At 40.7% G+C, this 144,179-nt stretch overlaps 3 protein-coding genes across 15 annotated transcripts; 1 reads left to right on the top strand and 2 right to left on the bottom strand.

Moving 5' to 3' along the window:
- Positions 1-2,241: 2,241 nt before the first annotated feature.
- On the bottom strand, positions 2,242-26,013 carry Pabir2 (PABIR family member 2). 10 transcript variants are annotated; one of them, XM_013124853.3, is made up of 9 exons: positions 25,042-26,013; positions 22,474-22,552; positions 17,264-17,307; positions 17,132-17,186; positions 16,783-16,884; positions 16,393-16,454; positions 15,314-15,375; positions 12,451-12,547; positions 2,242-4,173 (listed from the first exon to the last, which is right to left on the bottom strand). In XM_013124853.3, exons 1-9 carry the CDS (start codon positions 25,137-25,139, stop codon positions 4,104-4,106), a joined length of 669 nt encoding a protein of 222 aa, XP_012980307.1. In that variant the 5' UTR covers positions 25,140-26,013; the 3' UTR covers positions 2,242-4,103. The 10 variants fall into 10 exon arrangements, with proteins under 10 accessions (XP_012980307.1, XP_005085599.1, XP_012980306.1 ...); XM_005085542.4 differs by having other exon boundaries at positions 2,242-5,092; XM_013124852.3 differs by having other exon boundaries at positions 15,314-15,378.
- A 6,423-nt stretch (positions 26,014-32,436) lies between these two features.
- LOC121139870 (P2R1A-PPP2R2A-interacting phosphatase regulator 1-like) lies at positions 32,437-95,567 on the top strand. Of its 2 annotated transcripts, XM_040743893.1 has the most exons (11): positions 32,437-32,569; positions 36,820-37,027; positions 43,301-43,379; positions 51,978-52,031; positions 54,819-54,862; positions 54,970-55,024; positions 57,025-57,117; positions 58,997-59,055; positions 63,190-63,282; positions 82,893-82,952; positions 95,457-95,567. In XM_040743893.1, the coding sequence occupies exons 1-8, from the start codon at positions 32,539-32,541 to the stop codon at positions 59,021-59,023; spliced, it is 591 nt and encodes a 196-aa protein (XP_040599827.1). In that variant the 5' UTR covers positions 32,437-32,538; the 3' UTR covers positions 59,024-59,055; positions 63,190-63,282; positions 82,893-82,952; positions 95,457-95,567. The 2 variants fall into 2 exon arrangements, with proteins under 2 accessions (XP_040599827.1, XP_040599828.1); XM_040743894.1 differs by lacking the exon at positions 82,893-82,952.
- A 15,016-nt stretch (positions 95,568-110,583) lies between these two features.
- Positions 110,584-135,267, bottom strand: Mospd1 (motile sperm domain containing 1). Of its 3 annotated transcripts, XM_040744631.1 has the most exons (7): positions 135,114-135,251; positions 122,583-122,669; positions 120,732-120,985; positions 120,552-120,627; positions 119,325-119,542; positions 113,790-113,951; positions 110,584-112,042 (listed from the first exon to the last, which is right to left on the bottom strand). In XM_040744631.1, exons 3-7 carry the CDS (start codon positions 120,883-120,885, stop codon positions 112,011-112,013), a joined length of 642 nt encoding a protein of 213 aa, XP_040600565.1. In that variant the 5' UTR covers positions 120,886-120,985; positions 122,583-122,669; positions 135,114-135,251; the 3' UTR covers positions 110,584-112,010. The 3 variants fall into 3 exon arrangements, with proteins under 3 accessions (XP_040600565.1, XP_040600566.1, XP_040600564.1); XM_040744632.1 differs by lacking the exon at positions 122,583-122,669 and having other exon boundaries at positions 113,899-113,951; positions 135,114-135,267; XM_040744630.1 differs by lacking the exon at positions 122,583-122,669 and having other exon boundaries at positions 135,114-135,267.
- Positions 135,268-144,179: the final 8,912 nt, after the last annotated feature.

Genomic DNA, 144,179 nt, shown 5'->3' on the forward strand with positions numbered 1-144,179 from the left:
TGGGGAATAAAAGAATCAGGTGTGTGACTGCCAGAAAATGGAGTTACAAGTGCTTAGTGAGGACCCTGGAACAACTCTTGTGATGGTGAATTGGAATCAGAGGTACTAGAATGAACTCATGATTTTTTTTTCTTTTATTGAGACAGGGTCTAAATAGCCTAGGCTGGCCTGGAATTCAAAATCCTCCCGTTTTAGTCTCTCAGTGCTGGTTTTCCAAGTATGCACCACAACAGAACTCATGATTTTGAATAGAAATATACGTGTCTGTACATGTCTGTTTATGTGGCATACATGTGCATGTGTACCATGTGTTCTGAGGCCCTTGAAAAATTGTGCCCTGGTGGCAACAATGATACCTAGTGCCCTTACCTAGTTTTTAACATCATTCTAAAAATGAATCAGGGCTGATCACAGGGGCCAGGGAAAGGCAAGTATGAATCTGGGATATCTTGTAACCAACAGTTAAAAACAACAACAACAACAACACTCAAAACCAGTGGATGGCAAAAGGGCTGGAGAGATGGCTGACTGCTTAAGAGAACTTGCTGTTCTTCTGAGGGACCCACGTTTTGTTGCCAGTACCTATATTGGGCAGCTCACAATCATCTGTAACTCTAACTCCGGGGGATCCAATGTTTTCCTTTGTACTCTGCAGGCACCCACACATTTGGTGTATATGTACACACATAAATGTAAATAAATATTTTTTAATTTAAGGAAAACAGAAACATGCTTAGAGTGTTTGCACTGTCCAAATCAACAACCAAAGTAATAGTGATGGACGAAAACACACCAAGTAAAATAGAGCCAGTGAGTTTACACTGATGCAAATAAATTGTGGATGGGGAATTATTCTTGATACCAGAATACCAGCTACCAAATGTTGGAGGAATGACATTATGCCATCAGGCCAGAAAGAGCGTGGATATCAAATAGGCAAAATTGGATCAGGCCCTCAGATTTAATGGCCATATTGATAGCTGTAACATGGGAGTGAATGGGTGGACTTTTAAATATTTATTTGTTTGTTTGTTTGCTTATTTATTTATTATAGTGATCTGCCCATGTGCATGCATGCAGTCCAGAGGAGGGCACCAGGTCTCATTACAGATGGTTGTGAGCCACCATGTGGTCACTGGGACTTGAACTCAGGACCTTTGGCAGTGCTCTTAACCACTGAGTCATCTCTCCAGGCCTGGGTGGAGTATTTTTATCTCTAGGATAAAGTTACTCTGAAGCATTTAATGGTAATGGAGTGTCATGTCTGTAACTAATTCCTGCACAGCTCAAAAGTTACAGAGAGAGAGAGAGAGAGAGAGAGAGAGAGAGAGAGAGAGAGAGAGAGAGAGAGAGAGAGAGAGAGAGAATGAGGGAGTATCCATTGAGAAAGAGTGCTAAAACAAGTGTGGTTCAATGTTAAAAATTAGGAACTGAGTTGAAGAGCAGATGGAACATCTTTGAGTGTTTTTGTAATTTTTCTGGACTTATGAAATTATTTAAAATGTAAAGTCTTTTTAATAATGAGTCTTCTATTTCTTTAAAAAATACTGAAAATAAAATCAAGTGATAAAAATGTGAATCATGAACTGAAATCTTTATTTTTGCCTTCTTATAGAAGTCTATAAATAGGTTTTTAAAAAGATAAAATAGTTTTTTGTTTTTTATTTAAATTCAAAATAATCTTATTTTACATATTAATCCCAGTTCCCTCTCCCTCCCATCCTCCCCTTCCCCCACCAACACCCATCCCACCTCCCATCCACTCCTCAGTGAGGGTGAGGCCTCCCATGGGGTTCATCAAAGTCTGTCACATCATTTGGGGCAGGACCTAGGCCCTCCCCCATGTGTCTAGACTGAGAGAGCATCCCTCCATAGGGAATGGGGTCCCAAAGCCGCACTAGGGATAAACACTGGTTCCACTGACAGAGGTCTCATAGACTGCCCAGGCCCCTCAACTGACACCCATGAATTGCAAGCAAGAAATATGTGAGCATGGCGAAAGCTATCTAAACAGTTAAATGTGACAAAATACTCTAGAGAAATTGACAGATCATGTGAAGAGGTTTCTTCTGTGCTGGGCCAGCCAGCTTGAACTTGAATATAGCTGTCTTAGTTTTTCAGTGTGCAGAAAACCCTTATACTTAAAAGTTGACCTACTCCCAGAAACAGAGAATAAGATCTTGGGATGTGGTGACAGAAAATAATTATCAGCAGGAATAAGAGAGGCAGACTTGTAAAATATTGTCTTTTTATACATGTATATATGCTTTATTAAAGTCACATTCTTAAGCTATACACTAGGTCAACATTTCACAAAACTTTCTATTATTCCAAAAGCAGTTATCATAAAACAGTGATTTATAAGTCAGTCAAGCAAAACCAGTATCTATAGGATTTTATTATGATTTCATTTCTTCTACTAGTTTTCAAATAGAAGCTTAAAATATATGATATAATATGAGAATAGGAAGAAAGAATTTTACTTTATAACAGTAACCACACTGCAAATATTAGACTTTATATAAAAATAAAGGGATACTGTCAACAAAGCTCCTCTGTGAATTTAGCATATTACCATCTTTTATTTCAAAACAATCCCTGCACAGACTTAGCTTTCTAGACCATTTAAACAATATAGAGGGCAACAATAACAAAAGGCTGGTTTACAAAGGAAAAGACAAGAATGTGGCAAAGGAATCTGGGGGCTGCCGGGGTGGGAGTGACATGAGAGATTGGGGAGTAAGAATAATCAGAATAAATCATATACATATATGAAATTGACAGAGAACAGATTTAAAATACTTAATTAAATTCATAAATGAAAGACTTGGCTTAAGTAAGGTGACTCCCCCTGCCTCTTTAATCTCATCAGACCATTTCGACAATTTCAGTTTTCTGCTCCAGCTTTACCTTACCACTGACTTTTTAACATGGTTAAATACCATCACATTTCAAAGGGTATTTCTTAACAGTTCTAAATTTGTGCTCTAAATTTGAAGTCAGAAGTGTCCCTTTAAGGAAATAAGACAGAAGAGGGAAGGCAAACAAATATTCTGAAAGACAAAGCCATCTCTTACCATTATAAAGGCAAAAGCCTTTGAACACGGTTCATTAACAGAGTGGATACACCAAGTGCCATCAAAGAAATGTTTCTTTAAAATGGCACACAAGGGGGCAATTCTTAAAACAGCAATTTATGTTAAGTTTAAAGGATTATGAGCTTTTCACAGGCTAAAGCAACATGGGAACTAAAGCCATTAATAGCTGTTATGACAGTGATTACAATGTAAACTTAAGAACAGACTTGATTCTATAATGGAACTGCTGCAAGCTAACTGATGTTCTCTAATGATTAGGAAAGAGGTTTTGCTTCAAGCACACTAATTTCTAGTCTGTGAATATCTTTAGACCACCTTTAAGAATTTTAGATTTCAAAAGACTTAAGCTTAATCATTTTCTGTTTCTTTCTTACGTTCACTTAAAAACAGAATATCACAATTCTAGCAGGTAAATGTGAATATTAAACAAATACTCCACCCACCATGTTCAACAACACCAACATTCTACATAGTGTAATAAATAATAAATAATGTCACAATAGATCACACTTGGATTTCTGAAATATTTTAGTCAGGAGTTTCCTCTTGTAAAAATGACTGAGCATATGTTACGTCACACTGCATATACACTGCTTAGAGATCAAGAAATATCTGGAAGCAGGGGGCACAGTAGCACTCACCCTTTTAGTGCCTCAAAGCTTCCTTAAAGATACTAAACTGCCCTCTATAGGGCAACAAGAACGAGAACTGGGTTCTGACTCTAGCACAACACAATAACCAAAACCAAAACAAAATAAAACAAACAAACGAAAAACCACCAGTTACCACATGACAAGACAAACTCAATGACAAAAAGGAATCAGGAAAAAAAAATCAAACAAAATTGCACTCACATACAGAAAGCTTCCATTTCCACAAGACCTTATGATATGTGTCCCCTACAGCACAGCAATGTACCCCAAGGCACCTAAGGCCTTACAATACTACCCGAGACACTGACAGCTTCATGGACGCTTGCTTTTGTACAGTGCTTTGTGTAAATAACTATTCGTTCATTTGGAGATGCTCCACACATCTGGTCAAGGCAGGAATTTCTTCTCCTTGATAACACCACCTAGAAATATCAACAATATTTTATATATTCCTTAGGGCACCAGGTTTGGGGAGAGAAACAGAGACTGTGGTAGCAACATCCTAAGAACCTGAGGTGACTAATGCAGCATCCTGTATGTCCATTTACATTCTCCACTCGAAAATCAGTCTTCACTGCATACATCCCAAGAGCAAAGAAGCAATGAGGGAGTGATGGAAGCGACTATGGGTTTCTTCCCCTCCGTGAGACATGGAAAGTAAGCAACTCAGACAGGAAATGAAAACAAAATAATGTACTTTAAGCTGATGCAGAACAACAAAAATTTGATACAATCCAAAGAAATTTGAATATTACTGTGAAATAAAGAGATGGAAAAGTATGTAGTCAACAGAGAATTTTTATAAATCTCTCAAGCAAGAGAATTTCTGATCACCTGTTATGTCACCAGTAGGGAAAGGAACAATCATAGAAGATACACATTAGTGCCCCCCCCTTAAATGTTTGAAAGTAGGTGCTCTTTGAGGCACCAAGAAAAAAATCCTCCAAGCAATCAAAACTGTGTATTTGAGATTTAGTTATCAAACGCAAAATGAGATCAGCCAAAACAGATGTTAGTAAAGTGACTATGCTTGCAAAATTGAACTTAAGAGGACAGAGATGCCCAGAAATAGGAGCATCGGAATGGTTACAATGTACCAAACTTTAATCCCCATTGTGGATCAAAGTTCTCTGCATTCCCCACAGAATGGTTTTTTTGTGGGAAATAGTTAAAACACTGAATCAGAAATGGTTAAGTCACTTGGGTGAGAGATCATCCATCAAGATGAACGAAGAGCATGAATTGGAGCATGCTACTGGAGACTCTGCGGGAGCGCTGCCTGTAGCCAGTGAGTCTGAGGACAAGCCACTGCTGATACTACTGCCATCCAAAATATCTGAACTGAGGACAAAGCAAAAAGAATTATAAGCGAATGCATGTATCAGGGTCAACATAACATGCAATGACATGATTTCAAGGACGCACACATCAGTACAGCATTGGTAAATAATAAAAAGCATAAAGGCCACAGCAATGAAATGCATAATGTACTATGTTGAGGAACCTGTGAAACTGATAAAACCATGGAAACACAGAGTAATACTCGCAATCTGTATAATTTGATCATCCCCTTGGAGGCACCTGACTATGTAACACATGATAAGTGTTTCTCTTCACAGGCCATGGTTATTGTGAGGGGGTTCCTGATCTTCTGCCACATATTTATCCACATATTTATCTTCCTACTTTTCTAGAGCATGAGAGCAAGGATAACTGATGTTCACTAAGGTACCTACTCTCAAACTGGCTTAAATGTCTTCAGACACATTACTTCTACTCTTTCAACTGCCCTAAACTTGACTTCAATGCAAGTATTTTAAAAATATTTTCCTCTTCTAATTACATACCTTTCCTATTTCTCTCATGTTGTGAATTTCTCATACTGTTTCCTTTCAGACCCAAAGGTCTCCATGCTATCTGTAAAAGACTCCTTTTCCTACACCATTCCGTTACTCTCCAGTTAAACTTCTAAAATGTTCCTTCCTCATGGCGCCCATTATACCCCTTTAATCCAAACAACTGGTCTCTGTTCTGATCCTCCAACTAAAACTGATTTGGACACCAAACACCTCTATAAGCCAGTCCAGGAACACACTTCCTACATAGCCCAGATGCTCTGTGTTCCCACAAGTCAATCTAGCCTGCCTTAAAATCCTGGCTTCTTTGTACTTGACATGGAACCAAGAACCTGTGCTTGATTGACATCAGGCCACCCTTTCTTGGTTCAGTCCCCGGGGTTCATGGGTCTATGCTCTATATTTGCCTTGAATTTACTCATTCACTTATTCTAATATTTACTAAACTCCTGCCAAGTATAGAAAGTAGGTAGCTTCTTGAAGGGTAGTGGTGTAAAGGACAGACGAGGTCCCCAGCTTCACTGAATATACAGGACAGTGGAGGAGACAGAGATGGAAATAACGAGGCTCATAAAAAGAATTACACTTTGTGATGTGAGTGATAAAGGGGAGGAATGGGGACTATGAGAGTCTGACACATGGGTAACCTGATCTAACCTGGAGGATTTGTGAAAGGATTCCCAGAGGTGAGATTTGTGTTTTGATGGGAAACATGAGTAGGCATTAATTCGGGAAGCTGTAGGAAGAAGCAAGGAGACTTCTGGGAATTAAAAGCAGGCAAGTACAGAGACAGTACAGTCAGGAGAACACAGTGGGAGCCAAATTGGAGGAGTAGTCTGGCAGTTGAAGTTTACACAGACACTTTTTTATGTTTTGAAATGGAAGAAAAACAGAATTAGGGAAGGAATTATGACTTAAGGAAATATGGATTCTAGTCTGTCACTAGCTTCTTTGCAAAAACATCATTTTGTTCTAATATAGGAGATCGAAATACTATATAGTTAACATTAGTTTTATAAGTTTCTAAGCTGCTATATTTCCATTGTAAAGAAGTTTATAGTATGTATATTTGTAAGTCTTGAGTCTACACCATCCCCCAAAAGGTAACGTTTCATCTCCTTCTTTTCTACTCCTATGTTTTTTTTTTTAATATCATTTAGGGATGGGACCCAGGCCTTCACACATGGCTGAGCAAGCACGTTACCACAGTCCCCTTTGTCATCTCTTTCTATTGCCTGTAGGTTGTTTTTAGGTGGAGACAGATTACAAATAGGTTTTGGAAAAGTAAAAATAAAAACTGGAAACAGTATATTCTACATTGCTCCTACACTATGTCCATTGATGTCAAATGCATCATTAATAATACCACTTTTAAGGAAGAAGTCTGGAAAACTTAGTTGGCTCTGATATTTGTTCAACCACATGGCAAACTGGTCCAAAAATATGAATTATTCAGCAACTGAAAAAAAGTTACACAGATAATCCAAGACACTGGAAAATCAAAAAGACCTTTCTGTTTGCCTTTGGAACACATGTGAATTTTCCTTTGCAGCTTTTTGCCTAGACTAATATTAAAATGAATTTACTTTCCTAAAGCACATATTGGCTGGGTAGCACAAGGGCATGCTCTATGTCATTTGGCAGGAAGAAAGAGACTTAGATTAACACTTGGCCACCATGCAGATAATCTGAGTATAAATAAAGAATTCTTTATTGCAAGCACCATAATGACGACAGTGAGTCCAGGATTAGAAGATTTCATCTGTAATAAGACCTGCTTACTTAGTGACACTCGTATTCATTCAAGAACACAAAATAAGACTGGGCAGAGAAATACTTTTCTAAACATTGTTGATTAGTTAAGATAAAAACAATGACACACAGGAAAAAACCCACTGAACATTTAAAATTGTCGTCTTCACCATTACACACAAAAGTCTCTAATTTTTCTCACTATGGGAAAAACGGCATAGCTACATTTTGTCTCCACCGCAATTTAGCTACACAACATATTAAAGCTTAACATAGCTCACTGCCACTGAACTAAGGTCTGGTTTCTGTTCTAGTTAATCTGGTCACATGCTCATGAAAGCAGAAGCCACAGGTCATATCACCCCATCATTAGGTCCTTGTGTAACTGTGCAATCCACACAGATTACTGTGTCAAAGTAATTTTTATTGCTCACAATCACATCTTATACCAGAGTTTCTAAAAGCAAGAGTCCACTCCAATTTGAGTTTCTTATTTTCTCATGTAACACAATTTGAGTTTCTTATTTTCTCATGTAACGTCTGATGAGAGTGCTAATGTTAACAAGCCTTATTTCCACTAGTGACCAAAAGCCAGACAATCATAGGAAAGCAAAGGTAACTAGGGCTAGCCACAGGACTATCTGAAGTGAAAGTGAATGGATCCATACAAGTCACTATCATATACATATATATTAAAAATAAGCTAGGAGGACTGCTGGCTCAGTGGGTAAGGGCACTTGCTGCTAAGCTTAATGACCTGAGTTCAAAGAATAAAACCAACTCTTGAAAGATGTCCTCTGATCTCCATATGTGCATGCCTCCACACAAATAAATAAATAAACATTTGTAGAAAAATCATCTAGACATGGTAACACATGCCTGTGACCCTAGTATTTCAGAGGCAGAAGTAGGAGTATCAGGAGTTCAAGGTCATCCTTGCCTACATAGTGAGTTTAAGGCTAGTTTTGGATACAGAGTAAGAATCCTGTCTCAAAAAGCAAGACAAAAACATTAAAAATAATAATGATAGCTAGAGTGTGATAGCATATGCCTGTAGACCCAGAACTCAGGAGGCAGGGGTCTGATGTTCAAGAGTAGACTGGGCTACATACTGAATTTTAGGCCAGTCTGTACTATTTAATGAGAAGAGTCAAACTATAGAACTAACTCAAAACGTTAAAATTAAGCATCACACCAGATGGTAATGGTGCATGTCTTTAATTTCAATACTCAGGAGGCAGAGGCAGGTGGATCTCTGAGTTTGAGCCAGCCTGGACAGCCAGGGCTGCACAGAGGAACCCTGTCTCAAACAAACAAACAAACAAACAAACAAACAAAAATTAAGTATTACATCAAATACTGATGCACCGGGCAAGAAAAGTTGAGAATATTCCCTTTTACAGACAAAACAGGGTACCACTTCATCTGCACCCATGGTTAGGGACCCTGAAAAATGCCTTTGCTTTGCAGTGTGCTAGACACACAGGCTTACTTCTAGATGAATGAGAAACAAAAGGGGAATTCTTGATATGAAAAACAAAAACAAAAAATCGAAGTACCAAACAAGGCATACTTCTGACTTATGCGTAAACTCTTGATGTTCACAAACACTAAATGTAAAATGGCATAATCCTAGCTTTGTAGTGGCGACATTCCCCACATTCTTTTGACAGTGATTTCAGGATTTTTAGGGGGAAAAAGGAAATAAAAAGTATGTCCAAATGGACACAAACCCTAAATGGGTTCATATTCAATATTCTAATTTAATGTATACTTCAAAGATGTCAGATTTTTAAAGATTGTTAACTAGCACATAAACTTTAAAGACTATCTTTCCCTTCTCTTTGTGGGATGGGGCAGGGAATAAAGAAAAGTTTAAAAAGATGTGCTGGCTATCAGATATTTGAACCACTCTCTAAGAGAGCAAAAGAAAGTTTCCTTAACTTTCACTATCAAGTAGACTGCCATCTTTAGCAACAGGAATCAGGACACAGGTGGCTGCTATCTCTGGCCCATTTCTAAGAATATAGATGTATGATTTTGACCAATGGAACTGCATTAAGAGACAGAAGTTTCTGTAGAAGTAGAATCCAGATTCATTATTAAGACTAACTCATACAGAATTTCTTCCATGTATGTCAGCATCCTTAGTATATAAGGTGCTCTGCAGATCTTAACACAATTTTAAGCTTTAAGATCCTTTGAGGTACTACAAATTCATCTAAAAATGTTACTTGAAAATTAATTAACTACGTTTTGAAAGGCTTGTGTGTGCAGTGCACGCATGCGTGTGCATACGAATATTCATGTCTGTCATTGCTCATGTAGAGACCAGAGGAGGATGCTGGGTCTCTCTGGGCCTTATCCCTTGGGATAGGACCTCTCACTGAACATGGAGCTCCTAGTTTCTTAACTATGCCAGCCAATCAGCAAGCTGCAATGATGCACCTATTTCTTCCCTCAATCCCCAGCACTGAAATTATAGGTGTATGTGACCATACCTGGCTTTTATGTAGGTGCTGCAGATCTGAACTTGGGTCCTCATGTTTGCATAGCATGTGCTCTGACCCACTGAGCCATCATCTTAGTTATTGGTTTTGTTTTGTTTTGTTTGGGGGGAAGGGGGTCTCACTATGTAGCTCAGACTGACCCAAAACTCCTAGACTCTACGATCCTTTCATTTATCACTAATGTCTGTGTCTCTAGGACTCTCACGGCTACTACAGGTTTACTCATGGTTCCACAACAGCACTGCCATAGCCAGCTAAGGCTATACTGATAAAAGATGAGTGCCCAGGCCAGGACTGGGGACCACAAACAAAAAGTACTGTACCTTTTTCTTTTCTTTCGCGTTTTGTTTTGGATTTTGGTATTGCTATGGATAACCAAGGGCTGTGAGCATGCTAGAGAAGCGCTCTATCACTGGGCTATGCGCCCTTCTGGCCTTCTTTTGCTTCATATACACTATATAGTTCAGGCTATGTAACTTAGGAAGGTCTCCAACATGGCAATCTATCTCAGCCTTCATTGTGCTAGGATTACAGGAATGTGTTACCACAACCTGTCCCCTATCCTTGTGTTCTAATTTGAATGAGCTTCTTTTGCTATTTTGTGGCAATGTAAAAACCATGCACTTTTTGCCATGATGGAAGTGGAATACACACCCTTTTACAACTTAAATATGTACTCTACCACTGAGCTACACAACCAGCTCCTCAGTCTCTTTGTTTTCTACTTGGTAAAATGTTGTGAACTTTTTCCTCATTGGATCACTTGATAAATAAGTGGGTAAGCAAATCTATTTATAGTCATGTGCCTATACTCATACTTTACCATAAAAGCCACATGCACTGTGCACCAGGCATACAGTTTCATCCACTAGTCTCTTGACAAGCTTCAGGAATTGCTCTTTGCAATCTCTACATATCTGGGAGGACACACTGTACCAAAATTAGCAATTGAGCTACCCAGGACACACAGAGACAGTGGAAGATACAAATAGGAACAATCTAAAAGGCATTGCAACAGTACCAGTCAGCAAGCCTCATGAATGACAATAAGCTAGGACTTGTTCACCCAGCAAGTGCAAGCTATCTTAAACAAAATGATATACATGCAATTTGGGAACAGGAAATTGTCAACCCTTACAGCAGTGAGTGGCTTTTATATGTCTTCCATCTAGAGGGTTCCATTCTATTTTTAAAGTGAGTGCCCTTGTGAGTTTTTAAAAAAGGACTCTCAGCTATGAAACTCAGGGGCTGAAAGGTTCTAAAAGGTGTTACACAATATATAGAATATGTAGTACATATTCTGAAGCATCCTGAAAGATTTCAAAATATTACCTAGGAACTGCTACTATGCCTTCTTCCCAGATGTCCGTCAGCATCTAGCTCAACTTCAAGAATAGGAAAAAAAGTCAATTCTCTCATAAAACACTGAAAACCCTTATGTCACAGACCTAAACTAGAATGAGAAAGACTATGAGTCATGTGAGCCGGAAAATAAGAATTAGTAACTGTTACTATAAAACTGCACATTTAAGCTGGGGTTGATGGTACATGCCCATGGTCCCAGTACTCAGGAGGCTAAAGCAGGAAGGGTGTAGGTTCTGGGTCAGTCTGGATTTCACAACATTGTGATTGACTAGCAAAATTTTTGAAAAAAGATTTTATCACTCTGTCTGGGAAGTGGTGGCACACGCCTTTAATCCCAGCACTTGGAAGGCAGAGACAGGAGGATCTCAGTGAGTTCAAGGCCAACCTGGTCTACAAAGCGAGATCTAGGACAGCCTGGACTGTTATACAGAGAAACCCTGTCTCGAAAAATCACAATAGATCACATTAATTAGCAAATACCACAGGTATAATGTTTTGAATATGAAATGTCCCTGTCAGCTCATGTGTTGAATGCTTGGTTGCCTGGTAGTGGCACTATTTTGGATAGTGACAGAAACTTTAGGAGGAGGATCCCATCTGGAACAAGGAAGCTATTGGGAACATGAACATGAAAGTCATACCTCATCCCTAGTCCCTTCTTTTCTTTCTGCTTCCTGGGTTCCATGAGGCCAGTAGCCGCTGGCACATGTTCCCACTGCCATGATGATCTGTATCATCACTGACACAGGACCAAGACAGTCTGAGAACTACAGACTGGAACTTCTGAAACCATGAGCTGAAATAAATCCTTCTCCCTTGCTCATGCCAAGGATCTGGTCATGGTGAACAACAGTTTGACTGATACACAGTTAAGAGAATGCAGCCATCTCTTAGAAGTCAAAAGCATGGAATATGAAATGCAAGCAGAGCAGTGATTGTCAATATGCATTTCTCCACAGCCACCCAGAGGCTCTTTCTCACACCAGTCAGCTGATGACACTACACCACACTGAAGCTAAGAACAAAAACAGGTGCAAAAAGGATGCACATCCACTTCCAAAGAAGTACATGGGACTTTCAGATTACCTGCTCATTCAATATCCTCTACACCTATGTGAGCATGGGTTACACTTTACATTATCTCAATGTTCTTTCAATGTGGTCCTTTTTTAACATGAGTCATATCCTAATAGTTTTTTTTTCATTTCATTTTTACCATGAACTGAGATCAGACAATTGCGCAGCATCTGCAGACAGCATGTTCGTGGTGCCTTGGAAGATCCTCTTAGGCTGGCTTTCTGTCTCCATCTCCCCTACAACACAAGAAACGTAGCTACCATAAAACAATTTTATAAATGCAGGGCTGCTGCTAAAATGAGGGGGATATTTGTTCAGGCAAAGCTTAGAATACTTCAAGCTATTACATAAAAGTTCCCGCATGTGCCTGGAGTTCCAGAGATGAAGGCAGGAAGAACAGGAGTTCAAGCCTGGGCTAGATAGCTACTTCCAGCTCAGTTGTCTCAAAACCTCCCCCTTAAAACAGTGACCTTCTCATGCGCTTTAGCATAAGAGAGACATGTTCTTTTATACCTTGACAAAAAAAGTAATAGCTTACACACATGTGCGTACTTTACTAAAAGAGAATACTGATTTTACCAAACAAAAGTAGGTATTCCCAAACAGTTAAAGCCTACAGTGAATATTTTATAGTTAGCAAATAGTGCTTATTTTATATCTTTTAATATCTTAACACATGTTGAGACAGCAACAAGATGTATTTTCTGATAGTGTGGAAATAGGAGGTTGAGTTAGACGATATACTAAATATAAAGATATAGTTGAAAGTACACCTGAAATCAATAACAGTAATTCAGTTCACAAACTTGGAACTGTACTGGTTTACTCAACCCTATAGATTTTCACTGAACTTGTAATTATAAAACATGGCACCAATGTTTGCCTCTTCTCCCCTGCCCCAAGCTCTGTTTTTAATTTCAAATAAGCATATTCCTTGGATTTGATGGTCTTTATCTGAGCTTGAAGATAGAATGGGAAAGACAATTTAAGATAAATGTGGTTTGGTAATCATGTCTGTAATCCCAGCATTTGGGAGGTAGAGGCAGGAACATAACCACCAAATTTGAGAGTAACTAGGTTACCCAGAATGCCACACCAGCCTGTACTACAGAGTAAAACCCTGTCTCAAACAAGCAAGAAAGCTAGCAAAAACCAAACCTACTGAATTTAGGAGCCTAGCTCTACCTCAGTAGGACCATGGAACTGAACTTAAAATTGTATGAACTACTTAGGACGGAAAGAGAGAAAAACAAGAACACATGTAAACCTCGTTTTCCCCTATTATGAATTAAACAATATTAATTTTCTTCTGGGGCTATTATAAAAGTTATTGAAATCCACAAAAGTTATAATTTTTTAGCTGCTTTCTTCAGTGACACTTTTAAAGTGTATAGGTTTTCAAACTCTAGCAAAGAATCCCTCCACCTACTGGTAGATTTTGGAATAGCTACTACACAAACACCAATTCCATTAACTTTCTGGACAGATTTTACTTTAATGGTAACAATAATAATAATTTTAAAGCATATTTTTATCTAATACTCCTGAGAACATTTCTAAGGTTATAAATGATTCCTTGCAAGATTAAATAAAGGGACTTTTTAGAAATATGAATATTATCATTATATCAAGACCTACTTTCGAAAGTATATCATCTTTAAGATTTTTTATAATTTCATATATGTAAATAATTAAATATGATCATATTCATCACCAGTTCCCCTCTCCTACTCTCTCTGGGTCCTCTTCTCCCCCATGTCCCCATTCCAATGTCATATTTTCATGATTTGTTTTAAGTCCAATTAGTGTTGTCTATATGTGCATGGGTTTAGGGCCATCCACTGGAGTGTGGACAAACTACCAGAGGCTACAACTCTGTAGTTCTGAGTAGTCTAGAACTCACTGTGTAACCCAGCCTGGTTTCAAACTTATAGCTATCCTCCTGCCTCTGACTTCCAGTTTTAAACTCGCCAAGTAGCAGAGAAGAAAGGAATGAAGTAGGGCAGTAAGGAGGGATGATCCTAAACTATGCATAAAATGCCATAAAGAAACCCATATTTTCTATGCTGATGAAAAAGAAAGAAAACTAGACGGATGTGGCAGCGCTTACCTATAATCTCAACACTTGGGAAGCAGAAGCAAAATGACTAAGAATTAAGGCTAGTCTTGGCTATGTAGTGAGTTCATTGCCAGTCTGGGTGACATAAGGCAAAATAAAACAAAAAACTAATAATAAAAAAGAAAATCAAATGGCACCTGGCACTTCTAGTCATACAGTCAAATGACCAGGAATAATGACTAAACCGATATCAAATATCTCGGCCATGTAACAGACACTGTTAGGGCTTTACACAAACATCTACAACTACTGCTGACTAAGAAAACTTAAGTGCTTTGTGGCTCAAAATGGGCAACTGAGAGAGGACCCAAATGCATCACAAACTTTAGAGACCTGACTATTGGATAACTCGTACTTTGCTGAGGTAGGATTTGCTGATAGGAAAGTGAACCCCACCTCGGAGCACACTCATGTTTACAGATCTATTTGCTATGTCAGTATATATTTTTGCACACACGTCAAATTGTGCCTCTCTTATACTCAGATCACTGAATGGCGATTATTCAGAACGATAATGTGAATGTAAGAATATGATTCAGATATGAACTACAAAAATATAGACAACATAAAATAGTTACTTTTTATAACTTAGAACCCATAGAGCATGTGTTAAAAATGTTTAATATTTCTTTAGACAAAAAGTAATTTGGACAAGAATTCTAGTTTCTAATTCAGAAATGTGATGAATCCTTTCCCCCAATACTAATGAATGTATGCATACTTAGTAAGGTGTACAATATCACAATGTAGTATATATACAAATACATTTATTACCACAGCTACTTACCTTTTTTTCTGGTGTGTTATAATAACACTTAAAATCTACTCTCTTCATATGTTTAAAGCATGTACCACAACGCTGTCAACCATAGTTGTCACATACCTTTTCTCTTAAGAGGGCCGAGAACACTGGGCCTAATGCACTTGACTGGACTGTGACTCCTCCTGCTTTGGCAAATGAACAAACAGGATGATATGAAGTGCTTCCAAGATGAAAGACTAACAGCATTAGAACCCACCAAATAAGTAATACGAACAGCCATAAATTCAGAAATATGAAGTGCTTATATCATAGGGTAATTTGAGTCAGCATATGGTGATATGAAAAAACATGGCATTTTTAAGATTTTAAGCCATTTAAAAAGACTTTCTCTAAGGTAAAATACTCACAATTGCTTAAAGAAAGTATCTTACTAAAAATTTATTTGGATTTTGATATGTAACCCCTTTTATCTTTAAATATGGTGTTAGCGTGTGTGTGTGTGTGTGTGTGTGTGTGTGAATATAAGATAACACTAAGCACTGGAGATATAGCTTAGTGCTTCACCTAGCATTCAGGAGGCTCTTGGTTCAGGCCTCAGTATCACAATCAATCCATTAATCAGCGTTAAATCTCAAACACAGAATCTTGTAAAATGTTAATGCCTCAATATAAGTGGTGAGCATATGGTTGTTCTTATGAAGCTCTAACTATTTTGATATATGTATGAAAAATTCCATAATAAAAATTAATTTGAAGAAAAAAATTAATGAGTGATACTCCAGACACATTTCTTCCTCTCTCCCTCTCTCCCTCCTTCTCTCCTTCCCACCCTACCTCTGTCTCTCTCTGTCTGTCTCTGTGTGAGTGTGTGTGTGTGTGTTATGCCTGCATGTGCAAATGCATGTACAAGTTCATGTGTCTATATGGTAATGCTGTTAGAGTCCAGAGAAGAATGGTCTATCATACTCCAACTTATTCCTACGGGACAAGGTCTCTCACTAAATCTTGAGCTAGGCTAAGCAGCCAGCAGGCCTGAGTTACCCTGTCTCAACCTTCCAGGTAGGTTACAGGTGCTGAGTGGCCATCATGAGCTTTACAGTTGGGTTCTAGGATCTACTTTCAGATCCTCATGGTTGCAAGTGCTTTTACCCACTGAGCCATCTTTCCAGTCCCTACATTTAACATTCAAATTCACTTACCTTGAAAAATGTCTTGGATTCGAAACAGGACTTGGTGGCATGCCACTGCTACTCACAAACATCTGCAAGGATGGTGAAAAGCACTGCTAGAGAAAGCACATGTACTATTAAAACCGTCTCAGCACTTCAGTTTGCCAAGGTGCTTTTCTTTTGTTCTGTTTTTTTGTTTTTCAAAAGGTTCTTTTGAAATATGACAGAAACAGCATAGCTATGCTAGTGCCTCATACATATGACATTTTCCCAATTTACTTCCATAGCTTTTCATTACTTCTTCTAGTCTATGGGGATTTTGAAAGTGAGTTGAATTGTGTGTGTGTATATATATATATATATTAGAATAAACAGCTCACTGTGAAAAAGACAGTTAATATCTTGTTGACAATATCCTACCTTTCCAAATCCTCTGGTTGGGGAAGGTGCCGGAGAAACTGGAGTGAAGTCAATTCTCTTTGGAGAATATAATTTCTCTGGCTTGTCAAAATCACTATCACTCTGTAAATATAAAATATTACTGTCACTCAGCGTATCACAGATCTCATATACTACTATAATAACACACCAATATTCTGAAGAGTAGAAATGGATACATCCAAACATTTTCCTGGTAAAGCAGAGATCAAAACTAAGGATCACTCTGGAAGCAGGAAGCCTACCGCCTATGAAAGAATCCACCAAGCCAAGTGAATAACACAAAGATTTCTGGAAAATTATAAAACAAGCACACACGGGAACACTTTACCAGGCTCAAGCTTTCATCCCATGACTGGCTGATCTGCATTCCTGCTTGAGCTTCCCTAAAAAAGAAAAAAAGTCAGCAGAGTTCACAAAGAAGCCACATGAGGCTAGGCCCCTGGCCTTGCTAACCACTGACCTTTCATGTGAAGTTTCTCTGTTCATCATATCCAGGCCTTCTTCCTATAAGGAGAAGCACATTGCTAAGTCATAGTTTTCAGTCATGTGTGTAATAACCGTGAAATAATCCCAGGAGATCTGCGCGACCATTTGTAGATTGACAGCCATGTCTTACCACTACTTCAGAACAGACTCAGAAGAAGCATAATGCGTCCAGCTAACCCGAGTGGCAGCCTCACTAATTTTTAAGATTTTAGTCCTTAATTTCTGACCTGAGCTAGTAAGTTAACCATAAACATTCACTACTTTATGCATCACTGTCAGTATTAGTGGACAACCTCTTCCTACATAATTCTTCAAATTCTTAGAAACTTAGCTCTCCAAACCCCTAAACATTAATACACTAGAGGTGATGCACGCAGTCTTTAGAAAGCGCACCAGGTGTCCAACCTCAAAGCACCATCTGTCACCAGACAGGCCCCGACTTTAGCACTTTTCCCAAATGAATGGAAAGCTCTATAAATTTAAAGGAAAAAAGAGTGAGCCTTGGAACTATTCATTATTCCACTAATCTAAAATAAGAAGCTATATAAAATAGGAAGGAAAAATGCCAATGATATCAATTTTTATTACTGATGCACTAATGAGTAAAGATAGGCTAACAAACCCAACACAACATTTTGTATATGATTAATGTTCTCAAAAATACTTTCAAATGGCAAGAAGAACATTTTGCTTGTATGCTGTAAATCATCTCTAAGGTCTGATTTCTAATGCTATCTCCACAAACCATAATAGTTAAAGGAAGATCAGCTTCAAGGAAAGACTGTTCATCTTGCATGCACACTGCGCAAGCTAGGATCAATGAAAGAAGGCAAGGTTAACCTTCAAAATAATTGCTGTTTCTTTTATATCATCTTTTCTTCTTTTTCAGACAGGATTTCATATAGCCCAAGCTGACTTTGAACTCACTGTTTAGCTAGCTAATGATGACCTTGCATTTCTGATCCTCCTTTCTCCACCTCTTGAATATCTGGTGTGCGGAGTACTGGTGACGAACCCAGGGCTTCATGTATGCCAGGCAAGGAGTCTATCAACGGTCTCAAGCCCTCATTTTTTAATATCACAAAACTGAAATGATTTGGAGGCTAAATTATGCTCCTTTAAAAGTAATCACAATCTTGCCACAGAAGGTAAGATATAATTCAAACAAGTGGTTCCTACAAAATTGTAACAGTTATAATGTAAATAATTATTATTTTCTCCTAAGAAATACAAATGAACGTGTAAGAGTATCAAATCAAACAAGACAATTATTCTGCTCAAGAAGCCTTATGTTATTACAACTTAAAAAATTCTAATGTGAGCAGTATAACAATGGGCTTTTTAGGCAAAAGCTAATTCAGGTAAAATTATCCACTGAGACATGATTTTACCTTAAAAGATATACCTCCATTACCCACCCCTTTTGTATTTTTCTCTCCTAAGATTTGAAAAACTTTGCATAAAATCCTTTGTAAAGTCATCTTTGGCATTATGAAAACAACACATGTTTAGCACTGAACTTTTAATGAGTTTGTTGAAAAATTATAAACTATCAGGTAGGGTTACTCTATCAGGCTGATGTGGAAAAGCACACACATCATCTAGAGAATTAAAGAGCCTATGAAACGCAAAAAACAAAAACCCAGTGACAGATATTGGGGTTCAAGCCAAAGTGAGGATGGTTCCAAACTGTGGAGGAAGTCAGAAATTTAACACACCCTTGATTAGACATACAACTTCTCAATCTTAGACAAAACTATAAAGTGGCTCTGAGACAGAGAGAGATAAAAACAGAACTATGTCTAGAACCAGAAATAAGAATAATTTATCAGCTGACAAAAAACCTTCTAAGAGTTTGAGAGAAATGCCGGCTAAGCGGTGTTAAGGAAAGCAAAGAGCTCAAGTGGTAGAAGAAATGAGCCCCCTGACACACACAATTAAGTGGGCATTAGTGACATTTCCAAGGGCAGTCTTTAATGCAGTTGTGGTAGAAGCAGCAAGATTACCAACTAGCAGGAAACTAGGAGACAAGGAGCCAGATACAGTCAAGGTTAGACTATTCTTTGAAAAAGGCCAGGGAAGGGAAAGGAAAGGAAAGGAAGGACAGACCTACATGAAAGAAGACCATTGTCCTATACAATATGAGGAAAAGGTGGGAACCAAAGATTTAGAGAAGAGACTGAGGGTATAAGACAGGAGACAATAGTTACACCAAGTGACAGGGGCATCAGAAAACATATTAACCACAAGGGAGTCGCCCTATATGTGAAGGCAAAGTTATTTTAAGGAGAAGAAAATTGGTATTATAAAAGACAGGCGTCAGGGCTAGAGAGACGGCTCAGTGATTAAGAGCTGCTGTTCTTGCAGAGGACCCAGGTTCCATTTCCAGAAGTCACATGGCAGTCTGTGACTCCAATTCCAGGGGACCCAACACCCTCTTCTGGCCCCACAGACTCCTGAATGCACATGTTGCACATATATTCATACAGGCTCAAATATATATGAAAAAATACACAAATCATTTTAAAAATGAAAAGGTGGGGATCTGTTTTAGAAATGAGAAGTGTCTGTGGCTAGAAGTGAACAGTGGTAAGTCAGGAAGCTAGCAGAGACGAAACAACAAAGGTTTAGAATATGGCGCTGGAGAACAGCATTGAATCAGTGGTACGTTAGCCCCCTGAGAGAATTAATGTTGCCTTTCAAACGATCCATCTTTTCAACTTCTCTCCTTGTAATCAAGGCACCACCACTCCCCTGGTCACAATGAAACACAATTTTAGTCAGCTGGAGTCATCCTTCTCCCATAATTGTCATTTTAAAAAGTTGTAATGGCGTAAGGCTGCTTAAGCAGAATAATTGTCATGTTTGCTTTTACACTCACATGCATTTGGATTTCTTATGGAAAATAGTAATTATTTACATTATGACTGTTACAATCCTGTAAAATCCATCCGTTTGAATTGTATCTTACACTTTGTGACAGGACTATGATTATTTTGAAGGAATGTAATTTGGCCTCCAAATCAACTGCTAGCAACTATTAGCAGACCTTTGACCCAAACGCACCCCTTCTGATTTGCTGCCTCTAACACACCACTGAGTTGGAAGCTTATAATTGTGTATAGATTTTAGATGATTCCCATATATCTAATCAGTTGGCAAATGATGGAGGTCCTACCTCTCTGCTTGTCTTTTTACCATCTCCTCCTTTCCATTTCATTTGCCAACATTTTACTCCTTGCTTGTTACCATGGGACACAGATGAGCACATTAAGATTTATGCAGTGTGCTGTAATATTAGTATAGAGTGTCATTAATATCATAATGGTGTGGGAACATGTACAAAGGAGATATAAGGATTAAAGTAGGTTTTGAAGGAGCAAAAGCGAGAGAGAGGAGGACCGGGTTGATGGGCAGCACGAGGATCAGTGAATTGCCATGGCCCTTTAGAAACTGAGGCAGCCGGGGCAAAGGATGGGAGTAATGACAGATGAGCCTAGACCAGAGCGGATAAGAATCTTCGCCTCTTAGAAAAGAGCTAAGTGAAGTGTAGAGAGGCAAATTCGTTTTCCCCGTCTTGGCTATGCTTCTCTTATCAGCAGCACAGCTGTGTACCACGTAAGAACATTTTTCATATGCCCAACAAAAAGAAGTAGTTATATTTTCAAGTACCGTCAGGGAAGCGGGTGAAGCGAATCCAACCTCTAGATAGCTAACATCCCCTCTTTAAGTATTTTTAGCCAGTTCACTGGAAATCCTTCTAAAATGTGTTATAGTGGCCCCTTTCTCAAACATGTTAGACCAAACAGAATGGCACTGGAAGATCTCAAGTCTAGGAGCAGCTCTGAGCTCTGCCACTTACTACTGTGTGATCCTAAGCAAGCCACTTGTGTCATGAGTCAGTTGCTGCTGTTCATATTTGAGCAAAAACATACCTCATGCCTTGTCTCTTTTCTACTTTGTGGAGACTGTCACATGAACTAACTAAATGAGTGAAAGGACTTTGTAGCATGTAAAATACCACCAAAGTGTGGATGTTACTGAAAATGAAGAAAAGGTTAATGAGCAGGGATCTTTTTTTTTTTCCCGAGACAGGGCTTCTCTGTGGCTTTGGAGGCTGTCCTGGAACTAGCTCTTTGTAGACCAGGCTGGTCTTGAACTCACAGAGATCCGCCTACCTCTGCCTCCCGAGTGCTGGGATTAAAGGCATGCGCCACCAATACCCGGCTTCAGGGATCCTTTTCTTAAGAACATTACCATATGCTTCTATACTAGTGACACCCTTGGGACTATCAACAGGCTCTGAGCCCTTGTACCAAATCACAAACTACTGGGAGGGGGGAAAATCCTGCCTGCCTTTCTGCTTTTCCCTCTCCTCTCTTGCTAGCAAGTATTTAGCAGACCTTTGACCCAAACACACCTCTTCTGATTTGCTGCATCTAACACACCACTGAGTTGGAAGCTTATTATAATTGTGTATAAATTTTAGATGATTCAGGGGTCAGAGAGGGAGGCTGTCCTATAAATAAATGGATGAACCTTTGTGCACAGACTATGGAAATCTAGTTCAGCCATTTAGAGGTCCGTGTGCTTACACCTCAGCCGTCTAAAGCTGCAGAGAGAGTGAGCCCTGCATGTGAAGTGCTACTATATAAAAACCTCTTCATAATTTCCCCAGTGAAGCTATCTAATACGGTCATTCCCAACAGCTCTGGCTACAGAGAAAAGATACACTCATCCACTCTTCTGGGAATGTAAACATATTTTCCAGGGGTCTTTATTTTAGACAACCAGTATTATCTGACAGATGAGTGTCGGAGACACTCTGCCACTATTTAAGTGATTTTTTTTACATCCTATGACAAATAAAGACCATGGTTCTCAGCTATATTTGGAAGTTATTCCCGATTTACCTCACAACTGTGACGCAAGTAGAAATGAAAAACAAGGACTAATTTTTACAAATACAAAATCCGACAGCAAGCAATGTTTAAGCCCCCTGCTCCCTGAACCCAGTGTGTATGTAGCAAAAGCTGACCGCCAAGGCAGAACTGGTAAACAGGATGGGTAAAATAATTTTTTTCCAAAAAAAAATGTGCACAGCACATAATTTCCCAGAAAGAGCTACATTTGAAAGTATTTCCTGCAATCTAAATCACTGCACATACTTACTTTGATACTTACCAAGCTATGATGGCTCATAATTGTCGCACTGTTCCTCCGAGTTCTAAGTGGATATGGCTCAAAAACCTGTGAAAGGTCACTGAAAAGTAAAAAATAAAAGGATTAACGTCTTCTAAAGGAAGCTGTCTGTCAACTGAGCTCAACACCCTCCAAACTGTAATTAACAATGAAATCTTCAATGGCTCATCATTTCCTCCAGACGAGGACCTCCTTACCGTCCTCTTGGCAGGCCAGTCTCAAGTGCTGCAGCCTCTGCTTTTGCTAGATACTTATCTCCTCAGTGCTTAGGGGACAGCTCTGAGAGGTGTAGGGCGGAGCTGCAGACTGGTTCATTCCAGCTGCTTCAGGTCAGAGCTACACCCCCAAACCAGTTCCTGTCAGATGTGAGCCGCTTTACCCCAGAGAACCATGAGGATCACTCCCTGCTTTGCTTGTGCAACCCTGAGAAGAGCTAGGGAGTCCATTCTTAAGCCCATTCTCATCAACATGTGTGCCCCAAGCGCCAGTTCTACTGTTCTACCCCTGAATCCCAGTGTCCAAGGGAATGGACACAATTGAAAAGGCTTGCTTTTTCTCCTTTCTGTTCATGTTTCCCCTTTGACCTCACACGCCCTACCATCATCTGTCAAAATCCTCTCCTTCCACACACACACATCTCAAAAGCCTTGCTTCCTTCCATGAAGGTATAGCACAAACTTCTCATTCCACAAACATAATGCAGTCAACCCCACTTCAAACTCAAAGAAACTGGGAGGTGCAAGCTTCTTGAGACAGGGCCTTGCTTTTCAAAGACATGGTTTTGCTATGTTGTCCATGCTGGTCTTGAACTCCTGGGACCAAGCATATATCACCACAGTTGGGTAAACTTTCTTTTCATTTTTATTTGGAAGGGCTAGAGATGGAAGCAAGAACCTTGCACATCCCCATCAAAAGCTCTACCCTGAGCTACACTACCACACCAGTACATTTGTATGTCTCTATGTTCCTGTAGATGAAGTCATGGCCTCACACATGCTAACAGACAGACACTGCTAGGCAGCTACATACAGAGCTCACATTTTACCTTCTATTTAAAAAAATAAAAAGATTCCAATAAAAGTAGAAAAGGGAAAAAAGGAAAGAGATAAAGTAAGTGTAAATGGTCTCCCAGGAGAGGTGCTTCATTAATCTTCATATGATAGTCCCGACGTGCCTAACAGTCTGTTCTGCCCATGACAGGAATTCAAGGATTTTCAAAACTGAACAGTACTGAGCTCTAAGAGACCACTGACAATGCCTATTTCAGCTGTCCTCGTTTGAGAAAACAGACGCGAAAAGGTTAAATATCGCACTCAGCACAGCTAGCTGTTGACAATTGAGACTAGGCCTGGGTCTCTTCTCCCCTTGTCTGTCACATCATGCTATCTTTCAAGTAATTACTTAAATTGTGGTTCACAAAACAGTGGGATTTTCCCCTTAGTTGTCTAAATGCAGGTCAGTGGGACAGCCCAAGGCCCTAGCAATTGTTTGCTTACCAGACTTTCACAAGACAAGGATGAGACAAAAGAGACAGTTTCCTCTCAAATACCCCCAAATCACTTGGTAATGCCAAAGACAACATCCAAAATGCAATAGTCACTCTGTCATTCCCTTAATTTCAAAATCATACTTAAATCTAGGGGAAAATACTTGCCCCTCTGCAAAAGATAGATGTTATAATCAGTTCAATTGGTGGCAAAGCATTATCAAGCTTCAGCTGTGCTTGAAAAAAATGTTTGGGGCTAATATTACTTCTCTGTATTGTATTAATGCCCTCTCTGTGGGGGTCTCAAAATTTTCTTCAGATGAATTGTCTACTTACAAAAGTAAGATGTGATAGCTTCATTAGGTGTGCCAACCAGTCCTCATTATCACAAGGTTTCACTTTAAACTCCTTGGTGTCTTGTTCACATGAAGAGACAACATCCTGCCACTAAAATTAAAGGAGTTTTTTTCCCCACTATTTTCTCAAACCTCTGCTTTACTGAACTAGGCTATAAACCATCGCTCTTTTTTCTTTTTAGTCACAGAAACGCATTTCAGGCAGCTTTAAAAACTGAAAACACTGTAACAAATCCAAGTCACTTAATAAGACATGAGCGCGCACCATCTAATCCCAAGTTATTAGATAAACTGATTTCTTAAAGCAAACCCCTGTTAATGCCAGGGTTCCTAAACTCGGCATAGAAACAACACCTCTTAGATACAGGTGTCAAGTTACAAGCCTAATTCAGGGGGTTCAGCTGACTTGCCATGATGGAAATTAGCCAGGGCAAGCAACCTGTCAGCAAATCCAGAAGGTTTCTTCATTCTTTCTCAGAACTGGACAACACGCCCCCAGGTAGAGAGGACCCGTTTCTCGGACATGGCCAGAGTGCGAGGTCAAACTTTCCCTCCATCTAGGGAGCCAAGTCACTGTGAAGAAAATAAGACCTCAAGCCCTCAGTTTGGAGTCCAGATGAACTCGAACTGGCACTTTCGGGAAGGAAGACTTCTTGCAAAGGGACAAAGCTCTGAACCCCACACTCCATCCTCCCCAGTCCTGCTCACCTGAGCACATGGATCAGGGGAGCACTGTTGGACCGTCTCAGGGTGCCCCCATCAGATGTGTCAGCCTCAAAATCCAGCTCCATTTTCTCCTGAGCCATTCGGAGACTTGCTAGCCAGCACAGCCAGCAGTGCTGAGCTCCTGGTGCTTTGCTATGGACTCACTGCAGGACTGAGCTGCTGGGGACTGGCAGCTGGGGGCGGGGGCTAATGGGCGGAGGCTTGAGCGCGAGGGCGGAGAAAAGTAGGGGAGGAGGATGCAGATGAGGCAGGATGTGGGGGGTGGGTGGGGGGCGGAGGAGGATGGCGAGCTTCTGTTGGGAGGGGGACAGGATGAAGAAAAAAGGATGGAGGAAAGACAAAGGCGGGAGAAGGAGAGAGGCACAGAGGTTGATAAAAGATAGATGGAAATGCGCTGCACAGGATAATTGGAAGAGGACAGAGGTGGGAAAAGAGGACAAAGGTCAGAAGGAAGAGGAGCACAGGGATGGGAAAGGACGACGGGATGTGTGGAAGAGGAAAGCACAGAAGGAGAAGAAAGGGGAGGAAGCCAGGCAGTGGCAGAACTCATGCTGTCATTTTTCCCGCCTTAGACCGCAAGCGCGGTTCGGCTACAGTTGCTGTGGCTGCCTTTACAGCGCTAGCAATGAGGACTTGACAGCTGGCCAGGCGGCCTCGGCAGCTCCACCTCCACATGCTCAGGGTCTCGGTCCAGTCCGCCATGCTCCGGGACCCGGCCCCCTGGGCCCCTCAGCTCAGGGATGGCGCCTTTCGCTCCCTGGCCCCCGCCCGCCTGCAGGACTCGGAAAAGTGCTCCGATCTCTGTACCACCGCAGCGCTGCGTCTTTCTCTTATTGGTTCTAATGACCTGCGGGACCCGCCGGAGCTCAAACTGAATTCTATAATCTGCCGCCTCTTTTGCCTCCCACGCTTCAGAAATGGGAGCCTCCACGGGGCCAGTTCTTCCGCATCTTGTCGCTCTTTGGGCGTTGCGCATGCGCCTGGCAGCTGCTCCAATGGACCTGCGGGCAAGGCGCATGCGTAAGAGCCTAGCCCTCCAACCCGCCTTCAAAGGGGAGGGGCGTTTCCAGGGGGGCCCAAAATCTTCCTGCGTGGCATTGGTCCGGGAACCCTGGCGCCGTATTTCGAAAAGAGCCAATCGTTTAGAGACTGGAGTATCAGTTTTAGACTAATATTCAAGAGAAAGGGATTTTCACATTATTTCACTCCAAATTTGTACTCTGACCTCTGTGATCCTCAAGTCATTTTTTCCCTATGCATGTGCATGCGTGCTTGAGCTCCCGAGGTCAGAGAGGTCCCCTGGGTCCACTGGAGCTGCAACACAAGGTGGTTGTGAGCTTCCCAGCGTGAATGTTGAATTGGAATTCTGGTCCTCTGTAACAGCAGCAGGTGGTACCCTTAACTTCTGAGCCATCTCTTAAGCCCCTCTTACTCAATATCAGATTCCTCGGTTTTGCTGCTTTATTTTGTCTACCAAGGTCTGATTTCTTTTTCAGATCATCTGTTATCGTTGCACTAGGCAAAAATAAAAGACTCGTTTTCTTCCCGAGGCTTATGGAGATTCTAAGAATCATAATATGATGCATGCGAGAGCTCTCATTGTTTAAAAAGCACCGACGTGGCACTAACTACATGTTAGGCAACATTATAATAACCGTAAAAATATTAAATTATCTCATTTTCATCACTGAATATGCCTTCCAAGATGCTGCATCCTTTCAATCATCCAAAGCTACAAAGTAAGGGAAATATAATAATCATGAAATTAGTTTGAAGATATAGCAAAATAGAGCTAGAGAGATGGCTGAGTTGTTGAGAGCACTTGCTGCTCTTCCAGAAGAGCCAAGTTGGCTTCTCGGCATCCATTGCAAGCAGCTTCACAACCTCCTATAACCCCAGCTCCAGATCACTCCACACCCTCGCCTCACAAGGCATCCATAGTGGTGTGGCATAGACACACACACACACACACACACACACACACACACACACACACACAATTTAAAATGAAGTGTTTTTATTTTAGGGAAATCTAGAAGCTGAAGAACTGGCCCAGTGATTAAGAGCATTTGCTGTTCTTGCAAAGAACAGCTCAGTTTCCACCAACCAAATCTGGCGGCCCACTTACCTGTAACTTCAGCTCCAAGAGGTTCAATGTCTTCTTGTATATGCACACATTCATACAAAGCTCACTCACACACACAACTAAATAAAATAAATCTTTTTTTTGTTTAGCAAAAATAATTTGTCTCCTCAATTCAATTGCTCCAAATTAAAGTTGTCATTTTACATCTCAGCATGCATGCTTTCTGATTATAATATGAGAGTTTATGTATTTACCCATTTGCTTTGTGTATATGTGTGCCATGGCCCACATTTGAAGCTCAGAAGACAACCAGAGGATGTCAGCTCACTCTTTTAATCATGTGGGTCCCAAGTGTTAAACTCAAATTGCCAGGCTTAGCAGCAAGCTCTCTTACCTCCGTGATCCATCTTGTTGGCCTTATTATGAAGACTTACAAAGGACTTTTGGACAGTTTATTACTTTGTTGGTAAAATCATTTAATTAATTTACTCCTTAGTAAAGCTTGTTGGAATGTTAAAGACATTAGGCAAATTAAATTTAGCGGAGTTTATTTAACCAAAGAAATGACTCATGGTTTGTGCAAAACCCTGAACTGGTGAAGGTTCAGAGAGCACCCCTACCAACTATTTCATTTAATCTGCCAGCTTCATTAAAAACATGACCTCAGCAACGGAAGCCAGGGCAGGAGGATTGTGACATCAGACTTACTTGAGTTACATTTAGACACAATCTGAACCTTTCTTAAATAAAGCAACACAAATAAACATTACATGTTATTGTTATTGCCATTACTCCTTGTTACCCTCTAAAACTTGATGTAGGATTCTATTGCTGAATATGCCAGACCCTAGAGTCTAGAGTCATAGAAGATAGAGCAAATTTTGTATCTATTTATATCTCAAGGTCTCAACAATGCCTATTCCTCTTCCTAAATAAATAATAGTTTTCTTCCCAACACCTACATTTACCATCTCTAGTTGTGAGAAGTCAAACAATTTAGTTGACTCTTGGACTGTTAAAACTTTTTAAAACTTTTATTTATTTTATGTACATTGATGTTTTGCCTGCATTTACATCTGTGTGAGAGTGTTGGGTCCCTGGCACTGGAGTTACAGAGCTGCCATGTGGATGCTAGGAATTGAACCTAGGTCCTCTGGAAGATCAGTCAGTGCTCTTAACCACTGAGCCATCTCTCCAGCCCTGAATCTCTAACTTTTGAGAACATAAAAACTTAGGAAAAGCTTAAGTGTGTGAGAAAAAAAGGGCATTATGTTGGGCATTGTTTCCAGGTTTACTTGTTTTTTTAACAATTATTTATTTTGTGTCATGTTTCTGTGATCATGCATGTTCCATAGAACACATGTGGAAATCAATGAACAACTTTGAGTGTTGGTACTCTTCTTTCATCACATGGGTTCCAGATATCAAACCCAGGTTGTCAAGTTTTGGCAGTACTTCACACTGAGCCATCTTGCCAGCCCACTTCATTTTTTATTGATTGAGAATTTCACACTTGCATATAATGTGTTTTTATCAAGTTCCCCTCCATTCCCTCCTCTCCAGTTCCTCCCCATCCTCACCATAACATTTCCCTGCTAGTGTCATGTGTTCTCTCTGTGATTTTCAAATCCATGCAGTTCATTTTGCTGCCAGTGTGTGCATGGGTGTAGGGCCATCTTCTGGAGCATGGGTTAGCCTCACAGAGGCCACACCCCTGAAGAAAACTGATTCTCATTCTCCCAACAGGCATCAATTGCCTCAGCTAAGAGTAGGACTTCCTGACTGCTTCCCCCTAGGATTTTCTCTGCATTGTTCTTATGCAGGTCTTTTGTATGCAGTCATTACCAATGCCAAATCACATGGGCAACTGCCCTGTTGTGTCCAGCAAATGTTTTTGCTATAGTCATCTACAACCTTGGCTCTTATAATAATATTTCTACCTCCTCTTCAGAGATGATCCCTTGACTTTGCTGAACACTCTGCAATCTCCAATTTTCTATACATTGTCTATTTGTGGGTCTCTGGACGTCATCGTTTACTGCTAGAAGAAGCTTCTCTGATGACAATTCAGAGATGCACTTATGTCTATGAGCATAAAAATAAGTCTTGAGAAATTGGTTTAAAGGACTGGAAAGTTGGCCCAGTGGTTAAGAGCATGTGATGTTCTTACAAAGGACCTGGGTTCAGTTCTCACCAACCATGTGGAGTCTCACCATATCCTCAAGCACTAAACATGCATGAGTTATTCAGACATACATGCAGACAAAACACTCATGCATACAAAATAATAAAATAAATTTTAAAAAGAAGTTGGTTTAATACTATGCCACTTGGCAGAATAACATCAATAGGTTCTCCACTAGGGCCCATAGCCTAGTTTGCCATTCTGCTTTTCCAATAATAGTGTCTCAAATCCAATCAGAAAGTTGTTGGTTACTGTCTCAGTTTTCTATTACTGTGATAAAACACAATGATCAAGGCAACTTATAAAAGAATGTGCTCAATTGGGATTACAGTCCTAGAGAGCTAAAGTCTATGATGGTGGAGCAAAGGCATGATGGCAGGAACAGCTTAGAATTCACATCTCAAACCACAAGCAGGAGGTAAAGGGAACACTGGGAATGTCACATGTGATGTGAATGGCCACCATAGGCTTCTATGTTTGAGTATTTGGTTCCAGGTTGGTGGAACTGTTTGAGAAGGATTAAGAGGTGTGGTCTTATCAGAAAAGGTATGTTGCTGGGGATCTCAGGCTTTGACGTTTCAAAAGACTGGAGGTATTCTCAGTATGTTGTCTACCTCCTACTTGTAGGTCAAGATGTGAGTTCCCAGCTATTCTGCTGCCAGGCCTTTGCTCCTCCATCATGGACTCTATCCCTCTGAAACCATAAACCTAATTAAGCACTTGCTTTTATAAGTTACCTTGATCATAGTGTTTTGTGACAGTAATAAAAAAGTAACTAAGATGGAAGTTGGTACCAGGAATGAGACTATTGCTGTGACAGATCTGACCATGTGAATTTTTTTGAGGAATGTGGAAATCTTTGGAACTTTGAACTGGAAAATCAGTTAAACACTAATAGTAGACATTAATGGGCCATCCTACTAGGATCTTGGAAGATGGTAGTAGTGAGTGTAATGTGGAATGTGGAGGTCCAACTCAAGATTTTCAGAGAGGAACAATATTAGCACCTGGGCTGAGACCATTCTTGTGGTATGTTGGAAAAGAATGTGGCTGCCTTCTTCCCTTCTCCTAGAAATTTGCCTGAGGATAAATTGTAAAGTAATGAACTAATCTCCTTGATGGAGGAGGTTTCAAGAAAGTCCATTATTGACTCTGTCATGTGGTTATACCTAATCATTCTTATGCATGTCTACAATGAAAAAGAGAGAAAGTTGCAGGGGGCATACAAAATATACATCTTGAGAGAGAAAGAGAAATTTGGTGTTGGAGCCAAGGCTTGTGCTGAAAGAGATAAGGAGATCAAGGTGAGGTCTGACCCATATCTGCATAAAGTGAGGAGTGACCTCAGATCAAGTCCCACCCAGATAATCCTGAAACTTATGAAAAGACCTAAGACAATTTCTGGCCCTAAAAACCAACAACAAATCAAAGTGGTTACAAATATGATTCGAGGTAATCAGGGTTAATCCCAAATTGTTAGCCAAACTTGGCAGTGTTAGCCACATCTTCTGACCTTAGAGTCATGAAGGATACACAAGTAAAAGGGTTATGGAATCATCCTCCATGGTTAAGGAGAACTTCTGAGGCCAGGCATGTGACAGAGGAGTCCTTGCATGGAGGCCTTAAAAGGTCATTGCATGAAGCTATAAAAGTGAATCTTGGGTTATGTTGGAGACCCCAAGATGTTGTAAATGTCACAGCCATGAGATGTCTGCCAAGGAGACCTCCATACAAGGAGTTGAACCAGTCCAAAAGAAAAATGTATGTTGCAGTCAACAAAGCCAGAAGAGTGGAGTCATCTAAAGGTTTTGGTCCAGTATTTCCTCACTATGCCAATTCCTTCATTTTGGAATGGTAACATATATTCTATGCTATTGTATGTTGGAATTATGTGATCTGCTTTTTTATTTCATAGGGGTTACTATTAAGAGATTGCCTTGAGTTTCAGAGAGACTTTGAATTTTAAACTATGAAACAGTGTTGAGATTGAAAGACTGTGAGGACTTTTGAAGTTGTACTAAATGTATTTTGTGTTAAGATATGGCCAGGGAGTGCAATGCAGTGGTTTGAATGAGCGTGGCTTTGAGTTTTCAAAACACTGTTGCTATTCCCAGTGTGTTCTCTGCCTCCTTTCAAAACAAGATGTGAACTCTCAGCGGCTCCTCATGCCATGTCTTTGTTCCACTGTCACAAACTCTAATTATCTGATACTATAAGCCCAATTGAATGCTGTCTTTTATAACTTGCCTTGATCCCAACAGTAGTAAAGGAAGACAGTGCAAGTCTCTTGAAACTTCAAAGCCCTCCCCAGTGACATACTTCTAACTAGGACACACCTTCTAATCCTTCCCAAACACTTCCACCAGCTGGAGACTACATAGTCAACATATGAGCCTATGGGGGCCATTCTCATTCATTCAACTAGCACAATTACTCCTGTAACATTTTTGTTTCTATTGTACTGGTTGGCATTTTTTGCCAGGCTGGTCATAATTGTAGTTCACAGGGTTCATTGGTGGGTAGGAGTTATTAATTTTCTCCCCTAGTAATATGCATAGTACTTTCCAGCACTATGAAATTTAGCCAGTAAAGATGAAGTTAATACCAGCTTGATTGTCCTATGGTCTATGATACCAGTATGTAGTGTTTTCAGCAATAGGGTCTTACCATCAAGTTTGGAGGGTAGCCAGGAGCAATGGCAATAGCTTGTAATTCTCTCTCTCTCTCTCTCTCTCTCTCTCTCTCTCTCTCTCTCTCTGTGTGTGTGTGTGTGTGTGTGTGTGTGTGTATACACAAGAGTATTCATATACCTAACCAGGCCAGAGATACCTGTTGCTTCAGAGAGTTAGTGTACACTCTTAACTACTGAGCCTTCTCTATAGGCCCCATTTCCAGTTTTATTCACACCATCGTTGTCTACCTAGTTTTTGTTGCCTTGCACGCGAATCTTTGAAGATGTTTGGGTTATTTGTAGTTTATGGCCCGGGATTTAACTTCTCTTTGACTTCCTCTTGTGGTAACTAAAGGGTGAAATGTAGCTTTAAGGTTGCTGTGTCTACCCACCAAATAAGGAGCTGATTATGACACGTCTGTGAGGTACCCTTTTCAGATGAGGCCACTGGCAGACAGGCAGCAGACTGGGACATACAAAGAAAAGGATAGTATAAGTGTTAAACTGAAGGTCCAAGAAAACTATTGATCTGAGGCCATGGCCTGTTGTGGAAGAGAAAACACTGATGGTGAGTATAGATTATAAAGAAGCAGGAATAATCTCTTTAAATGGTGTGTTTCCTCTGTTGTTGTAGTACTTGATCCTTTTGATATTCTCACTTATGGGTGTACTGAGTCCTGTCTGTTTCTTTAAAGGTTTTAATTTTCTGACATGTAAATCTCTTCTTGTGAAAGAGAAGTCTTCCCTTTGAGCAATAGAATCATTGCCATCTCAGATAGTTACTCATTTCATATTTCTTTGTCAGCCTTTTCTTTGTCTATCTTAAATGTAATGTTTTTATTAAATATTTCATACATATGTCCAATGTATTTTGATTATACTCAGAACCTACTCCTCCCCTTAACTCTTCCTCACCCCTGTCAACCCTTCCCAACTTCTCAGGTTCTTATTTTTTATAACCCACTGAGTGCAGTTTGTATTACCCCTATTGATATGGGTATGAGGCCAACCACTAAAGTGTGGTCAATCTACCAGGGATCACACTCCTAAAGAAAAGACTCTCTCTCAGCAATCATCAATCGTGAGTAGCTCTTCAGTGAGGGGTGGGAGTTTGTGAACCCCTCCTTCCTCCATGCTGGAATGTTGACTGACTTGATCTATGCAGGTAACCACACGTGCTGTAAATTCATCCTGTCATGTCCAGGAAACACTGTTTCACTCAAGCCCTCCCCATTATCTGGCTCTTAAAATTTTCCCCTCACCTCTTTCACAATATCCCCTGAGACTTGGATGGAGGAGTGTGATATAGATGTCCCATTTATGGCTGAGCACTCCAAAATCCCTTAAATTTCTGCACTCTGACCAGTAGCAAGTTTCTTCATTAATCACTGTTCACTATACAAAGAAGCATCTCTATGAAAGATGCACTAAACACACACTAATATGTGTATTTAGAGGGCAGTTTGATACTATGTTCATTTAGTAAAATAATAGTAAGATCACCCTTGGGGACTATGATTACAATACTATGTATGTACTTCCTCTTGTGGAATGGGCCTTAAATCCAATTAGGAAGTGGTTGGTTATATCTATAGCACTCATGCCAATAATGTATCCATGGGCATATCTTGACGGAATGAACGTTACTGAGTCACAACACTTCCAGCTAGGTAAGAGTGCTCATGACTTTTCCCCCAGTAGCCTACCCAGCACTTTCCAGTCAGTCCTATGAAAGGTACCCAGTGGGAAGGAAGCTTCCCAGTCAATATCAGCTTGATTCCTCCATGTACTGTGACCAAAGGGTGTGGTGTCTTCAGCAATCAGATCTTAACATCAGGTTCTGGTAGGAAATTACAAGCCATGTGTGCCACCCTTTTCCTAGAAACAGTCCCAGATTCACTTTCCTTGTCTTTATATTATTCTTATTTCTTAGCTATGGCATTTAAATGGCTCATTCTTATCGCATTTAGATTTTTAAAATATATGAAATGTTTAGATATATGAAACTTTGTCTACTTATGCAAAATAGTCATTAACACATATTACCCTCAAGAGTATTAATGTATTGCATGGAAATTAAGATGGAGGCAAGAGCCTTTTGTTCACATATGCACACCACGGTTATTTTTTGTTTGTTTGTTTTGGTCACACAGCCCTTTCTTCTGCCTTTAAGCACTACCCTTTCCGTGCACTCTCACATTACTCAGCTTTAACAAGCATACTTTATAAACATTCCAAATCCCCAGGGAATTTTGACAATGCCTTTCCTATCATGGGTGATAAACTGGACTCAACTGGTACCAAGTTATGTATCATTAATCTTTTGGGATATATATGTACTATAAAATAGTAGTAATGTATATATTACACAAGAAAACTATGAAATATAATGTCTTAGGGTTTCTGTTACTGTGAAGAGACACCATAACAATAGCAACTCATAAAGAAAACATTTAATTAGGGTGGTCAATTAAACCAGTTTCAGAGGTTCTGTTCATTATCATTATGGCAGGGAGCATGGAGGCATGCAGGCAGACATGGTGCTGATTACATCGTGATCAGAAGGCGAGAGGAAGTGGACTGAAGCACTGGGCATGTCTTGGGCATATCTGAGACCTTAAAGCCCACCCCCACAGTGACACACTTCCTCCAACAAGGCCATACCTACTCCAACAAAGTCACACCTCCTAACAGTGTCACTCCCTAAGAGCTTATGGGGGGGAATTACATTCAAACTATCACATATAGGTTATTTAAATTTGCATGTATTCATATAGCAATTTAATAAATATGTATTGAGTATTTACTAGTATAGAAATAATGTTCAGACAAACATTCAGAGGTGCCTGTTCTATGTTTTTCCTGACCAGAAAGGCAGAGGAAGCTTGTCTTTGCCACCTAGTAGTTGGAATTTGAATAACCCCTCTAGGCTTTGGCTCTCTCCTTTGAAATCTGGGCATTGTGACGGTGCCTACCTCACAGAATTATTGTAAGCTTTAAATGTGATCACATATTTAAAATGATTAGGATAGTACCAGGCACATAAGTGCCCAATAAATGGTAGCTATTATTAACCTGTCTTACATCAGGAGTGGAGACTCCAAATCATCCTCATGTCTGGGATTTAGATAATTTAATTCTGCTGAGCATAATCAAGTTTTTCTTCTTCTATTCCCAGAATGAATGAAAAATAAGTGATTATGATCTTACATGTCATAACTTTTCACAAACTATCTCAAGACAATTCCATTAGTTTAAGCTCACCACTGATTAGCTGAACAAGGCTGTTGATTGAACCAATTGAGACATGTGAAAACATTTTGTAAACTCTAAAGTGATATTTGAATATTATGGCTATTTTAATTAAAAATCCCATTTCACTAGGTTTATTTACTTTTTTGCCAGTTCTGTCTATATTTCCTAAAAGGTGTAGGCTTACACTATTCCTAACATGCTGAAGTTACAGCTCAGCAGTAAGACATCTCCCTAGCACGCATCATGCTCTAGGTTCAATCCCCGGTACTCCCTTCCCCTCCACACACACAAAAGCACACACTCAAACAAAAACTCGAATCAGGGCATGGTGGCTCATGCTGGTAAACATCCAATAGGCTAAGGTAAGAGGATTGCTAAAGTTCATGGGCCAGCCTGTGCTACAGGGTGAGTCCCAGGTATGCTTGGTCTACAGTGTGAGACCTTGTCTCATAAAAAACAAAACCAACCAACCAAATAAGACCCCCAATATTATTAGCATGAAGTTAAGCTTTTTGCACTGAGTAGGGTTCATTAAATGGTGCTGAAAAATTCTAAATGTAAAGAAGGTGTTGTGAGCTGTGGACACAGAGCTGAAATAGAAGCAATGTTGAAATGGGTATAGCACCTATACTACCAAAACTGGAAATGTTTATTTGGACATATTCTGAGATATTTATTTAAAAAAACACCTAAGCGTTGCTGTTATGTCTGTATATTAACTGAGGACTTGAACTAATGGCCACATGTAATACACTGCAAATATTCACACTGGATTATTGTAAAAAAAAAGTTGAAAATGATGATTTATCTGCACTTGGGAAAGCAATTTGTCAAAGACAAAACCAAAAACACAATGTTTTGTTTTTTTTTCCCCAATTTGGGCTTTAGTTGTGTTTTTCAATTACCATGGTGTAGTTTGTCTGCTGTTATAAGAAACATACATGCCAATAAGCAAACTTGTTGATTCCAGTCATAAAAGATGACGGACCAGTCCTGGGAAAACTGAAATACAGGGCAGAAAGCCAAGTATTCCTATATAGCTGACTTCTGTCAAGTCTTTCTTGAATGCCACAGTCAGCATAGGAGCAGATAACTGACCTTTAGCACAGCACTAGGAAGAGCACAGGGGAAAGGAGCCATGGAAAGGCTGTTCAGAGACTGTACTTGTTCTACACTGCTGCTCCTGAGTCTGTCTGGAGCCATAAAGGATGCTAATTGCTTTCGTAGTTACTGTGCATTGTTTGACTGGACAAAGGAAGCTGGCAGAGGTGTAACTGCCCTCGTTTCCTCAGGACAGTTAATCTATAGTTTTTGTTTTGACAGTTACTTGTAGCCATGGATTAGAAAAATGAGGAAAAGGAATTCATTTAGTCACTATATTAGAGATTTAGACCTTTTTAGTAATTAGTGGTCCAGGTGAGGACTAGGAGGTTTCAGACCAGTCCTGCCCAGGCTTATGTCCACAGATGTTAGCGACATTGGGGTTTAAAAGGTGAGCACCTCTACTTATCTAAGGGCTTCTGCTACTCTTCTCTCCCCTTCCCGTTTGCATTTCTCCTACAGCATCTCTGCACCAAGACTGTGACATGTCCTTACATCAACAAGAGCCAGATACCCTTGAAAATTTCCAACTAAGTAGTGGCTTTGTCCTCAACACTGAAATGGCAAAGGACAAAATGGAAGCAGATTTGGGCACGTCACCAACTTCCACCACTGTAGATGCCAATCTCCTTAGAAGATCCAGCAGCATCCCTTTGATCAATGGATTTGGGTGAGCAGGGGGCATACCTGAGGGCAAAGGGGGGTGTTGGACAAAACGACATCTGCTGGACTTTCCTTGCTTTTATTTATCAAGTTCTTACAGGCATCTCCCATATTCCTGGTGCCGAAAGATTCCACCTCAGCCTAGTGGAGAAGAGGGAGTGGAGGGGCCAAACTGGAAGATAGCATTCACCCTACCTTGTCCCATCTCAGGTTAACACATATCTATCTGCACCAGAACGTTCTCTTCTGATATGTCCACCTGGACCCAGCTATAGCCACCAGTTGGTGTGGAACATGACTTTTTGTAATTTCACTTTATCTCTTAGCCACTCCTTTGAAAAAGCTGAACATCCCTCCACCCTTGCCTCCAGATTTGTTATGATTACTACTTTTTCACTCTTTCAACTGACTTGTCATCTTTGTTTGACCTTTACCTCTTGCACACTGATGGTGAAAATGGATGTCAAACAAAAAATTTTAGTTACTGCAATAAAATGATCTCTTGTTTATTATGCACTCTCAGTGGATAATGTTGTCAGCCACAAAAAGAGGAAATAATTGGTTCAGAAGTATATTTTACTCTTTTTTGTGAGTAAAGTTCAGGTAAACATATGATATATGAATAGATAAGCAATACATAGGTGGTTGTCGTAGTTATTTCCTATGGCTGTTTATTTCCTATGGCTGTTTATTTCCTATGGCTGTGAAAAAGCGCCATGACCAAAACAACTTAAAAAAAACCATTTAATTTGGAGCTGATGGTTAGAGTCTGGGATCATGGCAGCAGGCAGGCAAGCACGGCACTGGAGTAGAGCTGAGAGCTCACATTTTGAGATACAACCACAAGGCAGAATGAAAGAGACACACTGGGAATGACTTCAGTCTTGAAACTCCCACCCACCATGCCTCCTTCAACAAACCACACCTCTTGATCCTCCCCCAAACAATTCCACCAACTGGGTACCAAGTGTTCAAACATATGCACCTGTGAGGTCATTCTCATTCAAACCCCCACAGCAGCAGCACACTTTTCTGTAGGGGCTAGAAACATAGTTCAGTGGGTAAACTGCTTGATACACTAGCATGAAGATCTGAGTTCAGATCCCCAGAGTCCACAACAAAAGCCAGGCTTGGCAGTAAAGACTTGCAACACTAGCACTTGGGGTCCATGGATAGGTAGATACCAGGGACTTGCTAGCCAGCCAGCCAGACTAGTGTAAATGATAAACTTTGTATTTTTGATACCCATCAGATAAATTATTAGTAACTCTCAATTTTCTGTATAAATGTTGCTTCATAAATTAAGACCTTGTGCTATGGAATTTACCTTTGCTTGCAACAAAGGATAGTCTGGAGGAACAACAACCTCTCTCTCTCTCTCTCTCTCTCTCTCTATATATATATATATATATATATATATGTATGTATATATATATATGCTGTGTGTGTCAGTGTTGGATGTCCTCTTCTAGTCTCTTCACCTTTTTGAAACAGGGCCTCTCACTGAACCTGGATCTTACCATTTCACCTCATCAAAGCTTTTGACATTGGTACCTTTACTAATACACAATGTAATAAAGTCTAACAGGATACTGGATTTGTTTTTGTTTTGAGAGTACCTAGAGCTCCAAGCATACTGTAATGCTGCAAGAAAATAGACTTTTCTGCTGGGCAGTGGTGGCACACGGTTTTAATCCCAGCACTAGGGAGGCAGAGGCAAGTGGATCTCTGTGAGTTCGAGACCAGCCTGGTCTACAAGATCTAGTTCCAGGACAGACTCCAAAACCACAGAGAAACCCTGTCTCAAAAAAACAAAACAAAAACAAAAATAGACTTCTCTATATATACATGGAACTTGATGCTAAATTAGAAAATCACTTGAAAAACATGTGGCAGCGTTTAGCAAGCTGCAAATACAATAGTTCACTGCTACATGTAGTTTGGAAAGTAGTAGGACACTAGGAACTTGAGGCCCAAGTAAAGGAGTATGGAGCATATGAACTGCAAGTACAAGAGGGGAAAATGAATTTGACTAAGGCTTAGTGCAATCCTGCTTTAGACAAGGTCTTCCTTCTGAGTAACTTCTGACTACACCCTAACTCACTAAATAGGTTATAAACAAAAATAAGCCCCCATATAGGCAAGTCTCTGACTTCAGGCATGTCAGACTGATTCCCATGTTAAGCCAAATGTTTTGATAGCTGAGTGTGGTGGTTCATATTCATAATCCCAGCAGCTGAGGGCTAGGACAAAAGGATCATTCTTTATACTCTCAATCTCCAGTTCATTAAGTTAATGGCTAATGTCAAAACTTTTAACAGTCTTATGGAACAGTCAGTGTTCCAACTGTTGATCTCTTGCCTCTGGCTCCTCAGTGTTGTGATTAGAGATATATGCCATCACACCTAGCTAGCTTCAACACTACATTCATGGTAGTTTTTCAGTACTATATTTAAGGTAGTTTTTAAAATGTATTTGTTTTATACCTCAGTTGCAATTTTCCCTCCCTCCTGTCCTCCCAGTCCCTCCCCGACTCCCTCTGTTCTCACCTCCAATCCACTCCTCCCTTTCTGTTTAGGAAAGGGCAGGTCTCCCATGAATATCAACAAAGCAGGACATATCAAGTTGCAGTTAGACTAAGCACCTCACTATATTTAGGTAGTTTTTCAATACTATATTAAAAGTAACGTTTTTAAAAAATGTTTTCTCTGGCCCGTCTTTAAAAATTAGAAATAGAGTAGGAGTGTGACACAGATAAACATGTACACAAACCTTAGCATAACCTGATGACATCTACCTGTAATAGCAAGGCCTTAGCAGACTGAGTCAAAAGAATTGCCCTGATTTCAAGGCCAGCATGGACTTCATAATGAGTCTGATGTCAGCTGGGACTACACAGTGAGGCCTTCCTCAAACAAACAAAAAAACTTTAAATATTAAGTTTTTCGACTCCTTGCCAATAGCCTCTCCCTCTACAACCCTCTGGCTTCATTCCATATTTAAACTGCTACTGCCTAAATCAAGAGACAGATTATTGGTCAAATACAGACTGTTGCTTGATTTTGTAAAAAAAAAAGTTATATTGGAACTTAATCGTGCCCATTTGTTTCCTAATTGTCAATTTTCCATACAGTGGCATAGAAGATAAGTTACAACAGAAATTGTATGTCCCCAAAATTTACTCTGTGGGGCTTTCAAGGTTTGTCCGCTAACTTGCATATTGATTTCTTACTGCCCTAGAAGATTAGTACTCATCCTAATAAGTGATTGTTTTAGGAGTATAATCAGCATAGGTCTATTGTTGCTTAGATAAGATGCATACTGATATTTGATGTGGGACACAAGAACATGACCCAGTTATATTGCCTCTGCTTTTTTCCAAGTTAGAGGACAGCTAGTTGTGGTATTATATGCCTGTAATCCTAGCATTCTTGAAGTGGAGCTCCAGAGTCCAATGAGCTCAAGGTCAGCTTTGATTACATAGTGAGAGACTGTTTTTAAAGACCAACACACACACACACACACACACTGTACGTGTGTTTATGTGGTATATGTGTGTGTGTGTGTGTGTGTGTAGAGAGAGAGAGAGAGAGAGAGAGAGAGAGAGAGAGAGAGAGAGAGAGAATGAACACAAGCACAGAAAGAGGAAGAAGAAAGAGAACAGTTGGGTATTATGCAAACTATAATCTTAGCACTTGGAAACCTGAGAGGAGAATCAGGGGTTCAAAGTCAACCCTGGCTACACAAAGTGGTGGAGATGGGCCTTAGTTTCACAGGACCCTACCTGAAACAAACCAAATTTAAAGGAGGCAAAGAAAATTTAGGAATGACTAGCTTAGGTACCATTTCAAGTATATGGAATACACCTGAAAATGGACAAGCATAGGTAGACGCAGACAGCTGAATGGTCAAATTTGTGTGTAGCTCTGGCCACTGGCTTCAAATGTTTGCCTGTTCCTCTACTGCTCTGCTGATCTTAAGTAAAGGTCTCCCCCTCCCCCGTTCCACTAATCTGTTTTTAGTTGAAACTTAACCATATTTAAATATATAAAGCAGTTGCCAATTGTTCCTTCCTAAGCAAGACTATTTTGTACTTTAAGGTTGTTTGTCCATCATATAACATAATACCCTTTTATAAGTAAAATATTAATATTAAATGGGCTGGTGGCATAGGATTGTAATCTTAGATACTTACTTACAAGGCAGGAGAATATCAAGGTCAAGTCCTACCTGAGCTGCAAAATGAGTCCAAACCAACCTAGTCAACTCAGTGAGAATATAGTTCAATGGTAGAGAAATTGCCTACCACATACTAGGCACTGGCTCCACCACCCACTGTCACAGTAAAATAATAGATAAAAATTAATAATGATGGTCAGTAATAGTATTTAAAATGTACATATTTGTAGGGTACAGCAAGATTTTTCAATACATGGGCATGAAATGTAATAATCAAATTAAGATGGTTGCTATTCCTATTTCCTTACATTTTTATGAAGTTCAGATTAACACTGTATATTTCCATATATGCATATAATGTGTACTGACTGATCAAGTAAGAGTAACTAGTATTTCCCACTCTCGGCTGTTTTGTGTCCGTAGCCCGTAAGTTCCTCTCTTGTCGTTAGTTCTACACTACAGACCAGGTTGCTGTGAACTCTGCTCACTTCACTGTGCTATGCTGGACAAAAGAAAAACAGAGAAACTATGTTTTTTGATTTTGTTCTGAAATTTTCCCAGTCCCTGAAACCCAAAAGTCTGTAGCCAGACTCTGGAGGGCTTTGAATGTCATAATAAAGACCTGAATGTGGCAGATAATAGCCACTGAAAATTGTGAGCTAGAGAGCAAGCTGTTCTTTAGGAAGGTGACCCTGGCAGTCTGCTAAATAGCTTAGAATAGGGAAAGAACAGAGGTGAGGAGGCCAAAGAGACTATTGTGCAGTTTGTGTATAAGGGAAAATGCTTTGAAGTGCTTTTTGGCAACGATCCTAAAAAGAATAAGATGGATAGAAAATAGAGTGTAGGAGCGCAGCCTAAATGACTGGGGCTTGATTGGATATAAGCAGCCAGAAGAAGGTGTTAGAGATGGGTATTTTTTAGAGAGAGAGAGAGAAAGAGACAGAGACAGAGAGACAGAGACAGAGACAGAGAAAGATACAGAGACAGATACAGAGACAGAGACAGAGACAGAGAGACAGAGAAAGAGACAGAGACAGATACAGAGATAGAGACAGAGAAAGAGACAGAGACAGAGACAGAGGCAGATACAGAGATAGAGAAGGTTTCATATAGCCTAGGTTGGCCTCACCTCACTCTGTGGAGACTGGCATTGAATTCCTGATTTTCCTGCCTCCACTTCTCAATTGCTGGGGTTACAGGCATGTACCACCACTGCAGGCTAAAGATAATTTCTTAGATCGGTGCAGAAACCTGGATAAATGGTACATGGGAACCATCTGTATTCTTTTTTTGTGATTTCTCGAGAAGCTATGATAAAAAGAAACATCAGTAAAAGATGACTTCTTCTGGGGTGGTAAGGTCAAATAGGATCGCGGCCACCTGTGTAGGAAGCAGTCAAGCTGGAACATAGACGCCATTTCAATGCACAGTGGTGGTTTGTTCAGCTGCTCTGCCCTTGTTTTGGTGTGGAAATGTGCTCCAGTGTTGCACAAACTTGCACATTTTCAATTGAAGCTGGAAATATTGAGTCTGGATTTTTTAAAATGTGAAATCTCTTAGAATACACAATGAATGAAAAACCATTTTAACAGGGTAGCGTAACGCTGACCTGCCGACGATCTCGGTTCCTTTGAGCCCTGCTATTGGTTGCGGTTATTTATGTAACAGTACAGATTTTGACAATTGTGCTTGTACATTGTAACTCAGATCATAAAATTAAATCAGTTACAGGTTCACACAAAATGGCATATTTCCAAGGTTACAGTAAATTGTGCTTATTCTCAGTAGAACAACTAGAGGTAAAATGGCATGTCTGAGAATTTCTTACCTTACAATGAAACTTGTTTAAGCTTAGATGAGTAGGCCTCTCTGTCTCTCTGTCTCTCTGTCTCTGTCTCTTTCTCTCTGTGTGTTCGTCTGTCTGTCTGTCCATCCGCCCATCTGTCCATCTGTCTGAACGTCTCTCTCTCTCTCTCTCTGGAAACATCTGCACAGATGTCTCCACCATTTGCATTCATAGTGTTCCTCTCTAACTATAAGTTGTATTTCTTTGAAAAGTTGGTAATGGGTTTTATATGCCAAATTTTTTCTTTTGTCTTAGTGATAATTCACAGGGATACCAAGTTGACCCCATAAGAATGCGAAGGAACAGCTCACCATTTCTGAACCGCCGTGCTTTGGTAAGGAAGTGCTTATTGTGGCATCCCTGTGTAAGACACACTTCTTGGTCTTCATGGGTGGTTTTCAGACTAGAGTGTGGAGCATGGAGGGATTGTTAAACACAGCAAGGTCTCACCTCTCAGAGTTTCTGACTCACAAGGTCTGGGATGGAGCCTGAGAATGTGCATTTCTAGGAAGTTCTGCCTTTGGGAAACAGCTTCTTTTAGCATTACTACCAGAAATCACACACACCCAACACAGTTCTGATTATTTTGCTGCAGCTGCAACCGAATTAGCTTTTAAATCCCTTATGAATTTAACACCAAGTGTATTTTCACATGTAAAGCCGTCTAGTTTCCATTGCATTCTCAGGCTTTCCTAAAAGTAGTTTCAGCCCTTTTTAGTTAAACCTTTATCTCACATACAGCTGGAATTGTAGTTAAAATTTCCTATTCATGGTGTTACCAAGCAATCTCTAAATTATAGCTACTTTTCTGCTAATTAAAACTAGGAAAATAGGAAAGATTCCTATAGGTCAATAAGTCAAAAGAATAAATGATTCATCATATAAAAATTTTTAGGTGATGTACATTGTTGCTCACACAGCGTTCAATGAACTATTTTAAGGATTCAGTGAGCATCATCTGTGGATTCACTCTGTTTGAATCACTACCTCTCTAGTTTCAACAAATGACTAGCTTTGTCTTACTGTTGGGATGGTGGGCGGTGTTTCAGTCTCCCACCATTGACTAATCTATGAGAGGCTTTGTCATGCTAAGGAAGTTCCCATCTTCTCCTACCTGTTTGAATTGTTACAGTACTTTTTCTGTATCATTTGAAATAATTGTGTGTTCTTCCCCTTTGTTCTATTAATAGGGTGTATTATGCAGAATTTCTTATGTTGAATCACCTTCAGATTCCTGGGATAAATCTTCTTTAGGCATTAGTCTACAGTTTTCTTACGATATCTTTACTGGCTTGGGTATCTTAGCCTCATAAAACATTGGGAAACGATGTATATTGGTCTTTCTTACCTTCTTCTAGACCCCTAACTCACTTTCCGGTCGCCATCTCCTCCTCTTCCCTTCACAACCCCCTCTTCCCTTCCCTCCTTTCCCTTGCTCTTCTCATCTCCCCTCCTCTCTCCTATACCCCTTCCCATCTCTCCTTTCCTCGCCTCCCCCTTCATACCCCTCCCACACTTCCTACATCATCCTCCCCCCTCCTCTCCTATTTCCCCAAGATCTTCCTCCCCCTCTCGCTTCCTTCTCCTTACCCTTTCCCTTCTCCTCCTCTCTCTTCCTTCTCCTCACCTTTTCCCTTTTCCCCTCCCCTCTTCCTCCTGTCTACCCTATTTTTCTCCTTGCCCTTCCTCTTTCTCTTCCTCTCGATTCTCCCCTTTTCTTCTCACCCCTCTTTCTCTGTCCTCCACACTGTCTCCCTCCCTCTATCCTCCTCATCCTCCCTCCTTTTCCTTCCCCTCTTCCCACTGTTCTCCTCTGCTCACTCCTTCCTCTCCCCCCTTATTTCCACTAACCTCCCTTCATTTCCCTACTCTCCTTGCCTCCAGAGTCTGATAGCCTGAGTTCTGTTCCTAGAACACGTGTGGTGGAAAGGCAGAACCGACTGCTGAATGTTTTCCTGTGACCTTCACATTCATGTGCAATGGCATGCATGTATGCACCACACACGAAATAATAAGTTAATAAATAAGCAATTGTTAAAGTAATGGAGGCCATGAAACAGAGAAAGAGCATGAGAGCGCAAGAGAAGTGTTGGAGGGCTGAAGAGAAAAACAATGCAATTATATTTTAATTTCAAAAATTAAATGAGCCGCGCGTTGGTGGCACACGCCTTTAATCCCAGCACTCGGGAGGCAGAGGCAGGCGGATCTCTGTAAGTTCGAGACCAGCCTGGACTACCAATCGAGTTCCAGGACAGCCTCCAAAGCCACAGAGAAACCCTGTCTCGAAAAACCAAAAAAAATTAAATGATATTTAAAATCAAAAACAGAAAATAGCATATTACATGAGCTTGAAGAGAAAAGAAATATAATGTGGAAAGGAAGAGTATGACTGATTTGAAAGGAGTCCCTTGCAGCTAGGATGGATGGGACTATAAAGGTGAGAAGACATGTGGTTGGACCAGTAGAGTAGTACAAGATCTTATAGACTGAGGTGTGGTAGCACATATCTGAAATTCCAGTTCTTAGGACTCCAAAGTAAGATTAGGAGTTTGAGGGCAGACTGGGCTATACAGCAAGACCAGGCTGAACTACACTGTCTTAAAAACAAACAAACAAACAAACAAAACAACTGACAATACAACAAATAGGAGCTTTTTCTTGCATTTAGGTCATGTTAAAGATTCTGTGTTAAGACAGAGTTATGTTCAATGAGAAGTCACTGAAGTGTTCTGAGTTTTCCAGTTTTAAGAAAACACTTTGGGGTGCTTGCCATTAATTCCAGCACTCAAGAGGCAGAGGTAGGTGAATCTCTGAGTTTGAGGCCAGCTCGGTCTACAGAGCGAGTTCCAGGATGGCTTGTTCTGCTACACAGAGAAACCCTGTCTCAAACACAAAAACAAAAACAAAAACAAAATTACCCTGGGGGCAGGACAGATAACTCAGAGGGTAAGAGCACTTGCTGCTCTATGAGAGGACTGGAGTTCCCAGTACCTATAGTTCCCAGCACCCATGCTTGGTTCCCAGTTCAACTCCTGTTTCTGGGGGATCTAACATCTTCTGGCCTCCAAGGGGGAACTACAGTTAAATGTAAAAACATACATATACACAGAATTAAAATTAAAATAAGATCTTTAAAAATTACCCTAACTTCATGGGCTGGAGATGTAACTCAATTCACAGAGTGTTTGCCTAGCTTGTACAAAGTCCTGGGTTTGATCTTCAGCACCATATAAACTGGATATGACAGTTTGTGCCTGGAATCCTAAAGCTTATGGAAGCAGAGAGATCAGAAGTTTAAAGTCATCTCCAGCTACAAGCTCAACGAGTTCAGTGTCAATCTGCATTACATGGGAGTCTATATCAAAAATAACATATTCAAAAAATGTTAAGTTACTTTGCCTTTAGTGTCAAAGGTAGATTAGAAGAAGGCAAAGGAAGATGCAAGAGTTCAATGGAAGGTCACTAAAACAATAACCATGGCAAAAGGCTGGCCTCAAACTCACATAGACCCACCTGCCTCTGTCTCCCAAGGGTTGGGATTAAAGGCGTGCCCCACCACTGCCCAACTATGAACAATAAAGTTTTATTACCCACCTCTTCTCAGCCTCTCGCAACCACTGTTCTTTCAGTCTTCATGGATTCTCACTATGTAGCCTAAGCTGGCTTCCAACTTCTGCCTCCACCTCACTAATTTGAAATGTCCTCAGAAAAAGCATAGTTCCACTGAGTGACTAGCCCTTTTGTAGAGACCTTTAAACTTTAGTCATAGACTTAAGAACTCTTGGTTTCGTAGAATAACAAACCTTTAGTGAAATGACTTAAAGAGTGTGTCGATTTTCTTAACCAGCCAACCCATTTACTCTTTCTTTCTTTCTTTCTTTCTCTCTTTCTTTCTTTTTCTTCCTTCCTTCCTTCCTTCCTTCCTTTCTCTTCTTTTTTTATGAGACAGGATTTAACTGTGTGGCCCAGGCTATCCTCAAACTTGAGGTCTTATATCAAGTGCTGGAGTTGCAGGCACGTGCTACCACAGCGGGCCCAAACATTTTAATTACTCAACCCCCTAATATCTATCTGATAGGACATTAGCTTTGCCTCCACAAAATCCAAATCAGTTTGTGCTCCCTTAGTAGCAAGTGTATTGTCTCTTTCCTGTCATCTTTCTGTGCTCTGTGTATGAAGCCCACGTTAATTCCTGTTAAATAGTAATATAAGATTCCCTGAGTCATTTCTGGAACCAGGTAGAGCGATCTATAAACAGAGTCTACAACTCTTCTTTCAGGATCATCTAAGTATTTTATCTGTCACAACTGCAACAGGAAATGGGTTAAAAATAGTAAAAGTAGGACATTTTAAAATTGATTTTTAAAAATTTTAATATCTATACACATTAAACTTGTTCTCTACCTATCTCTTTTATGTATTATAGGTTGAACTCAAACTCATGATCCTGCCTCAAACTCGAGCATGCTGGATTCATAGGCCAGAATACCCAGTGTGCTTTTTGAAAAAAAGAAAACAACAATCCCAGACTTTCTTCTTAATTTCTTCAGTGAATATACTTGTTGGGAATGAGCTTTAGCTAGCACGCCCTCCATCCCCTTCCACTTCTACCTCCCTTAAACATCCAGAAACATGCATACTCCACCCTCATGACATCATTTCTTGGCCCTGATACTCTTGCTTCCTTCCAAGGAATTCATTCTCTTTGACTAGGAGGGAAAGGCACAGTGAGAATTTACACAAAAGACACTCATAACGTTTATTAACATCTCAGAAAATTACTTTGGTACTGAGAATTGGACCTAGTGCCTTGTACATACTAAGCAAGCTTTCTGAGCACTGAGCTTTACAGCCCTGTTCTGTTTCAACTTCATTTCTCTCACATAAGAAAACACACACACACACACACACACACACACACACACACACACACACACACACACACACACACACAGGCGATTTTCTCCCAAGCACGGCCTGCAGTACTTAACTTTGGAGGAGACTTGCTTCCAGAGTTCTTGCTTTCCCTAGTTGATTTTCCGCACTGGTACTACTAAAAGAACCAGCAAATCAAGTATTGGAGCTACATGTATCCAATTTAAAAGTCTTCCAGTGGCTTACAGTTCTACAGGCGCACTTCAGTCCTACTCAATACAATGTCATTTGTGATTTCCTGAACAGTTTTCCTATAGGAAATTTTAGACCTTTGCCTCAAACTAAACTAGCTATTCATCATCTACTAAGTACCAATTAAAAACAATTTCCAAGAAGTCTTGTATAAGGAGTTTGGAACAATTTTCCACCCCTTTCTCCTCTCTCACAAAAACATCTAATGATAATTCAGTTAGCGTAAAACTTCTTTATAGACAATATGTATGTATTTAAGTTCATGGTATCATGACTTTTCAATTGGATTATAAACCTCATAAACATTAATGTTTCACATTACATATTGTGAACTTTCTAGTAATTTGAATTATAAAAGTATGAGGTTTTGTAAGTTTTCTGGAAGATACCATGGTCCTAGGCATCAAGGAACTGGACAGTGAGATGGCTCAGGGAGTAAAGCCCGGCATGGTGGTGCATGCATATAACCTCAGAACTCAGGAAGCAGAAGAAGGTGGATCTCTGTGAGTTCAAGGACCATCTGATCTCTTTAGTAAGTTCCAGGCTAACTAGAGCTACATAGTGAGACCCTGTCTCCAAATCTCTGTCTCTGTGTCTCTATCTCTGTCTCTCCATCTCTGCTACACACACACACACACACACACACACACACACACACACACACACACACACACAGAATGTTATTGAAACCAAGAACGTGACTAGAAAAGGCTGATTTGAGTTGCTAGCTTACAGCTGTCCCATCCATCCATCTTCTGGCTAGCTGTCCCATCCATCCATCTTCTGTCTAGGAACTTGACCATGCTCAGAGCTGAATATCTGCATATGTCCATTCCAAATCTAATAAATAGCACTGCTGGGTATAACCTGCTACTTGCTCCTCTATTATATTTAGTGGAGTGGATCATTTTTCTGCAATTAAGCATTCGAGCATAGCTTATATATAAAACTCTCCATCATTTTCAACTCTTTTTGGCAACAGAGCCTTCTCTTCTTTCCATTCCTGGCTGCACACTAGGTTAATATCCTTGTCTAAAATGGATCAAACACTTTGACTTTTCTGTGGAATACACTGCCAAACTCCTCACTCTCCAAGGCCCAAATCAAGTCAGATGCTGCCTGAAATCTTTCCACTTTGTCTCTTACTACTACATATGTCTGTTTGGCATCCATTTCTTGTCTCTTTTGCTTGTTTCTTTTTTGGTCTAAATGCCTTCTATTTTACTTTTATGTGCATTGGTATTTTGCCTGTATACATATATGTGTGATTGTGTCAGATCCCTTGGAACTGGAGTTACAGAAATTTTTAAGCTGCCACGTGGGTGCTGGGAATTGAACCCAGGTTCTCTGGAAGAGCAACTAGGGCTCTTAATTGCTCAACCATCTCTCTAGCATGATTTTTGGTGTGTGTGTGTGTGTGTGTGTGTGTGTGTGTGTGTGTGTGTGTGTGTGTGAATGCCCATGGAGTCCAGAAAAGAGTGTTGAATCACCTGAATCTGGAGGCACAGGCAGTTGTGAGCCACCCATCCTGGGTGCTGGAAACCGGACTCAGGTCCTCTACAAGAGCAGTACACACTTATAACTACTCAGCCCTCTCTTCAGCCTCTGCCTAAATGCTTTTATTTGAAGAAAATATTTGCACTAGGTAGGAATTTATTTTCTCCCTCCAAAATAAAACAGCACAGTAGGCACAAGATTCATTTGAAGCACTCCCATCCTTCTGCATCAGTCTCTGGGTTCTGGGATTACAGGTGTGCACCATCATGTCCAAAATTTATGGTTATTGTATTATATATTATTTATATTATGGACTGTTTTTAGACCCTGCTTCCAACTTGAAATTTTTGCATAGTATTGCTACTTTGTTTTGACTTTTCAAAGAAGATAGAACTTAAAAGACCTTTAAGATTTAAGAATGTGGAGAAAGCTAACTTTTCTTTTTATTGAGATCAAAGGCTAAATTCTCAAAATTACCTTCATTTCCAGCCACTTCTCTTCAAGTTTATTTCCTGCCCCTTCCTCCCAGTAAGTTTCCAGCACCTGGGCTTCTGTGTGCCTGGAACATGCCTCTCTACCTGAGTTGTTTTTCCTATTCATTGGAATACCTTCAGTACACATTAAGAATTCCTACCTCAGGCTGGAGGGTTGGCTCAGTGATTATAGCAATTGTTTATGTTGAAGAGGACCTGGATTCAATTCCCAGCACCCACATGGAGGCTCACAGCCATCTGTAACCCCAGTTCTAACACATCCAAAGCTCTCTTCTGACCTTTGAGTGTGCCAGGCTCCCATGTGTTGGCACATGCATACATGCAGGCAAAACATTCATACATGCACAACAATAAAATAAATACATCTAAAAAATTCCTAGTTACTCTGTGAGGTCCAGTAGAAGACCTCAGAGGCGAATCTACTTTGAACTCCCACAGTCAGAACTCGGTTTTGGATCTTACCTGGGTTTTTTTCCTAACTAGATGTTGATTTTTTCAAGGTCAGGGAGATAGATAGTCTTTGTCCAAGCAAAGTGATGTAGCACACAGTAGGTACTTATTAAGATATTTTTGAAATGCTTCACTCAGTGTGTTCTTAATAAATAATGAGACTATGTAGCGTGTGCCTGTCTTACACAAGACTGTAGGTTTGATTCCCCAGCACCACAAATAAGATCAAAATGTGAAACGTTTGTTAAAGATAAATTCATTCCCGAGCATTTCAGGAAACAACCAGGCTACAGATAGATAAATTCCGAGGGTAATTTAAGCTTTGTGTCCATACTTAGCCTTAAATGCCCTCATTCCTTCATTCTCCTCTTAAGAGTTTTCCTAAGCTTTGAAACAAGACACAAAAATAAAGGAGAAAGTAGTTCTGAGAAAGAGGAAGCACCTAGGCAATGAATACCTTAGCTACTAAGAGTAAAATTTTGCAGACTACTTGAAAGTGTTTGCCTTAAGTCAACCCATACTATGAAAATTTCTTTTTACCAGGAAGATTCAAAGATATTTGATGAAATTCTCCTGTTCATATTTCCTTTGTATGTGTGACAGCTTAGCTGCTGATTTAATAGCTTTTGAGCATTTGGTTCTGGTAACGCCTCTCACTAAGCTTTAATGCTTGGTTAGAACCAGCAAGAAAACTGAGGTGACATTGATATCTAGTGTCTTCAGAAAGGGAAGTTGACGATGGTGCTGGATGCTGTTGAGTACCCTGAAATCCCAGCACTCAGAAGTGGGGGAAGGCTCCATTCCACATCGAGGGCTGCCTAGGCCCTGCCCTGGATGAAATGACAAACTCGGGAGATTCCCCCATGGAGGGCCTCACCCTCCCTGGGGATCAGAGTGGGGATTGGGTCGGGCTGGAGGGTTGGTGGGGGGCAGGGAAGGAGAGGAAGGAGAGGGAGCTGGGATTGACATGTGAAGCAAGCTTGTTTATAATTTAAATAAAAAAGATAAAACAAAGAAGTGGAGGCAGGGGCTCAGCTATTTGAGTTTGAGGTCAACCTGGCTGACAAGAGACTCTGTCTCAGAAACAGATTAACTTCAAAGGTAAACAGAAAATTTTATTGATGTTTGTCTCATGTTTCTTCTGTTAGCAAATGTTTACTTCTGACATACAATAGACTTCTGAATAACACAGTGCTTTAGTCAAGATCCAATTTTAATTTTTAAGCCTTAAAGTTAACAAATGTCATTGCTACTGTACATTAGGCACTCAATAATTATTTTAGACAATATAACGTTAGTTTCATATTTTAAATTATTAATCAGAAACATTAAAGCAAGTTTGACTCTTTTATTTTAATTTTCAGTTTCTGCCTTCTCACACTCGTACATCTGCCAACCGAATTTTCCAAATCAAACAAGTAAGAGAATTTTAAAAATCAAGAGCTGTTAATTTTAAATCAAATTATTTCTAATTGAATTTATGTATTTATTTGTAGGTGTGTATATGAATGTGCATGACATGTGTGTCTCTGTCAGAAGACAATACGTGGAATCTTGATCTCTCCTTCCACTATCTAGGTCCTGGCATCAGAAAGATCATCACCAGGCTTAGAAGCAAGCATCTTTGCCCAATGAACCATCTCACCAGCCCCTTTATTGTTATTATTATGATTGGAAATGCTGTTTCCATAATTCTAAAACCAGTCATGTGCAATTACAATTTTGATTCAAGGAATGTTCTCCTAAAACAATAGACAAACTGTCGAATGTGGTACCACATGCTGGGAATCTCAGGGCTTGTAATGTGGAAAAAGGTGGATAAGGAGTTCAAGACCATCATCAGCTACACAATGAGTTCAGGGCCACCTTGAGCTACATGAAACAGTTAGTGTCCACATTATAGACCACAATATTCAAATTTATTTATTTGCTGTTTGAACCCAGGATTTTGTGAATTCTGAGCATAGAGTTATATACCTGGATCTTTTAAATCTTTTAACCACACACAATATCAATAAAAGCTGTGAGTATATGTGCCTACAAAATACATATAAACCATGTTTATTTATACATTTTGAATATACTCCACTGTGCTAGCACACTATATAAATCATTTAATATAACCAAAGTAGAAATACAAAAATACAGTGGCCATGGAATCCCAAAGCTCAGAAGCTGGAGGCAAGAAGACCAGGAATTCAAGACCAACTTGACCCACAGGAATCTTTGTCTCAATATGTCCCTCCTCCCCACAAAAAAAGAAATACTAAAGGATTCGTTAAAAATGAATGGTATTTTTAGAAATTCTTAAATGTTATTAATAAAAGCTCAGTAGGGACAATAAATATGAATTCTTATTAATAATATTTCACCATTTCTACAATATTTGCTTCAACTTTACATTACTAGTATTATCTTCTGTCTAAGGTTTCTTTGTAGGATTTTAAAATTTATTCTTCTCTCTTACATTACTTTAGTTTCCCCTCCTTCAACTCCTCCCAGTCCCTTTTCCCCATCTCCCCTTTCCCTCAGATCCACTCCTCCTCCGTTACTCTTCAAAAAAGATCAGGCCCCCCCCCAGGGATATCAATCAAGCATGGCATAGCAAACTACAATAAGACTATGCACAAATCCTCCTATCAAGGCTGGACAAGGCAACCCCAGTACAAGGAAAAGGGTCTCAAAAGCAGGCAAAAGAGTCAGAGGCTTGTAGGATTTCATTTGTTTGTTTTGAAACTGTGCTGCCTAGGTTAATCTTGAACTCCCCAGAGTGGGTGATTTTCCTATCTCAGCTTCCCTAGAGTACCTGGCACTACAGGGCCTCACACACGCTAGGCAAGCACTCTGCCACTGAACTATATCTCTTGCCCTATTTCAACCATTTTTAAGAGTACAGTTAATAGTACTAAGTACATTCATAATGTTAGGCAACTGTTTCTATTTCTAGGACTGTTATCATGCCCAAAATAAACTATGAACCCATTTAAGTAATAAGCTTCAATACTCACAACCACACTATACCCATCCAGTAAGTTTCATTCTCTTCTCTGGTTCTATGAGTTTTGACTGTTCTAGGCACTGCATATAAATCAAATCATATAGTATTTGTACTGGCCTTTTCCACTAGAACAATGTTTTCAAGATTCACCCAAGGTGCAGTCAATATATCAAAACTTTATTTATTTGTTTTGCAGAACTGATAGTCGAACCCAGACCCTTGTACATACTAAGAATTCACTCTCACACTGAAATAATACCGAACTCATACCTTCATTTTTCTATATAGGTGAATAATATTCTTTCTGTAGACATAGCACATTTTGTCCCTCAGTCACTTGAAAGACACTTGTTTGTTTACCTGTTGCTAATGATGCTGTTGTGAATGTTGGTGTAAAAGTATCTGAATTATTATTTTCATCTCTTTTGGGACTTTTCTACAGAATCTGTACCATTTTTATTACCATCAGCAATAGTTTCTCCAGATTTTCACTAATTCTTGTGACTTTTTTGGTAAATATTCTAAGTGCTTCTCTTATGGATTTTATAGAAACAATCTATTTCCTCACTTAGGTAATACATTTAAAATTTTCATTTATTTATTTATTTATTTATTTGTTTGTTTGTTTGTCTACTGTGTGTCAGAGGGTAACTTTGGGGAGCTGGTTCTCCTTTTTCCATCATGTGGGGTGGAATAGAATAGAATAGAATGAGATTAGAAGCAGGCTATCACTGTTGATGGCAAGCATCTTTACCCACTAAGCCATCTCACCAGTCCTGTAATACAGATCTTGAACTTCAATGGTTTGACCTAAATCATCTTTAAATCCACACTAGTAGGCATTTAGTATGCTATAGACTAAGACCTTTGTAGTACTACTAGCAGAGAAAAACATGGACTTGGGAATCTTGGTGTTCTCTCCCTTGACTACTGAAAGGTACAGTTTCTGGTCCAGTTAGTTTCTGCATATTTGATATGCTGCAATGCAGAAGTAATAGACCACTGCTGTGGTAATTTGCAAGATAACAGAGTACAGAGCCAGCCACTTGTGTAGAGATTTGTTTATAATGAAACAATGTAGCTCTTCCATAGCCTAGTGAATAACAATGAAGTACATATTAGTGAAAATTTGAAACTCCCAACCTAAATGAAATTTAGTAGAACAGTAGGAGTTGGGCCCTCAGTTTCTTATTTCCTTCCCTTCCAGGAAGAAGGAATGGATATAGCAAGCAGAGAAGCAATGCATGAACGGTGAGTGTTATACTTTGAGGAACTCTTTTGATAATTTTTTATGTTCAGTTACATCTTTTTCTTCAAATGGGCTGACTACAGCATTAATAATTTATTTTCTTTTGCAGGGAAATGCATACTGCAATGCAGATAAATCAAAGTTGGGAAGAAAGCCTAAGTCTGGTACAGTATTCAGATTTTGACTCTGTAGAACATTGCCATTTTCACTAATATAGTGTTATGTTAACATCAACATGGCAGCTCACAACCTCCTGTAACTCCAGTTCCAAGGGATCTATCACCTTCTCCTGACCTGAGTGGGTTCCTGCACACATGAGATGCACAGATACTCAGGCTCACACATATGTCCGTGTATACAACAAGTACAAAAAGATCCTTAAAAAGAAACATTTTACAGTTTTATTAATAAGAATAAATGTCATTATTTGAAAGAGGAGCTTAAATAATATAGTTTTCTGACACCCAAAGTATAGATGTAGCTGGGAGTTGTAAAGTCTCTCTATAGATACAATACTGGAAAAGCAGAGACAGGAGGATTCTTTGAACCTAGATATACCAGACCACGGCCTGGACAATATAGTGGGAGTGAGGACAGGAGACAGAGACACAGACAGACATGCCGAGGAGGGAGTTAGAGAAATAGAGACACAGAAATAGAGAGAGAGACACACAGAGACAGAGACACAGAGAGGAGAAAGACACTGAGAAACACAGAGAAAGATACATACAGAGAGACAGAGACAGAAATATTGATTGAGGCTGATCCTGTTGTGGACCAATGGATTGATTTGCTCTCTGTCCTGGTTAACCTAAGAAAGTTCAATTGTTGCTAGCTATGGGTAGATAGAGGCAAGAGGATAAGAAGCTCAAGGTCATCCTTGACTACAAGTTTGAAGTCAGCCTGGAAACATTAGATCTTGTCTTTAACAAAAGACTGAGGACTAGGGATATGGCTTAATTGGTAAAGTGTTTGTCACATAAGCATGAGACAGAGTTTGATTCCCAATGTCCATGTGAAAAACTCATACATGGCAGTGTGTACCTATGATGGGAACAAATACAGGAAGTTCCTTAGAGCATACACACACACACACACAAGCACTTGTGTTAAAATGCTTAGGTGACAAAACAATTTTATTTCCTTCTATATGATTTAGCAACTGTAGATTTACTAGGATAATATGGCCTTCATTTCAATACTTTAGAACATTTCTACTAACATTTTGACATACAGCCTTCAATTTAAACATTTAGGCTATGGATATCACTACTTTATGTTTTTAAATGTCTGCACACATTAGAGTTACTTAGTTGTGGTCATTGCATGGCTTTTACTCTTCTTTTTTGTGAACATCCATGAGAAAACCCGAGTTGAAATTTGAGTAGGAGAGATTTTGGCTAATGTCAACTCCCAGACTTTAGGAATCAGTAGATGAGGAAATGGGCTATTGGTGGTAGACATGTTTTTCTTTGAAGGAAGCCTCCAATGAGAAACTGACCCTCATTTGACAGTAGCTTTTTACAGGGTAGGTAAGTGCTGAGGAGACAACCTCTGGAGTCTTGGCTCCTTTCAGGCTTCATAGTAATTCGTTTTGTATATGCTTTTGGAGTTCCTTAACTGAGCAGATTCTAATTACTTCAGGTATTGGCATGAGTGAATAAGAGAGCCTGAACATTGGGATAACAACTTCAGTTTGGGAAAAGAATGCATTTTAAATCCTGAGTTATGGGAGTAATACTATACAGGAAAGGACCAAATATGATTTAGTGAGAATTACAATACACATGAAATATCAAGCATAAATATGTATGTTAGTTTATAGTTTTCAATAGCACAGCAGTAGATCCATTCATAAGGAACATTAATTTTACGGCCTGAGTATAATGTACATATTGTTCAATATTGAGTGTTCACACTGCCATTCTGGGGTACTAGGTAAATACCTCAGTGACCATGTAGTTCTCTCTTCCAAAAGATCAAGGCTGCCATTGCTTTATCAACATGAATCTTGGGTTCCTCACTTGCTTTGTGGTAAGAGATCCTCACTGTAGCACTGAGATCCTGTACTAAGTCCACGCCTGCTCATCAGCAGATATGTCTCCCCAGGGCTCGGTTAGCATGCATTTGGGGTTCAGTTGTACACTTCTTTCTCTTTATACAGAATGACAACGGTGCCATGAAGCCATTCACTGTAAGGAACACCAAAATAATTCCAGGCTCTCCAATGACTTTTCTCATCAAGAAACCTGGGAAGGCAAGAAAGGAGTGCTTAAAAATCTGTCTCTTGAAATGTTGATCGATATCAATAGTTACCCACTCAAGTCTTTAGGGAAATATATTTGACTAGTATATACCCAATTCTGTGTGATCATTTTCCTGTCAAACATGGTGACACATGCCTGAAATCTCAGTACTCACAAGGCTGAAGCAGGAGGCTCTCAAGTACGAGGTCAGCTTGGCTTACATAGTGAGATTGTTTCAAACACAAACAAAATGACCCCCGAAATACTTTACTTTCTTTTTCATTTATTAAACATGTTATTTTCTTTCAACTAAATTTAGCAGCTTTTTAATGTATAATTGAATGAATTTTGGAATCGCATACAATTCTATAACTACAGCCATAGTAAAGCAGTCCTCACACTAATTCCATTGTCATGCGTTGTACTCAGCCTTCTCCCATTATCCCTGCATGCCCTAGGAAGCCACTGAGACAAGTAATGGTTTTAAAATCTCTATTACAATTTGGTTTTAACAGTCTTTTTTTCTCTATCCTTACAAATGGGTGTGAGTTGCAGGGGTTTGCCTTCAAGCCCTAGTGCATGTGATAGTTTCAACTTTTTTCTTTTTGTTGTTATTCTTTCTGTTTGTTTCATTTTGTTTGTTCAGGCAAGGTCTTTCTCTCTAGCTCAGGTTGGACTTGAACTTTCGAGGATCCTCCTGCCTCAACCTCCCAAGTTCTGGGATTACAGGTGTGGACCACCATGACTAACTCATGTGACCATTTTCTTTCTCTCTTTTCTTTTTTCAATTTCTTTCTCTTCTCTCCCTCCCTCCGTCCCTCCCTCCCTATATTTTTCCTAGAGATAGAATTCAGGATCTTGCACATCCTAGTCCAACAGTCTACCAATAAACTATATCTTTGGCCTTCATTTTACTTTTTGAGACAGAACGTTGATAAATTGCCCAGTGTAGACTTGAACTCACTGTTTATGTCAGACCGGCCTTGAATTTGTCATTTCCTGGCTTGTCTCCTGAATATCTAGGATTGTAGGCTTGCCCTATCAGGCTAAGTGACAATTTTCTATTTAAGTTTATATTGTCTGAAAATATGGAATTTCTTGTAAAATAAATTCCTTTTGCAATGCTGGGGATAAAACTCAGGGTCTCATGAATGCAGGGCAAGTACTCACTGAACTTATCTCTGGTTCCCAAGTAAGTATTCCAATAGTGTAAAAGAAAGCAGAGCTCCAAGTTCTGTGTAAATGAAGCTATTTTGCTTTAGTGAAATAAAAATATCATTTGTTTCGATTTATCATTTTATATACTGAAAAGAAAAATCAAGTGACCAAGTGGTGAATTTTACAATTCATTGACCCTGGCTTGACCATAATGTTTCTCTGACCAGGTTTGAATTTGTTCACAAGTATCTCTAGCACTTTATTTCTTTACTTTAAAAATGAAGTCACATAGCCCAGGCTATCCTCAAACTCAATTTGTAGCAAGGGGTAACCTTAAATTTCCAATGCTCTAGCTTCCACCTCTTAAGTACTAGAATTACAGGTGTGCACCACCAAATCTAGTTTACACAGCACTGGGGATCAAACCCAGAGCAGCTAACATGCTGGCTAGAACCCTCTACCAACTGATAGACACCCACCCCCAAGTTTTCTAAAGCATCAGAAAGAAAAATCTCTGTGGATCTACAGTTTAGTGCTAATACTCCCCAGTGCTTGCCTAGCATGCATGAGATCACTGGTTCAATTCCTAGCATTGCAAGAACTTTTTCATCTTTGCTTTTTATCTTAGTTCGTATTAATATTTTGAGAAAGACAATACAATGATGTGATATTATATAGTATATAGAGTTCTTTAAAAATTTTCTTGTAATAATCATGATGTCTTTATTTTAGGATTCACAGGACCATCAGAACTTTTAGGCCAAGTATTCTGGAAACATCAAAAAGAAAAGGTACATTTGCATTCTAGTATAAATAACTATAATTTTGAATTATTTTGCAAAATTAACTAATATCAAATGTTACTCAACTTATTTAAATTTAGTTATAGGTTTTGTTCTTCTAGACAAAGTCTTACTATGTAGCCCTGGCTGACCTGACACTTGTTATGTAGACCAGGCTGGACTGGAGCTTGTTATGTAGACCAGGCTGACCTGGAACATGTTAAGTAGATCAGGCTGGCTTCAGACTCATGGAGATCCACATGCCTTGACCTCCCAAATGCTGGAATTGAAAGTATTTACCACCACACCTGACTAAAACTTTTTAAAAAATGTTTAGTTATTTTTAGAAGTTCCTACGTGAAAGGACTATATGTAATTAAGTATTCAGCTCAGCATACAACACACTTTGTAGAATTACCTAGCTAAACTGCATTCTTCTTCCTTTGTAAATACAACTGACCTATATGTTTAATACAAAGTTTAGCTACTATTGATGGGAGAAGGGGTAAATAGAAAGGAAAGTAAAATTGTGTTTGTGAAAATAATTATAGTAAAGAAAGAGAAAAAATACAGGCAAAAGTTTGGTATCTATCTCAATGGTTTATTATTTCAAATTGGATAATAACATTCTTCCTGACAAAGTGTCTAACTCGGTTGTATTTTTTTTGAGACAGGGGTTCTCTGTAGCATTGGAGCCTGTCCTGGGACTTGCTCTGTAGGACAGGCTGGCCTCGAACTCAGAGATCCACTTGCCTTTCCCTCCCAAGTGCTGGGATTAAAGGCGTGGACCACCACCGACAAACTAAACGTTTTATATTGTAAGAACAAGACTAGCTAAAATCTGGCTGTGCATGCTACCAGTATGCCTATAACCCAAGCCATTGGGAGGTAGATGAAGGAGGATCTGGATTTCAAGGTCATCCTCAGCTAAGTAGCAAATTTGATACTAGCCTTGGCTACTGAATGAGACAGTCTCAAAGAAAAAAACTAGATAAATTTTGAAAAATTATTCAAATATGTCAGCAGTCTAAAAGCTCTTATAAAGTTAGTCATTTGCATATTTAAAAGTATGGGATGAGGGAATGTAGATAATTTGGTAGAGTACTTGCCTAGTATGCAAGAAGCCCTGAGTATAATCCCTATCATTGCATAAGCTCGATATGGTGGTGCTTGCCTGGAATCCCAGCATGATGGAGGTAGATCAGAACTTTGAGGTCATCATTGGGTATATAGAGAATTTAAGGTCAACCTGCGCTACAGGGATCATAAAATAATTAAATAAACCAATAGTATTCTTAAGTTAGAGTATAAACACAACATTGGAGTTGTTTTCCTTTTGCTACAGTTATAAACAAAATATTTTCTTACAATCCTAGCCTAGCATGCATGAGGCCCTGGGTTCAGTCCTCAGCACTGCATAAAATTGTTTCTATCATTCAGTTTTGGCATAATAAACTTGGTCTCCTACCAGTGGCATGTCATCTGTCATCCACACCTATATCATGTATCTGGTTTCAGCTGCTCTAGAAGACAATTGCCTTATTTGTTTGTGTATTCCTAAGGCAATTCTGAAGTGAATTCTACATATACCACATAGTCTATATGTTACATCAGACTCTCCTCGGAATGCCCTATAGAAATCCAATAAAATTTCATTTGGTCATTAGTGACCAAACAGCATAGCAGGAAAATTGAAATCTAATCTCATTTAAGTATTTTGGAATATTAATACTCACCTGGGAAACAACCTCTGTCCTATTTGGAGCTCATCAACACAAACGCAATACAGGAAAAGGTGGTATAAAAACCAAGAAGAAGGCTCTGGTTGGAAAAACCTGATAAAAGACTGAAGACATTGGCAAGTACAGTAATATGAGCTAAAGATTAGTCTCTCAAGTGTGTGATAAGCAGCAATTCATTCCCTTAGGGTAATCAAGAGATGATAAGGCTTCAATTGGCAAGTCTAAGAAATTTGAAGAAATTAGGTGGCTGTAAAATACTACTTTTAAACTAATGCTAGGATTACCAAAGCATACTCTTCAGTTTTCTTTTATGAGGAATGCATTTTTGTTTTTCCATGTTTCACATTTAAGTGACAAGGGAGGAATGGGTCATTTTTATATAGCACTGTAAGAGTGATCTAGGAAGGAGCAGAATTTGAGACTTCTTTAGCACTGGATGAGCTGTGGGTTTTATGGTAAGAAAGTCTATTGAATCTCCATCTCATGGGCACTCATATTGTTGTGTTGCTGGGAATTGAATCCAGGGTATTTCACATGCTAGGCAAATATTCTATCACTGAACTACAACCCTAGCCTTTCTCGGGTAATTTTCAAGTGGTAGCTTTAATGAATTATCATTCACATATACTTTACTTTAGATGGCATGGATTGTATTAGTTTTCCCACGGGCAGATACTATTATAAGAATGTAAACTGCAAAGTTAATACTTACATCAAGAAAATGACTCAAGCAATTCTGCTTTTACATATGCATAACTAGGATTAAACACAGGACCTCACCTATACTAGGCAAGTGCTCTGTCACAGAGTTAGACCCCTGGCCTAGCAGTGTTGTTTTTTTCACAGTCAGATATTTCTGGCCAGTATTTTAAAATGGGTTTTTACTGTTCATTGTGTGCTATAATTTATCTATTTAGTTATAATGTATGTTTACAAAATTAAGCATAACGACACATGTTTATAATCTCGAGTGCCTGGTCTACAGAGTGAGTTTTGGGTATACTGGGCTACAGAGTGAGACCCATTCTCAAAATGAATGAATGAATGAATAGTCATGCTATGCTTGGTTAATACTAAAAATGTAAAGTTTCTTAAAAATAAGTCACTTTGAGCTGGGCGTTGGTGGTGCACGCCTTTAATCCCAGCACTCGGGAGGCAGAGGCAGGCAGATCTCTGTGAGTTCAAGGCCAGCCTTGTCTACAAGAGCTAGTTCCAGGACAGCCTCCAAAGCCACAGAGAAACCCTGTCTTGAAAAACCAAAAAAAGTCACTTTGCTCTAATTAACTCATAATATAAAAAAAACCAATCAATATAAAAATAAAAATTCACATAGCTAGTTTAGGAAGACACTTGTCTTAGTTTGGGTATTTATTGCTGTGAAGAGACACCATGACCATGGCAACTCTTACAAATAGAACATGTAATTGGGATGGCTTGCTTACAGTTTCAGAGGCTCACTCCATCATCATCATGATGGGGAGCATGGTGACATGGCAAGCGCATGTGGTGCTACCTAATCTTGACCAGAAGGTAGTAGGAAGTCACCTGACTGCCATACTGAGGGAAGCTTAAGAAAAAGACCTCAAAGCCCACCCCCACAGTGACATACTTCCTCCAACAAGGCCACACCTACAAATAGTGGCCCTCCCTTTGGGGACCATTTTTTTTCAAACCACCACAGCTCAAACACTTGCCAAGTCCCAAACTCTAAACAGTTAAAATGGTCATTCAGAAGCAATGAAACTGTGCTTTAGGATTTACAGTTTCACTAGCAATTATATTCTTATTCTTATCTACCACAAAAAGAAATAAAATGATGACAGTTGTAACTTTAAAATCTAACTTTAGATCTGCTTTCATAAGTCATACATCCAGTTTGCTGCTTCTCCATTCTTTCTCCTCACATAATAGTGTCTGCTCTTGGACTTACTTCTACATAGAATACTGCACCCACACTTACACCTGTTCAGACTTATACATCTGTACATTAGAGCCAAGCAGCCACATATAAGGGAGAACAAACATATGATTTTTTGTTTACTTGTGTCTGAGTTTCTGTCACCTCACCTAATATACTTCCCAAGTCCATCATTTTAATGTGGATACTGTTATTTCATTTTTATATACAGCTGGGTATGTACCACAGTTTTGTTAACCATTAAAATGGAAATTATTTTTAAAAGTAATGAAATATCTCACTCTGAAGCCCATGCTGACCTGAAACTCCTGGCAGTCCTTGTGCTGCAGCCTCTGGTGTGAGCCAGCATGCCTGACTTCAAATTTGCCTTTCTATTAACATGTTTCATGTTTTACAAACCAATAGGAATAAACAAGCATTACTCTCACAATTCAAATTATGTCAAATAAGACATGTCTGCCCTGGCCTACTGTTTTGTCATAGGCAAAATGAAGCTTGAAGATCAGCCAAGTAAAATTTGCACATACTACCATCTTTCAATCCCCTTAATCTTCTCAACTGTCAACAAAAACTTTGGTGAGTATTAACATAGGAGTTATAAAAAACTAGTTATTGGTTTAAAGTATGCTGTAACTACTGCATATATTCAGAAGTAAAGTGAACTATTATATTTAAAAGTTACAAAGTACTATTCCAAATGGGTGCTATCAACTTTTGTTCATTTCTCTAGCATGTGTATTATTAATGTTTGATTTCAGAAGGAACGGTTAGACGTTTAATTAAGAACTTTAGAGAAACACCTAAGAATGCGTACTTGGATCTGGGACTACCCATAGTTCAGTGTCTGAGAGCATGGTGAGTTTGTATGAAGCCTCGGATTCAATGCCAGGTACCACCCAAAAAACTTGGGTTTGGGAATGTAGCTCAGTTGGAAGAGTGCTTGCCTATAATGCATGAGCCACTGAACCACACAGACCAGCTTTAGCGGTGCACACCTGTGATCTCAGTACATCAAGAGAATCCTCAACTACATACAAAAGCTCAAGGCAAGCCTGAGATACACGAAACTCTGACTCAAAATGACCAAAACAAAAAGTAATGTTGGCAGAGAGTGCTATTAAAAAACATGCCTCACAAAGCTGCTTTAATTGTATAAAGAGAACTAGAAGTGTTGGTTTTTCTCATATTGCTCTTGAGAAACTATTTTTGTGACTAAGTGCTAGCTATTAGCATCATGGATTTTGTGTTCTGTGTACATAAAACTGTTTCTCAAGTGCCCTAACAGGTGTCTTAACAGATGAGTAGCATGTACTTCTCCAAATCCAGACACTATTGCACTCTTGATGGCTATAGCTGGATCTTTCTTCTCCTCCTTCATCCTTGTGTGTGTGTGTGTGTGTGTGTGTGTGTGTGTGTGTGTTTTAAATTAAATTAAATTTTTTGAGACAAGGTTTCTCTGTGTAGCTCTGGCTATCCTGGAATTCACTCTTTAGACCAGGCTGGCCTTGAACTCCCAGAGATCCAACTGCACCTGCCTCCTGAGTACTGGGATAAAAGGTGTGCACCACCACCACCTGGCTAATTGGATCTTCTAACTCACCTACTGAAGGAAGCACCCACCACCTGTCACTTTCTGATACCAGCTCTCTAGTTTAGTTATTTATTTATTTGGTTTTTCAAGACAGAGTTTCTCTGTGGCTTTGAAGCCTGTCCTGGAACTAGTTCTGTAGACCAACCAGGCTGGCCTCAAACTCACAGAGATCCACCTGCTTCTGCCTCCCGAGTGCTGGGATTAAAGGTGTGCACCACCACCGCCTGACACTGGCTCTCTAGTTTATTGTAGTAGATTTCTATTAAGTGATTCATATAATGCAAGATTTTCTCACACGTGGTGGGGGAGGGGTAAACTAAATTAGCGCAATAGTGGATTATATAGTAGAATTTAAACTATTTGTCATTTTTCTCAGTTTCCCAATATTCTGTTTATCTACAGAGCTTGCATGCTTGATTCCTGTGCCCTTAAATTCATTGCAGTAAAACCTTATGTTTTTCCAAATAAAAACTATGTTGATTTATTCCCATTTTTCTGAGGAATCTCCATACTGATTTCCCATAGTCTGTCATTTCATACAGGGCAGGGCGTAGACCCTCCCCCCAAGAGTTCAGGGTGAGAGTGCACCTCACATTGTTGGATGGGAGTCCAAAGTCCGTGTGTATACTCGGGATGGGTACTGATATGCTGCCCAAGGCTCAATAGATTACCTAGGCCTCCTCACTGACCCTCATATTCAGGGGGTCTTGATCAGTCCCATGCTGGATTCCCAGGCTGATGCCTGGGATTCAAGAGTTAACCTTTGTCTGGTCAGCTGTTTCTGGGGGTTAAACCAGCCCAGTCTTAATCCCTTTGATCATCAGTCCTCCCTCTCTGTTACTGGCTTTCTTGAGTTCAGCTCAGTACTTAACCAAGGGAGTCTGCCTCTTCTTCCATCAGCCACTGAATGAAGTTTCTGTTTCCCAGACTCTCTGGCCATGGGATTGTAGGCTGGCATTCCCCAGATCTATGTCTAAAATCCATATATGACAGAGTACATGCCATGTTTCTCTTTTTGTGACTGGATTACCTCACTCAGGATGGTTTCTTCTAGTGTCATCCTCCCTGGGGAAATGAGGGGATAATGGGGGGGGGAAGTTGGGGGAGGACACGGGAAGAGGGGAGGGAAAGGGAGAGGGACCTGGAACTGACTTGTGAAGCAACCTTGTTTCTTATCTAAAATTAAACTGAAAAATAAATTTAAAAAAATAAATAAATATCAGCTTAAAAAAAAAAACTATGCTGAAGATCCAGTCATATGACCCTAAGGTGTTAATACAAAGACAATTTTTTCTCCTTAGATTTTATGTTTGTTTGAGGCAAAGTTTCACGTAGCCCAGGGTGGCCTTCATGCTTTCTGCCTCCACTTCCCAGTTGCTGTGATTATGGGAATGCTTGAACACACTCAGCCTATCCCTTGACTTTTGCTCGTTTTATTTGATTTTGTGTGATTGGGGGCAGAATCCAGGTTTTTGAACATGATAGGCAGTAACTCTACTTCTGAGTTCCATTTCTCTCCTCCCTTGACTTTTTAAAGATTTGAGATCTGAATTTACATCTAGGAACACATAAAACTATAGATTTTAAGGAAGTGTAATTATTCAATTAACTACCAAGGCAAACACCTTTTAAAAATTGTGTGTTTAGATCTAGAAGTACAGCTCAGTAGTAAAGCACTTGCCTTACATGCTTGAGGATCTGTGTTTGATCTCCAGTACTGTATAAAATTAGGCTCTTAATGGCCATACTAGTTTTAAATAATACCTTCAGTAATTGCTAATTTCCACTGAGGAGGAAAACATCATCTATGAAAGCAATTTTGAAAATCGATGCAGTTAGTTATACCACAGACCTAAGGGTTGCTTATTCTACACAGGAATCCTTGGGTGTTTAATTTGTTGGGAAGGTGTAGGTAGAGAAATAGCAAGATGAATAAAAGCTAATTGAAGAGAAAGAAAATAATAAATAATTGGGGCTTCACTGGATTTGTATTGAACCTGATTAGCCCTGATCAACTTTACATTCTAATTTAAGTATGTGCATGTGTGTGGGGGGGGGAATGTCAACAAATGCAACCTTTTTCATTTCTATGAATATTTTTGCTCATCTTCATGACTGTTGCCTGACTTGATTAAATACAGGTTTAATATATTAGGACTTTTTGCAAAAAACAAAAACAAAAAAAATCATGTTTATAGGTGTTTAATGAGTGAGGGTTTTGTAATTTTAAACACCAATTATTTCTTTAATCTTAAGGGTTTTTAAATATGAAAAATCGTGTTAAGAGTTAAAAGTCTAAAGTAAATGCTTTAAGTAACTTGATGTTATATTAGCATGCTGAACAATAGAAATGTACCATCATGGATTGAAGCTGAGAATTCATTTAAATGCTTCAGCCGATGAAATATCAAGTTACCTAAAACATTGAAGAAAAATTTGATATAGGTGAGAGGAAATGAATGTGCTCTTATTTTTGCTTGTTTGTTTATTATTTGAGATACCTTCTCACTATGTTGTACAGGATGGTCTTAGACTCACGGTGAGCTACATGCCTCAGCCTCCCAAGTATTAGGATTACAGCTATGAGCCACCATGCCCTGATGTTAAGATTCTTTAAACAGTGGCCCTGACATATATGATTATGTTCATCTGTGGTGCAAATGAATTTTTAGTGTGTAGTATTGAAACTTGAACCAGGGGCTTTGCTGTTGTAATTTTAAAAAAGAAAAGTGGTGTGCGAGAGAAAGACACCATGAGACATAGTTCAAGAAGAGGGGATTTTTATTAGGGAAAGTGATCATAAAAAGGGGAGAGGGGAAGTGGAGACCAGCCTCCAGGGACTGAAGCAGCAGAAGAGAGGATAGAGGGGGAGGATGGAGGGAGGGAGGGAGGAAGAGAGCAGAGGATAAACACACAGAGAGGGAGGGAGGATTGGAGGTGAGCAGGGCCCTTTTAAAAGAGAACATAGTGAATGCGCACAGGTGGTGCTCTCAGTGGCTGCAGCTGAGGACGTATCCTGTCAGAACCCCAAGGACAGGCCAGTACAGATGCCTGAATACTAAGACTTGCACCAAATAGGCAAGTGCTGTACCACTGTACTGCATCTCCAGCCCTTCAACTGAATCTGTCTGAGGTGTGTGACATGATAGTCCCCTGCATGAAACAATATTCTACAATTAGGCGAAACACAAGTAAGCTAAATTTTTTCAGTATGGTTGTCATATTTCTTCCTGAAGATGTAGGAAACAACAGGCATAAAGGTTCACACGTGTCACTGACAATTTAGCAAAAAAGAATTTTGCAGTGCAAAGACTAATACGTGTAAGTATAAAGACTAATGATGAAGGCAAATAATGGGGACTGACAAGCCTGGTGGCATATACCTGTAATCCCAGTAATTGGGAAATGGATGCCGGGAGGTTAAGATTTAAAGACCAGCCGGGCGTTGGTGGCGCACGCCTTTAATCCCAGCACTCGGGAGGCAGAGGCAGGCGGATCTCTGTAAATTCGAGACCAGCCTGGACTACCAAGCGAGTTCCAGGACAGCCTCCAAAGCCACAGAGAAACCCTGTCTCGAAAAAACCAAAAAAAAAAAAAAAAAGATTTAAAGACCATCATAAGACCACACAGTAAGTTTAGACCAATCTGAGCTACATGAGCCAAGGATGACCTTGCAGCCCTGATCTTCCTACATCTAGTTCTCAAGTGCTGGGAATCTAGGTATGCAACACCATGCCTGGCTAGTAGTCATAAATCCAACTTATTAATACAACAAGTTTTCTTATTTAATCTCAGTGAGTCATTCAAGCAAATATGGATTGCTGTCCGTTTACAAAGCTATGAGTAAGGTAAGGACTTAATTGAATACATACATTAAAAATACATGTTTAAACAGTATGCTTTGAAATATTTGAGAGCTAGGCTTAGCTACATTCCTTGTCCCTGTTTTATTCTTTTTACTAGTGTGTCTCACAACACACAGATCGGATTCAGAGGCAACCTGGCTGGGACATTTGTCAACCCATTGACTGCTAGAGCTGATTCAGATTGTCTGGCTAGCTAGGTGTGTTCATCCTTCCTCCCTCACTGCGCCTATATGTTCCTCTTGAAGCTGTGTGCTTTGACAAAAAGTATGGCCTTCCCCTACAGAGGATGATATAGTCTTTAGTCATAGGTATGCAAACAGCTGTGTTAGAATTTCCACACAAATTCTACAAACAGACACACACCCACGTGGAGGGATGGAGGAAGAGAGAGAGAGAGAGATATCCCAAAATGATGATAAATGAATTGTAGTTGTTACATTTCTTTAGGGGTTTCATTTCATTTTTTAATCTTTTAAGACTGGGTTTGCCCGACAGCCTCCAAAACAAAACAGAGAAACCCTGTCTCGTAAAAACCAAAAAAAAAAAAAAAAAAAAAAAAAAAAGACTGGGTTTGCTATGTAGCCTTGAACTCTTGGTTCTCTTGCCTTGGTCTTCTAAGCACTGGTACATAAACTTGTGACACATCGCCAGCCAATTCTAACTGGTTCGTACACAAGGATGCCACAACTCATTTTAATATGCTAAGAATCAGAGACAACATAGTTGGTGCATCATTCTCTTTCTTTTAAGCTTCTACAGGGAAGAATATTTATTTCTTCTCCTTCTGCCCTCCCTCTGTCATGCAGCCCAGACTGGCCCTAAAGTCACTATGTAGTTTTGAGGCTAACCTTGAACTGGCAATCCTCCTGCCTGCACCTTCCTACTCCTTAAATGATTTTTCATTTGTTGACTTCCACATTCCAGTAATTGTAACTTTTACATGATGGTTTGTGTTTCATTTTTTTAAAGTTGTACTAAGAAGGTTGTATTTTGTCATCCTAACTGAATTCTTTGTCATCCCAAGAATTGTCATATTAGTTTTCCATAGTGACTTGTCCTAGGGATAGTGTTACACAGTGCACAGAAATCAAGTTGTCAGAAGATCATGTGAGGGGAACAAGAGATCATAAAAAGTGGATGGACATTATCAATGCACACTCCAAACATGTATTAATTTGTTATAATAAACCCATTATTTTGTGTAATTAATACACACTAGTAAAAAGAATAAAACAGGGGCAGGGAATGTAGCTCAGCCTAGCTCTCAAATATTTCAAAGCATACTTTTTAAACCTAAAATATGTATTTAATTAAGTCCTTACCTTACTCATAGCTTTGTAAACAGACAGCAATCTATATTTACTTGAATGACTCACTGAGATTAAATAAGAAAACTTGTTGTATTAATAAGTTGGATTTATGACTACTAGCCAGGCATGGTGTTGCATACCTAGATTCCCAGCACTTGAGAACTAGATGTAGGAAGATCAGGGCTGCAAGGTCATCCTTGCCTACATATAAAGTTTGAGGATAGCCTAAGCTCTTGAAACTCTGCTTTATAACAACAAAATTTCTGATAATTAAATCAACCAAGTAGCAATTTCAAGTATTTCAACAAATTTGATAACTTTGTGTGAATAATTTCTGTACTAAAATTTGTAGGACGTACAAGGAAGCTTAAAATACTATCCTTATTTTCAAGGGAAAAGTATAAATTATTAAGAATTTAAGACAGTCTATGATAGCATGACCCCAGATACAGGTATGAAAAGGTCTTTAAGGTGGTGCACACCTTTAATCTCAGCACTTGGGAGGAGAGGCAGGCAAATCTCTGAGTTTGAGGCTAGTCTGGTCTACTGAGCTAGTTCCAGGGCAGCCAGGGCTATACAGAAAAACCCTGTCTATGAAAAAAGGGGGTCTCTATACTTTAAAGGCAGGATAGAAGGGAAATATTGGAATCAAGCATGTGGTGTTTGCCTGTAATTCTAACACTCAGGAGGTTAAAACAGTAATGTTGCTGCAAGTTCAAGGCTAGCCCGGGCTATATAATGAGACCCAGATTCAAAAATCAACACAAAAGAGGTGTGTGTGTGGCTATGTAATGGTAACATAACTCATTTCTAGAAAACTAGGATCATTTGCATAGACTGTGCAAGGGCCTGGGTTTGATAGGGGGACAGGATAGAATTTATTGGATGGTTGGACTCATTTGTTTTTTGAGACAGGGTTTCTCTGTGTAACTTTGGAGTCTGTACTAGAACTCCCTTTGCAGATCAGGCTAGCCTTGAACTCACAGAGATATGCCTGCCTCTACATCCCAAGTGCTGGGATTAAAGGCGTGCACCACTATCGCCCAGATCACAATCTAATCTTTTATTTATATATATTTTCAGTCAGAGTTTCTGCCTCAGTCTCTTGAGTGTGTGATTATAGACATGTGTCATTGCATCTATCTACTCTTAAAAGTAAAGCACTTTGGAATCGTTTTTAACATATTAGTAAATAGAACTTTTGTGGGCAGATGCTTAGTGGCATATGCCTAGAATTCAGTATTCTAGAGAGGAGTCAAAACAGTAGAACATTCCAGGCCAGCCTAAGCAACACAGAAAGGCCCTGTATTAAAAGGAAAGAAGGAAGGAAGGAAGGAGGGAAGGGAGGGAGGGAGGGAGGGAGGGAGGGAGGAAGGAAGGAAGGAAGGAAGGAAGGAAGGAAGGAAGAAGAAAGCCATAACAGTGGCACATGGCTGATAATCCCAGCACTCCAGAGGTGAAGGCAGAAGGATGAGGAGTTCAAGATTTCCTCATCACATACCAAGTTTGAGGCTAGCCTGGGCTGTGTGAAACTGTCTAAAAAAACCTAATAAAACAAAACAGAGACAAAACCAATAGGAAAGTCAAACCAAACTAAACCATCCTAACGACGACAAAGATCTAAGGGATTCTGGAAAGATTATCTTTCAGCTACAGTTTGAAATCGTATAATGAGCCAGCTGTCACAACAGTTAGCTCTCTTGTTAGGCAACTCTCACAATTAGAAATCTCCTACCTTAAGAACTGAGGATTGGTTTAGGCGTGCAGTTTTAAGTTGGGTGGCTTGTTTCATTGGCTCCTTAGAACTGAGGTAAATCAAGTAAGGTACTGAAAGCACACAAGTTAAGATTCTAATCTGCATTAATCTTTGTCCCTGCTCCTTGAATTATTAGTATTCCCACAACAGGATATATTTAATCTCATTGCCTAAATGAAAAAAATTTAATTCACCTCGAAGCAACTATATATAAATGAATGATGAAAATGCATCTATGGTATTGGATATCTATGGGGGAACTAATTATGATTCCCCTCGAGTGTTTTAAATTACTTTAAAATCTTAAAAGTTGTGCTTGAAAATTCTATTATATAGATAAATTTTGTTGTCAAATAGTTGAAATTGTGCATTTAGAAAAGACCAGGAAGCCATACAAATGCCCCCATAGACATCTTATTTCCTTGATAGCCTACGATTTCAAACAAAGCCAGGATTGGTAGTGCAGACCTGTAAGCCCAGCTCTGGGGAGGCTGAGGCAGGAGACTCTTCAAGATCAAGGTCAGCTTGCCCTACACAATGAGCCCAGGACACCTTGGGCCGCATAGTGTCTCAGACAAAACAAACAGAATTGATTTTCAAAAGACTGCAATATGTAGGTATAGAGATTCATCATCCATCATATAGAAATCTTATAAATGTACTCAGCATTTAATAGTAGGAGACCTAATGATCATGGTCTCTCAGAAATAAAACATTAAATGTTACTAGGTGGATCCTTAATGAACTGACCAATAACTACTTGTATGCAATTTGGAAATCTCTGTGGCTTTACTGATATTAAAGGAAAGTAGTAACAAAGATGACATCAACTTTTTGAGGGAAAGGACCAGCCTGTATCTTTTTGAGACTTAATACGTATGTAACCTTGGCTAACCTAAAACTTGCTTTGTAGACCAGGCTGACCTTGAACTCATTGAGATCCACCTGCTTCTTCTGCTTCCAGTGTGCTTAGAATAGAAGCATGCATCTCCACACCCAGCCCAGACTGTAGTCTTTATTTTTTATTCGACGTTTATTGGTGCTTTGCCTGCATGTCTGTATATGCACTAAATGCATGCTTGGTACCTGAGGAGGCCAAAAGGCATTGTATTTCCTGGAACTGGAATTAGAAGTGGTTGTGAGCCAACAGTGTAGGTGTTGGGAACTGAGCCCAGGTCTTCTGCAAGAGCAGCAAGTGCTCTTAACCTCTGAGCCATCTCTTGCCTCCAGACTGTAGTCTTTATTTGTTTGTTTGTTTTTTGTTTTTCGAGACAGGTTTTATCTGTGAAACAGTAGACCAGGCTGGCCTTGAACTCATGGAGATCCTCCTGCCTCTCAGGCTGTATTCTTATCAAATACAAGAGTTCTGAGTTTTGTAGCTCCAGGTCTGCCCGGGTTCTGAGTGACTTTGAACAGGTCTCTGCAGCTGTCTAGACTTCAGGTGTTTGATCTGTAAAATAGAGTTGGAGTAGACGTTTATAAGGTCCCTTCTGCCTCTTAAATTTTTATTGAGTCTGTGAAAATATCTTTCTCCATCTTTGCTGGACGGACAGTAAAAGTTGAGGTGGCATGAAATCTCAGAACACTTAAAAATATTTAGGAAATTAGACAGCTTTGTTGCGTATTTTTATTCTTCTTGGCAACAAGAAACTAATTTTGTTCAGCCTCATCAATAGTCTCCTCTATTCCCTAAATTATGCATGATTTATGATGAAATACAGAAAGCTAATTTCCCCCTGGTTTCTTGTTTTGTGTGAATAAATGATCCTCTCAGGCTCTCCTTATTAATCACAAGTTCCAATGGACAGAGCCCTCACCATAACATTTTCTTTGTACTGTAACTACAGCTTGAGCAAAACAAAATAAGAGTTATGCTTCGCGTGTTTGTTCCAGAGAATCAAGAAAGACATGGCCCGAAGTGCCATCGGCTATAAAAATGCTGTCCTGATATGCATTGGGAAGCGCTTGACTAACACTAAAGAGGGTGCTACCAGCAAATGAGCCTTTTCTTTTTCCTCAATAATTACTGTATGGCTAGAAGAAAAGCCCTCTAAGGTCAATTTAGTTTATTTCTTGGCATGGGCCTTTGCTTGGTAAGTCTCCATTAAACACAAATAAAAAAGGACACACTTGTAAGTTGCAAACAGCTGGCTTGTGACTGTGCTGAGGAAAGAAACACTTAAAAATATCATTATCCAGCACAGGAACCTAATTATACTTTCCTTTTCTAGTCTCAGTCTTGTGTAAGGAAGGGTTTAGTGTGCTTCCTTAACTAGACTTGTAGGAAGGTCCTCAGGGGTTTACGTCAAGCCCTATTCTCGGGTTATCTTCCTGTAAGAGTGGGAGCTTGGGAAAGGAAAGGAATAGGGCCAGCATGTCAAAGGCAGTTCAAACTAAAACACCCTTCAGCTTGCTTTGGAATCCATTCCCACACTGTGTTATTAGCAGAGATTTTTTTAATGTTAGTAAAAGGTGAAGCTGTAGGGAAAGTGCCGTTCACTATGCTCTTTCTGGTGAAGTTTGATATTGCTCAAAACTATGCAGTGAACATTATATTTTTTTACAATTTTTCTCCTCTTTCTTCATCCCCCTCCCTCTCCATGCTCCATCTCCCCCCATGCTTCTTCTGTTGATGCTGGCAAGAAAACTCAGGGATTCTCACACACTGGGAAAGTATCCTAAGCACTGTACATTACTTCCTCGCTTCACTCTCCAATACAGAAAATATGTATTTTCTTAGGTAAAAATGTGAGGCTGAGGATGTAACTTAGTTGGCAGAGTTCTTGCCTGGTACACAGAAGTCTTGGGTTTCATCCCCAGCACTATAGAAACGAGTATAGTGGTAGGTCTCTCTAATTCTAGTGCTTGGAAAGTGATGCAACAGAATCAGAAATTCAAGGTCATCCTTGGCTGTGTGGAGTTCTAGTCAGTCTGGGATACAGGAGAAGCTGTCGGAAAAAATAAGGTGCAATTTGAAAAACATATTAATTATAATATTATTTGGGTTTTTTGTTTTCTTTTTTCGTTTGTTTGTTTTTTTGAGACAGAGTTTCTCTCCTTAACTGGCTTTGTAGACCAAGATGGACTCAAACTAAGAGATCCATCTGCCTCTGCCTCCCCAGTTCTAGAATTAAAGGCATGGGCCACACAGCCCAGGCATTATTATATTACTATTTGTAAATGCGAAATAAATGAAAGATTGTCGCTTTCAACGTAAGATGTTGGATCTCTGTTGTACACTGTATTGGACTTAAAATAGTTGGTGGTTGGAGGTTACTCAGGGATAGCAGCATTTCTTTCCCCCTATTTTCCTGTGGGTTCATTAAAAAGAGTGCTACTTGAAGAGGGAGGAAGATTAGGAGTTCAAGGATATCCTTGCTACACAGCAAGTTTGAGGCCAGGCTGGGGTCTCATGAGCACCAGCCAAGAAAAAGACAAAAGAAAAACCTCAAACAAACCAAAATTAAACGAAACAAGAAACAAATGGTGTGCTGGAGCAACTGAAAAATCTATATTCAAATAACAATTCTTGGCCATGCAAACTAATTGAGTCTTGATACAAATGACAACATGGATGAAGCTTGAAATGGTACACTAAGCAAAATCAATCAGACATAAAGGTCAAATGTTATGTAATTTTACTTATATTAAATAATTCAAATAAACATATTAATAATAGTAGAAAGTAGATTAGATTAGAGGTTACCAGTGTCTGGGAAGGGGATATAGGAAGTTATTTTCAATGAGTACAGTTTCTGTTTGGGGATAATGAAAATGCTTCATAAATAGCACTGGTGGTTGTACAACGTTGTAAATGAAATTCGTATCATACTTAAGTTTTAGATTAAAAGAACCAACAAAATGAAAACTGATGTTCAGCACTGGGATCAATTAGTCTAACATTTCTCTGGGTATTGTATAAAATGTGAATAAGTCAGTATTCTGGCAAATTAAGAAGAGGCCACCTAGGAGGAGTCCAGGGTCAAATCAGGTAAATCAACTCAGTTAAACCAGCTTCTGTGTTTTCAATGGAAAGAAAAATTAGGATATTGCAGAGGTGGCATCTGGGTAGTAATAAGAGCACTGCCTGCAGCCTCTACTCGCCTCTGTGTCATTGTGAAAGTGAGATGTGGGGTATTCAAACTGTTTAACCTATGTCCTCGTTTCCGACTGCTCATTTTGTGGCATTGGTGCTATGTAGAATACCCTTTGGGAAATGTTGGGCTAAATAAATTTCAGCACCATCATTTTGTAGAAACCGCCACACATTCTAAGAATGATGACATCATTGTGCATCATTAGATGTGGAAAGAAGTTTTGACATGAAGAGATGTTTGTGACTACAAATGTTACAAAACACTGTGGTTAATGGAATCTTACTTTTGTTGTTTAAAATGTATTTGGCTACATCGAATACAGACAGATTTATATGAATATATTTTTATATTTTGTGACTGGGGAGATGCCCTTCCTCAAAACTCCAGCAATCTGAACCATCTTTCCACAAATCTGTTCTCTTTTGAGTTTACCATTCCTACATTTTTATTTATTCTCTCTCTCTCTCTCTCTCTCTCTCTCTCTCTCTCTCTCTCTCTCTCTCTCTCTCTCTCTCTCTCTCTCTCTCTCTCCTCTCTCTCTCTCTCTCTCTCTCTCTCTCTGTGTGCGCATGTGTGCACATGCACGTTCACACCTGGGAATGCACACATGTGAGTTCAGGTGCCGTGGAGGCCAGAAGAAGGTTTAAGATTCCCTAGAGCTGAAGCTACAGTGGTGTGAGTTGCCTGACATGGGCGCTGAGAATCAAACTCCTGTCCTCCGTAAGATCACCATGTGGTCTTAACCACTGAGTTATCGCTCTAGTCCCTTATCATTTTTCTTTGAGATGTCTTTTCTAATAGCTACTTTATTGATATTCTCAATGTGATATCAGAAATTACCATAACACTTCATGCTTTTTGAAAGAAAATGCAATCATTACTAAATAATTCCAGTTACATGTAAAATTATATATGTGACAGTTGGGTACCAATTGTTTTAATCAAATCTTGGAAACCATATCGAGTTTCATACTGATTTCTGAATTGTATGTGGATTTCATAACTGCTACATATCTAGCCCTTTAAATATCTAGTACAATCTAATTCAACATTTTCTATATTGCCTACTTGAATATAACTATTCTGAATCCTACCCCATAATTATTTCAAAGAAATTTATCATTCACCTCTTTTTTTCTAGACATAATCTGTCTATGTAGCCCAAGCTACTTTCAAACTGAAGATCCTCTTTCCTCAGTCTCCTTAGTGTTGGTGTTAAAGGCATATTCCACCACTCCCATTATTCACTATCTTTTAATTTCTAGGGGTGGATAAACTGTCCAAGATCCTAACATATTCCCAACTCAATTGCCTACATTTACTAAAGTGTTATTAGAACTTTTTTTGAGACAGAGCCTCACTGTGCAGTTTTGGCTGATTTGGAAACCACAGTGATCTGCCTACCTCTGCTTCCAGAGTACTCAAATTAAAGGAGTGCATCACCATGCCCAGCCCAATGTTACTAGAACTTTTTACCAACCTCTGAAAGGAAAAGGAGCTTCCATACTGATGAAGAAGGCAAGAGACTCTCTGCAACTTGGCCATAGAATTTGGAGTACCTTTTGCAGGAGACCACCTTTTACTCATTGCTCCATTATTGGCATCAGTTTTTGTTTTGTTTTTTTCACTTTCAATTTCCATGAGAACTCAGTTAGATAAAGTCAAGGTACATAAACACAGTCAGTCTCCTCTGTTGAGATGTACTCCCTAAGATGCCACTGTCAGGGTTCACAGTGATCTGAATTGTTATTTCTTGTCCTTAAGGTATCTAACTCAGTGAGATGTCCATCTTCTTTTCAGATTAATGAGAATTTTGTTTTCTATTTCTGTTACCATTCTTCCATACAGTTGCTATCCTCTGCGCAAGCCTGATTAAACTGTGTGACCTTACTCTAAACAACACACAACTTAGTTACTTCCACCACGCCTATGTTGTCTGTGCATCGAGGTTTTCCAGAGAGTAGCTGCTTTTTTGCAATTGTCACATCATGTACGCTGCAGGTGCACAGAGTATACAGGATGCTCAGGACAGGAGTATTTAAAAGAAATAAGGCTAAAACTTCAGCTCTTTTAAGGATTTTCCACCATGCATAGTAGCACATGTTTGCAAACCCAGATACCTGGGAGGTGGAGGCAGGAGCATCAGGAGTTCAAAGTCAACTTTGGCTACATAGTGAGTTTGAGGCCAGCCTGGACTACAAAAGACAGCGCCTCAAACAACACAACAGAACAACTGCACCAATTTTAAGCTTACAGTTAAGATGCAGACCACTTGCATCAATGCATAAAATGTCCTTTGGGGTTCAACCTCCTGGTTGTCCTCCACTGGCTCTAGGTAACCACCTAGAATCTAATATATGTAATCAGAAAGTATGTAATTTTGTATCTGGCTATTTTATTTGGAACAATATCTTTGGAACCATCTATGTTGCCTCCTGTATCAGTTGCTCATTATTATTTTTTTTTTGGTTTTTTTTTCGAGACAGGGTTTCTCTGTATTGTTTTGGAGGCCGTCCTGGAACTCACTCTGTAGACCAGGCTGGCCTCGAACTCACAGAGATCCGCCTGCCTCTGCCTCCCGAGTGCTGGGATTAAAGGCGTGCGCCACCAACGCCTGGCTGCTCATTATTTTTTATGACTAAATCTGTGTAGGGTACAATTGGTCTCTTCATTCACTTCGGAGCTATTACAAGTAAAGTTACTGTGTGCTTAAGCCTTTGTTTGGAGTAATCCTGTTTAAAACTACACTTATATTGTGCACGTGCCTGTGAATTTGGAGTAGGGAATTTCTGTGTCACGACATGTGTGGGGAGATCAGAGGACAGCTTGTAGAAGTCATTCCTCCCTTTCCACTATGTGGTCCCAGGCATCAAACTCAGGTCACACTTGACAGCAAGTGCTTTTACTTACTGAGCCAGCTTGCCAGCCCATGAATGTATCTTTAATTTCTCTTGAGTAAAAATTATCAGAATGATTATAGTGAGTCTTTCTTTGTTCTACCAACCAGCTCCCAAATAATGACACAGAGACTTATTAACAGTGAAAGCTTGGCTTTTAGCTTAGGCTTGTTTCTAACTAGTTCTTGTAACTTAAACTAACCCATTTCTATTAATTTACTTTCTGCTTCATCTCTATAGTGCCCATCTTGCTGGCTCTGCATCTCATGGCATGTTCCCTTCTTCCTAGCATCGTCTCTGCCTGGGAACCCTGCCTAGCTATTGGTCATTCAGCTTTTTGGTTTTCTTTTTCTTTTCTTTTTTTTTTTTGGTTTTTAGAGTCAGGGTTTCTTTGTATTGTTTTGGAGCCTTCCCCAGAACTCACTTGGTAGACCAGGCTGACCTAGAACTCATAGAGATCCACCCGTCTCTGCCTCCCAAGTTCTGGGATTAAAAGCATGCGCCACCAAAGCCCGGCGGTCATTCAGCTTTTTATTAAACCAAAGTGGCATATCTTCACACAGTATAATCTAATATCTGTCAACAAACAGTTATATGATGAATGTATATTTAACATGGTAAGAAATAGGCAGCCTATTTATTCCAATGGGAATTCACCATTCTATGTTACCACCAACAGTGAATGTTCTTTAATACAGTTCATATGTAAATTGTTTAAACAGCAGATTTTATTTTTGGTTTTGGCTCACTTGTTTTGATGCTGTTTTATTTTGTTTGGGTATTTTAGAGAAAGTCTTCATATGTATTCATGGCTTGCCTGCAATTACAGAGTGGTTTCAAATTCCAAAGCAATTTTTCCTTTGCCTCCAGAGTGTTAGAATCACAAGCATGTTCTGCCTAAACAATGTTTTTGTTTTGAGATCTAAATTTTAAAAGATGTTGTGTCTAATATTACTTGAGACAAGAAAATTATCAATGATGGAAGCAAAATGTGTTTCAATGTTTATTTTACCAGAATTGTTGATCCAATTATACTTTTTGTTAAATAATTTATAACTTGTATGTGTTGGGTTTTAGTATTTAATATTTAGTTACCCACCACTACTAAAAATGACTGGCTAAAGGGCTTTTGGAGTTTATTTGGTTTGGCTTGGGGTTTTGGGCCTCAAATCATTGATTCTCCTGCCTTAGCCTTCCATCTTTAGGATAATAGGCGCGTGCCACACATACTTCGTTGCATTTTTTTTACATAGATTTTACTGTGTTGTCTGGGCTGGCTTATACCACTCAAATGCTGGGATTATAGATATATGTCACTATTGCTGGTGAGGGCATACTTTTACCATGAAAATCCAAGCTGGCGACTGTCAGCATACTTGTAATTCTAGCACTTGGGAGGCTGAGGCAGGGGGATTGCAAACTTAAGACTAGTCTGCTGCATGAAACCCCATCTCAAAACAAAAATGAAATTCAAGGTAGATCAGACCCAATTAAAGAGGAGCTGTGTCTTGTTTAAGTCCCAGTAACATATTTAACATGCACGTGACTTTCTGAACTCTAACTTGCTGACAGAAAAAGAATCTGACCTCATAGATACTTGCCAGTGTCCTGTTGGTCATCTGGATGCCTACCAAGTGTGGCATTACCCTTTAGATCTCAGTGACAAGAAAGAAATTAAAATACAACGCTAAATAAAACAGTAGACACACTTGCTCTGTTTTTACCCTAGCTAAGATCTAAGGGTTTACATAGAGCACATGTTACCAACTGACAAGCCTCTTCTAATCCTGATTTACAAATAGAAATGATAGCATAAGTGCCAGGATTGGCTGAGTGTTGTCTGGAACCTCCCAAATGTTGAGTAGGACAAAGAAGCCATTTGTGCTCTAGATGTATAGTCATGCTCTCACCAGGATGTTACCTAACCTTATTTGGGGGATCAGTCTTTGGGGATTTTGATCATAAACAGTCTTTTTTTCTGCTGTGATATAGGGGCTAGATAATGCATAACATCTGGGGCCATTAGGCAATGCCACCTCTGTATTAGAGATTAATCCCTTCTACTCTGAGCTTTTCTGTTTGATTGAGAAGCTTTTGTTTAGTCTCAAGTTTCCTCCCAGCAATTTAAAAATGTTTATCTAAAGGATAACTTTCCTTTATAAACTGAGTGTTGATCGACTGTACTGAAAGTCACATTCCAGACTTCCTGAACGACATTGAGTTTGGTTGTAAGCCTTTAATGGACCCTCGGTGACAGGAATTCTCATTATGCAATGATAAATGGAACCAGAGCAAGATGTACCTCTAGTTCAGAGTCTTTGCTTTAGTATGGGAAGGTCTAGTGTTAATTGCATGAATGAAAATGACTTTTTTTTGTTTTTCGAGACAGGGTTTCTCTGTGGCTTTGGAGGCTGTCCTGGAACTCGCTTGGTAGTCCAAGCTGGTCTCGAATTTACAGAGATCCGCCTGCCTCTGCCTCCCAAGTGCTGGGATTAAAGGCGTGCGCCACCAACGCCCGGCGAAAATGACTTTTTATTGGATGTAGTAGCCATGCTTGTAATCCCAGTACTTGAGGGGTAGAAACAGGAAGATTGGGGGGTCAGGACTGATCTTGGCTGGGTAGTGAGTTTAGGGCCAGCCTAGGTACGCGCCTTAAAAAAAGCAACCCTTACAAAAATGCTGGTGTGGTGTTGCACAACTTTAATTTTAACATTTCAGGCAGCAGAGGCAGGCAGATTTCTGTGAGTTCAAGGCCAGCCAGGGCTAAATAGTGAAATCCTATCTCAAAAAATGAACTTCCAAAATATACAAAATTGGGATGTGGAGATAGGAACATCAGGAGTTCAAGGACAGCTTTTGCAATATAGAGAGAGTTCAAGGTCAGATTGGATTACATGAACTCTATCAACAAACAAACACCCCCCCCCACAACAAGTCTTTTTGTTTTTAAGATACCAGGCTGATTTCTCAGGAGACTGAAGAGCAGTACATGCACCCTGTGAGATGAGTCAGGTAAACAGGGTCTCATTGCTTCCCCTCTCTGCTGACATCTTATTGTTAGTTACATTCTTCTTCAAAGAACTTGAATTGGAGACAAATGAGCATGACAGCTTAACTTCAGCTTCTCCCTCTCTTACTCTTTGTTGTTTCTTTCCTTCCAGATGCTTCTCAACTTCTGTTTACCCTGATCTGGCCTCATCCCAAAGGAGTCAATGTACTCACAGCACATTGTCTCCCTTCTTCTAATCAAAACCCCCAGCCTAACAAGGCTGACATCAATTTGGACGTTCCAATTAGGCTATTCACAGGACAATTAAAACGACCAATGAATGTAACTCCGCGGGGAGGCATTTGTGTTTTGAAGCCATATTCTGGCTCAGCTCTCAGTCACTGGGGGAGTCAGTGGTGGATGTAGTCAAGAGTCTCTGTCATCTTCCTTTCCCCACCCCCACCCTGGAAAGCCTCCCTGAAGCTTGGAAATGGGGCAGACACTAGCTTCTCTCCTAGATCCCCATTACTGTTTCTATTTGTTTGCTGGAAACTGGCAAAGGAAGGTTAAAGACAACCCAGGTTTCTTCCTAAGAAAATGGGAACAATACAATGATGTTACCTATTTCGCAGGGTTATTGTAGAGATGGATTCATCTTCTGTGTAAAACAGTAGGCTGCCTAGGAAATAATAAGCATGCAATTTAGGAAGCATTTGTGATTTACAAAGTGGTCTCTGAGAGGAAGAGAATAGACAGCTGCTAAGTATCTCTCTTAGTGTCCTTTCCCAGACCTTTATTGCTTGCAATACTTGATTTTCATTCATGTGAGTGTTGTGAAGTTCCCTTTAAAATAAATTAAAGTAGGGAATTAAAATCATTAGGTACTGGGTATCAGGTCATATGTAGATATGTTAAATATGGTGATAAATGTAAAAAAATATTATTTGATTCATTCTTATAGAACAAGTTCAAGTTATGGGTGTTCAGTGGTACAGATGTGCCTAACATGGACAAGGTCCTTACTTGAGTCCTAGCACTGCCCCCCCCCAACTAGAATAAGATGAAATCTCACAATAATTTCACAATGATCCTGATGGGCACTGTATTTGCTACTTTACTTTTAATTTGTAAACTGTAAAAATTTACTACTAAAAATTACTTATTTGCCTATCCCCTGTCTCTTCCCCTGTTTCTTTTTGTTTGTTTGTTTTTGTTGCTGTAGTTATCTTATGTTTGTTTTGTTTTGAGACAGGACCTCATACTATATTCCAAGCTTGTCTGGAATTCCATGTAGAGCTGGCCTTAAATTTATGTCAGTCCCCTGTACATGTAGAAGCCAGAGGTTGATATGAGGAGTTACAGTTAATTGCTCTCAACTTCACTTTTTTAGACAGGGACACTTAGTGAACAGGAAAGTCCATCAATTTGGTTAAGCTGCCTGGAAAACGAGTTCCACGAATCTACCTGTCTCTGAACACCATCCCCTAAAGTGGGGTTACAGGTGTTTGCCACTATGCCCAGCTTTTACATGGGTGCTGGAGATCCAAACTCGGGTCGCCAAGCTTGCATAATAAGAGATTTCCCTACTGAACCATCTACCCGGCTCCCTGCCTTTTTCTTGTTTGCCTCTCTACTAGAACATAAGCCTCTGCCAGCAATCAATACTTTGTTTTGTTTCAGGAAGTAAACAAAATACCTAACATACCACGTGACCGGTAGCAAGTGAACAATAATTATCTGGTAAGTGGCTGATTGAATAACTGTGGCGTTCACAGTCCTTTATGATTTAGTACCACTGCTTTCCAGCTCCACCCTTGGCCATCTTCTCCTCTGTGTATCACCCAGTTTATCATTTTCCCATGTGCAACACTTATAGCCTCATATCTGTATTTACTTATAATCTTTCCTCTGCCCTGTAAATAATCGGGGATATTTGCAAATATTCGGTTACAAGAATGTGCTTCACAGTCTGAGCTTGTACAAGTGAAAAAAATGTGAAACAGACAAAGCATTCATAAATAATTTATATTTTAAAGAAATCATTGTTGGGGCAGGGATGCACTCAGCTGATAGAGTACTTGTCTAGCATGTACTGGGTTCAGTTACCGCCACATAAACTGGGCGTGGTACATGCCTAAAATCCCAGCACTTGGGAAGTGGAGGCAGTAAGATTAGCAGTTCAAGGATATCCTCATATGTAGAGTTCCATGCCATCCTTGGCTATACGAGGCCCTGAATAAAAGGAAGGAAGAAAAGAAGAAATGGAGGAAAGAAGGGGGTCATGATAGCTTTCACTCATTTTGACTAGGGTTAGGATTACAGTTCTATGACAAGAATGCTTGACTCGCATGTGTGACACCCTGAGTTTAGTCTCCAGCATCACACACACACACACACACACACACACACACACACACACACACACACACATACACACACACACATACAGGAAAGGAGGTTGGGAGGGGCGGAGGAAGAAAGGGAGAGAGAAGAAAAATGGTGTGGAGGGTCACACCTTATAATCCTACTGCTTGGAAAACTGAACCGGAAAAATTGCCATGAGTTTGAGTACATAGGACAGCCTGGGCTACAAGTGAAATATTATCTCAATAACATCAAACCCACAAAAATGCATTGCTTTTTCTAATGTTTTTAGAACTTTGCAGCACACTTATATGCTTACTCATGTGTTGGAGACTATCTGCAGTTGCTTTAGTCATTTCTGTTAGTCATCAGAAGAACAGGACTAATTATTATGTAGAGATATAGTATTTGCTGTGGAAGGCCATGTAACTAACATGTTAGCTAGATGTCAGGCATTGTGACATATGCCTTAATATGTTTAATCTCATCTAATTCTCATAAAACCCGGTGAAGAAGTGGAACTGGACAGAGAAGTTAATTTTCTTAATTTGGGCCAGACAATAAATGGCAAGGCTTCAATATCCTAAAATGTATTATGACAAAAACTTTGCACATATGATCCAATTATGTAAATATATATGTATGTATGTATGTATGTATATATGTGCATGCGGAAAGGTAAGATGTTGACAGTTGGATGGTGTCACTGTGACTTCGTTATTTTCTTCTACTTTATCTGTTTATTATTTTTCCAAGATGGGATCATCCCACATGGCCCATGCTGACTTGAACTCTCAGTCGCCCCTACAGACCTCACTAGTGCTGAGGTTACTAAGATGCCTGGTGTGCTTTCTGTGACTGTGGCAAACTTAGGAAGAGGAAGTGAAGCCAGGAGGCAGATGAGATACTTGTGTAATTTTCAAGATTGCTAAATCTGAAAAGTCTGATAGTAATATGGAACAATGGCACACATAGAGAGAGTTGCTCTTTAAGAGGGAATTTTTTAATGGGGAGGGAAAGCTAGCCTAAAGGGAAGGAAGAGAGATCCCGGGGTCGAATGAGGGGAATGCAAGGGAACCTATTGCAAAAGGCATAAGTGGAAAGGGTCAATTTGAGCAGGAAGTATCGACCTCAGAGAAGCTGGGGTGGAAAGGTGAAAGGTATGAGTGAGTGGGCAGAGGAGTGGGAACGGCAGGTGAAGGAGGGTGTAACACGTGCGTGTCCACCTGATGACCTATGCCTGCTCATTAAAATCCAAAGCTAGAATAGAGGGGTCTGAGGCAAGAGTCAGGTAGGGGATATGAGGAGATGGAAAGGATTTGGAACAATCACTGAGAGAAATGTGATATCAATATATAAAAGGACTGCCTCACAGCTCTTGGGGCCCGGCGGGGGCTGGCTGGCCAGGCTTTGTAGTGGAGCCAACTTCCTGACCTTCTCCAGCAATAGCAGGCTGCCTAGGAGAGGGTGCTGGACAGAATGCACACTGTGCTAGCGTTTTCCCAAGGCTGGGGATTGGCAGAGCAGGTGCTGCGAAGGTCGTTGGGAGAGGGAGTTGAGTAGATCAACATGAGCAGAGCTAAAATGGCTGGCCATGGGGCTGAGTTGGAAGGAGCTGAAAGGAACCTAGGAGGTTACTAATGGCTTCTGCGAAGGGAGGGCAGAAGAAGGTCAGAGTGCTAGCTGTGAGGGAGGGAGGGAGGGAGGGAGAGAGAGAGAGAGAGAGAGAGAGAGAGAGAGAGAGAGAGAGAGAGAGAGAGAGAGAGAGAGAGAGAGGAGAGAGAGAGAAGCTCAGCACTAGGAGGCTAAAGAAATGCAGAGTGTTAGCTGTGAAGGCCAAAGGGCAGGAGAGGGGGCGGGGGAGGGGGAGAAAAGTCCAGCAATAGGAGGCTAGGGTCACAGAAGTGTCTTTGACTTGGAGATATTGAAAGGGTTCACTATGGACTCTGGAAGTAAGTGTGAAGAAGCAGCCAAGATGTGGCAAAGGAGCACACACAGAATGGAAGCAGCACTTGCCCGAGCAAGGACAACTTAGTGTCATCTGTCAGAGTTACACACGTTCCCTTCCATTCAGCAACTCTGCCTTAAGGAGCTTTGCCTTACTCACGCGCTTGATTTGTGCAGGATAATTATCTGTAACTGCATCTGATGAGAAACAGCCTGAAACCCAATCATAGTGAGATACGTTGTAGTTCATGAAGTGGAATGCTATATGGTTGTATAAAAGGATGCAGTTCATGTGCTGGTATGAAATAATCACTGTGTAGTAAGTGGGAGAACCAAGGCACAGCAGAGTGGGAACAGAGTGCAGTGAGTTGACGACACAAGTATAAAATAGTTCCAGAACGAGACACAAACAATATTGGTTTCTCCAAAAACAGCTGTTGGCAAGCACACTGGAGCTGGAAACTTTTGCCTGGGGACAAAGGTGGAACAAGGCACCACACACACACTCTTAACAACAAGTCAGGGTAATACTATATATATATATATATAGCTGGAGACTTGCTATACAGACAAGACTGCCCTCAAACCCAGAGATCTGCTTCCCTCTGCCTCTGGAGTGCTAGGGTTAGAGGAATGCACCGTCATACCTGGATCTTCTTGTGAAGTTTAAAAACATGTGTGTGTGTGTGTGTGTGTGTGTGTGTGTGTGTGTGAGTGTGAAACATGAAAACTTTCAAGTGTATACATGTGGGAATCAGAGGACAACTTGCGGGAGTTGTTTCTCTCCGTCCATTATATGGCTCCTGAAATTTGAACTCAAGTTATCAGGCTTGTGAGCAAATTTTTATTCATGGAGCCATTGCAAAAACCCTTCCTTTCCTCTCTTTCTCCTACCTTTTGCATTTTGAGCCATGGAAATATATTACTTGCCAAGAAAATAATTTAAAATATATGAATGTAATCTCTCAACCTCAGTTTTAGGTATGTATGTAATTTGTATCTACTTTATAGATATAAATCATTAGAATAAAGTACAACAAAAACTTCCAATAGAATTTTGTTCCAAACCAGTCATTTTTCCAGGATATTTGGTCAGGATTTGGATGAAATGGAACTGACCATGTGTTGAAGTTAGGTGATGAATATATGGGGATTTATTTTCATTTGATATATGAAATTGCTCTTTTTTCAGACAGTGTCTTACTCTGTAACCCAGACAGACTAGAACTCAAAGTTGGCCTCAAATTTGCCAACCAAGTGCTTGGATAGTAGGTGTGACCTGCCATGCCTTGCTAAAATGCCATCTTTTTGGAGAGACAGAGTCTCACTACATAGGACTAGCTGGTTTGGAACTTACTGAGATCTATCTGTTTCTATCACCCAAGTGTTAGAAAGCAATAAAAAATAACCAGCAAAATGGTTCAGCAGATAAACATGCCAGCAAACCTGAGTTCTATCCCAGAGGCCACATAGTAGAAGGATAGAATCTACTGCCAGAAACTGTCCTTTGCACTCCTCAATTGCACCACACCACTTTTATGCACACACACACACACACACACACGTTAAAAAATGAAAACAATTTCTATCAGGCTCTTGCTAAGAACATTCAGGCACTTTCTCATCCTGCATCTTGTATCTCATAATTGAATGGAAATTCCCATTCCCCATTGACTTCAGAAACAGCATCATTACCTCACTGATTTCCCATTATTATGGGGCCTGGTACTGTTCTCAGGATTTTTCCTATTAATGACAACCTCTCCCTGTCCTGTTGGGTGTTAATTGGCTACTACCTTATTCTTATTGCTTGCAAAGCTCATCTTGTTCTCAAAAAATCACTTCATTAGATACTTTGTTGTAATGACCACTTGACATTCTCTTTTTACCCTGGTTTATTATTAGCTACCCTAACTAATTTGTGGCCGTTCCCTTAACTTGGTTACTTATACTTATCAGTCTAGGGGCTCATGTCTCTTGGACATTCAGTTACACATCGTAGCAAAGGTCATGGGTGAGCACACTTGTGTTCAACCTTTCAACTTCGAGATGTTTGCTTATGTCTGCTCTTCTTACATTACCTAAGAGGCCATAGTGGCCTCATCCTGACTGCTGACCACTGCTAATCCTTGCCCCGTTGTCTGTCCTCAGGAAGCAGGTGGCTTTCTTCTGCTACAGGCTCAAGTGTCTTCCCTGTATCCATATCTGTCAGCCACCTCTGCATGCATGTCTTGCCAGCACCCGAAAACTTCCCAAGGTCTCCCAACTGTCATAGTTAGACTCTGGAGTGCCCCCCTTCCAAGGCTCATATTTTGAATGCTTGCTTCCCAGCTGGTGGCACTATTTTGGGAGGAGGCTGTGGAAATTTCAGGAGGTGGAGCCAACTAGCAAAAATAGGTCAGCAGGGGTGGGCCCTTAAAGGTGATAGCTGAGCCCTTGGTCCCTGGCCCACCATTATGTGAATAGCCTTTGCATCATGCCCTTACCCTCACACATCTGCCCTGCTTTCCTCACTGTGCCCAATGGAAATCCTGTCTTACATTGCTTCTCTCAGGTATTTGCTCACTGAAATGCAAAAATGACTAGTGCACCAACTGAAGTCTCCTGTCTTACTTTGTCAATTCTTTTGTTTCTTTCGAGACAGGGTCCTACTGTGTGGTCCAGGCTCTCCTTGAACTTTCAGAAACCCTCATTGCCTCTGCCTCCTTTGTGCTGGGATTACGGGTGTGTGCCACAATGCCCAGCCCAAGCCTCCTCTTTATATCTCCTGTAAAGAGCTCCCCTGACTCCTTTCTCCAGAAGTCTGAGATCGGCAAACATCTTCAAGCTCTCACATGGGCCTTTATCACATGGTACATACTTGCTCCTGTATGTTCCTTTCTGCCCCAGACTGCCGGCTAAAGATACACACCATATCATGTTCTTTCTTGAATATCTAACACCTGGCATATCAGACACATGATTAACAGCTCAAAATTAAATATAGATATGCAAAAACTATATATGTATGTGTATTTACACATACATGTACATATTTCTTTTAGGTGCTGAAGATCAAACCCAGCGCTTCATACATGCTACATAAATGTTCTATGACTCAGCCACACCCTAAGTCCACAAAGTTTTATATATACATATATATGGCTTATGTTTATTATTTGTAATTATGTGTATATATGGCAACGGTGTTATGTGCACATGAATGCGAGTCCCAGAGGCATCAGATCCCCTGAAGCTGGATTTATAGGCAGTTGTGAGCTACCCAGTGTAGATTCTGTGAACCAAATTGAGGTTCTCTGCAAGAACAATAAGGACTCTTAACTGCTGAGCCATCACTCCAGCATCCTAAGTTATATATTTAAAATCTTAATTTGAAATATTTTGAATTTATAGAAAATTGCATATATAGCCAAAAGAAGTTAGGCTGTAATTTCAGCACTCAGGCATTGAGGCAGAAGACACCAAATTTGAGGCTATTCTGAACAACATACCAATGACATATCTCAAAAACAATAACAGTAAAAGGAAAGAATTACAACGGTAGTATATAGCCTATACTTCATATTCAAATTTTAATCGTCCAGCGACCTATATAATTGTTTTTTATTACTCAAGGTCTGGTCTAAAATCACATAATATATTTATTTGACATGAATATTTTCTTAATACTCCTTAAATCTGGAATGATTCCCAACATGATATTGCTGTTTTGGATGAGTTTAGGCAGATGATTTTGTAGAATGTCCTTCAGTTTGGAGTGGTCCTGTATGTCCTCCTCTTGAGAGTCAGGTTATGGGCATTTGACAGGAATGACACACTATAAGGCTGTTGATGTTGACTTTGATTCCTTGCTCAAAAGTACGCATTGTAGACCAGAAGAAACTGTCTCTTCCAGAACCTGGGGCTTGCATTTTCTGATCTAGGCTGGAAGGCAGCAAGCTCCAGCAATCCGCCTGTCTCCACCCCTCTTAGAGTTGGGCTTACACGCATGTGCAGGATGCCCAGCTTGTCATATGGGTTTTAGGATCTGAAATCTGGTCCTCACAATCACACAGCAGGTGTTATTAGTTGATGGGGCAGCTCTCTAGTCCCTGCTCTTGCTATTTTCTATCAAATTTGAGAGCAGAGAAGGAAATGGAAGTCACTCTTGCCTTTTACGTGTGTGAAGACTATAAGCTGAGTGGGCCTGCACATGCCTGTCATCTTAGTGCTTGGGATGCTGAAACAGTGGAATCAAGGGCAGTCTTGGATTTATAGTAATACCCTGTCTTGGAAAAGGCAAAAACATATTTTTTGTTTTTTTTAATGAGAGATGGTGTTCAGTGTTCTAACCAAGCATTTCTGCTGTTCTGAACACTCACATTAGATCAAGGCACAATTTTCAAGTATACTTATGGGTAGAAGAGGAAAAGTCACCGTAACTAAATGGCAAGCAGAAGAAGTGTTGTGGGGACTGTGTTCTTTCCTGGAGTTGCTGTAACATGGCACTATAAAGAACAGATACTGCTTCACGTTTCAAAACCTAGAACATGAAATCAACATGTTGGCAGGGCCATACTCTGTAGATTATAATGGAACATCTTCTTCCAGCTGCAGGTCGCTCCAGATGTTCATTCACTAGAAACTACACAATTTCAATCTGGGGTTAAATTTGCATGTGACCTTCATCCCTTCTCTGTTTGTATCATCTCATGGTGTTCGCCACACTACCTCCATGTGAGTGTGTGTGTGTGTGTGTGTGTGTGTGTGTGTGTGTATGTGTGTCCAGATTTACCTTACTATACATAGGCCAGGTATCAGATAAGGATCCATCTTTTTTGCTTTGTCATGCTGTCTTTATCTGTGGTACTGGCAATGGAACCCAAGCTCTTGTGTATGCTAAGCAATCTCTCTGCTATTGAACTGTATCCCTAGCTGTTTGTTTTTTATTTTAAGAGAGTCACATTACACTGTCTAGGTGGTCTCAGATTCTCTATATATCTGAGGACATCATTGAACTTGTGATCCTCCTGCCTCAACCTCCCAAGTACCTGAATTTATGAGCATGGACTACCACACCCAGATTGTAATAGTAATTTTATAGTGGAAAGTCATTCCATCAAACAATTGTCCCACAGGACTTCAACCTATTTTTTAGGGGGAATATTATTCAGTGCACAACAGGAACTGTATCTGAAATCCAGCCCATTTGAGAACACAAAGTAGAGCTCTGTTCTCTATAATCCTTAGACCAGTGTAGCAGAAACTCTATCTATATGTAATACTTAGTCTAGTGTAGCAGAATTTTCTCTTTCTCACTGATTCCAGTTTTGGTGAGCTTTCCAGTGGGTATGAAAGGAAAACAAGATAGTCAGAATATGCCTGGTGTCTTTGAAAGAGACTTAGGATATAAATTTCAAATGACAATACCAGCTATTTACCTACCTATTACATAGAGGGCAATCATAGAGAACATTCACAGCCTATAGAGGTTTTATCCCTGTATTATTATAATTCTAATAATTGCTTAAGAATATAAATAAATGCGCCACCTTTTGACATATGGGGAACATGAGTCCCAGAAAGGCAGTCTTACTTCCTGTAGGCTGTACCACTGTGAACAGTAAACTCCATGCACAAGAAGGGTCATGTCTGAAGATTATCAAACATAGTCAGTAATTCGCTTATTTAGCAAAGAATATGTACTCGGTGCCTGCCACCACTGGTTGAATGAATGGGTGACTAGAATCTCATCTACACATCTTGCCTTCATTTTCTGATCCATTTCTTTTGCCATTGTATTGCATGATTAACCACAGGCTGAAGTATGGTATCAAGGCAGAGACTGGGACATAGTCATAACTGTGTCCATTTCAGATTCTCTTGCTCTGTTTCATAACCTTCACCATGATAGTCTGGAGTTGATTCTTGTTTTTGTTCTGTACCCGTTGAGCTGAGCAAGAAGCCATTGTTGTCAAGATATAAAAAATCCTTATGGTTTTACTTAAGTCATATAAATTTGTTTTAAATCATGTTTGGACAAAAGGCAGGCTTTATCACATGAACAGTTCTGCCATGACAGTGTATCAAGGAAGCAAAGAATTTAGTCTGTTGGCTGGGGATATGGATGAGAGATAGAATGCTTGCTTAGCACACCTTGGCTTCAATTCCTAGAACAGCAAAAATGAAATATTAAAATAAAAGAATTCAGTATGTTCCTTTCATGTGTCTGAGATGGAACATTGACATCTGTATTAGTTTCTTTTCTATTGCTGTGATAAAACATTAATGACCAAGGCAACTTATAGAAGGAAAGGTTTATCTGGATTTAAAGTCCCACAGGATTAGAGTTCATCACTGTCACAGTGAGGAAGCATGGCAGCAGGTACATAGGGAGACCTGGAGCAGCATGCTAAGAGCCCACATCTTAGACAGCAAGTGCAGAGCAACTAAGAATGAATGGTCTAAGTGTTTAAACTCTCAAAGACTGTCTCCAAAGACACACTTCCCCCTGAAAGATCACATGCCTAATCTTTCCAAACAGTGCCACCAATTGTGGACTAAGCGTTCAAACTCCCATGAATGAGTATGAGAGTATGGGAGACATTTCATTCAAACTACTATGCATCCCCCCTACTATTCCAGTTCTCCATCAGCAACACTAGAGGGTCCAGTGTGTTTAGCCTTGCCAACAAGGTTGCATTAACAGGCTATTTTCTCAGGAATAATCCAAGTAACTGGAAGACAAAGAACACAAGCTTCCAGAGCAATGAGTGATGTAACATCCACAAAAAACAATGAGCAGAGCAAGGAGAGCAATACTTTGTAAAATTCTGTAAGGGCAGGAGTTACCCATTTATCATATAAACAAATTGAGGGACAGAAAATCTTAAACCAGAGCTTCTTGATCTTTTACTACATGGGGCCCTTTTTCATCTGAAAAATTTCACAGGAACCTAGGTATAAAAATAAGTATACAAATTAAACATTTATCGATAATAAATCATAAAGAAAGTTTAAAACAATTCCTTGGTAAGTATATCACTTTATTAAAGAAGAAGGCAAATTTGCATACTAATAAGATGGATGTCTTTGTTTATTTTTACATAAAGAATTAAATCTTGCCTCAACTTTTAATATGTTAAGGCATGGAGTATCTTCAGTGTAATAAATGTTTTGATTTTATAATCATCAGTCCTGAGAGAACAGCTTCGCACAAATACATAGAGCAAAGCAGCAGACATACTCTTAGAGCCATTGCAGAAGCTGTGAGAAATTCTATCCCAGAGTCAACAAGATGGCTCAGTAGATCAAAACACTTGCCATGCAAGCCTGACAACATGAGTTCAATCCCCACAGTCTACATAGAGGTGGCAGGAGAGAACTAACTCCATAAAATAGTTCTCTTATCTCCACAGATGTACCATAGCTTACATGAACATACCCACACATTGCATGCACACGTGCACATACACAAATTTGAAAATGTTTTAATTTTAACATATTTACTAATTTAATTTTTACATTCCAATTCCAGTTTTCTGTCCCTCCTTACCTCTTGCTCCCCCTGATTCTCCCCCACCCCACCTCCCACCTGCTCCTCAGAGAGGTTAAGACCTCCCCTAGGAAGTCTACTAAGTCTGTCTCATCATCTTGTTGAGGCAGGACCAAGGCACAACTCTACCTCCCCACATCCCAGTGTCTGTCTAGGCTGGGCAAGGTGTCTCTCCATATAAAATGGGCTCCACTAAGTCAGTTTGTGAATTAGAGTTAGATCTGGGACCTAACTCAGTGGCCTCATATATTTCCCCAGTCACATCATTGTCACCTATATTAAGGGAGTCTAGTTTGGTCTCATGCAGGTTCCCCATTTGTCAGACCTGAGTCAGTGATCGCTCACTAGCTCGGATCAGCTGGTTCTGTGGGTTTCCACATCATGGTCTTGACTCCTTTGTTCATATTATCACTCCTCCCTCACTTTGATTGTAGTCCAATAGCTTGGCCCAATGGTTGGTTGTGGATTTCTGCATCTGCTCTCATCTGTTTCTGGAAGAGGGCTCTAGTTTCTCTGGGGTTGTGGATTGTAGGCTGAGTATCTTTTACTTTATGTCTGCTATCCACAAATAAGTGAGTACATACTATATTTGTCTTTCTGGTTCTGGGGGAAAATGTTTTAATTTTTAAAACTCAAAATCAAAAGTCAAAATTCATTCAACTTTTCAAAATATAAACCTCAAGTCAGTAACTCAAACAGCACTTTTTTAAAATTATTTTTTATTTAGGTTTGAAATCAAACACCACTTTTTATTTTTAGTTTTGTGTACATGTGTGCAGATGCCCACAGAAGCCAGAATTGTGCTGGACCCCCTGGAGCTGGAATTATAGTCAGTTGTAAGCAACCTACCTGGGTCCTGGGAAGTGAACTCTGGTCCTCTGAAAGAGCAACAAGCATTCTTAGCCAGTGAGCCATTTCTCCAGCGCCTTAAACACCAATTTAAAAAAGTAAACACTCTAACATGATACAATCCAAAGATGTATTAATATGATACTTATATGCTGAAGTATGATCGTAGAGATATATTGAAAGTTTTTTTTTCACAATTTAACAATTATGCCCAGCTAGGTATGTGGCACATGCCTTTAATCCCAGCACTCAGGAGCAGGCAGATCTCTATGAGTTCAAAGCCAGCCTGGTCTACATAGCAAGTGTCAGAACAGCCATGGCAACATAGACCCTGACTCAACAAAACAACTATTTTTCTTTAAGACTAGAAAACTTTGTATATAGTAAATACACAACAGTCCATAGCACAAAAATGAATACACCATGCTCACTTGCATCCAAGCTAAGGTGTTTCAGGCAGCAGTCATTGTGGTGCTGCCTGGCATGACAGCATGTCTAGTGCAAAGTATGTCCTTTGTACACATACAAGCAAACTTCAAGGAAGTTGCTGATGCAATATAGGCAACTGCTGCCAGATATCCCAAATTCATTGTATGTTTGGTTTTAAGCTTGTTTTGTTTTGAGCCAGGTGTCTCATGCAAGGTTGGCCTCAAACTTACTATGCAGTCAAAGATGACTTTGAACTTCTGATTCTCCTGCTTTTTCCCTCCCTAATGCTGGGTTAACCGGCAAGTACCACAGTGACTTGTTTAATGCAGTAGTGGAAATCAAAACCAGGGCTTTGTGCATGATAGACAAGCACTCTACCAAAGGAGCCACATCCTTAGACCCTGGGTTTGAATTTTAACAGCTGTATGTTCAGAAACATTTAACTGTTGCCAAATTTGCCTCCAGGGCTCACACTGGGTCAAGACTAACAGTTTTAGGGATTATGGTTTAGATAACTTGTCCAAGATCATATACTAGTAAATGGCAAAATTACTCAGGTTGTTTGTAACCTAATATAAAAATATGAATGAGACAGCATCCATCAACTGGGTTGCATAAGCCAGATAAATGTGCTGAAGATGTTTCTGGGAGGTGCATGCATTGTATAAGACAAAGATGCGGCCTCCGTAAGGTCATGTGTATCTGGAATCTGACAGCCTGTGACAGATATTCCCATTCCCAATCCTTATCCTGCTCAGCACAATCACCTTTTCCCAAGAAAGGCTCAGACCCTGTCCATCTCCTCTTCTCTCCCATATCATAGAGGAAGTAGCAAAGGACTGTTTTGGCCTTCCAGCTTCTACTCTAACTGCACCCTCTGTAGCTAGCTGAACTGCTCCCCCTTCAAGTCCTTTACTTCAGGAGGCAATGTCTCATGCATCTCTCCCTCCAGAGCACAGCTGCCTCTAAGCCTAGAGAAACCCTAGGCTGTGTAGGATCTCACATCTCAGATCCATGGCCTCACAGCTTCCTGACCTCTCTTTCTTCTTCCCACCATATGCTTCTTTTCGCATTGAAGTTGTTGAAAGTGCTTAACCTGACTCTGTGGTTTTTCCATGCAGGGAGAAGAGTTGTCTTAATCAGATAGAGAATCTTCCCAGTCTGTTCATGTCTCCAGCAACTGATAGCTTCAATGGAAACAACAGATCCATAGATTACAATAAAGGAAGTGTGCATGCATCCTCTGTTTTAGGGGTTTTCTTTTGTTTTTGTGGTTAGGGACTAAACACAAGGCCTCATGCGTGACATACAAGCAAAGCACTCTAGAACTGTCCCACTTTCATTTCTCTTGCTGTGATACAATACACTGATGGGGGCTCACGAGATGGCTAGCACTGCTTATGAGTACTGGCTACTCCTCCAGAGGACCTAGGTTGGATTCTCAGCACCCACATGGTGGCTTAGAGACATGCATAACTCCAGTTCCAGGGATCTAATATCCATTTCTGATCTCCATGGGTGCATGGCACAGACATAAATGTAAGCAAATCACCCATACAATAAAAATAAATAAGTCTGCCGGGCGTTGGTGGCGCACGCCTTTAATCCCAGCACTCGGGAGGCAGAGGCAGGCAGATCTCTGTGAGTTCGAGGCCAGCGTGGTCTACAGAGTGAGTTCCAGGACAGCCTCCAAATCAATACAGAGGAACCCTGTCTCAAAAAACCAAAAATAAATAAATAAATAAATAAATAAATAAATAAATCTTTACAAGTAAACCAAAAGTACCCTGACCAAAGCAACTAAGGGAAGAAAAGGTTTCTTTAACCTTACAATTCCATGTCATAGTCCATCACTGTATGGAAGTTAATCAGCTAGTCATACCACACCCACAATGGAGAGTACAGAGAAATGAACATGCACATGCGCACTTACTCACTTGCTTACTTGCTGGCACTCAGCTTGATCTTTCCACTCATGCATTTCAAGATACCCTGCCCAGGGAGTGCTGCCGCCTATGGTGGTCTGGGTCTTCCCAAACAATTAACTGAATTATCACAACCCCCAACAGACCTTCCCACTGGCCAACCAAGATTCCCTTTCCAGGTGACTCTAAGCTATCACACTCCACCTCTAGTCAACTCAACACACAAATGCATTACTTTTAAGTCATATCATTTCATTCCTTGTGCCCAGAGTCTCTTTCTCATAGTGCAAAACACAGTCAAAATGAATAGTCCAAAGTCTTTTAAAAAGCAACAAGACTCTTGATCCAGACTCCCTGAATGTAGTGTCAGTGAGGAGGCCTCAGCAATCTCTGGGGCCTTGGGTAGTAGATGAGTGTTTACCATGGCGTACGAATGAACTTTGGGAGCCCATTCCACATGGAGGGATGCTCTCTCAGCCTGGACACATGGGGGAGGGCCTAGGTCCTGCCCTGGATGAAATGACAGACTCTGGAGATCCCCACAAGAAGGGCCTCACCCTCCCTGGAGAATGATGTGGGAATTGGGTGGGGGCTGGTGGAGGGGTAAGGGAGGAGGGGTAGGAGAGGGAGCTGGGATTGACATGTAAAGCATGCATGTTTCTAATTTAAATAAACATATATTGAAAAAGGAGGGAAAAAAGCAACAAGTCTCTTAACTTGTGTGCTCCTATAAAACAAAAAATAAGCTATAGCCTTCCAACATGTAATGGTACAGAGCAGTCATTCCCGCCTTAAAAGTGAAAACTTGGAGCAACACAAGAAACAGTCAGATTAAAACAAAGCCAAAATTCAGCAAGGAAAATGCCAAATCTTGTAGTGCCAATGTCCAGCATCTGGGGCTCATAACATAATTTTGTCACCAGGGGGCTTGGATAGCCCCGTCTGTCCTTATCTAGCACCTGGCATGCACACACGCTTCTCTCTTGGGCATAACCTAACTCCACCTTACACCTTCAGCCTCCCTTAGTGAGCATCCCATGACCTGTCTGTATCATCTCTAGTACCCCTAGTTCTCCATTGGAACTGAAGGTTTTCCTTTCACAGGCCCCTACAATGACTTCTTAAGGCCTCTTTCTCCAAGGACTCTGACCAGGTCACAGGGCACAAGACCTGAGATGTTCTCCACAACTTCCTCAATCTTGCATCTTTCATGCCTTCAAAACCAGAGACATGTGGACAGTGCTTATGTTGCTACCTTCTGCTGCAGGCTTGACATGTAACCCAGCTCCCGGGTGCTGGCCCTGAGAACACACTTTCCTGTTGTCCCAGTGCAGCACTGGAGGCTTTACTGTAGGGATGCTGATGTCCTTGATAATGGCAGCTGCTTGGTCATCCTCAGCACGATGAGTACACACAGAACATTGGCCGAAATATCAATCAAATAGCCCTTACTCTTTCCAGGCATGGTAGCACAGATCTTTAATCCCAGCACCCAGGAGGCAGATGCCTCTGTTCATTACAGAGTCTTTGTTTCTAAAATTTCATGAGCTAGGATTCCACTGCCTGTTAGGGTTTCTGTCCTCGAAGACCCCACAAGAAAAAAGTTACAGTCAGGGTCGTCACAGCAAAGGCCCCTCTTCCTTGCTACAATTTTCTGTCCTAGTTTCCTTATGTTGCTGTGATAAAAATACCTCACACAAAGCAACTGAAGGAGGGCATGATAGCATATACCTTTAATCCTAGCACAGAGCTCTTTGATTTCCAGGCCAACCTGGTCTATGTTGTGAGTTTTAGGTTGGCTAGGGCTACATGGTAAGATTATGTCTCCAAAAGAAAAAAAAGCAACTAAGGGAAAGCAGGTTTGTTTTAACTTACAGTTCGAGATTATAGTCCATCATAGCCAAGAAGTCTCTGCAGCAGGGACTCGAAGTAGCTAGTCACATCGTATCCACAAGTCAAAAGCAGAGATGAATGAATGCCTAAATTCTCACCCTCCTGTCTGTATTCAGCTCAATTTCTCCACTCTTACACAGTTCAGGATCCCCTGCCTAGGGATGGTGCTGCCTGGAGTGGGCTGGTTCTTCCCACACCAATTAATTAAGCAACCTCCCACACATGCATGCCCACAGTTCAACTCAATGTAGAAAATCCTTCATTGAGACTATCTTCCCAGGTGATTTTCAGTTGTGTCAAGCTGAGAAAGCTAACTATCATAGTTAAATGACATCCCCTGCTTTCTCTCCTTGAGAATTAGAAGTACAGACTTAGAAATCAATTTTCATTTTCCATCTTAATGTGTGAGGCTGTTGATGTTGCTCATTGGTAGTGTTGCCTAGCATGTTTGAAGTCATGGTTTCACCCATGGTACTCCTACCCTCCAACACGCACTGAGTCAAGGAGTGGACAGACTTGGCGGCACAGGCCTGTAGTATTTGGAGACTGAGACAGGAAGATCACTGTGAATTTAAGGTCAGTCTGGGCTTTTCATTTTCATTGTTTCAAAATGTCCCTTTCTGTGTTTTTTTTCCTTTTGAGTATGTGTGTGTGGTGTGTGCATTTGGATATGTGTGCACAGGCATACTCATCCATATGGCTGCATTTGGAAGACAGAACTTGAGGTTAGGATGGCCTCAATCACTTAGAAAACACATTAATCATGAGTGTTCATGTGTGAGCTCAGTTGCCCAAGGAGCACAAAAGGGAGAACTGGATCCCCTGGAGCTGGAGTCACAATGGCCTGTGAACCTTCCTGTGTGGCTTCTGGGAACTGACTTCAGGACCTCTGCTCTCTGACTGCTGAGTCATCTCTATCCTTTCACCTTAGTCTTTGAGACATGGCTTAGGACTGAGCCTAGAGTTTATCATTCTGGATAACCTGTCTGGTCAGCAAGCTCCCAGTAGTCACGTCTCTGTCATCCTGTGGTTACACATTTATGGCACCATGCTTGTTTTTAATCCACGTGTTGGAAATTGGAACTCGGGTCCATATGTTTGCTTGCACAGTAATGATTTTCTCCACTGAGCCATCTCCCTGTGTCTTTTTAACTTTTCACCTTGAAATAATGTATAGATTTACAAGAAGTTGCCCTTTACCAAGTCTTCCTCAATAAATACTTTGCACACAACGATATATACTAGGAAGGACATATGCTGGAACATTTGACATAGGCACATTGTGTGCCTACTTCTGTCCCATCTTATTCCATGTATAGATTTGTTGTGGACCTACCAATGCAATCAAATCTTAGCTATTCCCTCACTACAAAGATCTCCCTCATGTACCCCTTACTGCCATAGTCTTCTCCTACCGCTCCTCCACTAGCTCAAACCCTGCTATTACTTTATGTTTCACTTCTATATTTTGATACTTTAAAGTACAATTTCCTAGTATGGTAATACATACCTATAGCCCCAGCACTCAGGTTGAGCCTGGAATATAATAAATTTAGGGCCTGCATGGATAGGTTACACAGTGATATTCTATTTCAAAAACCGACAGCCGGACTCCCTCAAGCCCCCAAAAGGTAATTACTCAAGAAAATGGATCAACATCCCTAGTTTTAACAGACTCTCAGGCTCAATGCTATGGATTTTCCACCCTTGACATGCACCTATCCCTTCTGCAATGTCCTTGCTGAACGAACAGCTGGCTGTAAACCACACACAAATTGCAACTGTCCTATCAAGAAAGGAGATGCTCTGAAAGGAGACTCTTATGCCTCTAGCTATCAGAACTGAAATTTTCCCAGAAATTTCATACTGGGGGCAAGTAAAAGGCAAGACTTGGCGCTCACAGGATGAGGAACTTGCCTGTCAGGAAGGGACTTCACACAGTTCTGGCAACTTATCAGACCACCTTGCAAGACAGACGAGGAGAGCCAGTTAAGACACTGGGTCAGCCAAGAGAGATATGCACAGTATCCCAAAGAAGGGGAATGGGACAGGATCTCCTGAGAGGATTGGAAGCAGGGGGGGAGGAGAGAGGGAGCTGGAAAAAAGAGAGGGGGAGAAGAGGAGGGGACAGGAGGACATGGGGGAGCAGGAAGGTTGAGTCGGGGGAAGAATAGAGGAGAGCAGGATGAGAGAAACCATAACAGAGGGAGTCATTATAGGTTTGAGGAAAGATCTGGCACTAGTGAGATTTCCACAGAGCAACAAAGATGATACCAACTTGCAAACTAAGCAATAGTGGAGAGGCTACCTTAAATGCCCTCCCCGGATAATGAGTTTGACACTACCTTATATGCCATCCTAGAGCCTTCATCTAGAGGCCGATGGAAGCAGAGGCAGATCACAGCTAAACACTGAACTGAACTCCTGGAACCCAGTGACAAGGAGGGAGGAGTAATGAGCAAAGGGATCAAGACTGGGCTGGTGTAACCCACAGAAACTGATTATGTGAACAAGGGGGAGCTCGTGGATCCCAGACTGATGGCTGAGAGGCCAGCATGGGACTGATCCAGACCCCCTGAATGTGGTTGTCAGTGAGGAGGCCTAGGCAATCTATGGTACTTAGGGTAGTAGATCAGTATTTATCCCTGGCACACAAATGGACTTTGGGATCCCTTTCTACACGGAGGGATGATGTCTCAGCCTGGACACATAGGTAAGGGTCTATGCCCTGCCCTGGATGATATGACAGACTTTGGAGATCTCCCATGGAGGGCCTCACCCTCTCTGGGGGGACCGGAGTGGGGATTGGGTGGGGGGTTGAGGGCTGGTAGGGGGGCGGGAGAGGAGGGGAAGGTGAGGGTCTGGGATTGACATGTGATGCAAGCTAAACATAATCTTACATCAGTGCCTTGGAAATTGAGCCCTCCTTTTTGTTCCCCTTTTCCAGTGAGACCATACTGAATAAATCTTCTCCTAGTTTTCAATATTAGTTATTATCCTGAATTGGCATGTCAGGGAGGGGTGGCCAAATGAAGTGTGCTAGAGTTTTCTGCTAAAAGCTCCACTTCAAAGCTAAAGCCTGCTCTGCCATTCTAGGGATATTGAAGACTTTCACAATAATTTTCAGAGCAAGGACAGTTCTGTCCATCCATTCTGTGATTAGCAAACTCTTACCTTTACTCAACTTAACTGTTACAAATACTCCTTGGCATTGTAACATGTCCCTATCACATAGTGTCCTGTTGTAGGTGGAGTTTAGAGGGGACAAAAGCATGGGTTCTGGCAGCCACCTCCCCCCAGCAAAGAAATCTAGATTCAGCCAACCAGCCACAATATGCAAACTAAAGAAAGGACAAATGGTGAAAGAGAGAAAGGCTATGGATGGATTGGAAAGAGGAAAAGACAAAAGCATCTAGTGATCCCCAAGTCTGTCTTTGGGGGACAATCATGGGCTTTCCATGTGAGTCGGGAATGAAGTGGGACAGGGGGCATGTGGAGATGAGCAGTGCTGCTCAAGCTCAAACCTGCTTGATCGTTGTCTCAGTTCTGCTTCCCCAAGGTGCTCAAAACTCTCATTGCAGTCTTGGCTTGAGGGCAGCTATCTGGTCACTACACAAAGATTGCTTCTGCTTCAGTATGTGGTGTCATCATCAGAAAGAATTGTCCAGAACTGGACAGGGGTCTGGTCTGTGAGGTTTTTTCCTTCCTGGAATGTGAGGTGGCTGGAGGTTCAGACCTAAGCTTTATCCCTGTGCCTGCATCCCGAGTAAAGGGGACAGACACAAAATGAAGCAGAGATGTCAGCCTTTTATCTTGATTTTGGTTCCTTTGAGGCTCTCTGAGGGATGAATTGTTCGTTGGTTGGTTAGTTTGTTTGAAACTGAGTTTCATGTAGGCCAGGTTGACCTGGAATTTACTACATAGCCAAGGATGACCTTGAACTTTTAATCGTCTTGCCTCCACCTCACAAGTGCTGGAATGATGTGTGAACCACTAAGGTGGGTTTCAGAGTGGGTGTTTTTTTAAGCAAAGCAATTTTTAAGTGTCTGTAATCTCAAACAAGCATCTCCCTTTTCCGTTCCTTTTACCTAGTAGAAAGGTTTGAGGCTCAGGAGGCCTGGAAGGCTCACAGGAAATTCCAGAACTCTCTTAACAACTGAAGTTTTCCAGAGTGACTGATAGGTATCTACAAGGGTCATTCTCTGAGATCATCTGAACGAAACAGCACCTCAGAAGGACTTATGTGAGTAGATGAGCTCTACAGGACACTTTAGCCCACTGAAATGAAATTAGCAAAGGGCTCCAAGTCATGCAAAGACTAGGAGGAGAACACCAAAGGGAAGTCCTGACAAGTCTATGCTTAGGATTAATTTGGATCCACTACCTTCTCTCTTGGGCTGCTTTTCAAAACATCTTTATACTTGGGCCTAATTTACCTTTCTTATCATAAAGAACTCCAAGGTCTCCTTACCTGATCAGCAGTGCATACACAAAGCCAGGCTCAGAACCTTTGAGATGTGGTGTCCTGGGCTGGAGAGAGTGCTCTTCCAGAGGTTCTGGCTAAGACACCTAGCACACACATTGTGGCTCACTGCTGTCTATACCTCTAGTTCCAATAGATCTGACTCCATCTTCTGGCATCTCCTGGTGCTGCATGCATGTGCGCAGACAGACACACTAGCAGGCAAAGTATCCATACACATAATAACTTTAAAAATAAAAAACCTCAGACATTTGACCCCCTGTAGAAGAAATGACTTCAGACTAGTGGCTCCCTCTACAGCCAGGGCCAGAGATAGAGGGGCTAGTATCTGCCTCAGAAGAGAATTTCAGTCCTGGCAATCAGGCCCAGTTCCCTACTTACTCAGTAAGAGTGCCCTTGCCTCCCAGAACAATGGTCGCTTCCCACATTCTCAGCTAATTTGGTTTCTTTAAGGGATTGCTTCTGTGGCTTGTCCTGCGCTGTCTCAAATTTATGGGGAGGGGTGGAAAAAGTACAAGCAATACTGGGTTAGCATGTTGGTGTTGGCTCTGTCCCTTACTTGCTGTGAGGCTCTACTGCGAAAAGAACTAATATGAAGAGCCTCGGTTTCCTTACCTGCAAAAAATGAACAGACAACAGTAGCTCTTTTGCCCTTCCAAAGATAACCATTGAGGTCAAAGGGGAACTATAACATCAATGTAAAGGTTTTGGAGAGAAAATATAGTGATCAAAGCATTACTACAACACAATGCTCACAGTACTCTGTTTTTCAAAGATTTATTTTGTTTATCTCTCTCTCTCTCTCTCTCTCTCTGTGTGTGTGTGAGTGTGTGTGTGTGTGTGTGTGTGTGTGTGTGTGTGTGTGTGTGCATGTGCATACCAAGGGTATCCAAGAAGGCCTGAAGAAGGTATTGGATTCCATGGAGCTGGGATGACATGTAATTGTGAACTGCCCAATGTGGAGGTTGGGTGACAATCAAGTCCTGTGTCAAGAACAGTAAACACTCCTTTCCCCCTCCATATTTGGATTCTTAGATTTTTTTTAAATTAAGTTTTTGAGAGAAAGTCTCATTGTGTAGCCCGGACTGGCCTGGAACTTGCTCCATAGACTAGGATGACTTTGAACTCACAGAGATCCACCTGCCTCTGCCTCTCTAATGCTGGGATTAAAGGTATTAGCCATTACCTCCAGCCTGGACTTATGTTCATTTTTAATTTTCAGTCACTTATTTGTGTGTGTGGTGTTTTGTCTGCAAGTCTGTGTGCCACATGCACACCTGGTGCCCACAGAGGCCACAAGAGGGTTTCAGATCCCCTGGAACTGGAGTTGTAGAAGGTTGTGAGTCACCATGTGGGTGCTGGAAACTGAACCCAACTTGGCCTAACTGCTGAACCATCTCTCCAGCATTAAGAAAACACTGCTAAAGTAACCTCTGACCTGAGGCCCATGGGCCTCATGCGTCCCAGGATAGCTATGAGGCCCAACACAATTTAGATGATAATGTCATGTCATAAAGAGCTGACACTATTTTGTTTTGTTTTTCTCTGAGACAAAGTCTCATTCTAGCCTAAGTCCACCTGGAATTCACTGTGTAAGCAAGACTGACTTCAAACTAACGATGCTCTTCTGCTTAAGCCTCCCAAGTGCTTCTGGGACTATCGGCTTGCACTGCAACTCTTACAAAGGCTTCTGTGTTTTACCTTAAGGGGTTCTTCATTGTTGATTTGATTTGTTTTTCTTGGCGTCCTTTTTCTCTTATGCTGATTTAATTTCTAGCATTGTTCATTATATTTTTAAGTACAAGGAAAAGGCCATGGGATATTAATAAATCAATTAAAATGTGGCATCAAATTAATCAAATAGCCATCTAAATGGCCAAAAAGATACATGAAGAATTTGATCTTGGGCCAGTCAGATGGCTCAGCAAGTAAAGGTACTTGCTGCCAAGCAAGCTTAACAGTCAAAGTTCCATCCCCAGAACCCACATGGTGCAAAGTGGCCTCTGACCTCTACACACATACAGAATAAATAGAATTTAAAAATAGAATTTGATCCTGTGCTGGGAATATAGTGGGTAGAATGCTTAACTAGCATTCACATAGGACTGGGTTCAATCCCCAGTAATGCACGAACCAAATGTGATGGCTTATGCATGTAATCTCAGCACTAGGAAGGGAGAGACAGGAAGATAAGGAGTTCCAGATCACCCTTAATATATATTAAGTTAAAGGCCAGCTTAGACTACATGCGACCCTGCCTCAAACGAAAAGTACCACCAACAACAGAAATTTATCTCCTTCATAAGGACACCTAAGCAAGACATGGTGGTGTTACATGTTTCTGACCCCAGCAATTATCTGTGAGTTTGCACTACATACTGAGACTCTGATGTCTCAAACAAAGTAGGGTTGTGGTTTCACAACCATAAATTATGACCAGGTTATTTGATTGTAAAAGTCAGTCAGAACCCCAATGGTGGCCTATCGCCAGTCTAATCCAATTTTTCAGTGTCCATCACCCATCTGCACTGTGTGTGTGCACATGTGAGCGCATGTGTACATGTGTACATGTGTGTACGTCTGTGTATGTGTGTGTGTGTGTGTGTGTGTGTGTGTGTGTGCATGCTTGTGACGGCTGACTGCCTGTACTGGATCCCTGGGGCTTTGAGCCGAGAACATCACCAGACTCCTGCTACAGGCTAATTAATCATCACATCAGCTCATTGCAAAACCAAGTGACCATGCTGATCTACTAATGCAGGCCTCCCGAGTCATTAGGCCATCAAAAGAGAAGGAAACAGTGTAATCTCCTTCTAGGATTAGCAGATAGAAGTTCCTGAGACGTAATGAGTTCCTGATAACCTGGAAGTATGCTTCTGACTCAGAACTTTTTCTACCTTTTTCAGTTATACTAAAAAAAAAACCTACCCAGAAATAAAACGGCTCATTGTATTGGCCAGCCAGATCCAGGCCTTCCAAATGCCCATCCATGTACACAGTTTTCAAGTGGTTGGAAACAGCTATCAGTCAACCGCCTGCCCTTCCTTCCTGGATGACGCCAAACTGGCCTTACAACTTTCGAAATGCATTTACCAATTATTTGGGTCTATAGCAAATCTTCTCTTTCTTCCAAAAGAGCCTGCAGTTTGCAGCTTGATGCATGTTTGGTCAACAGTAACTGGTAAGAGGGAATAACTTCGACAATTGCTCCACTTTTTTCCTGACCACTGAAATATTTAGCTGTCTACAAGACACCATAATAAGCGGCTGACAGTGAAAAGGCTTTTCAATGGAGCAAGTGATTGCTGGCACAGTAGCAAACAGTTTGCTTTTCTGCCGTCGTGTCTGAGAGGACTGGCTGGTGCAAGAATGCATACCATTTTGATTTCTTTTTTTCCAGAGTTGCCATCGAATCAAACTCTTTAACTGCGAGAGACACGCTATAAATCATACACGGGTAAGGTAGACAGATCTAAATTTGTTAGCTGTGGGATCCTGGAAAAGCCAAATACTATGTCTCAATGTTAGGCGTCTCATCTGTAACTGGGCAAATATCTACACTGTAGAATTGTAGCAAGACTTTTTTAGAAGGCTATGCAGTGTCTACACTGTGACAGGCAGATGGTGCTTCTCAGCTTTTAATACACATCCGAATCCCTTGGGGATCTTGGTGAGATTCTGACCCTGAATGAGTTGGTTTAGGGTGAAGCTTAAGGTTTCCATTGCTAGGTTCCTAGGTGGTATATGTGCTGCTAGCACCACACTTGGTATAGCAAGAGTCTACTTGTTTCTTTCCTTGCTTGCTTTGAGATAGGATATCTTGTAGTCTGAACTTGGTATACAGGAGGATGACCTTAATCTCCCACCTTCTGCCTGTACTTTCCAGGTGCTATGATTATAGGCATGCACAAGTGCTCCCAGCCCTGGCAAGGGGCTTGCTATCATTTGAAAGAGCCTATCACAGTTAGTGCTTAATAATAGTTACAAGATATTGCACACATTTATTTTGTTTATTTTCCAGACAGGGTCTTTGTGTATCCTAGGCTGACTAGGAACTTACTATATAGGTTATGTTCACCTTAAATTTGCTTTAATTCTCCTGTCTTTGACCCCCTCTTAAAAACATTTTATGTGTATAATTATTTTGCTTGCATCTATGTCTGCCTGTGCGCCACATGCATGCAGTACCCATGGAGGCCAGAAGAGGGCATCAGATGAATTATTGGCCACCATATGGGTGCTGAGACTTGAACTCAGGTCCTCTGGACAAGCAGCCAGTGTTCTTAATGGGTAGGCCCCCTGCTGCCTTTGCATCTCATATCCTGGGATGGGTGGTAGGTGTGAGCCGCAGCACAAGGCTAAATCACTCATTTTATAAATGTACCCAGAAGAGAGATAAGAGATCAGTTGATCCCAGGAGTCCAAGATTTGCTTGGATAACATAGTGAGAATTCCCATCTCAAAAAAAAAATGTCAAATACACATTGTGTTGCTTGGTTTGAGTTTTTGAGACCGAAGTCATGTGTAACTCACTGGGCCTTAAATTGACTATAGCCAAAGGGTATTCTTGAACTCTCAAATTCTTGATCTTCTTGCTTCCAGCCGCCAAGTACTGGTTGTTTATAGGTATGTGTCACTGTGCCTGACTCCAAAAATACATTCTTTGAAAAAACAGCTTTTGTTTCAATATCCAAGTAAATTCATTCCTAACTTTGACTTCCAAAACTTACAATTGTACAAAAGTAATTTCCTGTGAAGTTGTGTGTGTGTGTGACACATGCATGCCTATGTATGCGTACTAATTCTACCATCTGCCTTCCATGCCAGAATTTAGCAGTTTTCTCAACATTGACATAAATTTACACTTTGTTGATTCAAGACAGAATTGTATTGTTTTTATCTACCTCGATGGACTAAAATCTGCCTCCTCCCCCAAGAAATCATTTATTTTATTTTATTGAAACAAACTTGTCTGCCATCTACCTTGATCACATCCTGAATCACCCCACCTCATGCGTTTATTAAGTCAGTGATTCACAAAGCAATTACCCAGATAATGAGAAAATGCATTTAGTGAGCTGGACATTACCCACAGCCACCTGCCCTCCAGTGGCACTGAAGCTGTCATAACTCAGGGTAGCTATGTCCTTAATGTATTGACTATCTTTGCACTACCCAAGTGATCAGACAAAAACTAAACGAACAAAATGAGGGAAACAGCCAGAGTTGGTTGTCTTGTGCCTCGAGGACAGCGTTGTCATTCATTCCTCCTTTCTCTGGGATTGACTTAAATTGGGTTTGTAGTAAGTGGTCCTTAACATCCTGTAGCTGGATCTACTTTCGTTACCTTGTTCCGTACTTAGTCCTGGAGACTAATGTTGTGCTCTGGCATGTTGCTTATCACTTCTAGATTATTGGTGCAGCAAATATTTTCTTAAAGCAATAATCCCTAACTTGACATTCTGCAGCTAGAATAACACAGCGAGGTTCTGGTGGATTCCTCCATTTTGAATCTTCTATCACAGCCGAACAGTCACAGCCCCTCCCCCAACTTCCTTCAGTTCTAAATTGCTCTTTTTAGGCACGCTCTCTCTAAATGTCAGAGCATTTGGTGCCACTTGCAATCTTCAATCTTTTCCATAATAGCAGTTTCTAAATCCCAGCGTCTGGTTCCATGCGTGTGCCCAGGCGCCTCCGTAGCTATCTCCTAAGAAGCTGCCAGTCTCTCCTGATTAATTGCTTGCTGAAATGGAAATATCTAGAACTTCTTCCCAGAATCCCTGTAGAAACCCCAAACTATATATGCTGACCTCGCACAGTTCCTTTTCAAGTGAACTGGGACGGCAGGATTATGCTGCCCTAACAAGGTTGAGGTGGCAGACACACCTGCAGTGACAGATAATTATAACCATTGCCCTGTCCCTTGTTGCAAGTTTCCTGTTTGGTAGCTGTTTTCAGGATGAATCATACTTGTTTTTCCCAGTGGCAGCTCTGCCTCCTCCTTCATTGAACTTTGGAATACATATGGCAGTCCCTTGTCTAGCTGGGTCCTTTCCTCACTTGTCTGAGTTCATCCCTTTAAGTCACTGAGAGTCAAGTTTCTTTCAGAGTGGAATGGAAACGATGGTCCACACATCAGTTTCAAGTATCTCCCTACAGCGCTCATTACCTTGTGGTGCTCAGCCTTGCCCTTTCTGTGAACTCATCTCTATATAGTAACCAGGCTTACAAAAACAGGACTAGCTCAACTCCCAGTTCTTCAAACACTCACAATTCTTATGTTTTATGCAAAGGATCACTAAAAGTATATTTTCATTTTCAAAGGTTTTTTTTTTTTACTTTGTGTAGGATTATTTTGTCTGCATGTTTACCTGTCCATGCATTTAAGTGTAGTACACACAGAGGCCAGAAGAGGGCGTTGGAGTTCCTGGAACTAGAGCTACAGATGGTTGTTGGTTGCCATGTTGGGAACCAAACTCGGGTCCTCTGGAAAGGCAGTGGTGATATTAACCCCTAAACCATCTTTCCAGCCCCTGAAAATATATCTGAACTACTGAAAGTAGTCATTTGGGTAGGATAGATGGGAAAGGATAGTGAGGTGTGATTATTTTCACTGTGCACTTTGTAATAGTTTTTAATGTATTTACTTTTTATTCTTGACACAGTGTCCTCACTATGTAGCCCAGGCTATCCTTGAACTTCTGGACTTGCAATTGCTGGGATGAACATATATAACACCATGCCTGGCTACGTTTTAGGTTTTGAAACACAACTGTTAAGTTATAGAAGATGTTAAAAATGAATTGAGCCAGGCGTTGGAGTACACGTCTATAAATCCAGAACTGGAGAAGTAGGATGCAGGAAGGTCAGTTTAGGTCATCTTCAGCTACATAACCAGTTCAAGGTCACCCTGATTTATATAAGGAGACTATATCTGAATAAGAGGTAAAGAAGAGGGTGAGAAAACCAAGTGGGGTAAAAAAATGAACAATTAAAAAAACAGCTGGGTATAGTAGTTCACACCTGGAGATGGAGGCAGGAAGATGGCTATCAGTTTGAGGCTAGCCAGGGCTACATAGTGAGTTTGAGTCCAGCATGAGCTAGAGTGAGGGCATGTCTCAAAAAAACAAGAAAACAAAACAAAGAAACAAAAGCGGGCTGGAGACATGGCTCAGACTTCAGGTTCCAGCATTCACACTCCCTATAACTCCAGCTCCAAGGGATCCAGCCTCCTCTTCTGGCCTCTAGCGATACCCATACCCATGCTGCTCTCTCTCTCTCTCTCTCTCTCTCTCTCTCTCTCTCTCTCTCTCTCTCTCTCTCTCTCTCTCTCTCTCTCTCTCTCTCTGTCTCTCATACACACACACACAAAAATAAATAAAATGGCTGCTCTTTCAGAGAATACAGGTTCAGTTCCCAGCACCCACATAGAAGTTCCAAACATCTGTAATTCCAGTTCCAGGGGAAATGACACACTCTTCCATCCTGTGTGGGTACCAAACACATATGTGTACATATACATACATGCAACTGGTACATATAAAACTGATACACACAAAAGAAAATAAAAACTATTTGAAAAGAGAATCAACTGTCTTGGAATGTCTAGAAAGACAAGATATTTCTATGTCATTTATATCAGTATTTTCCCTTTTTTGTATGACCCTATTAATTGAACACAGAATCTTCTACATTCTAAATTACAACTGCAACTATTTCCCTGTTATTATTTTCCATGTTAACACACAGAAGTATGAACCAACTTGGAAGAAAGAGGTCAGATAATACTTGGGTATTCCTCAGAGGTGATGCAAACAAAATGTTTAAATCAGTAAAACTCAGGTTTCCATTTTCTTTTCTTTTTGAAAGTAATATCCGTTCTTTCTAATGTGTAATCACATACACAGACACACACACACAATTCAAGAAATGAATAGAGAAGCCAGATAGAACCTCACAAACATGTTTTTATGAGTTCAAAGTTGATTACATTTATGTGCTTTTCAGTCGTTATACAACATACAGACATGATCCACTGGATGATTTATGTTCCTCAAATGGTTAAACAATGATTTCCTATGAAATACTAGACAAAAAGCTTCTGGAAGCAGAGTACTGTTTCCTGCAAAAAGTCAACTTCAGGCATACATTTGTGTTTACATATATTCCTTGAGAATGCTACATTAGCAGTGCATAAGGTTTATTAAAAACAGCTGAAAGAGAAATCTATTTTCAAGAGACTCAATGCATTGTGCTTTCAGATAAAAATCCTAGGACAAAAAAGATCAGTTGCTGTGACAAGAACAGTTAAAATTGCACAAATGTCAGGTCAGAAAATGCTATAAAGAAATGGAAATAGTTGTGCTTAGGGGACATTTTTTGGTAATTGTTTTAATAAATAAAAACTTAAAAAATGTCTCAGTGACTGATACAAAATAGACAGAGATATCTAGGGCTTTCTCTACCTGGCTTAGAGTTTGAAGGTGAAAAAAATCATGTCCTTGGAAACTGTCATCTGACATTCCTAATGAGGGCAAGTCACTTACGCTCAGGCAAGCAAGAGACTTGGGAGAAAACCAAAAGGTGGCTTTCCCCTTAATAACATTAAGGGTTAACCAGCGGTAAAGCCAGGATGAACAAATTACGTTTAAAAAATACCTATCGTCCTTTAGAACTCTCAGGCCAAATAGAGAAGTCAGCCTACTTCTATGAAGTGCCTGATGTCCAGACCACAGCCTGGTCTGTGGTTTGTAAGATGATTTAGATTTAAATACAACTTGTGTTCTGTGAGCCTCTAGGGTACCTGTGACCCTTCAGTAAGTACCTTACCTCTAGGGCAGGTGTGACCCCTCAGTAAGTACCTTGTTTTCTCAGCCCTCTCACATACTGACTGTAACATACCTGTATTAAAAATACTACAGCAACTCCTTGCAGTGTTAGAGCAAGATTTATGATTTACATAGCAATGCTGATACTTGGGTCTAGTCAATAAATGTCATTTTATTTTCAAGCTGGTCAGTTGCCCGTTTAGGTCTTAAATTTTGAAGGAACTATGACCCTTATCAAATTGAATTAGACAAAAAAGGATGAAAATAATATTTAAAGTTATTTGCAAATAGGTATAGATTTTAAAAGAATTTCTTCAAATAATTCCTTATGTATCACACAGAAGTATCTTTTTGTTGTCTGTAACATAAAGTGCTAGAGTCCTTCAAATAAAATTATAGACTAATTGAAAATATAAATTACACATTTGCAGTTACTTGAAATCATTCAATATTTTGTAGTGTGTTAATGGAGTGAAATGGAGATAAAAGGCAGTCCACATTCATATTTAAGATAGATTTACGTCAGAAGTCAGTTTTAATCCTTGCTCATGTTCTAAGTATAGCCATTGTGATAAGACCTGAAAGGAAAAGAAATGGAGGACAGTTAGAGAAACACATTTTACAAAATCTATCATTCAATAAATACTTGTTTGGAGCTCGGTAAGCAAATAAAATACAGTGCCACAGGCAGGCACTCGCTCTACCAAGAACTCAAAGTCGATTTGAATTTAGTTGATATTATACAGAAGAAACCCAATTTACAACAATAGGCAGTCACTGGATAGATTTAATGAAATCACTTATGTCTGGTCGTAGCTAATTTCACTATCAAACATACCTCCTACTTTATCCAGTCACATCAGCCATAATAACAGCAGACATGCCATTTAAATGTGTCTGTAAAACCAAACAGACGTCAACAGCCTATTGATGTCAGGGCTTTAGGGCCACAAAGACACAGCAGTATATTGTTCCCCTGTTCATTGAGAGATTCCACATTTAAAACCATAACTATTCAATAACATCAGAATATGCTCCATCCTCTTTTTTGAGACAAGGTATCTCTACATAGCCCTGGCTCTCCTGGAACTCTCTCTGTAGAGCGGCTGGCCTCGAACTCACAGAGATCCGCCTGCCTATACCTCCCGAGTGCTGGGATTAAAGGCGTGCGCCACTACACTGGCTTGCATGCTCAGTCTTGGGAAGCAATAATAAAGAGGACAGTGAAGGAAGATGACTGCTTAGGACTGAAGCAGTCAGAAACACTTTCTCCAAACAGTAAGGGCATGGCATGATCAAGATTCCAGATGGAGGTCCAGAATTTCAGACGAGATTTTCTAGATTCAATGAATAGTTAGTTCAGCAGGTGCTATTGCAGGATTTATAAAGCAGAATAGGTAGAAATCAGTTCTGTGAGGTTTGTAAGACAGCACTGCTATAAATGCTAACCTATGCTGTTACACTTTATCCCATGGACTTTGGGGGCCCAATGGAGATCTTTAGAATAGGGAGACATCATGAGACTGAAACAGATGGGAAAGAAGCCCCAAGACAAGGTGATGGGTAGTTTGAGGGATAGGGTCAAAGGGGGAAGGAATACGGAGAGTAGGAACACAAGAGAGAATAGAAAGGGCAATTTTGAAATAAAAGGAAAACAAAGCAAAACAGAAATCCAGGTATGATGTCTCAGGATAAAAAACATGAAACATGGAGAGGGGCTTGGTCCTGCCTCAACTTGATTGCCAGGCTTTGTTGACTCCCCACGGGAGGCCTTACCATTTGGGAGGAGTGGATGGAGGGTGTGCAGGGGAGAGGCAAGGGGAGTTGGAGGAGGGGCGGGAGAGAGAACTGTGGTGGGAATGTAAAATGAAATAAAATAAATAAATAGAACACATACATATGTACAAATAAAAGTAAAAGAAAGCCTAGTGTGGAGGTGCATGCTTGTAATCCCAGAATTGGGGAGGTGAGTACTGGAAGGTCGGGAAGTCAAGGAAAGAATGGGCTACGTGAGACCTTGTCTCAGAGGGGAAAAAAAAGCAGAAAAGAGCATTCCAGGGAACACTGAGTGCCAGTAGAAGAAAGAATTGGCATTCAAGTAGAGGTGAGAGGAGACCATCAGAGAAGGAAAGACTTTTGTTTAGACATTATCTCCTATAGTGGAGGCTGGACTCGAGATGACTTTGAACTCCTAATCCTCCTTCCTCCACCTCCCGATTACACTTCTATGCCCAACTGGAACATAGGTATTTTTTTACACATTTTTATAACATTGGAAATGAGTGACCACTCACATCAGTACCAAAGCATCTTTAAAACCCTTACCTAAGATATAAGCAGCCACTAATTTTTGATTCACACTTAAGTGGAGGTAGAGAGGCACCAGCGATTCCACATCCCCCAGAGTAGGCAGCATCAGGGCCGCAATACATACCACTCCCAGGAAGACAGTTAGCAAACTAGGTCCTGAAGAGACAGCTCTGTTTTCTGTATTTAAAAAAAAAGATAATCTCTGAGCTTGCTTCTAAAACCAATATAAGACGCAAGTTGAAAGTTGTCTCACAGATAGTGGCCACCATGCATCAGGACTGTGTTTTGGCTATTTCTGTCAACCAACCCTTCACCACTACTCTAATTCCATGAAGACTTTCATGTTGCACTTATATGGAAGCCTATAATTTAATCCCCAGTCATTATACAGTGGCTTGCTTAAATAGCAAAGGGAGGCAGTGAAAAGAACAGTGATTACAAATCCCCCAAACCCGTTTGTAGTTTACAATAGAAAATAGTCCTTCAAGTGTGAATCATAAATACCTTTATGATTTCTTTAGTTTGTTTGATCTCTCTATGTAGCCCTGGATGTCCTGGAACTCAATATGTAAACCAGGCTGGCTTCAAACTCACAGAAATCCACCTGCCTCTGCTTCCCCAGTGCTGGGATTAAAGGTGTGTGCTACCACACCCAACACGGTTTTCAATTGTATAGATGACTACTGTATTAGCACATACACCAAAGAGAAAGCATACAAATAGTTTTAAAATAACATGCTAGAAATGAATGGACATTCAACATTTTCTTCCTGTACACCAATGGATGACTTGGATATCTCAGGAAGACCTGACTTAAGATGGCTCAACTTCATACCACTGCGAATGCAATAGGCATAGCAGAAACCACACCCCAAATAATGAATTTTGATTGTTTTCAGGCTTACTGGCATATGGTATAATAGTTAGGATACTTGGCTTCAGCAACTGAGTTGCAGCATTTCATTGGCATAGTTATCACAAGAGTAAAATCACCAACACCCTGCAGTGGACTCAATGCTCTCCCCACAAATAGCATGCTCACTTTATGATGAGTTAACTGGGACAAATTGGGGATGTAAAATAGTCAAATTCCTATAATAAGAGAGAATTGTGGCTTCCAGGACCTGGCGGAAGAGGCTAATGGGAGCTGTAATTCAGTTCACACAAGTCTCAATCATATGAGATTTATACATCTAAAGATACACTCTGTCACATAGGACCTATAATTAACAACACTATATTGGAGGTGACCATTGTGGTACACACCTTTAATTCCAGCATGAGGTAGGTAGAGGCAAGTGGATCTCTGTGAGTTTAAGGCCTGCCTGATCTACATAGCAAGTTTCTGTCTCATACAACACAAATTGCAATATTCTTTTATATACCCAAAATTAGTTGAGAATCTGATATAGTAGTGTAGGCCTATCATCCTAGCACTCAGAAGGCTGAGGTCAGATGATTGTAAATTCAAGACCAGCCTATGCTAGATAGCATACTCTATCCTCATGTTGAGTCACAATAAAAATGAAACATGACCAAACATAGTGGCTCACACCTATAACCCCATCTATTCCAGAGGAAACGGTGGCATAAGTCTGTGTTCCTATTTCAGATGCTGAGGCAGGAGGATTGAATTACAAGGCCAGCTTGGACAACTTTGTGAGGCCCTGCATCAAAAAATAAATATAGAGCTAGAAAGATAAATATAAAGCTAGAAAGATAACTTATGAGGACCTGAATTTGACCCCATAATCCATGCAAAATCACCAATAAAACACACACACACACACACACACACACACACACTTTGCTGTCAAGCCTGAGGTGGGAGATACACACTAATTCCAGATCATTTGAGGTCAGAAGATCCACCCTAAATCTGGGCCAGACATTCTGGTGACAGCCCACAAAAAAGGTCGCTGAAGAAGGAAGCTTGTGACTTCTGTCTGCTTGCCCTTATTTTCACTGGTAACGTCATGTATCCTGACCCATTCCTTCGATGGTGTTATAATCTACTTGTTCAGTATTCCAATGTGGACTAAAAACTGGCAGCTCTCCAAGATGTCCTTGCAACTCCAGCACCAGATTGTGACAGCTGAGACATGCAGTTTCAAGGACTGGACAACCACTGGATCCTCGGCCCTTCCATCAGGAAACAGCCAATGTCAGACTATTTGGACCACAGCAAGCCACCTGAATTAACCCATATACATACACACACGTTCATATATATATATTAGACACTATAATATATAGAATATGAATATATATACATACATATTAGTTCATTCTATAGTTCTGTTCCTTAGAGAACCCTGACTAATAATCCAGTAACAGCATTTTTCTAGCATGTACCTTTTCCCACTAATTTTCCTTTCATTAAAAGGAATAGCCAAGAGCAGCACAATTTGTGTTTTATTGATGAAATAATGCTGTTCATTCTATTATTAAGTGGAACTCTTCTAAATTATTAATACCTTAGCTATTGTGAAATTTAATTGAACTTCAACAAAGCCAAATAGGTAAAACAAAGTCAAATTTCATAGTAATGATTGCTTGGGATGAAACAATAGCATAAATAACTTTAAAAGCCCTTAGTTCATAAGCAAAACAACTTTGTAGTTACATCCATTGCAAAATTGACTTTAAGGAAAATATGACAACTACACTATTCACTGCAAACTAAAGTAAACATAATTTCAAAGAGCTGGGTATGTTGGCGAACAATTGTAATCCAAGCACGTGGGAGATAGAGGCAGGAAGACTGCTTAAAGTTCAAGGCCAGGTTGTTCTACATAGTAAACTGCAGACTGTTTGGGTTACATAGCAACTTGTAGTGCATCTGACGCTAGCCTTGAAAAATCCAAGCTGAGTGTGGTAGCTCACAGCTATAATTGTGCACTTGGGAGATAGAGGCGGGAAGATCAGGAGTAACTTGGGTCTACAGAGTAAAATCTTATTGCAAAAAATAATAAACACAAAACCAATGTGCTCCATCATCTCTTCCTACAGATAGCACTATTGACAACTTTCCAATTTTACAAATGCCCACATAAACATGTAAAATAGGGGTTGGAAAGAGGGCTCCAGAGATGAAGTGCTTGCTATATCAAATGTGAGGACTTTGAGTTGAAATTCCTAGAACCTACATGAAGCTGGACACGGCAAATTTGTCTGTAACTCCAATACCAAGAGGGGAGGCAGAGATTCTGATGAGTACAGCTGTGAACAAGAGACCCTGCCTCAAACAAGGTAGAATGACACCTGAGGTTGACCCTACATATACTGTGTCATGTAAACACCTGCATCCACACAAAAAAACACCCCCCCACACACATCTTACACAGGCAAAGACAAAAATGATGTTATATAACTGTTTTCCCCTTTGCTAATGTGCTTGAAACTGTTGAAAAGATTCAATTATTTTTATTTTACAAATATGAGTGTATCATCCTGTATGTACGTTGATGCACCACATGTGTGCTTGGTGCCTATGGAGGCCAAAAAAGGGTGTCAGATCTCCTGGAACTGGAGCTGCAGAGAGTTGTGAGCCACCATGTAGGTGATTGACATCAAACCTGGGTTCTCTAGAAGAGTACCAAGTACTCTTAACTGCTGAGCCATCTCTCCAGCCCTATATTTGAAACTTTTGCCACTCAGCATACAAACTACATTCTAACAGATCCTTGTAAATGCCTGCCTGACATTCCATTTCATCAACAGTTATAAAACTTAATCAATTGCCAAATGATGGTTTTCAGGTCACTTTCAGTTTCTTATTGTTACAAACAACACTAAGAACAATAATAAAAAACGATATTTTCTGAAGCCAGAAGGCACAGACTCAAATGTGGGTGACAAAGCCTTTGCAGTTCATTATTAAACAAATCCACCAATATTCAGTTCTATCTTTTAAAAGTGTCTTAAATTACCTTGGCTAGTATTTTATGAAGGCATATTTTATGTATTTCTCTTAATTTTATAGTTTCTGTTTATTACATGAAAAGATCCACAAAATATAAAACTATATTTTCATATGCAGTCAATACTCACACAAGCCAACTTGTTAAGTGTATGAAACTGTAAGTGGCTCTTTTCTTTTTAAAAGTATGTTGTTGTTGTGTAGTTTTTATTGTTTTTTTTGGGGGGGGGACAGTTTCTCACGTGGCCCAAGCTGACCTTAAACTGTGTATCTAGCAGAGGATGGCTGTCAGCAAGATGGCTGAGTGAGTAGAACAGGGTCTTGCTGCCAAGCCTGATGACCTGAGCTCCATCCCTGGGATTTACATAGTGGAAGGAAAGAACCTCATCCAACAAGTTATCCCCTGACGTCTGAACAACCAATCCTATTGTCTCTACCTACCAAGGGCTAGGATTAAAAGGCCTGGGGTACCACACCAGTCAAATGTTCTCTTTCATCAAAAGATAAAAAGATGGTCCTGTCAATGAACAATTACTGCGAGGAAACTAAAGCCTAATCCATAGTCCTGCTATTAAGCAGAAAATCTAGGCACTCCATGTGCAGACTGCAAAAACTGCAGAACCACATCAGAAAAAAACAGCATTTGCTGTCACCTAAAATATTTGAAGATGAACATATTGACCTACGGGTTGATATAATGACAAGTACATTTGTAAAATATCCCCAATATAAGCTTCTTTCCTTTTTATCTTTGTTTTAATTTACTTTTTAGTTTTAATTTCATATACATGTACTATATTTACAAAATGATTTTTTTCTTTGGTTTTGTTGGGGATGGGCACATTCTCTGCCACTGAGTCATTTTTTCTGTTTTGATAGAGTCTCAATAGGTACCCCTCACGGCAATCCTCCTGCTTCAGCCACTAGAATGCTGGGATTACCAACATGTCCCACCACTCCTGACTTTTACATTTCAGTTTTATAGAAAGCTGGTTCACATTCATATATCACTCTCTGAAAAGACCTTTTTCTATGGAAACTTTTATCTCCCCACTCTTCTAACAGGATAGGAGGACAATAATTAGAAGTTGGGAGGAAGGGGGAATGATGTCTGAAAGTTGGATATGAGGAGAGTATCATTGTTGAGAATATATATCATAGCGATTCTGAGTATCTAAGCTGGAAGGAAATGAGGAATGGAGAGGGATTCAATTAATAGCCCACAGGGGATATTATAATCTACTTAGTTTAATTAACTTCAACTTTAATGAGATTTTTTTAAAAAAATAATATGAACAGCACACTAAGCTTGGCCTATTGCCAAAACGAATCTTTCTCCTCCTTCAAACTAATTAAATGAAAAAGGCTGTAAGAAAGTCATGGAAACAATAGTATATAGCTGCTGAAGTATAACTGGTATTATAAAGTTGGTCCCTGCATTCTTTAGGGTTATATATGTATTGGAGATGCATGGCAATCAACTACTCCTCCTCCCCACTGTAGCAGGCACCCCTTTCTTCCCTGCCGCTCCACCTGCTGACTAGGTTGAAAGTGGCTATCTTACTAGTAGCTAGTCTTAGCCCCACGATTACAGTTGGAAATGTATAAGGTTTCAAAAACAATACTACCTGGTTGACTCGACTGCTCAAAAAAGACACTTTCGGTTAAATGTTCCTTTATTCTTTTCTCCTCTTCTTCCTTTTGTTGTTCTTTCGCAGATGGGAGGAGAGTAGCAATAACCTCTTTCCTTCCTAAAGCCTTCCTCTGGCTTTGCTCTGAGACTTGGAGGCGGAATTTGTCTATCACACCATAGTGACAGGATCGAACATCTCTATGACGAATCACACTGAAAACAGCAAAATAACAATAACAACAACAACAACAATAGTCTGTTTAGGTTTCCAGGGGCCTGTCAAACAGAAGGCATCAAAATTTCAATAGGGTAAAAACAATCTTTCTGACTTTAACTAAATATTCAAAATTTGCTAATGACACTGGAAAAAAAAACCAAGAAAAGGGGCAATTGTGAACCAGTACATGAAAGCACATAGTCTGAAACACAGGATAAAAGTCTTGTGTGTGTGTGTGTGTGTGTGTGTGTGTGTGTGTGTGTGTGTGTGTGTGTGGCTGAGGATTGAACCCAGGGCTTCAAACATGCTGAATAAGCAAGCAGTCTACTATTGAGTTATGACCTCCACCAAAAATCAAATGATAAAGAAAATTGCCTTTAGCAGTAATTTTTTCTATACATCTGTTAACGATTTCTTTCCTAAATTGGAACACATAAAATAGTTTCTTCCTCACAAACATAGTAAACTCGCATTGTTACTTATTTATTATTGAAGTAAGAGATCTTCCCTTTATTCTGCCTGGTTCTTCCAAGGGAATGAAAAAGCAATTAGGTCAAGGGTAATGTGCTTATTTGATAAGATTACATTTCTTTGGAATATCCCTGCTTATTGTGTACTAAATGACAACCCAATGAAATGTGCAAAAACCTGTTCTTAAAGACACACCACCTGCCGGACGGTGGTGCCTTTAATGCCAGCACTCAGGAGGCAGAGGCAGGCGGATCTCTGTGAGCTAGAGGTCAGCCTGATCTACAGAGCTAATTCCAAAACAGCCAGGACTGTTACACAGAGAAACCCTGTCTCAAAAAAAAATCTGCATCACCTGTGGTAGTGATAAACTTTTAGGCTCACATAAAAAAGAACAAACCTATTTAGGAATCACTCTAAGAAGGGACCATTTTAAAGTCCAAACATGCATACCCACACAGCACTGAGAGGATGTTACATGAGTCTGACTTACATACCCACACAGCACTGAGAGGATGTTACATGAGTCTGACTTACATATCCACACAGCACTGAGGCTTCACTGCACCTGCGGCGTCAACAACAACATACTTATTTGGAGTTGTACATAAAACTGAAAGAAAAAGTCACAATGTCAGTAGTGTGATTAAATCAATTCATTTTTACAAGTAAAAATTTGTAGGAAGTGGTTAAAAATGCAGAAGCTAGGAGACTCACCTTTGAACTTTAAGGCAAACTCATAGGGGTTGTACAGTGTCAACACTTGCTTATGTGTCGACTGATCATCTGCATAAAAGATCAGCTCCGTGGGAAAGACAAAAACAGGAAGATTTCCTTCCACTAACTCTGGTTGTCTTTTTTGTTGATGCATTGGCACTGAATCCCCCTTGCTGCAGCTTCCGTCTTTACGGTCTCAAATCTATTTTGGACTTTCTTAGATTCAGTTAAAAACTCCAAAACATTTTGGCAATCTAGAAATGAGAAAAAGAAACTGCATGATACCAGTTTTCACTAATCTATCATCACTCCACAAAAAAAGCATATTTAGGGAACAGCAAGACGGCTCAGCGGGTGAAGATGCTTGATGTCAGGCCAGGACTAATGGCCCACATTCCATCCACAAGTCCCATGGAGAACCAAGTCAGGCAAGCTGTCCTGACTTACAGACATATGGATGGATGGATGGATGGATGGATGGATGGATGGATGGATGGATAGATAGAAAGAAGTAGAGTGGGAGAAGGGGGAGAGGGAAAGAGAAGGAGGAGGAGAAGAAGAAAAAAGAAAAGGAAAGTTAAAGCAAGTTGGGTGTGGTAGTGCACATCTTTAATCCATAACTCAGAAGGCAGAGGCGGGGTAGATCTCTTGTGAGTTCCAGGTCTGCCTTGTCTATGTAGTGAATTTCAGGCCAGCTAGGACTACATAGTTATGAGATGCTGTGGGTGCTGGGAATTAAACCAAGATCCCCTGGAAGAGCAGCCTTCGTGCCAGCCCCTAAAAATTGATGTTTTGATGTGTGTGTGTGTGTGTGTGTGTCCATCTATCTTTCCTGAAGCTGGAGTTATAGGTGGTCTGTGTGGGTGCTGGGAACCAAACTTGGGTCTGGAGAAATGACTCAGTTGTTAAGAGTACGTCCTGCTCTTTTAGAGGACCAGAGTGTAGTTTTCAGAACTCACTTCAGATGATTCACTAGTTCCAGCAGATCTGATGTGATGTTTTGGCCTCCTCAGGCACCCCCATGCATATGGATATACCCACACAATACACTAATTCTTTAAGAAACTAAAAAATTCCACTGTTCCTTGTAGAAAACTTAAGAATCACCTTTACACTGCTGTTAGTAATTATTCATTTAGAGCTGTGTCGAAGTATGGGGAACATGGTTTTGTTAATCCTTTCTCGGTTTTCCTACTGTAACTGAGCCACCCAAGATGTCTGGGAGCTGAATGACTATACTTGCTAAGCAGTTCTTGGCATTTTCCTAGAAAATACAAAGTCAAAAAGTAGTCTTCGGTACATGTAGCACCATTCGACTAGTACGTCAAGTTACACAGGCTTCCTGAGAGCTTCTTTTTTTCCAACCTCAGAGGCTTTTTAGGATTTCTTCTGGACTTCTTGAATGTGTTCCAGGTAGCTGTAGCTGGCATAAGTCTGTCTGTCAAACGTGATGCCTCTGCTTTTATTTCCTAATCACGCTGTAGTCATAAAAACACCATAAAAATACACGGTGCCATAAAAATACATGGTCTGAGGATGTGGCTCTGTAGAGTGCCTACCTGGCATGCACAAAATACTGGCTTCAGTTCCCAGCATTGCTTAAAAGCAACTATGGAGGAGACACATGCTTATAATTCCAGCACCGAATAAGCAGAGGCATAGAACTTGTAGGAGTGGCCAACCAATGACTGGTCCCACTGGAGACCCATGCCACAAGAAGGAACCCATCTCTGACACTGTCTGGATGGCCAGGAACCGCAGGCTGGACAGAGACCCAGGGAAGAACCAAACAACATGGCTGGAAAACAAAAGTCAATGAAATGATGCCTAATGATATTCTGCTATACTCACTCATAGATGGGTGTGTAGTCCAATAGTCATCAGAGGGGTGTCATCCATCAACTTGTGGGAGAAGATGCAGAGACCCACATCCAAACACTAGGCAGAACCAGGAGAACCCCAGAGAAAAGGGGAAGATGGATTATAGGAACCAGAGTGGGTCAAGAACACCAGGAGAACACAGCCCACAGAATCAACTATGTGTGGCTCATAGTGGCTCACAGAGACTGAAATGACAATCATGGACCCTGTATGGGTCTGAGCTAGGTACTCTGCATGTACCTTATGCTTGTGTAGCTTGGTGTTCTTATGGGATCCTAATGTGGGAGCAGGTGAATGTCTCTGACTCTTTTGCCTGGTCTTGAGACCCCTTTCCTCCTACTGGGTCACCTCATCCAGCCTTGATATAAGGGTTTGTGCCCAGACTTATTGTGTCTTATTATGCCATGTTCAGTGGATATCCCTGGGAGGCCTGTTATTTTTGGGGGGCAGGGCAGAGGAGGAATTGATCTGGGGAGAGAGGAAGTGGGGGAAGGGATTGGGAAGAGTGCAGGGAGGGGAAACTGAGGTGAGGGTATAATGTATGAGAAGAAAATAAAAATTTTTAAAAAGGTAGAGGCAGGAAGATTAAATTTCAAAGTCATCCTTGGGTACATAGAAAGTTTGAGATCAGCCTGAGTGACATGAGATTCTGCCTCAAGAAAATAAAAATAATAATGAAAATCAAGGCTCAATCCCCAGAACCCACCCCCTCCCAACGCCAAATGCAAAATTTGGCCAGGTGTGGTGATGCATACTCATACTCTAGCACTAGACAGACTGAGGGAAGTGGACTGCTTGTAAGTTTGAAGCTCGTGTTTCTGGGTAACACACTGAAGTCCTATCTCTAAAACCAACCAACCCATCAAAGCAGGAAATATAACACTTGGAAAATGTCCAGTTTTCATTCTGTATAACATACTTTTTAAAATAGGCTCTAAGTCATTACTGTGAGTTGAGCTTCATATACATCCAAAGAGAACTACAACCAATGAGCCCATTAGTTTTACCAGCTGCCAGGGCTCTAATCATTAATGAGGATCTGAGCTTTCACCGAAATAGGATGAAATAGCATCATATGTAAAACTGTAGATGGAAGTCATGCACAGACCCTGCCATTAAGACATTTACCTCTAAACTGGGGCATGGTGATTCACACCTTTAATCTCAGCACTCAGGAGGCACAGATAGGTGGTTCCCTCTGCTTTTGATGCCAGCCTGGACTACATAGCAAGTTCTAGGCCTGGCAGGGCACGTAAGTCAAACCCATCTCAAAAACAAACAAAAAGCAAAAACAGAATGAAAGAAAAGGAAAAAAGAAATTCAACTCTGGAGGTGAAAACCCTGTAGTTTCAGGGCTTTTGGAAGATGGGCTGAGGCAAGAGGATCCACTATTATAAGCTATCCTGGGCTACAGAGTGAGACCCAGTCTCAAAAAACAAACAAACAAACAAACAAAACCAAAGCAAAGCAAAGCAGGTAAGTGTACACATAAGGGCTGGAGAGATGGCCCAGCGGTTAAGGAACGTGTACACATGAGCACTAGGAGAGGCATTCAGAACGAGAGTGCTGCCCATGCACCTGAAGGCAAAAGGGTCCCCACTGTCTCAGCATGGACATAGCTCATGACAATGTTGGCTTTGTTCCTGGCTTTCAATAAGCCAACCGAGCCTGTTGACATTTTATGAGTAACAATATCTACTGTTTGTATGATTCATAACAGATTACCTGGACTTTTATTAATTACACCGACTGAATGATTAATAAGCTCTTAGATAGAGTGTTGCTTGGACTACACTAAGTGCCAAGTGTTTCCTATTATTATTGGTCGCAGTGATTTTTTAATTTGAATCAACCAGCCTGAAACAAACAAACAAACAAACAAAAAACCATTATCATTAGGCGTCCTGCCTTCTAGGCCAGTATTCTTTCCACTATACCAAAATGTTTCCACAAGAGAAAGAATATTTTGAAAAACATCTAACTCAAGTAATGGTAATTTAGCATATTTTCACTGAATCTATTTTTCTTTCCATTCCATCCTTCTGCACTCCCCCCACCCCCACTTTCTTTCTTGACAGGCTCTCTGGTAAATCTGTTCTCAATCTCACAGCAATTCTCCTGCATCAGCCTTCCAAGTACTGGCTCTACAGGCCTAAGCCACCACACAGGGCTCTGAGTTCCTTTCTTTTGCTCTAGGTCCCACACACTGATATTTGGATAATGCGCTCTCAGAAATTCGGTATATATTTGAAATATAAAACAATAAGCTCTGTAATTTCATTCTTTGGAAACCCAGCTATTAGGGAGATCCAAATTTCACATGACTAAGTAATATGCTCTGACTCATTCTAAAACTCAGTTCTGAGGGAAAGAGTTTATGATTAAAAGGTAGCAGCTTTGATTTATAGAAGATGTAATCACTAATTATTGGTTAAACTGGGGAAGCCATCTAGACAGCAATCAAGTTGAATTAGGCCTTTGCTTAATATCATGGCCAATTCCAAACAGATCAAAACTTTAAGTGTTAAAAGAGGAAAGAAAAGCTCTAGAAGAAACCACAGAGAATTTAAAAAAAGAAACTCTCAGGCTAAGAATGACCTAAAACTAAAACCCAGAAAACTGACAAATTTAGTTATGTAAACTTTTACAAGTACACATTGCTGGGCTGGAATCCCAGCACTTGGGAAGTAGAGGCAAGAGGATCAGAAGTTCAAAATCAGCCTTATTTATACAGCAATTGTGAGACCAGCCTGGACTGCATGAAAGCCTGCCACACACACACACACACACACACACACACACACACACACACACACACACACACACACACAAAGCAAATTATTTTATAGGAAAGGGACTTGGCTTACAAAACGCTATTTAATTTAACCTCACAAGAGAAACACAAACTAAAGCCATGCTATGATATATTTTTAAAAGGATATCAGCTTAGGGAAAAAAGAAGACCTTGTTAGCACATGGTGAAAGAAATCAGAAACCAGGCACATTTTTATATTATTGATGGAGATACATATTGGAACAACCAGTATCCTGCTCAAATAAAATCCTCATATCTTAAGAGCCACCAACTTTAGTTTTAGAATATTTCTGGAACACATATCCACCACCACCACCACCACCACCACCACCACCACCACCACCACCACCACCACCAAGTGTGAAGTTACATATGCTTTTATATGAAGTGTCAAGGATTAAAGGAAATGATTTATGTGAAGCTTTGCGAAAAGCCCTTGGTACCCAATATGAGCTAGTTGTTTATAGCAAAAGACTGGAAACAGCCCAGCTATCCATTAATAGGGGATTTATTAAAGTATGGTATATCCACACATCAGGATACAAGATATGTGTCAAAATAATAGAGAAACCTCTTTGTGCAGCTGGACATGAATCAAACCTCACCATGTAAGATAAAGCTGGACTTGCTAACATGGACATGTAATCTCAGCTATTCAGGAAGTTAAAGCCTATCAAATTCAAGATTTGCCTGGATACTTAATAAGACTCTGTATTACAACAAAATGTGGGTTGGCCTATAGCTCAGTGATAGAACACTTGCCTAGCATGTATGAAGTCCCAGGTTCAATCCCTAGTACAAAATAAAAGACTGACCACAAACAAAAAGCTGGAGAGGGAGAAATAAGTAAAAGGGGGTGTGTGTGGCTGGGATAAAGCTCAATGGTAGGGTCTGTCTCCAGCATGCTTTCCCCACCAAAAGAAGATGCAAGGTTGAATAAGAAAAGCAAGGAGCACCTTGTGAAGCACATACTGTCCTTTGTATGGAAAGGAAAGACAAACTGGGCTGTGATGACACATGCCTGTAATCCCAGCATTTCAGAGTCTAAGGCAAGAAGATCAGGCGTTCAAGGCCAGCCTCAGCTATGTAGGCAGTTCTAGAACAGCATGGGCTACATGAGATCCCACCCCAAACAAGTAAGTAAATAAGTAAATAATAAAATATGTACTTTTCAAGCCTTTTAAGACAGGTGTGGCAGGGTGGTGGTGGCGCTCACCTTTAACCCCAGCACTCGGGAGGCGAGGCAGGCAGATCTCTGTGAGTTCAAGACAAGCTTGGTCTACAGAGCTAGTTCCAGGACAGCCCCTAAAACAATACAGAGAAACCCTGTCTCGAAAAAACAAAAACAACAACAAAAAGACAGGTGTGGTAGCAAAGGTCATCCTAGTAGGGAAACTGAGGCAGTAGAGATTCTCAGAATGAAATTATCTCAAACAACAAAAAGAAAGGAATATGAGATGATTCACAAATCTTACTGCGGAAGCAAAAATAGCCACACAGACAAGTGCTAAGCTGCTGTTATAACTTTAAGGAGATTTTACTTGGCACAGGTCAGAGGAGGAATTTTATTAGCTTGGAATAAAAGTTTAGAAGACACTTTTATTCTTTGCATCTTGAGGCTTTCTCTTTGTGAGTTAAAGATGTCCTCATTTCCCCATGAATCACAAACAGGCCATCTTCTGGTCCACATTAAAGAAGTGTTTAATTGCTTTCAAGCAGTTTACTGGTGAGTCTCCTATCCCTTTTCCCATTCATCACTTATCTTGGCTGAGATAGAAGTTGCCTCCTCAACTCCAAGCAGGGGCGATAAGGGAAGAATTAGCATCAGGTCAGCAGTGTAGCATTAGCATTGCCAACAAACATCATGGAGCACAACACTTACCTTTGATGGATGGTTTCCTGGGAGACTAACACTTTCTTTTTGCCCTACTCCATATTACAAAATGATAAAGTGCAAAAATCCAGGGGAAAGATTATATACTAAGCTGGTAAAAACCTTCTTGCAGATCAGTTTATGAAGGTGTTGTCCAAATAGTCTAGTGTGTGGAAGTGTCTTGGTGCCTCACAGATAAGAAAAGCCCAGGATGGTTAAGGCATTTTCCCAGAGTTGCACAGGTTACTAAAGGCAGAACTACTATTTATCTCCTCTGTATCTCAATTAGAAGGTCCTACCCCCAAGGTCTGCTGTATGTACTCTAGTCTTAAGTAGCCTGACCCAAACAAAATTAAATTACCACAGTGCTATGATTTCTTTTTCCTTTTCCTATGCTGGATATTGAGTCCAGGACTTTGTATAAGAAATGAAATTATTTTTGAGACAGAGTCTCACATAGGTCAGGCTAGGCTTGAAGTCCTAACCCTCTTCCCTCTACCTCTCATGTGCTACAATTATAGTTCTGTACTACCGTGCCTAGTACCAATATTCTATTTTTAATGTTCTTCTTGCATGGATTCAATATTTTGATATTTGGTTTCTTCAGTTACATTTTTGCCCCAATATCACATTAATTTTTATCTTGTTCTGAATTCATGATAGGCCCAAGTTCAATGCAGGCACTTGGAAGACACTGAAGTCATTGGTTTCCCTACAGGTGTCTATAATAATCAGTTCTTTCATCTGTGAGCATGTGTGGAACGTGCTGTTTACATAAGAGGGAGGCAAAGGATCTTGGTTAAAGGCATTTGTGGTGATTTGAAAGAAAATGGCCCCCAAAGGAAAGTGGCACTATTAGGAGGTCTGGCCTTATTGGAGGAAGTGTGTCACTAGGGGGGACTTGGTACCACTGTCCTAGACCACTTCCTGTTGCCTGTAAGATCTAGACCTCTCAGTTACCCCTCTAGCACCATGTAAGCTTGTACGCCACCATGCTCCCCACCGCAACAGTGAACTGAACCTCTGAACTGTAAGTGAGGCACCCCCACTTCCTTTATAAGAGTTGCTGTGGTCGCGATATCTTCTCACAGTGATAGAAATGCTAAGATAGCACTGCGTACAGAGATGGCTGCTGACCATGGGCTAGGGTGAGAGGAAAGAAGGAACCCACATTCCCAGCTGCATGTCTTCTCCCCCTGCCTCTTGCTTCCCTTTCATCTCCTCAGTCAATGTGGGCCAGCAGTGTTTATAAATCATGGCACTCCCACATGGCCCTGACCATAAAGGCCGGCAGTCCTGCTGAGAGGAGATATGGGAAACTGCCTTGCTCTTTACCCTCTCCTAAAAGTGCACAACATTCCTGAGTAAAATTAGAAAGAAAACCCTATGTGTGCACACTACCTTGTGACCAGTGTACAAACTACTCTCCTGCAGGATGCAATGTCAGCACCGAATGCTTTATCCTGATTGTTTGAAGCAGCCCGTGCTAGCTAGCTTCACACTAGTGGTCCTTCTGCCTCCTGAATGCTGGGATCACTCTTTGCTGTTGGCCTCATCTACTGCCCACAGTTCTCATCATTTGCTGCTTTCCTCACTTTGCATTGATCAGAGGAAGGAAAAGGCAGGGCTCTGGGGCAGACAGAGTTTCAAAAGACTTCAACGCTATAAATGTAAACCATTGGGACTATTAGCAAGCATGAAAACTATAGTAAAAGTCTATTGTCATCCCCTCCCCTTTTGGGAAAATGGAGCCTATCAGAAGGGCAGAAGCAGTCCTAGATTCTTGCACTGCAATGGTTCAAAATTTACAAACAGTTAGAAATGGGGCTAGAGAAAGATGGCATGGAGGTTAAGAGCACTTATTGCTCTTGAAGAGGACCCCGGTGCAGTTGCCAGCATCCATATCCCGTGGCTCATAACAACCTGTAATTCCTCAGCCACCTCGGGATCCAATGTCCTCTTCTGGCTTCTATAGACATCAGCACACATGCAGTGCACACGCATACACTTAGGCACACACAAATACACATACAACAAATAAATAAGGCTTAAAAACAGTTCAGTCTTATTCAAAGTCTAGCCTCCACCCACCAGGAATTAGTAACCCATCTGCTTAGCCACAGAGGGCCAGCTACTTAACTACATGTCTCTGACTCTAGATATATATTCTGTTTCTCAGCTCCACCTTTAAGCCAGGCCCCTTTTATCTGAGTCCAGGGGCTATCTTACTCCTCCACACTGGGTATATAGTCTTTGCCAAAATCCAAGAAAAATGCAAATTAGCTAAGCGCAATAAGCTTTACTACTTTAGGCTCTTTAATATAAAAGCCCTTTCTCTTCCATTTATAAGCTCAGCAACAAAATATGAATTCCAGTATCGCCCATCTGAAGTTTCAGTGCCACCAATGAGATCATAAAGCTCATTTTATATTTTAATGCCTATTAGTCAAGAGCATTTTCTTTTATATGTTTCTGGTGGAGCTGACTACTACAAATCATACAGAGTCATAAGCTAATCCACATTCAAAAATAAAAGCTGATATATATATATATATATATATATATATTGAACACCTTAGCCAGGAGCAGTAGGACAGGCCTTTACGTTCCAACATCTTAGGAAGCTAGGATAGGAAGATCACAAAGGGGGGCTGGAAAGATGGCTCAAGTGTTAAGAGCACTGGCTGCTCTTCCAGAAGTCCTGAGTTCGATTCCCAGCACTCACATGGTGGCTCACAACCATCTATAATAGGATCTCATGCTCTCTTCTGGTGTGCAGGTGTTCATGCAGAGCACTCATACATAAAATGACAAGTAAATAAAACTTTAAAAGAAGATCACAAGTTCAAAGACATCCTGGGCCACATAGCAAGACCACATATCAAAATAAAATTAGTGGCTGGGCACAGTACATAATGCCTATGATCCCAACTCTTGAGATGCACAGGCAAGTAGAACTGTGTGGGTTCAAGGCAAGCCTGGTCTACATAGTGTATTCAGGACAACTGCGGCTACAAAGTAAAACCCTGTCTCAAAAATAAGTAAAATTAGTGATATATAATTTTAGTCCCAACATTAAGCCTGAGGGAGATGAATGATGAGTTCAAGGCTAACCTGGCTACAGTGAGTTCCAAGTCGGACTGGGCTAGAGTGAAGCCCTGTCTCCCAAAAAGCAAATGAATGGATAAATACATAAGCAAACAAAGCCTTTTAAAGAGCTGGGGATGTAGCTTGGTGATAACGAGCTTGCCCAGCATGCATGAAGCACAGTGCCCAGCATGCATGAAGCACAGGAATTGATCTCAAGTACCACACAAAAAGCAATGCCTTAGAGAATTGTCTTTCTGTAAACATATGGCTGGGTGTGGTGGCACAACCCTGCAATCCCAGCACGTGACATATAGATACAGAAGGGTTACTATGAGTTGGTGGTCAGCCTGGTTTACATAGCAAGTTTGAGGTCAGCCAAGCCTACATAGTATATATAGTGAGACCCTATCTCAAAAGAAAAACAAAAAGCCCCCAGAAAACCACATGCAAAAAGAAAACAAAATACCCCCACTAAACCAAAAAGCAACTTTAGTTCTCCATTTCAATAAACAAGTTCGGCTATTACAAGATGTGCAAAGAATACTCTATATTAATTCAGTATTTAGGATATGTAAGTTGGTACATGTGGCATATAGAGTTTTAAGATATTTAATTGTAGGCTTGGGGGAGCAAATCATTGAGCACACCATAGCACACAGAAGGCAGAAGCAAAAGGAGTTCTGAGTTGGAGGCCAGCCTGATCTGCATAACTAATACCAGGCAAGCCAAGGCTACATAGTGAGACCCTGTTTCAAAACAAAACGAAAGAACAATATCTTTAATTTACTCACCATATACTTAGCCTTATTATATCAAGAATTATGGTAGGGGATATGAGAAAAGATGAAAACAGTATTTTCACCTTTCAAAATCCAAGACTAGCAAGGAAAACATGTAATAGGTATTAAAATATGATGCTATTGGAATATTAGGACATATATTGAAATACCAGCTGACACAGTCTGCTCTGCGAGCAAAAACTGGTGGTGTATATCGGGGTGGAAGGGATGAATTGCAGGAAGAATGTGCAGAGGCATAAAAGGGATAGGGGCACTCACAGTGAGCATGTGGCACTCATAGGATTTAAATATGCATGGGCACAGTAACAAGAGGGAAAACTGAAAAGTTGGAGGTAGATTGTAGAAGATCATTAACTTTTCCTAGCTTGGAGCTTGTCAGGAATGGTGGGAGTAGAGTCTGGGCCTGTTTTTTATCGCGTTGTCTGGGTTATTCTCAGATCACCAGCTTAGAGAACCACTGCTTCAGGCAGTGGGAAACCTCTGAAGGATTTTTAAGCAACAGAGACTGACTCGATGAGTTTGGAGGTGGGTGAGTGTTGGCCATTGACTGTCCTAGTTCAAAACCTGCCTCCAGTGTACATGCAAGGAGAACAAACTGTTGACGACTATGGCATGAGATGTAAGCTGAGGCTAAGGTCGTAGGAATGGAATCAGATGTTTCAAGTGACCAAAGGTCAATCAGGTGACTAGAGCACAGTCATACAGACGTGTCACTGAAGTGGCTTTTACATAAAAGCTGTAGTCTTGTTGAATTTGTCAATTTATAGACCCCAGAAAAAGGGAAGCTGAGAACTTTTCCTATGTGTTTATTTTTTTCTTTACCAAGACAGGGTTTCTCTGTGTAGCCCTGGCTGTCTTGGAACTCACTCTGGTAGACTGTGCTGACCTCGAACTCCTATGTGTTTCTTTATAGTCAAGAGCAAAGGTTGTCCGCTTTGTACACGAGCCTTCTAGTCTACTTGATTGTGCCACCTCTCATTGGAAGTCAACAGGTTGGCACAGTAACATATCCATATTTGTTGTGAATTTAGTTAGTATGAACTAATCTCTGAGACTAGTAATATTAGGATGTGCTGACAGAAACAAATTTTGAACCTGAGAAAGCTAGAAGCCACGCACTGGCTCAGCTCCTCAGAGTCAGCTACTGTCAAAGCGAGGCCGTTCACCCCTCCTTTTTCCTAACCATCACTAAACTCCCAGAACCCAGTTAACTCAGCAGGAAGTTTGAACTGAACTGAGTAGAAGAATTAGACTTTGGGCTATAACCTGAAGGTCAAGTAAGCCAAGCAGAGCTGTTATTTCTGATTTAGAAGGTATGAGTTAGTATGGGCCATCTTCAATTACCTGGTGAAAAGCAAGACAGGTACAGGTCGACCTACATGACTAATTTACCTCCGTTTTTGAGACAGAGTTTGACTATGTAACCCAGCTGGTCTGGTATTCACAGTGTAGATTAGACTGGCCTCAAACTCACACAGATCCACCTGCCTCAAGACTAATGCAGGATACAATTCCTAGTTTTATCACGCTTTTTAGTTGTTACCAATATCTTGCCTTATTTGGCCGACATATTTGTCCAAAAATAGCTCCCTGTCAAAAACTGCATACATGCCAGGCATGGTGCCTCACACCTGTACTCCCAACATTTGCGAGCTTATGGCAGCCGGATTGCTGTTCCCCATTTTCTATCTTAAACCCCCTTTTTTGCTTTATTGTGGTCTTGTTTATTTGTCCTGGTTTGCCTTTTTGTTTTTGTCTTGTTTTTCCGAGACAGGGTTTCTCTGTGTAACAGCCCTGGCTGTCCTGGAACTCACTCTGTAGAACAGGCTGGCCTTAAATTCAGGATACTGTTAGTTTAGCAGCTTATCTGAAGCTTTTTTAAAAAACAAAACAGGGAGCTGGGCTGTGGTGGTGCACGCCTTTAATCCTAGTGCTGGGGAGACAGAGGCAGAGGAAGGCGGAACTCTGTGAGTTCAAGGTCAGCTTGGTGTACAAAGAGAATGTCGGGACAGTCAAGGCTACACAGAGAAACCCTGTCTCGAAAAAAACCAAAATTGATTAATTAAAAAAATGATAGAGTAGCAATATTTTGAGACATTCCATATGTAGCCCTGGTCAGGCTTAATAAAGAATGGCATGGGTTTTGTAGTTTCTTGTTTTATGTTTTCAGACAGTGGACTTGAATGTAAAACCCTATGAGAAAAAAATATATATAATATTTGAGATGAATAGACATGAACAATTTGAGGAAGATAGATGAAGTATCTATTTTGTGGTTTTGTCTACAAAGGGATTACCACTTTACACTGAAACTGTCTGTTACGTTTGATTATATACTACATGTGAAGGGACTCTATCACAACCATTTCTCACAGATTTGAAAAATTCTAAAGTTTCAAGTATCCTGACATGTTAGAAAACCCATGTAGCAGCCAGGCATTGGTGGCACACACCTTTAATCCCAGAACTTGGGAGGCAGAGGCAGGCAGATCTCTGTGAGTTCGAGGCCAGCCTGGTCTACAGAGTGAGTTCCAGGACAGGCTCCAAAACAATACAGAGAAACCCTGTCTCGAAAAACCAAAGAAAGAAAACCCATGTTGCTTTACATATCCTTGAGAAACCAGTTTAATCTCACATACTGTTTGAGTGTATAGACTGTACAGTTTCAAAGATTCATTTGGCCTTGTTTCCTGTTTTCCAAACTCACCACCGATCTGTACCAAATAAATGTGTAATCGAAAAGCCGGTTGTCTACCCCTTACTCAATTTCCTGAATGTAGTCTTTAATAGGCAAAGAGATTTCCCAATACTTACAGGAAGTGTGGACAAGATTTTCATCACTAAGAATGTATTAAATCCCGAAAGAGTAGACTTTTTCCTGTCTGGAATTCACATTAAGAACAAAATGTGTTCCGAAAGAACAGGACTGCCTTTTAGGCAAAATTCGGGAACTTGAATTTTTCAGGATTACTATCACTTCATTTCCTTAAAGGACAAAATGCTAGGACCCTATTCACTTCATATTTGCCCTGTGGCTCTCCCAAGTGAAATTTCCTTCAGTTCTACTGGGACAGCAATGTTACTCCAGTGGGAGAAAGGCAGAAGTCAGTTACTTTCCTCACAGGGGTACCCCAGAACTTTCAAAGCTGATGTCTAGTGAGGGACTAAAACCTTCCTCCTTAAGACACCAGCCCACCTGCTTGGGGCCTTTACAGCTCTAACCCCACACTGCCCGGCTCCATGTGAAACTGGTCATGTGAGCCTGTTTACGGTTGAGCAGCTGGTGCAACCAGCAGGATCCATGCAGAGGTCCAGGGAGGGGTGAAGAGACAGGCCACGTACCCCTCTTCTCCCCTATAATTCCAAGAAGACGTTTGCTCCCACCTCAACCCTCCCCGTTTCTCCACCTCCTTTCAAGTCCCTTCAGGCAAAGCCACCCCGGGACGCCTGGCTCCACCCCCCCCCCATTTCCTCCCAGTTGCTCGCTGGGGGGACCGGCTGAACTGCAGGAAGGGCGAGGACAGTGTCACCCCGAACAGGGTAGTCGACCGACTTTCCTCCCGCAGCCCTCCAGGCAATGTCCGCCAAAGAGTTGTCCCTGGAGCCGCATCCCCAGGGCAACTCAACTCCGCCAGGCAGGCAGCGGGAGGCTGCCTTCGCTCAGGCAGGGGCAGCTACACATCTGCTGGCCGGACCCTGCGGAAGGACCACCAGCAGTCAGAGAGCGGTGGACCCGCTGCCTAGTTCCAGCCAGCCACCGCAGCCCGGCTCAGTGCAGCCCTGCTGTCAGTCGCGGAGCCAAGATCTGGCTGCCGGTCCTGAGCTTTGTCTACACGGGGGGGGGGGGACCTCGGCCACGTAAGTTCCACGTTCCCCCACCCAAGTCAGAGGAAGTGGGTGACGGGACATTAGGGGACTCTCACCTCAGTAACAGTGGCTCCTTCCAAAGCAGCTGCGACTGCTCCCCGCTCCTTTGTCAGCGTCTCCAGACTGCACTGCCTGCTGGGATACGGGAGGACTGGACTGCCACCTCACCCCGCCCAGGAGGATGAGTCTCAACTGGAGGGTGGGTGAGAAGAGGGAGAGAAGGCGGTCCCGGGGGCGGGGTCTAACCGGGGGCGGGGCTCTGTTGTTGCCACCTGGCTTCTGGGCTTTCTTCCTTCTGGATGCTTTAAACTACTTCCTTCTTTGTCCTGTGGTTGTCCCTCCTCTTCCTCTGACCCCTGAGAGGATTAGAGGCTTTCTCAGAGAGCAATCTCTTTGCACTCATTTGGTGGTGACCAATGACGTCTGTCTCATTCACTCCTCTCCCCAACCAAAACACACTCAATGAGTACCCAAGGCCAGGGACTCTTTTGGGACATGTCTTGATGACCAGCCCTCTGTCTCTACTCTAGCTTCAGCACGGCAGACTGGTTAGGCTCCAGGACTATTTGTTCATGCTGCTACAGTAACCTCCAATTTGAATTCATTCCTTCCACTGTTATTTTTGTCTAAACTCTTTTACACAGTCTTGTCTACACAGCAGGTTCCAGGACAGCCAGGGCTACATGTGAGATCTTGTCTCAAAACCAATAAGAAGATTTTATCAGCTAGGCATGGTGGAACACAGTTGTAATTCCAACACTCAAGAGGCAAAGTCGAGCCGGGCATTGGTGGCGCACACCTTTAATCCCAGCACTCGGGAGGCAGAGGCAGGCGGATCTCTGTGAGTTCGAGGCCAGTCTGGTTTACAGAGTGAGTTCCAGGACAGGCTCCAAAACAATACAGAGAAAGCTTGTCTTGGAAAAACAAAACAAAAAAAAGAGGCAAAGTCAAGAAGATCCCAAGGATTGCATTCCAAACCAGCCTAGTCTGCATAGCAAGACCCTGTGTGGTGGGGTAGTGTGCTGGCTACTTTATGTCAACATGACACAAGCTAAAGTTCATCTAAGAGGTGGAAACTTCAATTAAGAAAATGTCCCCATAAGATCAGACTGTAGGCTAACCTTTAGGGCATTTTATTAATTGGCGATTGGTGTGGGAGGGCCCAGTCCATTGTGGGCGGTGTAATTTCTGTGCTGGTGGTCTTAGGTTCTATAAGAAAGCAGGCTGAGCAAGCCATGGGAAGCAAGCCAGTAAACAGCACCCTCCATGGCCTCTGCATCAACCACTGCCTCCAGGTTCCTGCCCTGTTTAAGTTCCTGTCCTGACGTCTTTTAACAATGAACTGTGATATGGAGTATACGCCAAATAAACCCTTTCCTCCAAACTTGCTTTGGTCATGTTGTTTTGTTGAAACAATAGCTTCTGGGCTTATCTAGGACACCTGGGTTTAAAAAAATTTTTTTTGCTGGGCTGGTGGCGCACACCGTCAATCCCAGCACTTAGGAGGCAGATGCGGGGGGATCTCTGAGTTTAAGGCCAGCCTGGTGTACAAAGTGAGTTCCAGGACTACACAGAGAGCCTGTTTCAAAAATAAATTGAAAACTCAAAAGGGAAGAATAAGGTACAATGGTCACAGGTCGTCTCCCCGCAAGTATAAGACCCAAGGCTTCTTTCTGGTTGTCCTACCCAAGCAATGGGTAGCCACCAGCTATCCAGTAGCTGTCAGAGACTAGAGCTTACGTGATACCTTTACTCACAGATTCAGAGTGTAATGCTCTTATCTGTCTTTTGAATACCTATCTTTCAGGATCCAGGGGAAATGTCAGTTTCCCAACTAACCTTTCAGAATCTTCCATAGGAACCTTGTATCTTATTTGTCTGAAATGTGGCCTGACTATGTAGCCCTAAACTGACACTCACTGTGTAGGCCAAGATACTTCTAATTTAGAGTGATCCTCCTGTCTCTGACATGCTGGGATTACAGGCATGCACCACCAAGCCCAGCAGATTCTTCCATGAGAACAATTGACTCCTACTCTGTCACCAAAGAACACTGCTTATTCTGTCTTATAATTCTTCCTCACATAGTTAACATGTTTATATCTTCCTTTCTACTCTGCCTAGGATATGAATACCTTAGAACAGGTCGCAGCTGCCAACACGATGCCCCTTCTACAACATATATGCATACAGTTTAATTAAATGTGATACTCTACTGCATCAGAAATCCTAAGTAGGCCCAGAAAGAATTCTAAACAAGGCTTCATATGATAGTCACCCTTTCTTCAGTAGGACATCTCTCCATTGTGACATGAACAAGTGTCGCTTTTGCGAACATAAACTGGTTAGGCAGCAGAGCATTGCAAAAGTACCAAAGCTGTACTCCTCTTGCAGGTCGGACTGGTTTGTGATACAAAATATGGTTGTGGAAGACATAACTGGTGCAGTTCACAGAAGAAACCAGTGTAGAAAAGTATATGGTGCCACAGAAGATGAATGAGTTTCTATATAAATATGCTACCTAGCTTTTGGAGGTTTTTTGATTCCTAATGGTTCAGGCTATCCTTGAGCTCCATATCAATTCAAACCTTGTGGGCATTGTCTGTGACATAAAGTATCTTGCAAAAGTGGGCATTAAAATAAAAAGGACTCTTTCCAGGATCATTATAGAGCTGGGATGAGGGGAAGCTGGAATATGTTGACAATCCAGCAGCCACCCACAGAACTAAGTCTATAGTTGTAGACTTCAGAAGGTAAGTGGTTTTTGAGCTTAGAGGGCAGGGATCTCTAAGTGTAACAGATTAACGAAGATACTAAATAGAGTATAATGCCTTAATTTAGGAAGGTAATCCTGTTGGTCCACACTACTCTGGGTCTCCTACATGCTTAACAGTTTTAGAGAATATACTATATAGGATGTAAAGCATGGTCGATCCCATTTACAGGGGCAGCTTCTGTGATCTGACAATAAGCGCCTCACTTTTTGCTGTTCTCCCATCATTTAATGTGTGGCTGCTTTCTAATTGTGTTATAGACTATACTATGCCAGATGTTGAGAAAATTCCTTCCCTAGAGAGATGTAAACAAAGTCTGCCTCCTCCTTTTAAGGCCCCAATAACAAACCAAAGTATGATTCCACTGAAGTTCAACCTGGGGAATCAAGGAGTATGAGGCTTAGTTATAGAGCATGACTGAGGGATTGCCTACAAGTGTATGGGTGACCCCCAAAGCAGCCACCTTGGAAAGTCTTCACTCAGAATGGACAATGGCTTCTTCTTAGCTGCATAAGAGAGTATTCCCTAGTTAATCTTCCTCAGCCTTTGGACTCTAACACCTATAGAGACCACTGAGACCAAGACTAATTAAGGCAGAATTGCACACATACAAATGGCTAAGCAGAATGGCTGGAACCTCAGGTGATGGTCCAGTGACCCACCCCAGCCCATTTTTCTTTGAGGGAATGTCAACAGTCTACAGGCCTGGTTTCGATGATCTCTTCCAACCAGTTCAGTCAATCTGATGAAGATAGTCTATGTGATTTACAGGCTCTTGGGAGGTTCTATTATGGTAACATGTATAGTGTATGTAATATCAGAAATTATATGATGCTTTTCAAACATAAGGTCAGTTTTGTTATTTACATTCTTTTTAAAATTCTTTAATTTAAAAATGAAAATATTTATTTTTATTTATGTGCATATATATATATGTATGTGTGTAAGAGGTTCTGTGCACTGTTAGCATGTTGCAAAGGCTGGAAGAATGTGTCAGATCCCCTGGAACTAGAGTTACAGATGGTTGTGAGCCACTAGGTGGGTGCTGAGAACTAACCCAAGTCCTCTGGAAGAGCATCAACTGCTCCCAACCACTGAGCTATCTTTCTAGCTCTGTTGTTAAAATTCTGAACATTCTACAATTTAGCCATATGTGCTTAGGAATCAAAGTGCTTTATTACAAATCTTGGGACAATACCTTTATTTAATATCTACATTTTGCTTTTTAAGTAAGCATACAAAGTAAAGTGTTTCATTATGGCATTTTCCTACATATTTATCATTCTTGGCTCTAATTCATCCCCCCAACGTCCTGTAAGTGGTTTTCTACTGCTTTCATGTCAAGTATTGCATTTGCTGTTTCCCCATGAAATCTATTCCTCCCCTCTCATGATCCACTTTCTAATTTCATAACACACACTCCTGTTCCTCTCTGTCCTCTCTCACCACACACACACACACACACACACACACACACACACACACACACACACACTTTTAATCTAGGATCAACGTAAGAGAGAAACCACACAGTATTTATCTTTCTGAGTCTGATCTCCAATTGCATCTATTTTTCCACAGCTGTAATTTCATTTTTTTTCTTGGTTGCTGCATAAAACTCCTTTATGCATATGCACATTTTCTATATCCAAGAGTTGTCTAGCTAGGTTGTATGGTAGTCTTATTTTTAGGGACAGTTTATTTGGATCACAGCTTTTCAAATTTATCTAAGGGTAAGCAGGACTTTTTAAAAAGCAGATTCCAGACCGTACACCAGACCCACCAAATGGTTAGCCTTACAATTGAGAATGACACCAGGTAGATCTTATCCTCAGGCAAGTGTGGGAGATTCTGCTATGAGCAGTTAGGCACATATCAATACAAGCTCATTTAAGATTCATTCTGAAAAAGTCCTTTTAGATAAAGGGGATGGGGACATGAAACAGAGCTTGGAAGGAGTCTCCAGCCAAGCAAACAAAGATAGCTGATAGCTAGTCTGAATAAAACTTCCTTGTACTTCCTTATCCTTGCTCCCAGTGTTCTAGAACCTGGCTCCAGGGGAAATAAGAATTGCAGCTAATCAAACTAACTTACCAGGGAGGTCATATGATTAAACAGGATCTTTACTGCCTCAAACTAATTGGTGAGGTTCCAAATATTTCTTAGTGTTACAATGGCTCTGACCAACTAGCGTTGTGTTAGATCGTTTTTTTTTCCAGAGTTCTCACAGCCCCCTGTCTTCTTTGATGGTGTTTCAGTACTGTCATCGTTTTCCTGTTTGTCTCTCAGGTGATAAGGGCTAGGCCTCGTCTGACACACCCTGTTACAGCTGGTGCTCTGCACTGTGGCTTAAATAGTGTAGGGGCTCACACAGAGCTGACTGTCCAAATTGCCAGCTCATTGTCTACATCACCAACTAAACTAGGAGCTTATTAGGGGCAGCCAAAGCTCAACTTTGAACCTTCATGTCTTAGCTTGATTTTAAGCACACACATGTTCATGTCATTATTCATGCTGTTGTTATTGTTGTTGTTGCTGCTGCTGTGTGTGTGTGAGAGAGGGGGTGGTTTACATGTGAAGCTGTTGTGGAATACCCACCCATAGCATGGCCATCACCATCCGAATCTCCTGTCTGGTTCTTTGTCCAAACTTACAGAATCAAACCACAGGAGAAATTGTCCTGTATTTTATGGACACACCACGTCTTTAAACGTATCAACAATTATCAGTTATTTTTTAATTCTTAGTAAATTGTCTGTTATATGTTCACACTTTGTATACATGACTTTTTATTTTTGTTTTGTTTTTTTTAAGAGTAAAAATACTTTCCATGCTCCAGGAGTTTTGGGTAGCTTTAGAGATGGCAAGGGAACCCTATGACTTGAACTGTGGGTTACTTAGAGCCTGTGGGCAAAGCCAAGAGTGTTTTTCATCTTCTGTTGTGGCAATAAGGGCACCTGTACTGTTTGTATCTGTTAAATTACAACACTATTTACATAGGCTTTCAAGTCATCTTGCTAAATAAAGCTGACTAAGATAAGAAGAATGTTTTGGGCATAGCACTGATATAAATGAGAGAGAAGAATAATTTTTCATCTGTTGGTTTTAAAATTTCTTTTAGATTTATTTGTTTTATTCTATGTGTATGTATATGTACCATGTGCATGCTTTGTTCCCATGCAGGTTACAAGATAACATTGGATCCCATGGAACTAGAGTTATGGGTGGTTATGTGTCATCATGTGGGAATCACACCTAGGTCCTCTGCACAGACAGCAAGTATTCTTAGCTGGTGATCCATCTCTCAACCCCAAACCCCTATCTATCTGTCTGTCTGTCTATCTATCTATCTATCTATCTATCTATCTATCTATCTATCTATCTACTTCAAGATAGCATCTCACTCTACCATCCTGGTTGATCTAGAACCAAGCTAGCTTTGATTTACAGAGGTCCACCTGCCTCTATCTTCTGGGTGCTAAGAGTAAATATATACACCACCAAACCCAACTTGCTGTTGTCTTTGAAGGCAGAGTTTCACTCTGTGACCCAGGCTGGCTTCAGACTCATGAGCAATCATCCTGACTCTGTCACCCATGGCCTTAAACTCCTGATTCTCTTGTTTCTAGGTCCCAAGTGCTGGCTGGCACTGCAGGTAAGCACCACCTCACCCAGTTTGCAATTCTTGCCGAGTGTACAAGATGACTATGGAATGAAGCATATGAAGCTCATGGACTTTCAGAAAAGCATGGACTAATGACCTCTCGAAACTAGGGTAAATTGCTTAAGCAAGCTGAGCTGAGGGAATAATGTATGTTTGTATAGAAAATAGAACATATAAGACCTTCAGGGCTTTAAAGAAAATACAAGGGTTACAGAAACTGGTTAACTTTGTTGTACAGCATCAGGGAGTGGGGTGCTGGGGATGTAACTCAGTTTGATAGAGTGCTTGCCTGAGGCCCTGGGTTCAATCCCCAGTACTACATAAAGGAGGCATGCTATGGTTACTACATGTCTGAAATCCTCAAACTTGAGAGGCTGAAGTATATGGACCACTTCAAATTTGAGGCCAACTAGAACTACAGAATGAGTTCAAGGTCATGGGAGATCCTGTCTCAAAAGAAAAAAAAAGTCAAGTGGAGTCTATGATAATTATGCTGTGACCAAAATACTGTCTTAGGTCAACTCCAAAATCTGGCTCATATCTTAACACTCAGTCCAGGAGTTCCAGGTTACACTTCCTTATATTTCAGAATCTCCCTGCTCTTGGACATTTGTCCATGTCATTTTGCTTCTGTTATACATAAAATCCTAAGTTTTTCCACTTTCTACAAGAAATCCAGACACACTCAGCATTTTCTGTATTAGATAACTATCTCAACATTTTTTTGAAACTGAGTCTCATTATGCATCTCTGGCTGTCCTGGAAATCACTATACAGACCAAGCTGGCCACAAACTCAGAGATCCACCTGCCTCTGGGATTAAAGTTGTATACCACCATACTAGGTCACTTTTACCTCAGTTTGCGAGTAGTTGTTGTAGAGGTCCCACTTCGTATTCTAAATAGCTTTCTGCTCTTTTTGTTTTGTAAGGGCATGGAGATTCCAGGCTGGCCTTGAACTCGGGAGCCCCTGTATCAGCCTTCCAAGTGCAAAGATCACAGGTGTTAGCCAGCCCACCCAGCTTTATGTCTCAGATGCATCATGAAATTTTAGTGTGCCCTTTGATATATATGTTCTCCACACTGTGTCCCAAAAGGCTAACCACAAATGTGACCCTTAAAGTTACATTGGTCTATTGAATGCCATCTAAAAAATTTTGGTTAGCCTGATGGCCTGCCAAACAGAAGAAAAGTCATTGTGGGGACTGTAAAGAGTAAGGTCCCAGGTGACACAAGCTTCAGAAAGGAACAAAGGAAAATGAAGGAGACACCAAGATAGCACACTTCAAACTGTGCAGTCTGAAGAGATATCTCAGTGGTTAGAGTGCATCCTGCTTTTACAAAGGACCCAAGTTCCCAGCCCTCATGTTGTACAGCTCACAAATGCCTATAACTCAAGCTCCAGGAGGACCCAGCATCTGTGGCCTCTAAGAGTTCATGCACTCATTTGTGCACACACCAACTTAAAAATGATAAAGTGAGTATCCTTAAAAAATCAAACCGTGCATGCCTTTAATCCCAGTGCATGCTGCACATGAGAGAGAGAGAGAGAGAGAGAGAGAGAGAGAGAGAGAGAGAGAGAGAGAGGGTGGGGGGAGGAGCCATGATCTAGGATATATCACATTTACCCACTTCTCATTTTTCTCCATAAGCAAACTTGGAAGACAAACAAACTCATATCTGAGGAACAACAAACAAATGGATTTTAAAGGAAAGCACAGATGGCATAGCACATCTGGAATGTTTCTTCACAGAGGCACAGCTGATTTTGCTGACTGGGATGAGTAAACCAGGCAGGGAGATCCTTCAATAACACATACTTAAGATGTAGCTTGTGTATAATTATACTCCACTTCAGCCCATGTGATTTCATACTTCAAAGTAACCAGCCCTATAATCCAGTTGTATTGTTTCCAAAATGCATGGCAGGAGGCAGGAGTCCTGAACTGCAGTGTACTGATGAAGAGCTTGGAGAAGATGCATTAAGCTCTTGGTTACCACTTCATCATTGACACATCCTAGCTGTGTGTGACTTTAGTCAAACTTTCCCAGGGTAGCCCTGGTTTTCTTATTTATAAAATAGAGCTGAGCCTGGTATGGTGTCCTTATGTGTAATGCCACCACTCAAGAGGCTGAGGCAAGCTCAAATTCAGCCCAGAAAATCTTGCCTCTGATAAACGTGTTTTCTATCAAGCCTGATGACCTGGGTTGGATGCCCAGGATCCATGTGGTGGAAGGAGAAAACCAACTTCCAAAAGTTATCTTCTGATTTCCACACTGTCACCGTGTCTTGTGCACCTTACAATACACACAAATACATGTAACAAATTAAAAAACAATTACAATTCTATAATAGGTAAGTAAATGCCAAGCATGCTGAACCATCTCTTAAGCCCTATGGCCATTTCTTAAGAGGTATGAAAGGCTAGGCAGACATAGTAGTGCACACCTGTAGTCCTAAAGTTTAGGAGGTAGAGGCAGGAGGATTAAGACTTGAAGTTTATTCTAGTTTACATAGAATGCCCAAAGCCAGCCTGGGCTATATGAGACCTGTCTCAAACCAAACAAACCAAAGAACAAAAATCTAGCTATGTATGCTGGCTCACATTTACAAGTTCAGCACATGGGGAGCAAGGACAGGGAGATCTTTGGAACTTTGAGACCTGCCTGGTCAACATAGTGACT

This window comes from Mesocricetus auratus, unplaced genomic scaffold (assembly GCF_017639785.1).
Source record: "Mesocricetus auratus isolate SY011 unplaced genomic scaffold, BCM_Maur_2.0 Super-Scaffold_100003, whole genome shotgun sequence".
In the NCBI taxonomy this organism is placed as follows: domain Eukaryota; kingdom Metazoa; phylum Chordata; class Mammalia; order Rodentia; family Cricetidae; genus Mesocricetus; species Mesocricetus auratus.

Coding starts and splice junctions, on each gene's coding strand:
- Pabir2 (XM_005085539.4), bottom strand. CDS start 25,139: ATGGCTCAGGAGAAAATGGAGCTGGATTTTGAGGCTGACACATCTGAT. Junction 16,885..17,131: donor GGGATGAAAGCTTGAGCCTG/GTAAAGTGTTCC, acceptor TTATATTTACAG/AGTGATAGTGATTTTGACAA. Junction 5,093..12,450: donor TTGTCTGATCTCAGTTCATG/GTAAAAATGAAA, acceptor CTTTGTCCTCAG/TTCAGATATTTTGGATGGCA.
- LOC121139870 (XM_040743893.1), top strand. CDS start 32,539: ATGGCCTGTTGTGGAAGAGAAAACACTGATG. Junction 32,570..36,819: donor TGGAAGAGAAAACACTGATG/GTGAGTATAGAT, acceptor TTTCTCCTACAG/CATCTCTGCACCAAGACTGT. Junction 43,380..51,977: donor TTCTGAACCGCCGTGCTTTG/GTAAGGAAGTGC, acceptor TTTAATTTTCAG/TTTCTGCCTTCTCACACTCG.
- Mospd1 (XM_040744630.1), bottom strand. CDS start 120,885: ATGCATCAACAAAAAAGACAACCAGAGTTAGTGGAAGGAAATCTTCCT. Junction 120,628..120,731: donor GTTTGCCTTAAAGTTCAAAG/GTGAGTCTCCTA, acceptor TTTTTCTTTCAG/TTTTATGTACAACTCCAAAT. Junction 113,952..119,324: donor TGAGCAGTCGAGTCAACCAG/GTAGTATTGTTT, acceptor TTTTAAATACAG/AAAACAGAGCTGTCTCTTCA.